The 144,179-nt window shown below is 37.8% G+C and overlaps 1 pseudogene; it reads left to right on the forward strand.

Moving 5' to 3' along the window:
* The first annotated feature begins 15,379 nt into the window (after positions 1-15,379).
* Positions 15,380-111,719, forward strand: LOC149224958 (ferredoxin-dependent glutamate synthase, chloroplastic pseudogene; annotated as a pseudogene).
* The last annotated feature ends 32,460 nt before the right edge of the window (positions 111,720-144,179 follow it).

The raw sequence follows: 144,179 nt of genomic DNA on the forward strand, positions 1-144,179 counted from the left end.
GGAAGGAGCACTGGACAACAGTGAAGTGGGTTTTTAGGTATTTGCGTGTCACTAGTGATTATGGTTTGTGCTACCAAGGAAGACCAGGATTGGACAGAGTGTTGGATATTCATGGCTTTGTTGATGCAGACTGGGTTGGCGATCTGGATCAGAGAAGATCTACAAGTGGGTATGTGTTTAACCTATTTGGAGGTGCAGTCAGTTAGATGAGTAAGAAACAATCTGTAGTGGCACTATCAACTACAGAGGCAGAATACATGGCAGCCACTCATGCAAGCAAGGAAGCAGTTTGGTTAGAGATTGTGTTCAAGTATGGGGTTAGTACAGGGAGCTATAAGGATAGACTGTGACAGCCAAAGTGCAATTTTCTTGGCAAAGAACCCTGCATATCATTCAAAGACAAAGCAAATTGATGTTCAGTATCACTTTGTGAGGGATATCATAGAAGACAAAAAGGTGTTGTTGGTAAAGGTGGACACTTTGAAGAATATTGCAGATGCATTGAAAAAATCTGTGAGCTCTGAGAAGTTCTCTTGGTGTAGAGAAACAATGGGCATTACAGCGTTGGATAAATGACTAAGCTTTCTTGTGTCTCCCTGTGGAAAGAAAACAACAAGTGGGAGAATGTTGGGTTGTGTTATATTCTTTCCATGACTAGCCCACGTAGTTAACCAGGGGGTTAGAAGGGGGCAGAGCCCCCCCTTCGTTGCGCCAATTCCATAGCAGGGGGAGTCACAGGGGGTTTGAGGGGTGCAGGTAACCCCACTCTATGGGGTCCGAGGTAGCGCCCCGGAAAATTTTGGTTTTGGACCCTATATTAGGTTGGGCGGACCTACCTATGGTTTTGTGCATGTTTTTTAGTCCATGGTTTTGGACGCGATGGTTTTCGGTCCATGGTTTTGGACGCGATGGTTTTCGGTCCATGGTATTGGATGCTTCAACATGTATAAATATGTATTGTAACATTGAAAGGAACAAAATGAAAAATCAAGTTGGTAGTCTCGGTTTTGGGACCCAAGGGAAAATCTTTGTGTATATGTATTTTCTGTGTTATGCTCTCGCATTATTTATTTTCTGTGTTTTAGAATTCGTATGCAGGTAATTTCTGTACGGGGTTAAAACCTACACATCACAGATGGGTTGGAATATCCATCAGATGGATGTGAAGATTGCCTTCCTCAATAACATGATTGAGGAAGAGGTGTACATAGAGTGACCCAAAGGTTTTGAAACCTTGGACCATGAGTCACATGTGTGCCGACTCAAGAGAGCGTTGTATGGGCTGAAGCAAGCACCCCGTGCTTGGTACACTGAGATAGATAGTTACTTCACTGGGTTGGGCTTCACGAAGAGTGAAGCGGATGCGAACTTGTATCACATAGTGGTGGAAGGTAAGATATTGATCAGTGTACTTTATGTAGATGATCTCATATTGACACTTGAGGAGAAGCTCATCAAATCTTGCAAGGAGGACCTTGCAAGAGAGTTTGAGATGAGGGACATGGGGATCATGCATTAATTTCTTGGCTTGGAGGTATGGCAGGGAGATGCGGAGTTGTTTGTATCTCAGGGAAAGTATGCCAACGAGATACTCAGGAGATTCCGCATGGAGAGAAATAAACCCATGGAGACTCCTCTAGCTAGTAACTGGAGGAAGGAGGATGCTACTTCAGGGGAAGTAGTGGAAACTATTGTTTATAGGCAGCTTGTGGGTTCACTCATGCACTGGGTGAACACACGACCGAATATGTGCTATGAAGTTAACTAGCTTAGTCAAGGGATGGTTAGGCCTACCAAGATGTATTGGAAGGCGGAAAAGCATGTATTGAGATACCTCAGAGGACTACTCAGTTTGGGTTATGGTACAAATAGACAAAGGGAGTGAAAATTCAAGGCTTCACCGATGCAAATTGGGTAGGGAGTCCATCCGATAGGAAGAGCACATCAGGAGGGATCTTTAATATTGGGTCAACAACAATTTCTTGGTACAACAGGAAACAGAGATCGATTGCACTCAGTTTTTCAGAGGCAGAGTACATGTTGCAAGTCAAGTAGCATATGAGGTTATCTGGATGAGGAAGATCCTGGTTCATTTGTTTGGTCAGCAAATGGATTTGACAATGATTTACTGTGATAATCAGAGTTGTATCAAACTCTTTGAAAATCTAGTTTTTCATGATCGATCCAAGCATATTGATATCTGGTATCATCATCTCAGATCCCACAGAGGAGCAAGATGTTGACATCTTGACAAAGGCATTTTCAAGATGTAAAATCAAGTTTCATAGAGACACGATCGGGATAGTTGATAATCCCCTTCTTGTTGAGAGGGAGTGTTGAGAAATGAAAACAAGAGAGTCCAATTTAATTTGTCCTTGAATTAAACTGGAAATTAAATTCGAATTCTATTCTCATAGAAACTTAAAATAGTTAAATTAACTTTATTAAACTTACTTAACTTAGGAAATTCGAGTTGGAAGTCTTTCAGTCACCATGTGTATGTTCTCCCTACTTTGTAGGAGTCTAGTATGGATTTGTTGTGAGTTGTAAAATAGAAGACTCAGTTTCATGAGTCAGTTTAGTTAAATTAGTTCTCAAACTGATAGAGTGAACTGACAGTGAGTTAACTGTCAGTGGTGACACTAATGAACTCCACCAGTGCTACTCTAGTTAACTAAATATTTACTCATTAGAAACTCATGCATGTTGATTCTGAGAAAGACCCACTTGAGACTATAATGCAGGGAAAGTGTGCTATTTGTTTTAGATTTTTCTGAGTTGCACTGATAGTGCATGGAATCAGGAACTGAGCCTTAAGGGATTACGCAGTTTTTAGAGGCTTTATTTCCCTTTAAATACAAGCTATCCTCCATAGGAATTACACATTGGAATAAAGACTTGGATATCTTGTGAAGAGGCTAAGGTTTGGCCTTGAGCTTGCTTATGAGTTGGAGATTGAATTTGCTAAGTTTTGGGATTGTTCTAGAGAGAACAAGCATTGTAATTTCATCTTGATTTTCTGGATTAATGCAAAACAAATAGTGGGCTTTTGAGCTGGGGCTTTCCCCAATTATTTATTGTGTTATGTGCCTTTTATTCTCTTCCTCTACTGATTATTGTTTTCTCGATGTTTATGGGCTTCCGTTGTAAAGAGTAGAAGTAGATTCTTGTCTCTTGTTTTAGTAGATTACATGAGCTTGTGAATCATACACGATTTTCTACAAGATGGGGTAAGGTATTCTAAAGTCCATTTCCATCCCATGGATGGAAAATCAGAGGTAAATCACAACGCATCCATAGTACAAGCGCTCATAAAAATGGGGAGAATTTCCCTGGTAGACATATTATATTTACTTCTATATGCCGGAATCTGAGTGGCCAAATAGTTTGACAAAATGGTAACCCAATCCATAATGTAGGCATCTGAGGCGGCTTCTATTAGGGGAACCGATTCTATAGTGAACTTTGTGCAATAGGATTTCCAAATAACCTACCCATCATGGTTCTGATATGACAATAAGGACCAGTGAGAGAAGCTAGGGAATACATACCCTTATCGTCATGTTTGTGCTTGCTTGGCTCATTCTGCCACTGCCTGATTGGGTCTGACTAAACTAGATGCTCATCTACAAAATTCTGAATAAATTGGGAATTATATATCTTCTGGGGTTCCGGTAGGTGGTACATCTTTCAGAGGTCTTCGACTCTTAACGATCCCATATTCTTCTGTGGCATCAAGGTTATGAAAGTCCAGTTGGCGATATTTAATTCGTCAATTACCCATTTGACTAAGTCTGTATATGGCATTATCTTTTCCCGAGCAGCTATTCGATGGAGATGAGAGTTGGCAACATCTTCCCAAGTGGTTTCATATGTTGTTGTAGTATCATCCACTGTAACCTATCTGACAACTACCCTGGGTTCTTTTTCCTCGAATAATCTGTATATCGCTTCCCAGGAAGAAATTTCGATGTCTGTAGTACATGTAGTGTCTGAGAATAATGGAGGAATTTCAATTACCTCTGTAGTAGTTGTATCCGGTGGTGGTGGAACCACATTCTTCTTATTCTTTTTTTGAGTTCTCGACATTTCGTCTAAGCTCTGCTTCTCGGGACTAGCCTGTGATAGAGAAGATATGATAAGAACAGGGAGCAACACTTAGCGTTTAAGACTTATGGAAAGAATGGTAAAATAACGTGAAAATAGGCATTTAACACAAAAATCTTGAAATGCTCAATGAAATCAACTGAATCATTCACACAACCGAGGTCCATTAATACCATTATAACTAATAATAAATGAAGAAATGTGGGTTTCACATGTCTTTTCGACAGGTCAGCATCCCGTTGGATTTATATCACATCGCGAGTTATTTGATATGATCATCAATGGTTTTGCAAAGTGAATATTTGCGATATGAAAATGGCAAAATTCGCTAGGAGATATGGTGTGGAAGTTGTTGCGTGATTTATCACAATCGACATTTCTTGAGGGAAGGTCGCTTTAACCCTTTGTGATGAGAATATGCCAATAAGGTTCTGCGATATCATGTGGCGCTTTATCGAGGTTTTAAGTTTACAATAACGCTGGGGGAATGCGATATTTCCCTTTGCGATTTGACATGGCTATCCATAGGACTTGACATATCATTTAGATGTGAAGGGGTGTTGTCTTCATTTAAACTCAATTAGGAGTTTTATCGCAGTGGGTTAGGTCGAGTACTTTCGCATCACGCTTTGACTTAGTATAACACTTTTACTCACTTGCAATTAGCGATATGCGAAATTCTTGAGACCTATTCAACTTTAAGTCCTTTTTAAATATTAATGGAGTTAAGACCTAAGGTTAGGATGGTTCTTTATTTTAATTTTTTGAGACTCTATCTTTTATCTACTTTATTTAAAATTCAAAAGGGTCCCCATTATTCAACTAAGTTACTTATTCTAATAATGGGTTGTTGAGTGACACAACAATTGGCGATTCACTGGAAGAACCAGTTATCTCTGAGAAAAATGATGAAGTTTAAACTTGATCAGAAACAAAAATAATTAGGAAAGAAAAATATCTTGAAATATTAGGTAAATAAGATTTCTCTGAATAAAAAAAACTCATTTCATTGTAACTTTCTAGCAACCTTTTATAGATGAAAATCTTCAATATCTATATCATTCATTAATCAATTATAAAGATAAAGTAGGTGGTTATTGAAGCTTTTATTTTTAGATGAACTTGCTTTGTCACAGGTAGAGCCATTGTTGCCAGCATGCATCCATAGCCTCGATAGGGTTACCTTTTAACCGAGAATGAACTAGGATCCCATCCACTTTAGTTGTAATATTTAGAGGTAATATTTTAATTTTTATTTATTTATTTTATTAAAAGCCACTGTCTTGGTTTGGTAGCCATATGATGACAATGCCATTCACGGGTTGTAATAGGATTGAATAATCTAGCTCGTGATGAGACTCCTTGTCTTATAATTATATAATCATAAGCCATTATCCTGGTTTGGTGTTAGGTCCCTATAATACTAGTGATTCCCCCATTACTATTGTCATTGTAGCCCTTATTGTTATTATTGTGCCCCTATTGTCTCCATATTGTTATTAGTGTGCCCCATAGAAACCCACTATTGTTATTGTTGTGCCCATATGCTATTATTATTATGTCGGATTGATTATATTGTGACCCTTTAGACTCCTATATATATAAGGGAGGTTTAGTCATTTGTATCATCCAATAATTATTCATTTGTGTAATGTAAAGGAGGTTTCCCCCTTGTTGTGGCCACAACTACCACCCTATTAAAACATGCTCTGATAGCAAATTTTGAATGGGTCCCCTATAAGTCTGATCTATCATCTCTCTGAATGACCCTTTTCATCCCAGTGATTTTAACTCTATGAAGAGCCAAATCTTCCATTCACAAATGGTGAAAGCCCCTTAATAGATCCCTCACATATAACCTTGTTAAGCCCTTAACTCATATGCTCATCGGGGTTTTTTTAGCTTCCAAAACCCTTCATCGCATCATTGTTCCGTTATAATCCCTTTACAAAGGAAACCCTTCGCAAATACATATATCCTCCCTTTTTCGGTTATTGCATTCAATCTAGGCACATAATGCATGCCATAAGGCACAGGACCTGATGGTGTTATGAACCACAATGCATATATTTTCAGGTCCGAAGCTATATCATGCATCGTTATCGGCCTTGTCCCAAAGCTCATGTACATATAGCGCACTCCCATCTGCCGGACCCGATGGTTTTATCAACCACGATATATATATATATCTATATATATATATATATATGGGGTTTGGAAGCCCCATCGCATATCGCATATCGGCAGAGCCCAGGGGTCATGCAGTTAGCGGAGAGGCAAGAGCCGGACCTGGCGATGATTATATGCCTGATTATATAAAGTTTGAGGTCTGGCCTAAGTGATTGGGGCGGAATTTTCTGTGTTTTCCCATGTTTTTCAAACTTCACAATTTAACGAAGGAACGGGGTCTTAGTGCAAAAGGCGGGCCTATGGAGTCTCAATAGTGTAATTGCACATCGGGGCGGGGGAAGGCATGGGTCCTGTGACCTGCGGAGGGGCCAATACCCGATTGCGATTAAAGGAAGCCCTCGAAAACCTTGTCAAGCCTATGGATTGAGCGGGATATTGTGTGTTTCTTGTGTTTTATGTGTTCATCCTTTTCGCCCTTGGTCCCGTAGTTTTATAAAATTTAATGAAGGCAGCGTTATGTTCTGTGTGAATATTTCTGTTATATTGTTCACAATCATGAAGCTAATGATAGCTATCCTTGCAGGTGAGAAGTGAAGGATGCAGGAGTGCATTCGAAAATCCATATACACAGAAGCATTGTGTTTGAAGGTCTAGCCTCAAGCGTTCCGGGTCGGGATCCCACGCGTGGCCTGTACATTCTGAAAGAAAGGTTGTCCCAGTCTTCATTATGGGAAGGCAACATACAGTCACCCTTTTACCAACATCTGTTCACTTCCTCAGGAAATGAATCAATCTGACCGTTATGCTTTCTGTTAGTGTCATTCTTTCCAGCCTTCCTCCAGTGATCAAATATGCTCTTACAAAGTGGTCTCAGAGTGTCAAGGTCAAATTTTGTCATTTCAAAGAGTCTTCAAGCAAAATTTGGTCATTAGGCATTAGGTCTAGGGTTTGCTTTCACTCCTTCTAAAGTTGTCCAAATGTCGGTCCATGTCATCATTCTGCTGAGTCTATCATCATTCATAGGGTTGTCATTATCATGTCAGTGTCTAATGAGTCATTTTACACCTTGTTCATGCTTCAGTTGCGCCTAGGCAAGGTCATTTCCCTCTCCTAGGGTTTTGAAAGCTAATTTCTCTTGGATGGTAAAATCATTAGCAAAACTTGTATCCAGATGTTCATACACCTTCCCCTATCTTTCATGTACCTTATCAAACACTTCCCATCACTGAGATTCCCCAAATTCCTCATTTTTTCACAAACCCTAGTTTCTTGCTACAACCTGGCAATTTTCTAGGTTGGGCCTGTGTTTTGCCCTTTTGGACCCCTTCCCCTCACTCGATCTCCACGATTCCACTTTCCCCTACTTCCTAACATCCCTCCCTACTTCCAAAAATTTCCCCAAGAATTTAGAAGCCTCTTATCCCCTTCATTTCGCTTCATTTCGACAAAATCCCTTGTTTCACACATCGGGATAGGTTTTACTCACATGATGTTTCTGAGCAATCAAAGATGAATTTGGGAAAACTGAGAGAGGTTTTTGTCCAAAACATGCCAAGGAAGAAAAACCTCCTTCACTTTTTACACAGGTGTCATGGTTTTAGAGAAATGTCAAAAATACAATCGCCAGATCCAAGGAGGTTGAGCAAAGCACTAAAACGGAGAAAAAGGCCCGATCCACTCCAAATTTTGGCCGAAGCCTCTTTGAAGGAGCATGGTACTTGATGAGACACCCCCAGCTCAAATTTCAAAAAATTTGGAGAAGTTTTTGTCAATTTTGAAATTTTTGTACTAAAAACAGGTTTTTGCCCTCAACGCGTAGCGCGCCGCGCGCTACCCTGAAGATGGGGAGGTCCATTTCACAAAAACTCTGCATTTTTGGATTTTTCATGACAAAATACACCTTCTCAGCAATTTCCAAGACATTTCATCAGGTTTTGAGCCCTCAGAAGGTCAAAAAACATGCAAAAAATGACTTTCTGCCACTTTTTGGACACACAGGAAGCAGTCTTGGGAGATTGCAATTTTGGAGGGGCAAATGGACACCAAATTGAGAAATTCCACTTGGGTTGGAAAGTAGACATCCAGAAATTTCCAACAAGCCTACTTTTTCCTCATTTGGATGCCGGGAAGTGCCTCAAAAGTTGGCTCAAAGGCGCGCTACGCGTAGAGAATTGGGGCGCTACGCATCAGGGAAATTTGCCAGATTTTCACCTACAGCTCAGCAAAACGCAGATTTGACTAGTTTTGACTTTTTGGAGTGATTTTTCATCCTCCTTGATGTAATTGATGTAATTTTATGATTTCATGGCACTTATTTATCTCTTCTAGAAGATTCATTCATAAAAAGTCAAAAATTTAATGAATGAATTGGTTTCCTAGCTTATAGAGGCAAGTTGTTTTGACTGCCTAGATTTTAGTGCTCAGTTTAGAATTGGTTGAAACAGCTCCTAGAAGGATGAGCTCAACCCCTAGAGGCAAGGAAAGGTGTTAGCTTGCCTATATTATGTATTTTCTTAGTCATTTTCATGGTTGGATTCTTGAGGGATAAGCTTCTATTGTATTACACTTTGTATCTCTGCAATTTTGGCAAAGGAAAGACCAGGGTTTTACAGCACTATTTGGGATTCCTGTGGTTATTTGTGTTGATGGTGTGCTTCTCTCATGTACTTGTAAGATTTGTTATGTGTATCAATTTCCTATTTCTCTTTTCTGCACATTAAGTAAATGAAGTGTTAAGGTAGAATTCATAATTTATATGCTCTGCCTTTAAGTTTGCTTAATATCTATGTTTTCCTCTGTCTAAAGAGAACTCTCGATGGTTTCTTGCTCTCTTTAGCTCCTCACCGGTCATTCCTATCCATTCACTTAAATCAAAGGCATCAAGACAATCTCCTACCTTGCCCCAAAAAGACCTCTGCAAAAGTTGTGTCTCATCCCCGCACCCAAAATTGCTCTCCCCCTATTTTCCACCAAAACCCTAAAAATCTGAAATCAAACCTTCTCAATCAGTTTACTAGCCTAAAATCAATGTTCTTTATTGGTCATCTCCGCCCTTTGAAGACCTTTTGCCGAGATAGACCCAGAGAGAGCCCTCTCCTGCCCCGTAGGGCTAGCTACGAGGCTAAGTGGTTTGATGTTGCCTTGGATTTTGTCTTTTTCAGCCTGAGGCCAAATTCAAGCGCTAACACTTTCTACGTGTCAGCGGTCACGCTGATGATCCTATCTCTGTGTACTCGATTTTCATATTGGAAACAGTGGGAAGATGAAGAGGCATGGTAGACCTAGAGTCAGGGGGCGTTTGCATAAGTATTACCTCCGAAGAGGAGAAAGGGCTTTTGATTTTCGAGAAGAACAGTTTCGCTTTATTGTGAATAAGGAGGACTGTTTTGGGGGAAGAAGGAGCCTTTAGTTTAAGACTTATTTGATTGTTCTTTTATATGTTTTGGATCAGAGTGTTGTTGTTGGCATGAATTTAAATGTGATTTGTATTTATGCATATTGATGACTTACAGTTCACTATTAGTCTTGTTAAATTGAATGTGATTCAGTTTCATGGTTAACTTGTGAATGGTCTCTGATTTGAAACTAAGTTAAACATCAGTTGCAAGTTTAATTCCATAAAAGAATGTGGATTCCTATATGAGTGGTTGGATTGCAATTTAGCTTTAATATAGTCTTGTCCAGCTGTGAATTCAGTGATTGATTCATTTGGACTTGAATCTATATGTGATGTTTAATCTTCTTTATCATGCTCCTGCCAAACATATATATGATGTTTAATCCTCTGTATTATGCTTCTGCAGGATAGACTAGGATAGCTAAGACTAGATTAGAGTAGTTAGAAGTAGTATAGATAGGATTTAATACATAGAGGTTAGCTGTTTTATTTTGTTGATTTAATTGAAGTCTTCCTCCCGGAAGCAATCTTTCGACATGTTCAAATAGTTTACGAGATCCCTTAAAACCTATCGGAGCTAGCCATTCCAAACGAAAGCAGGTCTAATTGGGGCTTGCGATCAGGTTAGTTCCCCTTGTTGACATAGCACACATCATCCATGTCAACAAATTGGCGCTACAAGGAAGGAATGAACCTCCGTCCCCAGCTTTTCAAGATTTCATCTATAAGTGCCATGCATGGATTCAAAATAATTAATGTATGGATCGTAGAGGCCGAAAATTCCACTCCACCCATTTGAAAGAGCCTCATTTCGAAGAAACAGAGACCCCTCTAAGTCTTGTTTTCGGGTCACCCAAGGAAGAGAGACCGTGGGAGTATCCTATCACTCAGGAACAACCAGTCAGAACGCTTACTCGGGCTTATGCTCGTTCCCTCTCTTAGCTTCTCATATTTCACTCTTTACCTTTGACAACTAAGAGAAAGCCAAGGATCTTTACCCTGAATGAAGATACATCTGTAGCCACTTCTCTCGAAGATATTGTGCTAGAATCCTTGCAAAGTATCGATACCCCTTGGGAAGAAATTCCTGAGGACTCCCCTTCTAAAGGTAAATCCTCGCTTGATTTTGAGAATCCTAACGAAGAAGCCTCCAACCAAAAATTCCCTGTCCATAATATGGCCAACGTTCCTCCTCCAGGTGGGAATCAACCTCCACCTCCTCCTCAAGGTGGGAATCAACCTCCACCTCCTCCTCTAGGTGGGAATCAACCCCCACCTCCTCTGGGAGCTCTCCCTCCCTGGCTTGCACAGGACGCTATAGTATTACCTGGGCAGCAACATCCCTTACCCAAAAATGTAGAAAGAGTGTTACCTAATTTCGCCCCTGAGTGGGGAGATACTGCTGATAACCATATTTGCTCTTTCTTCCTAGCCTTGCATAGGTTGGGGGTCACTGATGAAGATGTGGTGTGCCGCCTATTCTCTTTTACTTTGACTGGTGCAACCTCCACATGGTATTTCAATTTGAGAATAGGGTCGATTACCTCTTGGGATGCTTTTCAGCAGGCCTTTTTAGACAAGTTTGGTGATGACAAAACACCTACAGCCTTAGTTTTAGAACTATCCCATCTAAAAATGGAAACCAACGAGAAAGTCAAGGATTTTAACATCCGATTCAATAGAATCCCAGCTAATGCTAGACCCACTGATGAAGTTCTCATGGAGTTCTATGTCTCTACTCTCCCTGTCCCTACAACGATGTGGGTTAAAAGGAGTAATGTGCAAACCTTACAAGGTGCTATTGATGAAGCGGTGAAAGTTGAAAATGAAATGATTAGCCTCACAGCATGTCATTATACAACTGAAGTGAAGAAAGCCTCCCAATCATCCAAGAAGAGCAGTGGGAGTGGCAACAAAGTGGCTGAGACCAAAGAAAAGGATGCCACAGATGTGGAAGGTTTGCATCAGATCATTAAGAAACTTAAAAACATAGTCATTGATATGAAAAGAAATGTTGGAGAGAGTACAAGTGGGAAGGGAGGAGATTATAATAATAAAAAACCCTTCAAACCTTTCTATCGGAAGAAAATGGAAGGTGGTCATGGTCAACTTGCATTGCCTGCTCCACCTAATGAAGGGGATTTAAACATAGAAGAGTTAGCTCTTATTGGATCGCTCCTTAACAAAGAAGAACCTATACTGCAACTTGAACTAGAACAAGGAGACGAGGAGGAATACCAAGTAGAAGAACCATTGGATGAGGAAACCCAAATTAATGTGTTGTGGGATTTCCATAGTGATGAGAATGATGACGAAGGAGATAACACTGCAGAAATCAACGCTAATGAAATCCACACGCGAAGTAAAGGTTCGTTTCCAGGTGCGACGAAGCCCTTAGACCAAACAAAGCAAGATGTTCATCCTGTGAAAGCATCCACTCCCAGAGTTCCTGTCGAGAAGAGTAGGCCTGGCGGTCAATCCAAGAATACCCCTGTTGCAAGTCACCCAAAGAAATAAAATGCATCTCCCACTGCAATGAAGGCTACTCAAGATGGTAAACACCCACCTAAGAATGGCAAAACAGGTATCTTTACTCTACCCTATCCTGTTTATAACATTGATTACAATATTGTGGATGATCTCAAGAAGTCTAGGGCTAATATCACATATTTTGATTTGTTAAAAATTAACGCATCAAGAGATTTGCTGCTGAAAGCTATGAATGAGCGGAACTGTAAAACCCCCACCACCTCAAGCACCCAAACCAAGAAGCCAATGTCCAAACCCATTAGTACCACTAGTACAACCCAAATAACATCAGCTATGGAGGCCACGTTACCTAAAATGAATAAAAAATCCCAAGATGTCAGCGCAGCCATGATAGGGAGAAAATCGAAATCTATGACTCCATTGTTCCTCATCACGTTTGGAATTTTCAACATGAACTTCCACAATTGCTTGGTAGATTCCGGTGCCTCATCCACTGTTATGCCTTATGCTGTTTCTAAAAGACTTCAGGCCATACCTGAAAAAACTGGAACTCAAATCATGCAATTAGATAGGACAAATGTGAAAGTAATTGGAGAATTGAAAGATGTGTTGATTCGGATGGCTGCTAAACCACAGTACACACAAGTCATTGATATAGTGGTAGTCGATATACCAGAGGCTTATGGAATGCTACTTAGCAGGGACTGGTCAGCGAAATTGAACGGATACTTCTCGACTGATTGGTCCCATCTCTTGTTGCCTCAGAAGGGAAAAGGTGATATGCTGAGAGTTGATAGGGAAAGATACATGAAGTATGTGGTAACGGAACTAAATGGTCCCAATGAACCTGTAATGTTTACCAACTCCATCCTTGGGAACTATAGTTTCAATGTTTATGCTACAGAAACTTGTTTTGGAGAGTTTCATGCAGAAACCGTTGAAGAAACTTTGACACACACACAGTTGGAAATTCCCTCCCATAATCCAACTGATGAGCTATCTTGTATTATAGTAGATGATAGGACTAATTTCTTAGATAGTAGTTCAATTGATGTAACATTAGATGCTATATTCTGGACACTCTATTTTGATGGCTCTAACTACCTTGAAGGTGCAGGTGCTGGAAGTATTCTCATTGACCTGCAAGGGAACCAACATCTAATGGCTAGCCGGTTGGAGTTCGCATGCACCAACAACATAGCGGAATATGAAGGCCTGCTGCAAGGCCTGAAGAAAGCCATTGGTATGAATGTGAAAAATCTTAAAGTTTTTGGTGACTCACAGATAATCGTAGATCAGGTAAGGAAAAGGATACATTGCAATTCTCCACACCTAGTGAGGTACCAACATGAGGTATGGGACTTAATTGACAATTTTGATTCCTTTAATATTACATACATACCTCGAGGCCAAAACCAAGATGTTGATCTGATGGCTAATATGGCTGCTAAAATTTTGCCTGATTTTAGATTGAAGAAAAATAAATGTTCGGTTGAATTGATTTTCAGACCATCTGTGCCTGATAACATCTCGAATTGGCAGGTGTTCGAAGATGATGAGCAAATCCTTGAGTTCTTGCACTACGAGAAGACATTCAAGAATACAGTCATTGACGAAAAGGAGCATGGCAAGCTTATGAATGAGAGGGAAGATGAAGAAAAGGATCAACCTAATGCGATGCCAAAATCAGTTGTTAAGATGGAACACTTGTATGACTTGCATGATAAATTCAAGAAACTGACTAACTGTAAAACACACAGTTCGTCCATGAAGTATGAAATGGTCAACCTTGGGACCAAATAAGACCCAAAAAAATGTCAATTTGGGCCTTGGGTGCTCTCCTCAAGAAAAGTCTGCATTCGTCAAGCTATTCAAAGACTATAAGGATGTCTTTGCATGGACATATGAAGACCTAAAGACTTTTGATATCAGCATGTGATCCCTTTGGAAAGGGAGGCCAAGCCCTACCAACAAAAACTGCGTAAGATGCATCCAAGCCTCGAACCATTGGTGAAGAAAGAACTGAACAAGATGCTAGATGCTAAAATCATATTTCCGGTCAGACACACCCGCTGGGTAGCTAATCTCGTGCCTGTGAGAAAGAAAAATGGAGACATCAGGCTATGTATTGACTTTAGAAACCCGAACAAAGCCTCTCAAAAGGATAACTATCCTATCCCTTCTATGGAACGCGTCCTTCAACGCATCTCTGGGTCTAAAATGTTGTCCCTATTAGATGGTTTCTCAGGATATAATCAAGTACTGGTATCTCATGGAGATCAGCTCAAGACAACCTTCAACACCAAATGGGGCACCTACGCATATTGTAAAATGCCTTTTGGGCTCATTAACGTGGGTGCCACATTCCAGAGACCTATGGACATAGCTTTCCAAGGGTTGATGTACAGATCAGTAGTGGTGTACATGGATGACATCACTGTGTATTCATATCGCAGAAGGGATCATATTTATCACCTGAGGTAGATTTTCGAAAGATGCCGAAGGTATGGAATTTCTTTGAATCCCAAGAAGAGCATCTTTGCAGTCACAGAGGGGAAACTATTGGGTCATATCCTTTCTAAAGATGGGATTGTGATTGATCCTGAAAGAATACAAACCATCATGAGAATACAACCCCCTACCAATAAAAAAACCATGCAATCTTTCTTCGGGAGGATTAATTTCGTTAGAAAATTTGTCTCAGGCTTCGCAGAAATAGTACGCCTGTTGCACCTGATGATGAAGAAAGACGTTGTGTATAAATGGAGCGATGAAGCCAAGGAAGCGTTTTGGCGAATCAAGGAAGCCATTGTTGAAGCTCCTGCATTGGTCAGCCCTGATTTCGGCAAAGGATTCTTCTTATACACCTTTGCTTCCGACCTTTCATATGCCGCAATTCTCACTCAAAAAAATGATGATGGCAATGAAGTCCCCATTTCCTACATGAGTTCAAATCTCCAAGGAGCGGAACTGAATTACCTAGACGTGGAGAAACAGGGCTATGCAGTTTTCAAGGCCGTTAAACATTTCCGCCCTTATTTACTAAAGGCCAAGACCAAATTCATCATGCCCCATCCTGCTGTAAGAGCCCTCTTCATGCAGAAAGAAATGGGTGAATGAAGAGGGAACTGGATAACCGCCCTTCAAGAGTTCGACCTGGAGATAAAGTCGACACAGATAGTTCGAGGGCAGGGACTTTGCAGGCTAGCGGCAGAAGCCTTAGCGGACCAAAAGGAGGCATCTGAAGAATCAGGAATGCCGAGCATGCAATATGCACAAATGGAGCTCAGGGAAGAGCCCTTATGGAGTAACGAAGTGCTGATGTATGAGCGAGAAGCATCAGAAGCCCTTTTGGACCCTGAGTCATGGTACTATGACATACGCTTCTATCTAGTGCGGGGATCATGTCCTGAACACCTGGATGCATCACAGAGGAGAGCACTCAGATTGAAGTCTAATCTGTATCATTTGGCCAACAACGTCTTATACAGAAAAAATCATGATGGAATCTGGCTGCGGTGTTTGGAGAAAGATGATGCCAACCATGTATTGAAAGAAATGCACAACGGCCCAGCAGGTTGTCACTATGGTGGAGAGACCAGTACTCATAAAATATTGAGAGCCGGATATTATTGGCCCATAGTGTTCAGAGACTTGCATGCCTATGCTCGCAAATGCAAGGCGTGCCAAACCGCCGCAGGACGAGAAAGAAAGCCCGCTGTTCCCCTCAGGCCTGTTATGATTTATCGACCGTTCCAGCAATGGGGCCTAGACGTCATAGGTGAGATCACTCCAAACTCCTCACAACAACACAAGTATATACTCACAGCGACTGATTACTTCACCAGATGGACCAAAGCCATCCCGCTCCAGAAGGTGAACGAAGATGAGGTAATATCATTCGTTGAGAAATTCATTATCAACAGGTGTGGCATCCCTGATGCTCTCATTCTTTATAACGCTTCTTAATTTTCATCTCTGACACTGACTGAGTTTTCCATTGATAATTCGATCCACATAAAGTATGAAGCAAACTATTACCCCTAGGGAAACAGAGTTGCAGAGTCTTCCAATAAAAACCTTATCCACATAGTCTGCAAGTCAGTCGTTGATAACCAGAAGAACTGGCACAACACCTTGACAAATGCCCTTTGGGCCGATAGGGTCACCCTTAAAGTGGCCTTAGGAAACTCCCCATACTTCCTCGTCTATGGACAGGAAGCCATCTTGCGCCCAAATGTTTCCCTTCCCTCCTTATAGCTCTCCCAAGCTTCAAGAGGAACCCCTTCAACCCTACTTCAAGGAAGGATCGACCAACTGATGAAGCTAGAGGAATTAAGGGATAGAGCCAGAATTAAATTCAAAAATCACCAAATGATTGTAAACAAATGGTTTGATCATCATCTGGCGGGAGATAAAGATTTCAAAATAGGGGAGCTAGTCCTGAAATGGGACAAGCTGAGTGAGCCAAAGGGTAAACACACAAAATTCCAACACCTATGGTTGGGCCCATTCCAAGTTGTTGAAAAAATTGGTCAAGGGACTTACAGGTTGAAAACGTTACAGGGAGAGACTGAAAAGCTCCTTGTTAATGGCCAGCATCTGAAGAGATACTTCTAGTAGCCACCACATTGGTGGTTGCCTCCTGAGTAGGTTAGAGTTCATTTCATTTTGCTGTTAGTTTAGTTGTATTTCTGTCCTTTCTTTTGTTTTCTGCCAAGTCTATTTTCCTACTGTTTTGAATTACATTCCTTTTTAACCAACTAATTGTAGTCCTCCAGTCTCGTTCTACCTTTCAGATCTGCCCTCATTCACTACTCTCGGCCTTTCCCTTCCTCATTAACTTGCTGATGATTCTGCTGTTCTTGAATCCATCATTTCCCCACAAATCAAACAAACTTTCTATCAGCCCATGAGCACTTGAGGATCAACAGTGGAAGGCAAACCGAAACCCCTCATGGTCATTTGTTGGGAACTATGTGAGATCTGTTGATAACTTGGATATCTGAAGCATGTATGGGCATCTTTATAAAACAAAAAAATGTGTAACTACAACTGGACTGGCATGGAGGAACGCTGCATTTAAATAAATCCCACTCAAACCTAACCTATACTTGCTTGTAAGGTTTACAGTCATTCTCCATTGGTCCCATCCACCACACTAAATGGTCCAATACCTGTTACTCACAAGTAAACCTCCTTTCATGGGCTAAGCTCACTGTCTCATACCCAGTGGCAAATCTAATTGTGCTCTAGTCCTTGTCCCTAAAACTGGAGGGAATTATCTAAAAAGAAATGAAATGTCAAGTCCTTGTGCCAATCTGGAAGGACAGGTTGTTTGGGAAGCCGGTTAGAGTAAGGACTGTTGCTGGGCTCAGAGTACCAGTTGACACAGCAAGCCCAACCTTGCTTAAGCGGTTTAAAAATATGGCATGATCCATGACTGTGCCCCATTCAATCAATGAAAATATAGCACTGAAATTCTCATATAAAGTGCAAGATAAACATGTCTACATCAAGCTTGATGAGCAATAAAGAGTTGAGGTACACACCTAAACAGGTATGGATAGACTAGTGACGGCCCCAAAGGGATTTTTGAAAGTGGGAAACAGGTAAAGGAAGGTCAATAAACCCCATAATACTACCATTGGAGAATGCCTGTCAAAATCATATCAGTAAGTAGAAGCTATTTGTCTCTATCCCTCCTGAAGCAGTTAATGTTTAAGTGGAACCCATGCTTGTCCATCTATATAGTTTGCATTTCAAGTTTATCTTAACATCCTGATGTTTTATTGATCTGAAGGTTATTTGGAAACAAAGATAACTGGTTCGCCCAGCGGTTCGCCATTTGTTGTGGCCACAACTACCACCCTATTAAAACATGCTCTGATAGCAAATTTTGAATGGGTCCCCTATAAGTTTGATCTATCATCTCTCTGAATGATCCTTTTCATCCCAGTGATTTTAACTCTATGAAGAGCCAAATCTTCCATTCACAAATGGTGAAAGCCCCTTAACAAATCCCTCACATATAACCTTGTTAAGCCCTTCATTCATATGCTCATCGGGGTTTGTTTAGCTTCCAAAACCCTTCATCACATCATTGTCCTGTTATAATCCCTTTACAAAGGAAACCCTTCGCAAATACATATATCCTCCCTCTTTCACTTATCGCATTCAATCTGGGCGCATAATGCATGCCATAAGGCACCGGAACTGACGGTGTTATGAACCACAATGCATATATTTTCGGGTCCGAAGCTATATCGCGCATTGCTATCGGCCTTGTCCCAAAGTTTATATATACAACACGCCTTTGTCTGCCAGACCTGCCGACCCTATTAAGAATATCATATATATATGTCAGGTCCAATGTTAATCACGCATCGCTATCGGCCTTGTCCCAAATCTCATGTACATATAGCGTGCTCCCATCTGCCAGACCCGATGGTTTTATCAACCACAATATATATATATATATATATATATATATATATATATATATATAGATATATATATATATATATATATATATATATATATATATATATATATATATATATATATATATATATCTCAGATCCAGAAGCCCCATCGCATATCACGTATCGGCGGAGCCCGGGGGTCATGCAGTTAGCGGAGAGGCGAGAGCCGGACTCGGTAATGATTATATGCCCGATTATATAAAGTTTGAGGTCTGGCCTAAGTGATCAGGGTGGAATTTTCTGTGTTTTCCCATGTTTTTCAAAATTCATGATTTAACAAAGGAACGGGGTCTTAGTGCAAAAGGCGGGCCTATGGAGTCTTGATAGTGTAATTGCACATCAGGGCGGGGGAAGGCATGGGTCCTGTGACCCGTGGAGGGGGTGATACCTGATTACGATTAAAGGAAGCCCTCGAAAACTATGTCAAGCCTATGGATTGAGCAGGAGATTATGTGTTGCATGTGTTTTATGTGTTCATCCTTTTCGCCCTTGCTCCCGTAGTTTTATAAAAGTTAATGAAGGTAGCGTTATGTTTTGTGTGAATATTTTTGTTATATTGTTCGCAATCATGAAGCTAATGATAGCTATCCTTGCAGGTGAGAAGTGAAGGATGCAGGAGTGGATTTGAAAAGCCATATACACGGAAGCATTGTGTTTGAAGGTTCGGCCTCAAGTGTTCCGGGTCAGGATCCCACACATGGCCTATACATTCCGAAAGCAAGGTTGTCCCGGTCTTCATTATGGGAAGGCAACATACAGTCACCCTTTTACCAACATCTGTTCACTTCCTCAGGAAATGAATCGATCCGACCGTTATGCTTTCTACGTGTCAGCGATCACACTGACGGTCCTATCTCTGTGTACTCGATTTTCATATCGGAAACAGTGGGAAGATGAAGAGGCATAGTAGACCTAGAGTCGAGGCACGTTTGCATAAGTATTACCTCCAAAGAGGAGAAAGGGCTTTTGATTTTCGAGAAGAACAATTTCTCTTTATTGTGAATAAGGAGGACTGTTTTGGGGGACGAAGGAGCCTTTAGTTTAAGACTTATTTGATTGTTCTTTTATATGTTTTGGATCAGAGTGTTGTTGATGGCATGAATTTAAATGTGATTTGTATTTATGCATATTGATGACTTACAGTTCACTATTAGTCTTGTTAAATTGAATGTGATTTAGTTTCATGGTTAACTTGTGAATGGTCTCTGATTTGAAACTAAGTTAAACATCAGTTGCAAGTTTAATTCCATAAAAGAATGTGGATTCCTATATGAGTGATTGGATTGCAATTTAGCTTTAATACAGTCTTGTCCAGCTGTGAATTTAGTGATTGATTCATTTGGACTTGAATCTATACATGATGTTTAATCTTCTTTATCATGCTCTTGCCGAACATATATATGATGTTTAAACCTCTGTATTATGCTTCTGCAGGATAGACTAGGATAGATAAGACTATATTAGAGTAGTTAGAAGTAGTATAGATAGGATTTAATACATAGAGGTTAGTTGTTTTATTTTGTTGATTTAATTGAATTCTTCCTCCCGGAAGCAATCTTTCGACATGTTCAAACAGTTTACGGGGTCCCTTAAAACCCGTCGGAGCTAGCCATTCCAAACAAAAGCAGGTCTAATTGGGGCTTGCGATTGGGTTAGTTCCCCTTGTTGATATAGCGCACATTAGCCATGTCAACACACCTCGAAGAGGCTTAATTCTAAGGCGTTGATCTATCTTTTCTATCTTTTTGTGAGCTGGTTTCATAACATTTGCTATTAGAGCTTTGGATTTTAGGGTTTTGCTGCTCCAAACAGGTCATCGTGGAATTTTCGCTATAAATTTTTTTCTACGACATTTCAGAAGCTAAAAAAAAAAAACCATTTGAGCCAAAATCGTTCTGCACTTCTGGTTCGAATTTCAGAGCTTGTCCCTCTATATTTTCAGAGATATGATCTGAGGAAGTTAGGGTTTTTGCAGACTCCCGAATTACATTAAAAACAGGTGACTTGGGGAAAATCGTCATAACTTTTGTTCTGAGCATCATATTGAAATTTCGTAAGAAGTTTCAGAAAGAGGATGGCCTATAGTTTTCTGTATATCAGTTTCAGGTACTAAGGTTGAAACAGTGACACATGGCACTTCGTACAAATTCACTCTACTGAACTAGTCTATAATCAGGTCACCGTGGGAGATTTGGCATAACTCTTCCTTGGAGAATCCAATCTTGATCAGACTTACTGGGTTAGAAAGACGACTCAAAGGGATACTACAGGAATCGATTTCAGATATTTGAAATCCTCAGTTACAGAGATACAACAAATTCAATATCAAGCTCTTACAAAGTGAAAAAAAGGTGTGTAGTTTTTTTTTAAATTTTGCTTAAGATTGGTTTGAAAAATTAGTTTGAAGGAATTCAAAGGGAATAGTGAAGAATTATTAGCATTAATTGATGCCCCGAAGAAAGAAAATGGAAACAGCTAGTAATCAACCTGAAATCTCTAGCACGACTCGTGAAGAAGAGGAAGAAATGCAACATGATATATCAAAATTACAAGACCAAATACAACAAATTTCACTCTCATAAAAGGTAACTGAAGCCAAGATGAATGGCGTGGAAGCTAAGATGGATGGCATGGAAGCTAAGATGAATGGCACAGACGCTAAGATGAACAACATGGACGCTAAGATGGAAGAATTGAAGATAAATTTGAATAAGTTGCTATAAGAAATGGTTACTAATGGTGAAAGGGTAGTAAAGGAAACTCATGATGAGAACAAAAGAAATGTTAATCATGATTTCATAGACTCTAATGTTGGATTGAAGACCCATCATGTTCCAAAAATCGATATGAGGAAGTTTGATGGCAAGGATCCCGGAACATGGATACTACAGATGGAGCAATTGTTTGATCTCCCTAATGTGCAAAACACACAAAAGGTGCGTATTGAAACTTTATATTTGGAACCAAATCAATTTGTATGGTATTGATGGCTTTTATCTCGTAAACAAATTGTCACTTGGGAAATTTTTATGGAAGAAATGATAGCACATTATGAGGATACAAAAAACAACACCTTTTTTAGCCAATTGATAAATCTCAAACAAAAGGGTTCAATGATGGAGCACATTGAGGACTTCCAAAAATTGAACATAAAGGTAAAAGATATTCTAAAGGAGCATAGGATTGATGTGTTCATAGGGACTTTAAAGGATAATATCCAACATGAGGTTCGCCTTTGGGAACCTGATTCATTGGAGAAGGCATTCAGGTTAGCAAGAAAAATGGAAAGCAAAATTATGGCAACCAGGAAGCCTACCACTCACAACTATAAAGATGGAAGTGTTGTTGCCCCAGCCTTCCACAACCTACAAGGTTGACACCACAACAAATGGAAGAAAAAAGAGCAAAAGGGCTTTGTTACAGTTGTGATAGCAAATACACTAAAGGTCATAAGTGTGCTAAGAAGAAATTTGTCTACATAAATTGTGAAGAGGAGGAAGAAAAGTAACAAGAAATGCCAAAAGAAGAGGATATACTCCAGGAACAAACCCTAGATAAATAAGAAATGAATCCTACCATATCTTGTAATGCATTGGCTAGAATTACCACTCCTCAAACTATCAAGATAGAAGGACATATCAAGAAGAAAAAGGTAATAGTGTTGATTGATTCAGGAAGTACCCATAATTCTATTCATTGTAAGATAGCCAAGGAATTGAATTCCTTCCTATATCCAATACTAGAGTGTCAAGTGATGGTTGCAAGTGGAGGAACCATAAATTGCTTTGGAAAGTGCCATAATATCAAGCTATCCATGGGAGAATATGTATTGAATAGCCCAATGCTTTCCATTCCAATGGCTGGTGCTGATGTTGTACTAGGAGTCCAATTGCTACAATCCTTGGGTACAATGGCTTTTCATTTTCAAGAACTTTTCATGAAATTTTGTGCGGAAGGAAAGGAATTTGAATTAAGGGGTATTGCAGGGAAACCGAGAAAGATAATAAGCTCTAATGTTATGACAAATCTTCTAAAGAAGGAACAATGAGGCGTAATTGCACAATTATGTTCGCTAGAGGTTCCCACATCGAAATCATCTATTTCTCCAGATCTCCAAAAAGTCTTGGACAATCATTCCAAGGTATTTGAGACTCCCAAAGTCCTCCCAGCTATTCGTGATCATGATCATGCTATTTATTTGATTCCAGGAAGTGTTCCTCCAAACATTAGGCCGTATAGATATCCCTATGCCCAAAAGAGTGAAATTGAACGTATGGTTGCAGAAATGCTAGAGGCTAGTATAATTCAACCTAGTAAAAGTTCTTTCTCTACTCCGGTAGTATTGGTGCACAAGAAGGATGGATCATGGCGCATGTGTCTGGATTATAGGGAGCTCAATAAGCTCACTATTAAAGATAAATTTCCCATTCCTGTCATTGATGAATTATTGGATCAATTGCATGGATCAATTTACTTCACCAAGTTGGATCTTCATTCGGGATATCATCAAATCAAAATGAAGATTGAAGACATTCTGAAAACAACATTTATAACTCATGAGGGTCATTATGAATTTTTTGTCATGCCTTTTCGCCTTACCAATGCACCTTCTACATTTCAAGGTTTGATGAATTCCATTTTCAAACCCTTCCTTAGAAAATTTGTGTTAGTATTTTTTGATGATATGCTAATCTACAACAAGTCTTGGAAGGATCATGTTCAACATGTTGATAGGGTGCTCAAACTATTAGAGGAGAAACGATTATATGCAAAAAGCTCCAAATGTTTCTTTGGAGTACAAGAGGTGGAATATCTTGGTCATATCTTGGTCATATTGTATCTCATGAAGGTTTTAAGGTAGACACTAGAAAAATTAAAGCCATTAAGGAATGAAAAATCCCCACATCCATAAATCATTTGCGAGGATTTCTCAGGTTGATAGGGTATTATCACAAGTTTGTTAAGAATTATGGGATAATGGCAGCACCTCTAACAACATTATTGAAGAAATATGCATTTTCATGGATTCCATAAGCAACAAAGGCCTTCGAACATCTTAAAGATGCAATGTGCCAAGCACCAGTATTAGCTACGTCAGACTTCACAAAAACCTTTATTGTGGAATGTGATGCTTTAGGAAATGAAATTGGTGCTCTTTTAATGCAAGATGAAAGACCCATTGATTTCAAAAGTCGTCCAATCAAAGGAAAGTATTTACACAAAACTATTTATGAGAAGGAAATGTTGGCAATACTACATGCACTTAAGCAATGGCGACCCTACCTAATGGGAAGACACTTCAAGGTAAAAACGGATCACGATAGTCTTAAATACTTTTTAGAACAAAGATTATCCTCTGAAGAGCAACAAAAATGGGTCACAAAGATGTTGGGTTATGACTTTGAAATCATCTACAAAAAAGGGAAGCAAAATGTTGTGGCAAATGCACTCTCAATAAAGGATGAGGATGTGGAAGCATTGTTGTGTGCCATTTCTATTATCCAACCAGATTGAATAAACGAAGCAAGGGATGAATGGAAGAATGATGAAGAAGTTTGGGCACTCATTCAAAAGTTACAACAAGATCCCAGTACATCTGATACATTTAGCTGGAAAAATGATTTGTTATGGTACAAAGATCGCTTATACCTATGTAAGAATTCCCAACTCAAACAAAAGATTCTTTTGGAATTTCACACTTCTCCCTTATGAGGGAACTCAAGATTTTTGAAAACTTACCACAGGGTTAAGAAGGAATTTTTTTGTTGATCCAGGTCCGGGTGTGACGAAGGACCCTTCCAAGACCTTTTACTTTCGTAATGTGTTAAATTGCATTTTTAAAAGAACATAAATGAATACATCTGCATGCTGTAAAGAAGAGGAACATATCAATCATCAGCACATGAAAACATAAGCCGTTGATAACAATGTTCGTCCAGGAGGGCCTACGTCTCCGAGCCCTAGTGTCAATATGGTGTAGGTCGCTGCATTAAGTGTTTTCAATAGTGATGATGTACATAAGAGATGATGTCGCGATCATACAAGGAAAATTCCCTCACGCAGGAGTGGCTTTAAGAGATGTTCCACTACAGGAACTCTCAGTCAAAAGACTCCTATCAGTATGACACAAAACTCATGCACGATGAGCATCCCGCCAACATGGCATAAAAGGTATCTCAATTCAAACATGCATGGTGACACATGAGTATCCCATCAACATACAACAAAGGGATCTCAAAACACAACATGATGAATCATGACAACAAGTACATCACATAGGCGATTCCTCGTCACATCAAGCAAGAATCACAAAAATGAGTAGGAAACAAGATCCCACATAAAACATCAATCAAGGACCTGTGCAGCACAATGCGTAGCAAAAGAAGTACATGAACACTACATATACCTCACAACCAAGGGCCATCTGAAGAAGTGGATGTCAAACTGTTGAAGCTGTTCGGATCATTGATCTCACAACATCAATCGTATGACTTCTCACACGTGGATGTTGACACCTGCATTCCACCTAGAAAAGTGGCTGAAGAATAGAATGAGAGAATGAGAAATCTGAACACGCCATCAGATTTATGACGTCGAATAGTGCAAAATCGACTGTCCAATTTTGAATTCTGAGAAGTTGAGAATCTGGGGCTTAAATAATTTTTTAGATTCCCCCTAGATTCCTCAAAGATTCTGCTCCATAGGTGGATTGGAAATTTGCAACTCAAAAGGCGAATCTGACCTCACCATTGAAATCCCTGTGGAAAACCATGAAAAATGACTATAAACTTGACTATATTCTGACATGGAGAAAAATTACCTCCTTGGGAAAATTTCATGGATCATGGTTTCGCTCCCTATTTTTGCAGCAATCATGGTTCCACCCTCATACTGAAAATGGCCAAAAAATTTAGAACTCTGATGGAGACACGGATAGCGCCATTGCGTTCATGGCATCGAGAAGTGCTGAAACCATATAAAATTTGTCAAATTTTGACAAAGTGAAATTTCGCCCCTCCTGCAAAATTCTACCTCGAACTACGTGCACTATCTTCCTCCTGAGCACACTGAAAAACTGCGCTTAAATACAAAATCACCAACCGATTCTTCAAGGAAGCTGTTGTAGGGCAGTTGGTTAATACTCTGGTTAATATGGAGGAGGTCGGGCGGTCAAACCCCACCTCCTCCTTTTTTCATAACAAAATCCATGTTTAATACATTATAAATGATTTTTTTTTAAATAAAATTTTTGGTTGGGTCAAGTGGCCTGCCCACCATACCTGCCTCCCGCCAACATTTGTACTAAGTGATTGCCGCTTGTTGTTTGGGTGTGGTTGGGTCCGTGCCCTAAGGGCCGGCCCACCACCCAACTCCCAACTCCCGCCTTTTATGGTGGTTTGTTTGGATCCGTGGGATGTGGGGAGGGGCCGAGGGTCATGGCCTGCCCCTCCACCAAATTTTGATATATATATATATATATATATATATATATATATATATGGTATGTGTTGGGGTGGTGGTGTTGGTGGCCTGCCACCCCTTTTTTTTTAATTTTTTTGTTGTTGTATAAAACAAATTATACATTTTTGGAAATTTGGTTTTGGACCAAAGGATTATTTTTAACGAGGCCATGATTTTTCCCGAAATCTGGCCGGAGTTGGCTAGATTCCGTCCACCGGAAAAGGTCGAAATTGCATCCTCCTTAAGCCTGCCCAGTCAGCAAAAAGTCAACCCAACTTTGACTGCATCTATCTCCTTCATCCAGACTCGGTTTGACAAGCCGTTCGCACCACCACGATTAGGACGACGAGATCTACGCTCTGGTCCTAGTTCAAGCATAATCCAAACACTTTTATTTTTGAGCTTTCCTAAGTCCTCTTTGTCCTGTGTGTGTCTCTGGAGCCACCTGGATCAATCCTCCCCACTGAGGAGCTTTTGGTCCTCCAAAAGCATGAAAAATAATCTGCAACTTCTTTGTACCTTGTCTGCATCACAAGTGTCCTGAAAGGTCTCGCTTCCATCTCCTTCACCTTTGTTCTTCAGAGCCTTAAGCGATGAGCCGACACCTGTAACCTCTGCAACCTATAGTACATTGTTTCGCAAATTACATGCTTGACTTTCATGACCAACTAATGACCCAAACGTCCCACACTTGCCACAAGTTTATAACACATACTCAGTGGTCAAGTTTACAACAAGATGGACGCAATACCCCAGCTACGAAAACAAGGCCAACACATCATTGTTGCTTCAATAAGTGATGGAAAACACATCATTACTACAACACATGATTTACAAAGATAAGGCCAAACACTATTGTTTTGACAAGTGATGGAAACACAACATCACTTTCACAGTTTATCATGCATCTCAAAATAAGACCAGACATCATTGTTGCTGAACAAGTGATGGAAAACACATCATCACTTTTACATTTTAAAATGCAACAAATGACTTACAAAGGCATGACCATGAAAAGACAACATATTTAGAAACCATTTTTCACTTATCAAGGTGAATGGGTCGCCTCCTTGTGGTGGTTTTGCTTGTCGAACAATTGTCTCATCTGGTTCATGCAATGACACTTTGTCTTTAAGGTGCTACTCTGGATGGAGCCTCCAACAAGTGGCTCTTTGATGGCCATTTCTGTTGCAATGACTGCAATACATCTTCTTCCTCCAGATTTTCTTAACCTGTTTCTTTACCTATTGTTGAGAGGGTATTTCACGCCTCATCCTTTTGTGTGTTTCCATTCTTTTCCAACACTTAGAAAACGTATGGTTATGTAATCCACAAAAGGTACATGTTTTTCGATGCCATGTTTTACGCTCATCATTAAAAACATAATTATAATTGAAATGAACATTCGAATATCGAAACTGATTATATCTTTCCTTGCCGTCTCTGGTGCAAGTATGGCGATGAGAGCTTGCCTCAGCTCTTTCCTTGCCATGGAAACTTCCATGGGATGATGGGGATGTGTTCCCATCATTCTCTTTCCTCGACGATTTCGATGATGTCTTGGAAGAATCTGACACCTTCGAGCATTCTCCTTTGGTGTATCTCGAGCCTACAAATTGAGGTCTCTGCACAACCTCTAATGGTTGAGTTATGCCTTGGTTATTAACACCAAGTTCTTTTTCCTCCTCGTGCCTTATCCTTGTAAGGAGCCTCATGTTTTTCCCTGTAATTGGGATCTCCACATATCCAACAAAATCCATACTATGTGACGATGAAACTGAAAGGAAATCAACATATTTTACCTCCTCTGTCGATTTGGAAAGAACTGATGAGGTTTGCTCATCATCTGTTGTTGGTGGTTCGCTAGTTGTCTCAGTGCATTCCCCAACTTCTTTTTTGACATACCCAAGTCCTGCCTGATGGGGTAATTCCTCTACTTTGATGGGGTTTACAATGCCTTAGCCATTAACGCCCAAGCCTTTTCCTTCATACCCCATTCTCTTCAACAGTTTGGAGCCAATTCCTGTGGTATGATTTTCAAAAATAGCGAAATCATCATCAAGACACATACATGAATTCAGAGAACTACTTTTTACCTCACATGGGTCACGCTGCAGCTTTTCCAAGGCCTCGTCCTTTGCTTGCAGCTGTTGTAGCAAACTATGTTTCTCCTCTTTCTCTTCATGTAGACGCATCTTCAATTCAATGTTCTCTGTTTGAAGATTATGTTTGTTGTGCTTTAGTTCTTCTAGGGCCTCTTCTGTGGCTTGCAACTGAAGCTGCAATCGCTCCTTTTCCTCTGTCTCTTTCTGTAGAGTTTCATACATGATTTCCACTCTTTTGGAAATTTTGAGCATGGTCTCGTACATCGCTTTTTCATCCTCTGTTGCTGCACGTTCCATTGTTCATGCTACAATTCACATCAACACAAAGACCACTCCGATACCACTTGATCCAGGTCTAGGTGTGATGAAGGACCCTTCCAAGACCTTTTACTTTCGCGATGTGTTAAATTGAATTTTTAAAAGAACATAAATGAATACATCTGCATGTTGTAAATAAGAGGAACATATCAATCATCATCACATGAAAACATAAGCCATTGATAATAAAGTTCGTCTAGGAGGGACTACGTCTCCGGGCCCCGGTGTCAAGATGGTGTAGGCCGCTGCATTAAGTGTTGTCAATAGTGATAATGTACATAAGAGATGATGTCACAATCGTACAAGGAAAATTCCCTCACGCAGGAGTGGCTCTAAGAGATGTTCCACTTCAGGAACTCTCAGTCAAAAGAATCCTATCAGTATGACACAAAACTCATGCACGATGAGCATCCCACCAACATGCCATAAAAGGGATCTCAATGCAAACATGCATGGCGACACATGAGTATCCCATCAACATACAACAAAGGGATCTCAAAACAAAACATGATGAATCATGACAACAAGTACATCATATAGGCGATTCTGCATCACATCAAGCAGGAATCACAAAAATGAGTAGGAAACAAGATCCCACATCAAACATCAATCAAGGACCTGTGCAACACAATTCATAGCAACAGAAGTACATGAACACAGTATATACCTCACAACCAAGGGCCATCTGAAGAAGCGGATGTCAAACTGTTGAAGCTATTCGGACCATCGATCTCACGACATCAATCATATGACTGCTCGCACATGGATGTTGACACCTGCATTCCACTTAGAAAAGTGGCTGAAGAATAGAATGAGAGAATGAGAAATCTGAATGCACCATCAGATTTGTGACGTCGAATAGTGCAAAATTGACTGTCCAATTTTTGAATTATGAGAAGTTGAGAATCTGGGGCTCAAGGAATCTTTTAGATTCCTCAAAGATTTTGCTCCATAGGTGGATTGGAAATCTGCAACTCCAAAGGTGAATCTGACCTCGCCATTGTGATCCCTGCGGAAAACCGTGAAAAACAACTATAAACTTGACTATATTCTGACAGGGAGAAAAATTACCTCCTCAGGAAAATTTCCTGGATCATGGTTCCACCCTCATACTGAAAATGGCCAAAAAATGCAAAACTATTATGAAGACATGGACATCACCATTGTGTTCATGGCATCGAGAAGTGTTGAAACCGTATAAAATTTGTGAAATTCTGACAAAGTGAAATTTCGCCCCTCATGCAAAATCCTACCTTGAACTGCGTGCACTGTCTTCCTCCTGAGTGCACTGAAAAACTGTGTTTAAATACAAAATCGCTAGTGGATTCTTCAAGGAAGTCATTGTAGGGTAGTTGGTTAATAGTCCGGTTAATATGGAGGAGGTCAGGCGGTCAAACCCCGCCTCCTCCTTTTTGCATAACAAAATCCTTGTTTAGTACATTACAAATGATTTTTTTTTTTTTTAAATCAAATTTTTGGTTGGGTCAGGCCCGCCCACCATACCTGCCTCCCGCCAGTGTTTGTACTAAGTGGTTGGCGCTTGTTGTTTGGGTGTGGTTGGGTCCACGCCCCAAGGGACGGCCCACCACCCAACTCCCAACTCCCGCCTTTTATGGTGGTTTGCTCGGATCCGTGGGATGTGGGGAGGGGCGGGGGTCGTGGCCCACCCCTCCACCAAATTTATATATATATATATGGTATGTACTGGGGTGGCAAGGTTGGTGGCCCACCACCCTCTTTTTATATTTTTTGTTGTTGTTTAAAACAAATTATGCATTTTTGGAAATTCGGTTTTGGACCCAACGATTCTTTTTAACCAGGCCACGATTTTGCCCGGAATCTAGCCAGAGTTGGTTGGATTCCATCCACCAGAAAAGGTCGAAATTGCAGCCTCCTTAAGCCTGCCCAGCCAGCAAAAAGTTAACCCAACTTTGACTGCCTCTATCTCCTTCATCCGGACTCGGATTGACAAGTTGTTCACACTGCCGCGATCAGGACGACAAGATCTACGCTCTGGTCTTGGTTCGAGCATAATCCAAACACTTTTATTTTTTATCTTTCTTGAGTCCTCTTTGTCTTGTGTGTCTCTAGAGCCACCCGGATCATTTGGGATGGCATTAAATCATATATTCAAAACTTAGTGGCGGAATGTTTGGTTTACCAACAAAATAAAGTTGAAACAATTAAGACCCCAGGTATATTACAACCTTTATCCATTCCAAGCCAACATTGAGAGGAGGTTTGAATGGATTTTATCACAGGTTTACCCAAGTCCGAAGCAAAGAGTGTCATCATGGTGGTAATTGACAGACTTACCAAGCATGCACACTTTTGTGCATTATCACATCCATTTAAAGCGAGTACAGTTTCTACTGTATTTATGGAAACAATTCAAAAGCTACATGGAAACCCAAAGATTATTGTAAGAGAAAAAGATCCCATTTTCACTGGAAATATTTGGACAGAATTATTTTCTTGTCTCGGTACTCAGTTAGCTCATAGCTCATCTTATCATCCTCAATATGATGGGTAAACTAAGATAGTAAACAAATGTTTGGAAGGATATCTTCATTTCTTTATATCTGATAAACAGACATAATGGGTCAAATGGTTGCCTCTGGCTGAATGGTGGTATAACACTTCCTTCCATACTACAGCAAAAATGACCCTTTATGGATATCATCCACCATCCATCACATCATATTTAAGAGAAAATTCTAAGGTTCAAGCAGTGGAACATCACATTGAGCATCAACAAAGAGTTCTCCAACCCTTAAAGGATAACCTCACCTTGGCGCAGAATAGAATGAAACAATAGGCAGATCAACATTGCATCAAAAGAAGTTTTGATGTAGGTGATTGGGTATTCCTACAGCTACAACCATATAAACAAATGCCCCTCAAGCAAGCTAAGAAGGATAATGATTTATCACCAAAGTATTATGGTCCATACAAGGTGTTGCAAAAGATTGGTACTGTGGCATACAAATTGGAGCTTCCTACAGCTTCCTGAGTGCACCCAGTTTTCCATGTTTCATGTTTAAATAAGGCTATAGGTGACAAGCTCCCAGGTCAAACAATATTTCTAGAACTTGACGAGGAAGGAAAAATCATATTGGAATCGGAAGCATTCATAGAAACAAGAACTCGAGAACTACGAAATCGATCAATTTCAGAGTATCTCAAGTGGAAGAACTTATTCGCTGAAGATTCCACATGGGAGGATGAGAATTTTATACAGAAGCATCCAAAACTACTCAAGAATTGAGGACAATTCTTTTTGGAAGGAGAGGGGCATGTTAGGTCCCTATAATACTAGTGATTCCCCCATTACTATTGTCATTGTAGCCCTTATTATTATTATTGTGCCCCTATTGTCCCCATATTGTTATTAGTGTGCCCCATAGAAACCCACTATTGTTATTGTTGTGTGCTTATGTTATTACTGTTATGTCGGCTTGATTATATTGTGACCCCTTAGACTCCTATATATAGTCATTTATATCATCCAAGAATTGTTCATTTGTGTAATGTAAAGGAAGTTGCCCCCTCGAAGAGGCTGAATTCTAAGGTGTTGATCTATCTTTTCTATCTTTTTGTGAGTTGTTTTCATAACATTTGGTGACCAATAGTGATAATGTGAACCTATTATTTCCCCATGATCATGATAAGTAAGATCATGATGATACTTCTTATCTCTTAAATTTATTATATTTTTGAATTACACTCTAAAAAATGTACGACTATTGGATGGGGAGGTTCATTCACTCCTTAAGAGTATCATATGACAATTTGCAATTTTAAGATGCTAAAGCTCTGAATAGTCTTTACTTTTTTAAAGAAAACCTTTTTTGACTAATAATTAGATTGAAGACTTTTATGAGTGTTTTAGGTCGAAAGAGGCTTCAATTTTAATGGGAAAAATATTTCAGAGTTTTATAATAATTACCCAATTTCTTCAAATTCGTAATTATTTCCTCAAAATTTTATGCTTTGAAAAGTCAAAAATCATAGAATGATTAGAGATAATAATGAAAAGCCATATGTATGTTACTTAACTTTATTTATTCTACAAACACTAGAATACCTAAATGGATATTTACATATTTTACATTAGAACTGATGTTCCTTCAAGAAAATAATTTTTTTAGAATTAGCCCATTAACAGGAAGAGCATCCCTCTTTCCTTGTAAATCTTGCAAAATAAAAGTTGATGGGCCTAATTGCTCAACAATTTGAAATGGTCCAAGCCACAATTTTTGAAATTTAGAATGTTTTCCTTTTTCTTCATGTGCTTTGTCCCACTTCAAGACCAAGTCTCTGATTTGAAAGTTTTTCTTATCTACTGAGCTTGTATCAAAGGAAGATTTTACTAGCTGTTGATGATGAGCATGTGTTTGTTTGGCCTTCTCCCTTTCTTCTTCTAATTTAAGGATTTGTGATATTCTTAATTGCAAAGAAGAAGTAGGTTTTTCTTCGATAAATTGTACCAGTGATGATGAGGGAAAAACTAGATTAGGGGGGAGAATTTCCTCCTTCCCATATACTAGATTAAAAGGAGAAGTACCAATAGAGGTTTTCATGGTTATCCTATCAGCCCAAAGAGAGAAAATCAAAGATTTATGCCAATTCTTTTGACTTTGATCAACAATTTGCTTAATTATCCTAATGAGGTTTTTATTAGTTGATTATGCTAGACCATTTCCCTGGGGCTAATAATTAGCAGAGTATTTGACTTCAAATCCTCTTTTTCAAGCAAACTCAGTCATACTGTTTCCTGTAAAATAAGATGCATTATAAAAAATGCATGCATTGAGTAAGCCAAACCTGGTGATAATATATTGATCAATGAATTCAGTAATATTATCAGAATTCACTACTTTAAGTGGTATTTATTCAACCCATTTTGTGAAATAATCTGTAGCAGTAAGGATAAACTTGTGTTTCTTAGAAGAGTGAGGAACAATCTCACCAATTATATCCAATCCCCATTGTTCAAAAGGTTGTTCAATGTTGACTGGTTGTAGAGGTAAGGCTGGTTTTCTCTGTCTTCCTGCAATAGTTTGGCAAATTTTTCACTTTCTGACATAGGCATGTGTATCCTTAAAAAGATTTGGCCAGTAATATCCAGCATGCAGGATTTTATGAGCGGTGGTATCTCCTCCAAAGTGTCCACCAGCTAGTCCATCGTGTAATTCCTGCAAAACCCTTTGTGCTTCAGATTTTTCTAAGCATCTTAACAAAATAGAATCATAGTTTTTCCAAAATAACACATCATCAATGAGTTCATATTGATTGGATTTCAACCTTAAAGCCCTTTTTCTCTTGTAATTGAGTTCAGGTGGAGCATATCCATTCTTTAAATAAAAAATGAGATCAACATATTGAGATTCAGTGTTAATAAGGCATACCTCAGATATCTGAACAGTGTTACCTGAATCCTCATTAGCTGGTATGTTAGAAGCTCCTGTAAGTAGTCTGCAAAAACCTTGACCTCTTACAATTTTAGCAGGTTTTACTTCTATGTCATATTCTTGCAGAGCAGTTACCCAATTTGCTCTCTTTTCACCCAATTCTTTTTGAACAAGCAATTGTCTTACTGCTGAGAATGGGACAATTACTTGGGTATGATTTTTAAGGAGAAATGGCCTAAAATGTTTAACAGACTTAAAGACAACAAAGGATTGTTTCTCCACTTCTGAATAATTGAGTTCTGCACCTTGTAGGTTTGAGCTAAAAAAGGAGATTGGTGCCTCTATTTTTTTTATCATTGATTTGTGTTAAAACTGCAGCATAAGATTTCTTAGAAGAAAATGTATATAAAATGAATTGATCAGAAAATTTGGGAGTAATTAGAGAGGGAGCATCAATAATAGCTTGTTTGATTCTCTCAAATGATTCTCATTCATTATGTCCCCATTTAAAAATTGATTTTTCTTGATCATAACTTGCAAAGGCAAAACAATTTGGGAAAAATCTGGAACAAATCTTTTCACAAAATTAATTTGTCCTAAGAAAGATTGCATTGAATTCTTATTATGAGGCAAAGGAATTTCAGAAATTTCCTTTATCCTATTAGGATCTATACAAATCCCTTCCTTGGATACAATAAATCCTAAGAGTTTCCCTTCACTAAGCGCGAAGTATGACTTTTTAGGGTTTAATGAAATCCCATATTTAAGACACCTTTGAAGAATCTGTTTTAAATCAGAGTAATGGTTATTCCTTTTCTTGGAGTATATAGTGATGTCATCCAAGTAAACAACCACAGTTTTGTTGATCATACCTCTAAAGGCAATGTCCATGGATCGTTGGAAGGTTTCTCCTGCATTTATTAATCCAAAAGGCATTTTTTGAAATGCATAAGTTCCCCATTTAGTCCTGAAAGTAGTTTTCAACCTATCATTTGGATGTACAAGGATTTGGTTATACCTTGAGAATCCATCTAGGAAGGTCATTAGTTCAAAACCAGCTACTGACTGCAAAATTTGGTGGAAGTGGAAAATTGTCTTTCTTACAGGCTTTATTTAGATTTCTAAAATCGATGCAAATGCGAATATTGCCATTATTTTTCCTCACAAGTACCAGGTTTGAAACCCATGTAGAATGCCTAACTGGAAAAATAATTTTGGCCTTAAGGAGTTTGTTCAGTTCGCTTTTGATTTGATTTTCAAGGTTGGGATGAATTTTCCTTAGCTTTTGTTGAACATGCTTATCATCAGGTACCATTGGGATAGTATGTTGGATGATAGAGGAATCATAAGTTTTTAAATCATCATAATTCCAAGCGAAAACCTTTTTGTATTTCTTTAATAGATGAATAAAGGCCAATATTTCATCTGATGAAAGTCCTAGGCCTAAATTAACGTTTTGAGGTTTCAGATCAGATCCAAGGTTAATCAATTCAAACTTCAAAGTTGAACTTTGAAGTTTGCAGTTAGTGACCTTCTTAAATCTATCCTTAAAGTCATATAAATCTTCGAGCTTGACTATATACTTTGGCAAGGAATTTTCTTCAAATTGTTTCATCTGTTTGTCATGCTCATCTTCATCGATTATTTGATTAGTATATGACCCTTATGATGTTAAGAAACTTACAATATCTTCGTCATCATTGAACACATGCCAATTGGTAAGATTGTCAGGAATTGAGGGGCGAAAAATCAATTCAATGGAAATTATATCTAGACTATAGTCCTTTGATGGGATTAGACTGGATGGAACACTAGCGAGAAGATCAACATTAGAATTTTAATGTCTTGGGATAGGAGATATATTAAAGGAAATAAAATGAGAAGTAAGAGTTTGAATGAGTGATTGATAATGTTTCAAGTGGCTTGAGATGCAATGGATAGTGTTTCTCACATGTTTAATTACAATTTCAAAATCTCCAAACACTTGAAGATATTTTACATTAAGGCTTATCACTTTATATAAACCCTGAACTAGAGCTTCGTATTCAATGATATTATTGGTGCATTCAAACTCTAACCTGCATGCTATCATTGTCTTCTCTCCTTCAGGATTTATTAAAATACATCCTGCTCCCGCACCATCATTGGATCGAGAACCATCAAAATATAAAGTCCAAAATAAAGATTTAGCTATTGGTTTATCTAAAATATTTACACATCTAGATGAGTCTGTCTGTGAAAAATTTTCAACTTGAGAAGTTACAAAATCGACTTCAAAAGGAGATTCTTGTGCATTAAAATTACCCAAAAATGCATCTAAATAGTAGTTCCCAAGAATATTATTAGCGAAGACCACCGGTTCATTTTCTTCATCTAAGTCTGTTACTGAATATTTCATGTGCTTTTCTCGGTCAATGCAAATTTGATTAGGCTTTCCATTATAAGGAAGCCACATATGAGACCAGTCAGTGGCGAAATAACCATGTAACTTCTTTGACCAATCTCTGCTTAGAATTAAACTATAAAAGTCAGGGATATCAGCGACAAGTACATCAATGATTTGACAAACTTTAGCATTAGAAGAAAGTCTAATAAGAACTGAATTGATTTCCCCTAATACTTTAACTTTGGTTCTGTTGAGTTGAACGATATGTACAATAGACTTCTGTGGTGAAATGTTCAGTTTAAGACAAACTGAATAAGGTAGTACATTTGAAGATGCCCCTGAATCTACTAAGCAATTATGCACATTTTTATTGAATATTTCAAAGGTTAGCAGAAACAGAGGGGTATGATAATTTGACCTATCTAGCATAAGGATGGCATTGGTGGGATCAATCTTATCTGAAGGATCAATGGGAGGTTTCCTATTCCTTTAGAAGCTTTCTGTTGGGAATCACGATTGCCGTTAAACCAAAACCTGCAAGTGTTAGTCAACGATCGCATCGCCAGAGATGAGGATCCACGAGAGGCAGTTAGTCCATGTCCCGAAACACACAGGGAGCGTTGGTTTATCCAATGCTCAACAATCTCCCCCCAACGTGAGTCGGCTGTGTATCGAACTCGTGACCTACGCTCTGATACCACTTGTAGGTTTTGGTCTAACGACAATCGTGATTCCCAACATTGTAGAAGTAACAACAATTGGAAAAAGGGATGCAGGGACTGCATTCAATTCTTTAAGTAAATATTTATGTTGTTGTTTTAGTTTAGCTACTTCATAGAAGGAAATATTAGCCTTGACCTTATTCATATCCTCAATTATATTATACTCTATGGTATCAGAAACAACCAGAGTTTTAGATGTGGATGGAGAATTTGAAGAAGATGGGATTGAGATGGAAGGTGTAATGGGATATTTTTTGGGTGGAGCTTTGTCTTTAGTGTTAGGTGTAGAAGGTTTCTATTTTTGGGTTGACTATGATGAATCTACAAAGCCCTTAATCCATGTACTAAATGGAAAATCCTTGCATTGATTTTCATCATCTGAATCTGGAAGAATAAAATCCCATAATCCTTGAAGTTCGATTGTTTCTTCTTCTTGGGATTCATCGACAGATAATGTTGTTTCTTCCTCTTCCTCCTCTTGATCAGATTCAACATTTGATATGACATTAGGAGGCTGAGGGTTTGATGTCTGGGGTCTCCTGAAAGATCGGAAAGGTTTTTTAGAAGACTCAACTACTTGTTTTTTGATATCTACCATGTCATTTGACATAGATTTAAGAACCTTTTGTAATCCTTCAAGATCAAAAGGATCTTTAGGAGTTTTCTTCTTTGGTTCCTCTTTGAAGGTAACTTTCTTAGTTTTTCTTTCTTCTTGAGAAATTTTCTTTTCTAAGGCAAGAATCCTTTTTTCTACAGTTATTGACTCTTTCATATTATCAACTAAAGTGGCCCAGTTAGCCCTGTCTAGAAAAATTGTGATATTAGAAGGAAGAGCATAAATATACCACTCGATTTGAACATCAACACCAGGTTTAGAGGTATCTGGAATTTTATTTAATAATTTATTACACCTGGAATTGAAATCTTTGATTTTCTCATTGGGGTTGGCTTTAAGATTGGATAGATCATTGATTCGAGTAGCAGTTGTGCGATCATCACCAAACTTAGTCAAAAATAGTTCTTCAAATATATTCCAACTAGTGATAGATATTGGTGGTAACGAGAAATACCACGAACCTACAGATCCTTCAAGGGTATATGGGAATAGTCTCACTACATAGTCTTCGTCTACTACTCCATTGAGATTAATGGCCAACATAAAATTATTGAGATTTTCTTTAGTAGGAAGTCCATCGTTAGGATTGAACTTTGGAAACCATCTTTCAGGATGTTTAGGTAAAGGATGGAGAGGTGCTACCATATAAACATCTCCAAGACTAGTCCACGGTCTAGTTGCTGGTGGGTTTTGTTGCCTACCTTCCATTATGGGAGTTTGAAAAGAAGGTGTTATAATAGTAGAATAAGTTGAATGTGTCTAAGAAGAAGAAACTCCTGAGCTAGTGTTGGTTGAATCAACACCAATCGATTGCGACGAGAGAGAATCAAAGGGAGGATTAAGCGGAGGAGAGAAAAATGGTGATGAAGTTTGAAATGAAGGTGTTTGAGGTGGAGTTGTTGATAAAATCTCACTAGTGGATGATTGAGCTTCAAATTTTTTTGTCTTTCTTCGATGGGAAGGCAGAGGAAACTCAAATGGAGTAACCCCAAGTTTCTCAATTTGGGAACGAGTCAAAATGCAAGTAGATTGGAAAGATGAGGAAACACTACTTTCAGATAAGTCAGATTGTTGTGGCTTCTCTTCAAAAATAGAAATTCCTTCTAATTTGTGAATTAAAGTTTGAACTTCAGGTATCTCCTGAGAAGGAGGTTGATCAGATGACTTAGGTAGTGCACTAGGAGACTTTGTGGTTGTTTTCACAACTTCTAGTCTAGGAGTGGGTGATTTGGAATGAGCTTTGGAAGTTGGTGGAGATCTTGAGGGGGAGTGACTCTTTAGATGGCCTTTTGATGTAGGATCAAACCTTTTTGCCATTCATAGTCGAGGCCCTCCTTCTAGCACCAAAAATGTTGAAGGCCTGGAATGTCGTTGCCTCAACATCAGGGATAACCACCCGGTCAAGAACTTGAAAACCGTTCTGTATCCATTTGGAATAGTGGCTCCAACTGGGGATGAAGGGACCAGTTTCCCTTTAAGTATATATGATGGGATTTGGAGTGTAATCATGAGTAAAATGGATGTGGTGGATGGAGATGAAAGTAATACAAACATATATATATATATATATATATATATATATATATATATATATATATATATATATTTCTTGGGATTAAACTTATCCTTATCCTGCGATTTAAAGATTCTTTAAAGTGCTAAACAATATATATCATATACAATTTCAAGAAATAAATACAAGAAATATAATTAATTTGATTAAATAGTTAATCAAATTAATTTTTTTAAAACATATTGCATATAATATTTCATTGTTTCTACAATGCATTCAAGAATATCAACTTCATACTCTTCAATAGTGAATAAGTATTCAACAATATATAAGATCATACACAACAAAAAAAAATAAAGAAAATATGTGACTATCATCAAATTTAAGCACAACGATAAAATATTGATAAATACATGAAAGGGGTATTTATAAAAATATAAATTACAAAAATAGCGAATACTTAAAATGTTGAGGAGGTTCAAACAACCTTCCTTAATATAAAACTAAAAGACAAAAATAGAGTCTATTGGAACCAATCATCCAGAATGAGAAGCCTGTTGTGCTTTCATTTGCTGCCTGATTTCATAAATATCCATTATGGGCTTTAATTCTGGAGGATGAGCTGGGTTGAGTCGCATTTGGCCCGCATAAATCACATCGGAGAGTGTTGGCAACATGTGGACAATACTATTTGTCAAACATCGTAACATAAGCCATTGGATGTGTGGTTTAACCAAGTGTTGCCAATAGTGTTCAAAGTTTAACTTAGATAACTTGTTTATGTTATCTGCCTTTGTCTTGGACCAATCCTACCAATGCTTCATCAATATCTTGACATCTGGCAAGGTATCTATGGGGCATTCTTGAATCAAGTTGACATTGAAAAGGTTTTCTCTAATGGTCTCCATGAAATTATTTGCAACATCCCTTGCATTGAAGATGACTGCCTCTGCCTGTTTCATTCTCATGTCCCAATCCTGAAAAAGGATTTCCTTATGTGTGTCCTAAATCCTTGGAGGATTAGCTACTCTGCCTTTTACGCTGTCTTGCCAGGCAATATAGTTAGATATCTTATGTTCTATATCATCGAAATATGTCCTCAGGTCGGACAATTGATTCATCATTGAATCTCTTGTCTTACATAAATCATTGACTATTATCAACTTTTGACAAAATGCAACCTGTTGTTGAGCCAGGAGAGTGTTAAGTTCTGTCGCTTCCTTCTTGAATTATTCAAGCTTAGGATTATCTTTGAGTTGATTAATACTTAGTTGAAGTTGTTGCATTTGTTCATCCTTTCTTCATGTTGAAGCTTCATTTCATCAAATCTCTTCTACAACTGGGTCATATGTACCTACCATACTTCTCCAATACTTTGCCTTGCATTCGATAATGCATGTTCTAATTGCAGGATCTTATCATCCTTTTCCCTGAGTAGAAGTTGTACTTCAGATGCTTTGTCAACATTAGTTGCAGAAAATGTCCCTTGCAAATTGAGACAGTATTGTGAGATCATTGCCAGGGTCGATTTGATAATCCTTCCATAGAACGTCCAAAGGTATATTTCAAGGGATTAAGGCTTGAGATTTCTCTATCCTCTTCCTTTTCTTTTTCCTTGTCATAACATATTTAATTTTTGGGATGTAGAATACATCCAAGGGAGGTATTTCTTCAATCTTGAGTACAACTTCAGATGTGGGGTGTGTTGGGATGACTTCCAAGTCATCGGTGCTAACTGCCTTGTCAGAAGATCCAATAGTGAGCGGAATATTCTTAGTAACCTTAGGAGTTTTGAGAATTTCTATAGGATTTGTGGTCTGAGTTTCTTGCGAGGTTGTATTGACAATATTATTAAATTGTTCCCATACTTTATCCAAATCGCTAGTAGACAATGATTTATCGGTTTGTTGTGCTGATGATGTACTTTCAATGTTCCCCTTCTTGACTTGAGGTTCCTTTGGGACTTGAATTGTAACTGGTTCTTTATGTAGAACTGGTTGTGAAATATCTAATATGTCAAGGGGGATATTCTCAAACCTGTTGTTCCTGTATTCTTTGAATTTCTCTAGATCAACTGGGCTCATATGAGCTTTATCCAATCTATCCACTTGTTGATAATTTGTAGTTGTCTCAAAAAGGTCATCGAAGTCATCTGGTTCATGCTGGAATTGCCTCACTTTGACCTGCACGGTGACATTTTGAGCTTTCTTGTCCGGGTCATATTGCCTAGGTCGAACAGTGGGAAACTTCATGCATAGAATTTTCTCGATTTCAAGCGTTGCATGCCTGAAATTATCTAGAGTGAAAACTCCAAAGTGAATAAGAAAAGGTGGCCAAAGAGATTTCTTAGCTTCCTTAAGAGATTTAGTTAGTCCATTGCCCACAATATGATATGCTACTTCTTTGGCCAGAAGTTTTTTTTGGGACATAGAGAGGGAGGACATGAGGGGCAGCTAGGCTTCCATAGATCCTGACATAAGTGAAACATTCTTCCCCAAACCATTTTCCTATGGTCATAAGGTCATCTAGAGCTTCTCTAGAAAACCTAGGAGGTTTTTCATCAAATATGGTCTGGCACAACGGTAACATTACCCCATGGAAAATTTTATAAAAATGGGTCTAGTAGTTGCTTTCCCATAGGATATTATGGTATATATGGATGGGGTAGGGTCTTCTAAAGTCCATTTCCATCCCATGGATGGAAAATTAGAGGTAAATCACAACACATCCATAATATAAGCACTCATAAAAAAGGGGGGAATTTCCCTGGTAGACATATTATATTTACTTCTATATGCTAGAATCTAAGTGGCCAAATTGTTTGACAAAATGGTAGCCCAATCCATAATGTAGGCATCTGAGGTGGCTTCTATTAGGGGAACCCATTCTATAGTGAATTTTTGTGTATTAGGTTTTCCAAATAACCTACACATCATAGCTGCGATATGACAATAAGGACCAGCGAGAGAAGCTAGGGAATACATACCCTTATCATCATGTTTGTGCTTGCTTAGCTCATTCCTCCACTACCTGATTGGGTATGACTAAACTGGATGCTCATCTGCAAACTTCTGAATAAACCAAGTGTTGTATATCTTCTGGGGTTCTGGTAGGTGGTACATCTTTCATAAGTCTTCAGCTTTGAACGATCCAATCTTCGTTTATGTCCTCAAGGTTATGAAAGTCCTATCAACGATATTTACTTCGACAATTACCCATTTTACTAAATCTGTATATGGCATTATCTTTGCCCGAGAAGCTATCAGATAGAGATGAGAGTTGGCAACATCTGCCCAAGTGGTTTCAGATGTTGTTGTAGTATTGTCCACCGTAACTTGTCTGACAACTACCATAGGTTCTTCTTCCTCAAATAATATGTATATCACTTCCCAGGAAGAACTTCTGGCATTTGCAGTACATGTACTGTATGATAATAATGGAGGCATTCCAATTATCTCTATAGTGTAGCCAATGGTGGTGGAACCACATTCTTCTTATTCTTCTTTTGAGCTCTCGACATTTTGCCTAAGATCCGCTTCTCAGGATTAGCCTGTGACAGAGAAGATATGATAAGAAGAATGATGTAATGGGCGGTGGATGATATCCATAAAGTGCCATAAATGGGGTCATTTTTTCTGCAGTATGGAAGGAAGTTTTATACCACCATTCAGCCAGAGGTAACCACTTGACCCATTGTGTCTATTTATCAAATAAAAAGTAACAAAGATATCCTTCCAAAAATTTGTTCACTATCTTAGTTTTCCCATCCGATTGAGGATGATAAGATGAGCTATGAGCTAATTGAGTACCAAAAAAAGAAAATAATTCCATCTAAAAATTTCCAGTGAAAATAGGATCTTTATCGCTTACAATAATCTTTGGGTTTCCATGTAGCTTTTGAATTGTTTCCATAAATGCAATAGCAACTGTACTGGCTTTAAATGGATGATATAATGCACAAAAGTGTTCATACTTTGTAAGTCTATCAACTACCACCATTATGACACTCTTTCCTTCGGACTTGAGTAAACCTGTGATAAAATCCATTGAAACGTCCTTCCAATGTTGACTTGGAATGGATAAAGGTTGTAATGGAACCAAGGTCTTAATTTTCAAACCAAATATTATGCCACAAACTTTTGAATATCAAATTTAAGGCCATCCCAAAAAAAATCCTTCTTAACCCCGTGGTAAGTTTTTAAAAATCTTGAGTGCCCTCCTAAGGGAGAGGCGTGCTATTCCTGAAGAATATTTTGTTTGAGTTGGGAATTCTTACAAAGGTAAAAGGAATCTTTGTACCATAATGAATCATTATTCCATCTGAATGTATCAGATGTACTAGGATATTGCTGCAACTTTTGAATGAGTGCCCATACTTCTTCGTCATTCTTCCATTCATCCCTTGCTTCAGTTATCCAATCCAGTTGGATAATAGAAATGGCACAAAGCAATGCTTCCACATCCTCATTCTTTCTTGAGAGTGCATCTGCAACAACATTTTGCTTCCCTTTTTTGTAGATGATTTCAAAGTCACAACCCAACATCTTTGTGACCCATTTTTGTTGCTCTTCTGAAGATAATCTTCGTTCTAAAAAGTCTATTAAGACTATCATGATTTGTTTTTACCTTGAAGTTTCTTCCCATTAGGTAAGGTCACCATTTCTTAAGTGCATGTAGTATTTCCAACATTTCCTTCTAATAAATAGCTTTATGTAAATACTTTTCTTTGATTGGACGACTTTCAAAAGAAATGGGTCTTCCTTCTTGCATTAAAACAACATTAATTCCATTTCCTGAGGCATCGCACTCCACAATAAAGTTTTTTGTGAAGTTTGGCATAGCTAAGACCGATGCTTGGTACATTTCCTCTTTAAGATTATCAAAAGCCTTAGTTGCTTCTGGAGTCCAAGAAATGCATCTTTCTTTAGTAATGTTGTTAGAGGTGCTACTATTGTCCCATAATTCTTAACAAATTTGCGATAATACCATGTCAACCTGAGAAATCCTTGCAAATTCTTTATGGATGTGAGTATTTTCCATTCCTTAATGGCTTTAGTTTTGTTAGGGTCTACCTTAACACCCTAATGAGATACAATATGACCCAGATATTCCACCTCATGTACTACAAAGAAACATTTGGATGTTTTTGCATATAATTGTTTCTCCTCCAATAGCTTGAGCACCTTGTAAATATGTTGAACATTATCCTTCCAAGACTTGTTGTGGATTAGTGTATCATCAAAAAATACTAACACAAATTTTCTAAGGAAGGGTTTGAAAATGGAATTCATCAAACCTTTAAATGTAGAAGGTGCATTGGTAAGGCAAAAGGCATGACCAAAAATTCATAATGACCCTCATGAGTTCAAAATGTTGTTTTCGGAATGTCTTCAATCTTCATTCTTATTTGATGATATCCTTAACGAAGATCCAACTTGGTGAAGTAAATTTATCCATGTAATTCATCAATGACAGGAATGGGAAATTTATCTTTAATAGTGAGCTTGTTGAGCTCCCTATAATCCAGACACATGCGCCATGATCCATCCTTCTTGTGCACCAATACTACTGGAGCAGAGAAAGAACTTTGACTAGGTTGAATTATACTAGCCTCTAGCATTTTTGCAACCATATGTTCAATTTCACTCTTTTGGGCATAGGGATATCTGTAAGGCTTGATGTTTAGAGGAATACTTCCTGGAATCAAATGAATAGCATGATCATGATCATGAATAGGCAGGAGGCCTTTGGGAGTCTCAAATACCTTGGAATGATTGTCCAGGACTTTCTGGAGGTCTAGAGAAATAGATGATTTCGATGTTTGAACCTCTAGTGAACATAATTGTGCAATTATGCCTCGTTTTTCTTTCTTTAGAAGATTTTTCATGCCATTAGAGCTTATTATATTTCATGGTTTCCCTGCGATACCCCTTAATTCAACTTCCTTTCCTTCCCAAAAAAATTTCAAGAAAAGTTCTTGAAAATTAAAAGCTATTGTACCCAAAGATTGTAACCATTAGACTCCTAGTACAACATCAACACCACCCATTATAATGGAAAGCATTGGAATATTCAATACATATTCTCCCATGGATAGCTTGATATTATGGCACTTTCCTGAGCAATTTATGGTTCCTCCATTTGCAACCATCACTTGACACTTTGGTGCTGGATATAAGAAGCAATTTAATTCCTTGGCTATCTTACAATGAATAAAATTATGGGTACTACCTGAATCAATCAACACTATTACTTTTTTCTTCTTGATATGTCCTTCTATCTTGAGAGTTTGAGGTGTGGTAATTCCTGCCAATGGATTAAAAGATATGGTCATATTCATTTCTTATTTCTCTAGGGTTGGTTCCTGGAGTATATCCCCTTATTTTGACATTTCTTGTTCCTTTTCTTCCTCCTCTTCATAATCAATGTAAGATAATTTATTCTCAACACACTTATGACCTTAGTGTATTTTCTATCACAACTGTAACAAATCCCTTTTGCCATTTTTTCTTCCAATTGTTGTGGTGTCAACCTGTATGTTGTGGAAGGCTAGGAGCAACCACACTTCCATCTTTATAGTTCTAAGTGGTAGGCTTCCTTGTTGCCATCATTTTGCTTTCAATTTTTCTTGCCAACCTGAATTCCTTCTCCAGTGAATCAGGTTCCCAAAGGCAAACCTCATGTTGGATCTTATCCTTTAGAGTCCCTATGAAGACATCAATCCTATGTTGCTCTGGAATATCATTTACCCTTATATTCATTTTTTGGAAGTCCTCAATCTGCTCCACTATTGAACCCTTTTGTTTGAGATTTATCAATTGGCTAAAGAAGGTGTTGCTCTTTGTATCATGATAATGCTCTATCATTTCCTCCATAAAAATTGACCATGTGACAATTTTTTTATGAGATAAAGCCATCGATACCATACAAACTGATTGGGTTCTAAATATAAAGTTGCAATGCGTAACTTTTGTGTGTTTTTCACATTATGGAGATCAAAATATTGCTCCATTTGTAGTATCCATGTTACAGGATCCTTGCCATCAAAATTCCTCATATATATTTTTGGAATATGGTGGGTCTTCAATCCAACATTAGAGCCTATGAAATCACGATTAAAATTTCTTTTTTTCTCATCATGAGTTTCTTCTACTACCTTTTTTCCATTAGGAAGCATTTCTTGTAGCAACTTTTCCAAATCTCCCTTCAAACCTCCATGGCTTTTTTCAAATCTCCAATGTTCCCTTTTTCTTCATTGATGCCATTCTTAAAACCATCCATCTTAGCTTCCATTCCATTCTTCAAACCATCCATCTTATCTTCTGTTAGTTTTTGTGAGAGTGAAATTTGTTGCACTTGGTCTCGTAATTTTGATATATCATGTTGCATTTCTTCCTCTTCTTCATGATTCATAGTAGAGACTTCGGGTTGCTTACTAGGTGTTTCCATTTTCTTTCGTTGGGGCATCAATTAATGATAACAATGCTTCACTATTCCTTTTGAATCACTTCAAACTAATTTTTCAAACAAAACTTATGCAAATGTTTAAAAAGACTACACACCTTTTTTTGATTTATAGGAGCTCGATATTGAATATGATATATGTCTAAAATTTCAGATCTCCAAGGTCTGAAATTGTTACCTGTGGTATCCCTCTAATTCCTCTTTCCAATGCCACAAGCCTGATCGAAATTGGATTCTCCAAGAAAGAGTTATGCCCAATATCCCAAGATGGCCTCGTTATATACTTTTTCAGTAGAGTAAACTTGTATGAAGTGCCACATCTCATTGTTTCGACCTTCGGCTCTGAAAAATATACCCAACAAACTAAATTCCATCCTATGTCTGTCACTTTTTACTAAATTTGAATCTGATGCTTAGAGAAAAAGTTATGATGATTTTCCCAAGGTCACCTATTTGAGATGGAATTTGGGAGCCTGCAAAAACCCTATCTTCCTCATATCATATCTCCGAAAATATAGTGATCCAAGATCTAAAATTCAAAAATGAGGTTCATCAAGATGTTTTCTCAAATGGGATTTTAATTTCAACTTCTGAAACATCGTATAAAAATATTGATAGTGAAAATTCCACGATGACCTGTTTGAAGCAGCAAAACCCTAGAATCCAAATCTCTGATACCAAATGTTATGCAACCAGCTCGCAAAATAGAAGAAGAGATAGATAAACGACTTCAAAATAAGCCTCTTCGAGGGGGAAACCTCCTTTACATTACACAAATGAATAATATTGGAGAATTCAAATGACAAAACCTCCTTTCTATATATAGGAGTCAAAGGGGTCACAATATAATCAGAGTCGACATAACAATAATAATGTAAGGGCACAACAATAACAATAGTGGGCTTATATGGGGAACACCAATAAAAATATTGGGCTTCTATGGGGAACACCAATAACAATATGGGGATTACATGGGCACAACAATAACAATAAGAGGGTTACACTAATAATAATGAGGGAATACACTAGTGTTATAGGGACCTAACATAGAATCCCAATATAACTTGAGTAATGTAAAACCAAAATGGTGTGGAATTTGTGAGGATATTACTCACTCTATGCAATAATGTTAGTTGAAAACTAAGAACAAGCCTAATTATCATGTTATCTATCATACTTAGGCATAAGATTAGTTTAATGATCCAGTTATGCAAGGAGGAAGAGGAAATGGAAGAGGTGGATATGGTGGATGAATAGGACACTATAATGGATGAGGTTGTGGCCAAGGTTGTAGTCGAGGATGATTATATTGTTTCACCTATTGGAAAGAAGGCCATGCAACACTTATTTGTGCCTTAAAGGATAAAATTTATTTAAGATTATGCAACATGCACGGTTTGGGAAATCATTCTCTAGAAGATTGCCCAAAAATTATGGAAAAATATTGAATAAAAGAGTTATGAACATTATTCAAATCAGCGTGAAGCAAAAGGTTTTAAACTCAAAAAAACTCCACGTTATTACCAGATTAAGACCTAGTCAAGAGAATACTTTAGGAATCAACAAGTTCTTTGACCTCCCAAGAACACTACCAAATATCCAGATATGAAACAACATAGTGACACAATAAAGAAGAAATCAAGTTTTTTTAAAATGAAGATGGTCAACATAAACCTATGAAGGACAATATATTCGAATAATTTATGGAACTATTGAAAGAAGAGAAATTAATTGGTCGTTTAGTTGAACTTCTCAATATACTAAAATATGGTAATGAGGAGAGGAACCAATGTAGAAACTTGTGCTAACTATATTATGGCAAACACTTGGATGATTACAATCCTCAAATAGATCTGGAGATAGATGGATACATGATAAAACAAATCATGGTAGACTTCAGCTCACAAGTGAACAAACTTCCAAGAGAAACATGGATAAATTTAGGAAGTCTAACTAACCAAAGAATTACCAACTATATTAAGCTTGCATATCATAGATTCATTTACCCATTGGAATAGTAAAACAATTAAAAACATCAATTATAGGGATTCTGGCCTTCATCAATTTTGAGGTAATCGACCTAGTTGATGGAATATCGGTGTATCTAGCTCTAGTCAGAAGACCATGGGGGCGAACAATGAAAGCAACAATATCCATATAAAAATATAGAATTAAGCTAAAGGGGAATAAGAAAAAGATCATAATACCACTTGACCCCCATGAAGGAAAACCCTAGGTCGAAGCCTAGGAAGATGACATAGAAACAAGAAGGTTGTACCAAATACTACACAAGGACAGAGATAATGATCCCAATGTGTTTGGAGAAAATTTTCCAAGATCTCCTCTCTTCATAGGATAAAATTCAGATACCGAATTATATGAATGGAAAATTGAAAACTATGCATCCAAGGCAGAGGAGTGTTGGTTGATCGAAGTTGTGCCAACTAAGAATATATGACCTTGCTTTGCTATAAATTCATTGTCTATCATTCAAGAAAGGAAATTAAAGGAAACTCTAAAACTGCTTCCATTCGGCTTAAGCAAGGATTTCAGTGCCCCACTTAGATTGAAAGAATGAGCTTCCCCTTTAAACCATGTCGAGCAAGTAACTAAAGCCATTAGAGAACAAGAAAGAATGTAAAGCTTAGTCCAAACCTTCATTGGATAAGCATCTTGATGGTGGGACACCCATGCTTCCCGACTTCAAACTTGGACATTAGCAACAAAAACTTTGTAGAAAGGTTTGGAGGACACAAATTATCGACACAAGAGAACATCCCAATTTTTAATCCTGGAAAATACCCTGTACAACACATCCAAAACTATGACTCAGGATGGAAGAGAATCAGGTACAGGGATGAGAGAGTACGGTCGCATATGTTCCCTAATAGTCTCGATGCTTTTTCTAACAAATGGTACAAGATTGAATAAGATCGATATAATTCAATCCAATAGAGAGAGATAAAAGGAAAATTTATTAAAGATTTTGAATTCCGACAAGAGGAGCAATAATTGGTTGAGACAACTTAGCAAATGAAAAAAAAAATGAAAATGGAGTGTCGTACTCATCATAAAGAAAAAAAGAGGAACAACAGTAGACTCCTTATCAAATTATATATCTAATTATATGTCATGCTCATCAAATTATAATTCAACCAGTTGTTTGGAAATGGAAAATATCCATACTCCAAGACAAAGCTTCTATTGGAAAAAGGACCATCCCAAGAACCTTAAAATAGTTAAAACAATACTTAAATTCAATAAGAAGGAAAGTGAGGAACCTGAAAAACTAGAATTTCCACCTATTTATCAGGAAATAAAATTCAAGGACTAGAGACTCGACGAGTCGAAGGCTCTTGACTGGATGGATGCAAAACTAAATATCAAAGAAGACGATATTTCAAAAGACAATTGACCGAAAATAACCTCACTCGATAATTATTGATCAGATAGTAAAATGATAATATTTATCAGCGTGCTTAAAGAGTATCAATATATATTCATCAACGATTATAAATATCTCAAGGGACTTGTCAATGAAATGGGGGAGATTAAAATTAACCTCATCCTAGGAGAAAAGCCAATAAAGAAAAGACCATACAAACTAGCTCACAAATACAAGATAATTGTGCAAAAAAAGATAGATGGAATTTTGGTTGCCAACATCATTTATCCTATTGAAAAATCGGAATGGGAAAGTCCCATGGTCATGTGACCTAAGAAGCACGACCCAACTAGATTGAGATTTTTTTCCGATTTATATGGTTTGAATAATTTGATAATAATTGGTCCATTCTCGATGCCATTATAAACAAGGTGGCAAGTCACGAATGTTACTCGTTCACCAATGGTTTCTTAGGGTACAACCATGTACCCATTACAAAAAAAATACCAAGAAAAGACTAAGTTTTTTATATAATTTGGCTCTTTTTCATATATATTAATTCCTTTTGGTCTAAAGAATGCATTAACAATTTTCTCTAGAATATTAGTCAAGACATTTCAAGAGTATATTTATAAGACAACATAAATCTATTTTGAGGATTGGACTATGTATACATTACTAAAAGGCCATATTTAATGGTTAAGACTTATGTTAGAAAGGTGTAGACAAATCCAATTGTTGCTTAATATTAAGAAACATATCTTGCTACAATTATAGTAAAATTGTTGGAGCACGTATTCTCCAAGGATGGGATCAAAGTGGATATTGCAAAAATAAAAGTGATCCTTGATTTAAAACCCCCTTTTAACCAAAAGAATATCAATATATTTTTGGGGCATAAAGGATATTATGGGAAAAAATTTTGACATTACTTTGATACCTCTTTCCCAATTGGTGAATTATTAAAGAAGGATGTTTCATACATTTGGACAAAATAATGTGATGAGTCATTCCAATTACTTAAAATAAAGTTGGATGAAGCCCCTATTTTAAAATTACCTAATTGGTACTATAATTTCCATGTACATGTCGACGCATCTAACATCGCAATCGGGGCCATACTAGCACAACCTGATAGTGATTTTGTAGACCATCTGAATGCTTATGCTAGTGTTGAAGCCCCGAAAATCGGGTCGACAACAAGGGGGATACCCGCCCGGTCCGGACCTTGGTTGGAAGCTCCTTATCCGTTTGGTATAGCGGGTCCGACTAGGGATAATGGGAACAGTTTCCCAATCTATGGGTGTGTGTGTGTAGAATTGGATGTTGTTGATCTAACAGTAACTATCTAAGCTATTCTAATTCAAACTTTAATCTAATTCTATGCTATGGTAATCTAATAAAAACAACACATCTAATCTATGCTAACCCGGGATGTAATTCTTCTATTATGCGATCTAAAGAGATTTCATATAACAACTGGTAATAAAGATCATTCAGCGATTATAAGAAAGGAAATCAATTAAGATGAACTATTTCGTATAAAAAGTTAGGCAAAACAGTTGTGAACAGCATATCGCATAATAAGCTACTCATACATTAAACATAAATAAATAGTTCCACCGTACAAAAGTTCCAAATGGTAACTCAAGCATTCATGCAATAACATATAAACAACTGAAATTTGTATATCACGTTAACATATAAGCAGAAATGGTCAAGAGATAAAAGTACCATTTATGACTAGTCCTACTCATAGGCTTCAAGCAATAATGATTTATTTCTCCTTGCTCTAACATCTACTAAGAGTACAGAAGTGCAACATCAGTAGCAGATATCAAATGCAAACATCAACAAATCTTGATCCATTCATTCACCAAAACCTCCTCTGAGGGTGCAAAAGTGCATGTTCTGAGGACAAGTTTTTGATAAATTTCTGGACCCTTCTCTAAATGCATGAGAAGGGTTTAAATACTACTAACTAAATAACTTAATTACACATATTCAGGATACGGTTTAAATGACCGCCCTTTTTCTAAGCAAAATTATTTCTAAAAATTAAATCTAATATCTAACTATTTCTGTATTTGCTCCTTAATGTTGCGAGCATTCAATATTTGCCTGGGTAGAGTCGGCTGACTGTCTTCCGCTTTTGGTTGAGCTAAACAAACAGAAATGGCAAGTGCTGGCACCATTTTTTCCAGCAAAATAGCAGATATGCTTTAGAATCATCTCTGGCTATGTGGATTTACTGTGTATGCTCAGTAATAACCCAAATTCCACTTGGTTAACCCTTAAATTGCCTCTGCCTTTGCTTTCTTGCATTTCCGGGCTTACGAGTGACTAAGCAGTTAAGGACTTTGCTTTTTGAGCAATTTTCTCAGCGATGCGCGATTAGCGCTAAGCGCTAATCACGCATCAAAAACTGCCTCCGTTTTTTGATCCGAGCCTTTCTGGTGCGTTTTTCGCCTTTAGCGCCTTTCCTTCACCAGGTATAAGCTTTAAAATTTTGCAAACATACTACTTTTGTGAACTTCTACCCTTGAGCGTTAAATCGCCTATTGATATCAGCATTGTTCAACCATTCATTGAACCATGGCTCTGACTGATAGATCTGTAATGGATGGCTCAGTAGCGCTCTGGAATTCGCGGCCCTGTTGCATGTGGTATCCGTTCATGAGGGCATTTCTCTGCTTCCGAGCTTTGGAGTTTTATCCTTTTTCCTTAATCGCTCCCTGCACATTGCTTCATATTGTTTCTGTTTTTTATTCTTGCAGTTCACACATAAGGGGAGCGTAATGATAATAAAAATTGACAAGAAAGCTCTGAGCTCTATGGATGTACAAAAACATGCCACCTGACGTGAACTAAATCTTTGAAAAACACAAAATTGTCTTTCATTAACACTTGGCGTACATTCATTAATTTTTATTAACGCGCGTATTCAATTTTTCTTGAATGTTGAGCCGGGGAAAATCTGCGATGGACGATTTCTGCGATTCACCTCGCAGCATCGCATCATCGCGTTATCGCATTTTATCAATATGTGTTATCGCAGGGTTAGCCGATCATGCCGATCGCAGGATTGCAGGTTGTTGTTTCGCGCGATCACAAGATCACCGATTGCATTATCGCATTATCGCAAAATCGCAATTTGTTAAATAGTTATGTGCTGTTTTTTTTCGATGTTGCGATATGCGATGTCGCATATCGGCCGTCGACGATTTCTTAAAATTTTCGTTTATGAGCGTTTCTTAATGCATGCGATGCGATGGATTTCACGTCGCATTCTCGCAGTTTATCATTCTACTCACAAGGAATTGTCCTATCTTTTTCGCGCGATGCGATATTTTCTTAAGGAGTATAATACATGAGTTTTAATTAAATTTTTTGAATTTTTTACTAAGGGTCCCCACTTATCTAGTGTTATTGCTAATACTAAATAAGGAGGGGGGTTGTTGGTGGCCACAACAATTGGCGATTCACTTGGAAGAACCAGTTATCTCTGTTTTCTTATTGAATTTTTCAAACTTCCAAAACAGAAATTTTTCAGAAAATTAAACTTTGTTATGGACAGATAGAGTACATTATGCTTTTAAACTGTCAATGATATTTTGTTTCAACCTCTTTTTATTCTAATTATTTTCTTCCTTAGGCTAGTCCTTGTATTTACATCAGTCATTACTTGGTCTTGTAAAGATAAAATAAAGTCTCCTCTGTAAACCAGTTTTTAAATATGCTCGTTTGTCGTAGGTAGAGCCTCTGCTGCCAGCAGTCGTTTATAGCCTCGACAGGGTTACCTATTACCCAACAATGATCCTGTATCCTACTTAAGGTGACCTACAGCTTTCAAAGAAAAAATCCATCTTTACACTTATTGCTTTGATTTTCTTTTTATTCTTAAAGAACAATGTCTTGGTTTGGTAGCCAAATTATGACACAGTCACTCACTTGATTCATAACTTTGTTGAACAAGCTGGCTCGTGATGAGACCCCTTGTCTTTTGATTGCAACAATCTTGAGTCATTGCCCTGTTGTGGTAGAAAGTATTGGCAAAGTAAGCAAGTTATGATTTCTGTGATCATGATAATCCGGCTCATTATGAGACCTCTTATTCTTCAAGATATAGTGTATCCTTGGAATATCCCTCTGGAAGTTGCGATTCTCCTTTAGCAGGGAGGAAGTCATTGTTTCCTTAAGATGGCCCTAGATGACAATAATAGAGTTTTTTGGAAACAACTGTTCTACAGAGAATCTTCATTTTGTTATTGATACCTTTCATTATGCTGATATAAAACAATTTCTTCACTAAAGGTTGCTTTCATCAAATTCCTTGAAGTTGAAACTCATATCATATCTAGGCTAAAGTTTTTAACTGTATCTGTCAATAATAAAGACCAATTTTCCAAAAGATTTGCTATTTATACAAGCGAAAAGCACAAAATCTGAAAGAGAATTGGTGTCTTTTTCGTAAATACCTAATGTAACCATTCACAACTGGTTTTATTATGAAAAGAAAAACTATTCTACAAAAAATAGAAGAATAATCTTCTATGGAAAATATTTCTTGAGAATTTTTCCATTAACAGGCAAAGGATCCCTTCTACCTGCTAAATCATGTAACACAAATGTTGATGGACCTATGACTTCAACAATCTGAAAAGGACCAAGCCACATCCTTTGAAATTTTGTGTGTTTTCCCTTTTCTTAATGAGCCTTATCCCACTTTAAAACTAAATCTCCCATCTGAAAATCTTTTCTGGTCATAATGTTTGAATCAAAAGAGGATTTTACAAGCGCTTGATGATGAGCATGCGTTTTCTTAGCTTGTTCTCATTGTTCTTCTAATTTAATTATTTCCATTTGTCTCAGCTGTAAGGAGGAAGTTGGTACTTCATCAATGTATTGTACTAAAGACAAAGAGGGAATGGCTAAGTGAGTTGGAAGAACCACTTCTTTCCCATAAACTAAATTAAAGGGAGAAGTACCGATTGAAGCTTTTTGCGTTATCCTATCTGCCCATAAAGCATATACCAAAGCTTTGTGCCAATTCTTTTGATTCTGGTCAACTGTTCTTTTAATAATCCTAATTAGGTTTTTATTTGTTGACTCAGCTAACCCATTACCTTGCGGATAGTAATTGGCCGAATATTTAAGTTTGAATCCTCTTTTAAGTGCAAAATCAGTCATTGCATTTCTAGAAAAGTATGATGCATTGTCAAACATTAAAGCAGATGGCAATCCAAACCTAGTGATTATAAATTGATCTATGAACTCAATAATATTTTCAGAATTAGTTGTCTTGAGCGGAACTGCTTCTACCCATTTTGTGAAATAATCTGTTGCCGTGAGGATGTATCTATGCTGCTTAGAAGAGTGAGGAACGATCTCACCTATTATGTCCAAGCCCCACTGACTGAAAGGTTGCTCGATGTTTACCGGCTGTAGTGGCAGGGACGGCTTCTTTTGTCTCCCAGCAGTAGTTTGGCAGACTTGACATCTTCTCACGTAATTGTGCGAGTCTTTGAACAGCGTGGGCCAGTAATATCCTACGCGTAAGATTTTATGTGCAGTAGCATCTCCAGCATAGTGTCCGCCTGCTGGCCCATCATGGAGTTCCTGCAAAAAAATTTCAGCTTCAGTTTTTCAAGACACCTAAGAAGAACAGAATCATAATTTTTTCTGAAAAGAATATCATTTATGAGCTGATATTGTTTAGCTTTCAATCTTAGAGCTCTTTTCTTAGTATGATCAAGGTGTGAAGGAGCATACCCGTTCTTAAGATAATAAATGATATCAGCATATAATGATTCTGCTTCGTTTAGGCTTACCTCACCCATTTATACCTCTTCAGATGGAGTTTCAGAAATTTGCGATGCTCTGGCCAGCATTTTGCAGAAGCCTTGACCTCTTACGATGTTTGCTGGTTTTATCTTAAGTTCGTATTCCTGTAAGGCAGTAACCCAATTGGCCCTTTTCTCACCCACATCCTTTTTCACTATAAGATTCCTTACCGCTGGAAACAGTACTATGATCTTAGTATGGGTTTTAAGTAAGAAAGGTCTGAAGTATTTGACCGCTTTGAAAACAGCATAAGCCTATTTCTCCACGTCAGAATAATTGAGTTCAGCACCTTGTAAATTTGAACTAAAAAACGCAATTGGAGCTTCCGCTTTTTCTTGATTCGCTTGAGTTAGTATCGCAGCATAAGACTTATCTGAGGCAAATGTGTATAAATAAAAGATTCTGAAAAATTCGAGGTTGCTAAAGATGGAGCATTAATAATAGCTTGCTTAATCAGGTTGAATGCTTCATGATCATCTTGACCCCATTTAAAATTTGAATTCTTTTTAATCATGGTCTGCAGAGGAGACACGATTCGCGAAAAATCTGGAACGAATCTCTTTACAAAATTGATTTGACCAAGGAAAGATTGCATGGCTTTTTTGTTATGAGGTAGGGATATTTCAGAAATTTCTTTGATTCTGTCGGGATCAATGTGAATACCGGACTTTGACACTATGAATCCTAGAAGTTTCCCTTCACTTAATGCGAAAAAAGATTTCTTTGGGTTAAGTGAAACTCCATACCTTAGACACCGCTGAAAGATTTGTTTCAGGTCTTTGAGATGGTCGCTTCGCTTCTTGGAGTACACTGTTATATCATCTAAATAAATTACTACAGATTTATTGACTAAACCTTTGAATGCAATGTCCATGGCTCTCTGAAATGTAGCACCAGCATTAATCAAACCAAATGGCATCTTCCAATATGCATATGTGCCCCATTTAGTTCTGAATGTGGTTTTCAACTGATCATCAGGATGTACCAACACTTGATTGTACCCTGAAAATCCATCCAAGAAAGACATTAGTTCTGAACCTGCCACTGCCTGCAGTATTTGCTCCATAGGTGGAAGAGGAAAATTGTCTTTTTGACAGGCTTTGTTAAGATTCTGAAAGTCAATGCAAATCCTAATGTCTCCGTTTTTCTTTCTAACGGGTACCATATTGGAGACCCATTTGGAATGTCTGACGGGGAAGATTATCCTGGCCTTCAGTAACTTGTTGAGCTCAGTTTTTATCTGATTTTATAAATTGGGGTGGATCTTTCTCAGTTTTTGTTGGACAGGTTTTTCATTATCAATCATAGGAATAGTATGCTGGATGATAGAAGTGTCGTATGTTTTCAGCTCATCATAATTCCAGGCAAAAACATTTTTATATTGTCTCAAAAGACGAATATACGCTAGTTTCTCTTCAGGGGCTAGGCCGAGGCCTAGATTAATGTTTTGTGGTTTAGCATCAGTCCCTAGGTTTACTAATTCGTAGTTCAAAGTTGAACTGTAGAGTTTTGAATTGGTAGACCTCTTAAATCGATCTTTCAAATTGTATAAGTCTTCTAACTTAACCACCGACTTTGGTATAGCATTATTAGTGCTATTTTGTTGCAATTGTCGATCGTGCTGGTCTTCGTCGATTATTTGATTGGAGTAGGATCCTTCAGATGTGAGGAAATTTACAATATCAGGATCATCATTGAATACTCTCCAATTTGTGATGTTGTCAGGAATGGACGGTCTAAAGATTAATTCTATTGAGAATCTATCTGGACTAAAATCTTCTGAGGGAATAAGCTTAGAAGCTACGTTAGCCAAAAGGTCTGCACTTGTGTTTTGGAGTCTGGGGTTTGAAGAAATATTAAATGATATGAAATGCTCAGTCAGATCTTGTACTAAAGATTGATAGTGTTTTAAGTGACCTGATAAGCAATGTATAGTGTTACGTACCTTCTTAACCACAATCTCAAAGTCTCCAAAGACTTGAAGATACTTGACATTTAACCCGATTGCTTTGTACAGGCCTTGAACCAAAGCCTCGTATTCTGTTGTATTGTTTGTGCAATCAAATTCGAGTCTGCATGTGAGCATGATCTTTTCTCCTTCTGGACTAATCAGAACGCATCCTACTCCTGCTCCTTCGTTAGATCTAGAGCCATCAAAAAATAATTTCCAAAACAAAGATATATTTACAGGTTTATCTAAAAAATTAATACATTTCGAACTATCAGTTTGAGAAAAATTCTCAACTTGGGACAAAACAGAATTTTCTAAATAAGGTGACGCATGAGCATTGAAATTGCCGAGGAAGGAATCTACCGAGTAATTGCCAATGATACTGCTGTTATAAGCTACCAGTTCATTTTCTCCTTCTAACTCCGTTACTATGTACTTCTAGTGTAGCTCTCGTTCAACTTTTATTTGATTCGGTTTACCGTTGTAGGGCAGCCACATGTGCAACCAATCAGTTGCGAAGTATCCATGGAGTTTCTCTGACCAATCCTTGCTAAGAATTCTGGGATGTCAGCAACTAGAATATCAATAACTTGACATACTTTCGGGTTGGATGACAATCTTATGGTTACTTGATTTAGTTCGCCGATCACTTCGACTTGAGATCGATCGAGCTGAACTATGTGCACTGCGGATTTCTGTGGTTGAACATTTAATTTGGCACGTATAGATTTGGGTAAAATATTCAATGAAGCACCAGAATCTACTAAACAATTGTACACATTTTTATTGAAGATTTCATAAGTAAGGAGAAACGGGGGAGTGTGAGATCTTGATCTTCCTCCAATCAAGGCGATGTCATTTGGATCAATCTTACTGATCGCGTTCGTTGGAGGTCTTCCCATGTTATGGGAAGCTTGAGACAGTACAGCGGCAGGCAAAGGTGCAACTGGCACGACATGTAATTCTTTCATCATTATCTTCTGTTGATGTTTCAATTTGCTCAGTTCGTAAAGGGTGATATTAGCCCTAGTCTTTTTCATGTCATCAATAATATTGTACTCCATTTCATCCGACACTATCAGTGTTTTTGATGGAGTCATCTCATCTGCTTGGACTGGGCTAGTTTGAGTCGCTTTGGATGTCATTTTCTTTGTTGCGACTTTATCTTTTGTTGCAGAGCTTGCACTCTTTTTCTTAGGGGTAGTTTGGGGAGGATCAAGCTGATTTTTACTTCGTGTGCTAACTGGAAATACTTCTTGATCTTCCTCTTGTGGGAGGATGAAGTCCCACATTCCTTGTAATTCCACAACTTCTTCGTCATCGGTCTGCCCTTCAGTGGCAATTTCCTCTTCCTCTTCCTCGGATTCAGCATTTGATATGGCATTGGGTGGCTTTGCATCCGTTGAAGGACCTCTTTTAAAAGCTCTGTAGGGCCTTTTCGAAGAAGTATCCGCTACTTGCTTTTTTATGTCGACCATCTCATTGGACATGGTCTTTAGAACTTTCTGCAATCCTTCTAAATCAAAAGGATCTTTTGGCTGTTTCTTCTTGGAGTCTTCCTTGAAGGTGACTTTTTTAGACTTACGTTCCTCTATCGCGGATCTCTTTTCCAGGGCTATTATTCGTTTTTCTACTGCTATCGCCTCTTTCATGTTTTCAGCTAAGGTTGTTTTATTTGCCCTGTCCACGAAGATGGCTATGTTTGATGGCAGAGCGGTAATATACCATTCGCATCGTATTTCTTCGCTGGGCTGAGAAGCAGTAGGAATTTTGTTGAAAATTTTGTTGAACCGTAAATTGAAATCCTTAATAGACTCTCTAGCTTCGGCTTTAAGATTGGATAGGTCATTGATTAACGTTGGCGTTGATCTGTCATCACCAAACTTGGTTAGGAATTGATCCTGGAAGATATCCCAACTTGTAATGGATCCGGAGGGTAATGAAAAGTACCATGACCCGGCTGTCCCTTGCAGTGTATAGGGAAAAATCCGAACAACAGCATCTTCATTAGTAACCCCATTGAGATTAATGGAAAGCATGAAGTTATTTATGTGCTCTTCTGCTAGCATACCTGCCTCGGGATTGAATTTGGGCAGCCATTTCTCAGGATGGGCCAGTATTTGACTCAAGGGTGCAGGCATTAAGACTGCCCCAGGGTTGTTCCATGGAGACTGGGCCATCGTTGAACTGCTAACAGAGGAAAGTGCAGAAGATGATGCCTGTGGCTGGGAGGATGAGGATACTATGATCGTAGATGATTGAAGAGGGGTTGTGGGAGTTCCAGTGGACGGATGAACGATGATTTGGAGTGGAGGTGTGGATGGTTGACTTCGTGGTGAAGTAGTTGAGATGGATGATGCGGACGAAAGAGTCTCACTGTCAAACTCTTGCGGTGATTTCCTTGCTCTTTTCCTGGTGGGAAGAGGTAATTCGGTTGGCTGAACGCCAAACTTTTCACTCTTTAACCTAGTCAGGGGATGAGCAGGGTTGTACTGCGAAGTCACGCTGCCTTGAGATTTATCAGACCTCTGAGGGGAGATGGAAAATCGCTGAAGTTTGTGAATCAGGGATTCGACTTCAGGAGGTTCAATGGTAGATTGGTCTGAAATATCAGGGTGGGTAGCAGCAGTTGATACTCGAGCGACTTCTGACTCTGGATTTAAATGTAATGGGGAAGTCGAGGGAGATGATGAGGGCGATTTACTCTCAGAATGGTATTCAGATTTGGATTTACTTGCCATTCATAGTTCAGGCCCTCCTTCTAGCGCCAAATATGTTGAAGCCCCGAAAATCGGGTCGACAACAAGGGGGATACCCGCCCGGTCCAGACCTTGGTTGGCAACTCCTTATCCGTTTGGTATAGCGGATCCGACTGGGGATAATGGGACCAGTTTCCCAATCTATGGGTGTGTGTGTGTAGAATTGGATGTTGCTGATCTAACAGTAACTATCTAAGCTATTCTAATTCAAACTTTAATCTAATTCTATGCTATGGTAATCTAATAAAAACAACACATCTAATCTATGCTAACCCAGGATGTAATTCTTCTATTATGCGATCTAAAGAGATTTCATATAATAACTGGTAATAAAGATCATTCAGCGATTATAAGAAAGGAAATCAATTAAGATGAACTATTTCGCATAAAAAGTTAGGCAAAACAGTTGTGAACAACATATCGCATAATAAGCTATTCATACATTAAACATAAATAAATAGTTCCACCGTACAAAAGTGCCAAATGGTAACTCAAGCATTCATGCAATAACATATAAACAACTGAAATCTGTATATCACTTTAACATATAAGCAGAAATAGTCAAGAGATAAAAGTACCATTTATGACTGGTCCTACTCATAGGCTTCAAGCAATAATGATTTATTTATCCTTGCTCTAACATCTACTAAGAGTACAGAAGTGCAACATCAGTAGCAGATATCAAATGCAAACATCAACAAATCTTGATCCATTCATTCACCAAAACCTCCTCTGAGGGTGCAAAAGTGCATGTTCTGAGGACAAGTTTTTGATAAATTTCTGGACCCTTCTCTAAATGCATGAGAAGGGTTTAAATACTACTAACTAAATAACTTAATTACACATATTCAGGATACGGTTTAAATGACTGCCCTTTTTCTAAGCAAAATTATTTCTAAAAATTAAATCTAATATCTAACTATTTCTGTATTTGCTCCTTAATGTTGCGAGCATTCAATATTTGCCTGGGTAGAGTCGGCTGACTGTCTTCCACTTTTGGTTGAGCTAAACAAATAGAAATGGCAAGTGCTGGCACCATTTTTTCCAGCAAAATAGCAGATATGCTTTAGAATCATCTCTGGCTATGTGGATTTACTGTGTATGCTCAGTAATAACCCAAATTCCACTTGGTTAACCCTTAAATTACCTCTGCCTCTGCTTTCTTGCGTTTCCGGGCTTACGAGTGACTAAGCAGTTAAGGACTTTGCTTTTTGAGCAATTTTCTCAGCGATGCGCGATTAGCGCTTAGATTGCCTCCGTTTTTTTATCCAGGCCTTTCTGGTGCGTTTTTCGCCTTTAGCGCCTTTCCTTCACCGGGTATAAGCTTTAAAATTTTGCAAACATACTGCTTTTGTGAACTTCTACCCTTGAGCGTTAAATCGCCTGTTGATATCAGCATTGTTCAACCATTCATTGAACCATGGCTCTGACTGATAGATCTGTAATGGATGGCTCAGTAGCGCTCTGGAATTCGCGGCTCTGTTGCATGCGGTATCCGTTCATGAGGGCATTTCTCTGCTTCCGAGCTTTGGAGTTTTATCCTTTTTCCTTAATCGCTCCCTGCACATTGCTTCATATTGTTTCTGTTTTTTATTCCTGCAGTTCACACATAAGGGGAGCGTAATGATAATAAAAATTGACAAGAAAGCTCTGAGCTCTACGGATGTACAAAAACATGCCACCTGACGTGAACTAACTCTTTGAAAAACACAAAACTGTCTTTCATTAACACTTGGCGTACATTCATTAATTTTTATTAACGCGCGTATTCAATTTTTCTTGAATGTTGAGCCGGGGAAAATCTGCGATGGACGATTTCTGCGATTCACATCGCAGCATCGCATCATCGCGTTATCGCATTTTATCAATATGTGTTATCGCAGGGTTAGCCGATCATGCCGATCGCAGGATTGCAGGTTGCTGTTTCGCGCGATCGCAAGATCGCCGATCGCATTATCGCATTATCGCAAGATCGCAATTCGTTACAATTTGTTAAATAGTTATGTGTTGTTTTTTGCGATGTTGCGATATGCGATGTCGCATATCGGCCGTCGGCGATTTCTTAAAATTTTCGTTTATGAGCGTTTCTTAATGCATGCGATGCGATGGATTTCGCGTCGCATTCTCACAGTTTATCATTCTACTCACAAGGAATTGTCCTATCTTTTTCGCGCGATGCGATATTTTCTTAAGGAGTATAATACATGAGTTTTAATTAAATTTTTTGAATTTTTTACTAAGGGTCCCCACTTATCTAGTGTTATTGCTAATACTAAATAAGGAGGGGGGTTGTTGGTGGCCACAACAGCTAGTCAGAAAATAAATAAAGTAGAGTGAAATTATTTGACAATGGAAAGAGAGACACTTTCCATGATCTTCACTCTCAATAAATTTCTCCATTACCTGCAAGCAAATCCTTTCGTTTTTTTTACAAACCATCAAGCCTTGAGGTACCTTATCAATAAACCAGACCATCAAGGTCGGATTTGTCGATGGTTACTATTATTTCAAGAATTCAAATTTTAAGTAATAATTTTAGAAGAAAAGAAGAACTTTGGGCCTAACCATCTATCTTGATTGGAGACAGGGGAGGAATTGATAAATATTGATGATGTCTTTCCCGATTCTTGTCTATTTAAATTTGACGCAATCCCTGCGGAATTTGCAGAAATCGCTAAATTTTTGCATACAGGGAAAACACCTGATGGATTGTCTAAAAGGAAAAAACAAAACCTTAGCAATCAAAACAACATCATTTTCATTGATAAATGGTCAATTATATAAGTTCGGAACCAATGAGATATTTAGAAGGTGCATATTAGAACATGAAAGGAAATATATTATTGAGGAAGCTCACAAATGAGGTGCTGGTGGATACTACCAATGAGACACAACTACAAGAAAAATTATACAACTCCAGAAATGTGATATTTTTCAAAGGCTAGATTGATTGTTGCTTAATAATCATATGCCACTCCATTATATAAACCCAATTCTACCATTCGAGATTTGGGTGTTTGTCTTTGTCGGTCCATTTCCTAAAAGAGATAAAAGAACGGGTGAAAAATACATCATTACAACAATGGATTAATTAACAAAGTGGGTGGAAGAAGATCCAATCAAATCCTATACGAAGGAAGTAGCTGCCAAATTCATTTACAAAAACATGGTAACAGTATTCGGTTGCCCCTTTACTCTAATTAGTGACAAGGGTATTATTGATGGTGTTGGAAATCCATCAACCAAGGGGTATACACAGTATGAAGTCCCAATTAGACCTCACACAATTTGGACTAGGAGCCCCATCTAGAGTATCAATCTAGCCACCATAACTCTAAGGTTTTCCTTGGCTGCAATGAATCACGTAAGAGAGTATGCACATAACCTTTTAAATCAGCAAGTAAGAGGCTTTAGTGATGGGGGTAGTAAGAGTGAGTCTCTAGAAGGAAAGTAATAGTAATATCCTAGGAGAGACACATGAGAACGAGGAAATATTCATTAATTAACTTGCAAATTAGTTCACAAGATAATAATGATTCATAAAAGCAAATACAACACACATTCAACAACATAAGTACCAAAGGCACCGAAATAGTTCAATTTTTTTAGTACATATTAGCATAACACATACCGCGAACATCAATTGAATGGTCTTATCATATTCACGATACATGCATGAAAATGTGTTGGCTCATCAAGCTTCAAATATTAGGTGAAAGATCCAAGTACACAGTGACAATCATGAGACACTAGCCCCAATAGTGGAACACTAAGTCATTTCTTGCTTCTCCAAAGAATGATCTTATCTCCTATGCTAAGCTAGAGAATACAAGGCTAGCTCTCAAAATTATATGACTCCAAAATCCCTTTGCTTGAGTTATGAGGGTGTATTTATAACAAAATGAATGACATTTCATATCCCATGACCCTTGAGTTACCCTCATGATTCTCGGACTCCTAAATAACTTTTGAACTTCTATTTGCATCATTTATCCTCATGTGACTTTTCATATTCCACACATGACTCTTAGACTTCCACTTACTTTACATTTCTCATTTCATTAAAACTTACATAATTACATCCAAAAATGATGTGGCACAAGATGACTCATATGACTCTTGAGATGAATCTTTGACATGACATGACTTGACATTGATGACATGGACTTGATGATGATGTGCCACTTTCAAGCTTGTCATGTTTGTTGTTATCTTTGTGTCTTCATGAAAGATGTTGCGTGTTCTTCAACTTTTTCCTCCAAAGGCTTTAAGATAGGGAGTCTCTACTATGAACTTAATCTTTCATTCTTTGTCACAATCTAGTGCCCCTTCATCTTCTTGTTTAATTATCACTTGTCTTCACAGCTTTGTAAGTGTCTTCTAGCATAGTTTCCTTCTCCTCCTTTCTAAACATCATCATGTCATGTCAATACATAGTACCCACAAGGGAAATTTAGTTATGACAGGATGACATCAGTCCAGAAATATCTCATTCTAACTCTCTTCATGAAAATAATTGAATGATTTGGAACTAAGTACTAGAGTAGGAGGAAGGCTCAAGGATTACACAGTGGGCATTTCTAGAGGACATGAGTGAGGGACTGAGGCTTGAAATTGTGAAATGCATAGAAACTAGAGATATGTAGAGTAGGATTGTGGAGTGAAGTTTCACTTGAGTCAGGATTTCCTACTGTAACTATACAATGTGCAGTTCTGGAGGGAGATTGGGAAACTAGATTGCGAACAGTGTAATTCAAGAAGCCAGGGAGACATATTGTAGAATGGGATTGCGCAATGTGAAGTTGAGAATTGTGACTGCACATTGTGTAGTCCTTGGAGGAATTGACTACACATTATGAATTTCCAAGAGGTAGGACAAGCTTCTTATGGCCTAAGACTATGCAATGTGCAATTCAGGGAGGCAGTTTGGGAGGAGGTTGACCGAAGAAGGATTAATTGCAGAAAATTACTAAGTGTGGGATATGGGAGATGAGAGATGGGACTAGAACATGAATCAAACATGATCACACACTCATAGATGATAAACCACTCAATAATGAAGCATTTATCATCCACAATTAACATGTTCCTATTGAAATGAAAACAGTACAATACTTACCTCCAAGTGTGACACTTAAGATACACTTTACGACAAAGTGACGACACTAGTGAAACAATGCTCAAGAGTTGGGGAATGTGTCTAATGCATGTCTCTATGATAGATAAAACATATTAGTGCAAAATAATGCATCAAAACTTCCCTTCAAGAATGTACAAATGACTCCCTTTGACTAGATGTGACACTTTCCTTACCAAAAGACAACATTTTGCGACAAAAAGAAAAAGTGAAAACGACACTTGCATAAGCTAAAGAAAGTGAAAGTGACACATGAAAAAATGAATATAGCATGAAAATGACACTTGTTAAAGTGAAATAAAGTAAAAATGGCAGTCGCAAAAGTGAAAGTGGCCCTTGCAAAAATAAAGGTGTGCAAAAGCAATAGTTGAGAAAACTCACCGAAAATAAAAGTACAGTTGAAATCGAAGTGAGGAAGACTGTCAATGGAGAGTGCACACATACTATCATCATGTGTTGTGTAGTACACTATGCTTATCAATTACGCAGTAGCTATTACTAGCGATTTCATAAGATTTACCTTGAAGAGTTGCACAATGCTTATCTAAGCTTACATAGGAAGATGTGTGTTTGTGAATTCATCAAAGACTGAACATGTGTGAGCAAGTGAATTTGAAACTTAAAATATAAGGAAACATTTACTGACCATGAAGCAACTATGAACAGTCAAGGAACAACATATCCTAAGATGACAAGTAGGCTCCAAAATTCAAGTGTAGGCAAAATTTTGGAGGGTGTTTGTCGCAACAACAACATGTACACATTTTGCCAATGTTACAATCAAAACAATGTTACAAAAAATTATGATTGAGCATAGAAAAAAAGACACCACCCATAAGCTAACGAAACAATTTAATAATTCAACAAAACATTACACAAAGGGCTTACAAAAATATGCAACCATGACAAGGATGTTTGGGACGAAAATCCTAGTGGTCTTGTAGGCATACTGAATAACATACAAAAATTCGATTGGATACACAACCTTTAAATTAGTTTACAAACATGAATAAGTTGTTCCATTCCACTACAAAAAAAAATGTTGCAAACATATTGAGTGTCTTAAATTATGACAATAAGAGAGCTCAAAAGGAATGGCTTCACTAGCCGCACAACTAGAGGAAGATAGATTCCATGCACTACAACAACATAAATAAAAAATAAACATAAAGCTTGGCATGATAGAAATTTGCAAATGAGAAATATAAAAGTGGGATACTTAGCATTATTATATGATAGTCAAGTAAAGGGGAATCTAAGGAAATTAGAAATTGCATGGCTAGACCCTTCGTGATTGAAGATGTTCATTCTTCTGGATATGTATAGTTAAAAACACTTCAAGGGAACTTATTCGAATGACAAGTAAATGGTATGTGACTCAAGAAATATATCACTTGACAGTTTCGACATGCGACTGGTGGAAACATCTCTAAGGTGATAAGAACATGGGCTAGTTTGAAAACCACATTGTGGCAGTCTAGCTAACTGATTAAATGTATATTATCTTTCTTAAATTTAATTTCAGTCGTTAATAATAATGAATAAGTAGGATTACTAGAAGCAATTCTAAAGTCGATAAAAAAGCAGTCATGTCAGCAAATAAGTACCATCAAACAAGGAAAACTTCCAATCATATTAGAGTGTGTCACAAAGCGATGGAGTGAGGACAAGACTTAAGAAAATTCCTAAATAGAAAATCAAATGAAAATGAAATTTGACACCGACACCCACAACATAAAGAAAGGAAAAATTACAAACAACTTAGATTCATATAATATTTCAAAAAAGAGGTTGACTCAACTAAGAAGATAGAAGATAGAATCAAATTCAAAATTCAAACTAACCATCGTATTTAAAAAAATTTGATGACTCGACATTTTAAAAAATTGAATCATTCACAAAATCTCAAAAAATATCATGGTCACGCGTCACACAAACCAAGAGTTATGGAAAAAACTGATATCAATGTGATGAGACACATTCAATGGCAGGTCACAAATGAACTTAATGGTGCACTTAATTCCATGGATATAAAATCAAGTGAGAGACCAGAATCAACTCTTATTGTTTCCAAATTTTATTTAAGTGTTGCATTTAAGCTCGCTAAAATCCCAGACATCCTTAGTCCAGTGATTTAAAACTCAGAGCTTCTTGAGTGCCTTAGAGGACAGGAATTCGAAGAGGATTTCAAGATGAAGAGGAAGAGAGTTCACTTTAACATCGATGAGACCCTCGCGGAGCCGAGAACCAAGGATTGATTTGACAAAAGCATGGTGATGGAGATGGAGGTTCGGGTCCATAATAACAAACAAGCTAAAATGGATGAGTCTACCTGGGAGAAACACTTCGAAGCTTTCAAGAAATGGGTTGTGGTTGATAAGAAATGGACCATGAACATTCAAATTCTTCCCCAAGCTAGCATACATGACTACTTGGATGCCTTCTTTCCTAAATCAATCTCCTCAAAATCAGAGTATGTGGTTCTTCTTCTTCTAATTCTTGTTCTTATGTAGCATTTGATTCATTAATTCAAAGTTTATCTTCTCTGGTTGTTTCTTGGTTCCAACTTTATTCTAGTTTTTCTTTGGAACATGTACATATGCATCACAACCAAATTCCTTGATATGTGTGAAATATGGTTTCTTACCATTCCATACGTCGAGTCGGATATTATCATGCAACACTTATGAGGGTGATCTATTTACCAGGTAACATACATTATCCACAATCTTTCCGTGGAATTATTGTCCTAACCTGACACCATTGAGCATGCTCCTTGATTTTTCCATCGACGTCTTCTTCATCCTTGCTATAACTTCATTCTTATGAGGTGTGTATACATTATTCTTATGTCGTGTTATACCACACTTCTTACACAACTCTTCAAATTCCTTCCCAAAAACTTCTCCAGCATTATTTTTACTCAACAACTTTATTTTTTTCTCTATCTAATTTTCCACCAAACCTTGAACTCTTTAAAATTGTCAAGGACTTCATATTTCTTCCTAAGAAAGTATATCCATTTATTCCTCAAGAAGTCACCTATAGATGAGACAAATTACACATATTTACCTATTTATGGAACCGACAAAGGTCCAAACACAAAGACAGAATAGACAAGGAAATATGTTAGTGCTCGCTATACGAATTAAATCTTACCAGTAGAAACCAATAACAGTGCCTGAAAATCCGAACTACTAAGTTGATTCGTACATATTGTGGTAGTGTTTATCACTTATTTTGTTCAATATATAACTTTCATTATTCTTTGAATACATAATAATAATTAGTGTTAATTCTAGGCATCCTCAAAACATGGCTTGCTGTGATAATCGTAATCTAGCTAGGTGTTTTATGGTTCTTGCTAGACTGAATCAATAAACTGCACTAGTTGTAGTATGGGCCCTCTGCTCTTTTAGAAATAGAGGAGAATCTCACCTGATTTTGCTTCCCATATGAATAATGTTCACAAAAATAAAAATCTAAAGAGAAATTTGACATATGTTCTACCATACCATTACCATGTAATACTTGAAGGCCCTTCTCTCTGATATGTCCCAGTCTTTGATGCTACATCATAGTATTTTCCCCAGAGACTACAAGATTTTATCCTTATTTTGCTCCATTATTAGGAATAATGGAATTGGTGCACCCATCACTAACAATATTTCCCAACATATTATACATAGTTCCAATCCAAACTCCCCTTGGCAATACCATTTCCCATTAAAACATCTTGTAGGTATTCTTTTCAAACATTGTTTTTACAATTGCATCACTCATATTTCTTATGGGTTGGAAGCTATTGGAAAAACTCTTTTGCAATATATTAATTTGGAGGAGAGGATGGATAGGGTTTCCATTTTCATGCATTTTCACGCTCTTGGTCCAAGAGATCGACATATTGATCGAGCGAATGGAGCAGTTTGTGAAGTTTTAGAAGTAATCTTGGACAAGGTATGGATGTCCTCATGTCGTCCAAAGGCCAAAACCTTTGTTGGTATTACACAAAGGAGGGAGGGGTTCATTTGGGTCACAATGGAGTGGAGGCTTGATCCCGTCTACCAAATCTAAAACTGCAAAGACTTAAAAAAGGGTTTTTTTCCATCTATGTTGCAAAGACAATATATTCCTTTCTAGACCTAGGTAATATCTTGGAGGTTCTTTGGATTTTTTTCTCTTACGTGCATCCTTTTGCAGAGAAGGACATGGATTTTTTCAAGGATTCAAATATTATTCCTATGTATAGTATTATAGGTGACTATTCTGGTTTTAAAAATCACACATCTAGAATGTAGGCAAAAAATTAATGAAAAATATGTAATTTACTATTAAAATTGGTATTTTTTTTTGCGAATATCATCCATTTAATCATATATATGTAAAAAAATGGGTGAAATTTTCGCAAAATTAGCTAAGGTTTTTTCATAAAATGTCCAAAAAATAGCCAATTAGCGAAATTTCGCCCCTAAAGTTTTCCCTAGAGAAGGATGAGGAGCCAACAAAGCTACTGAAATCACAAGGCATGGATTTTTATTCCTATGTCAATATGACTGAGGACGGGGTTGCGAGGATTTATTCACTTTTATGGCCTCTAGTTCCCTGTGTTTTTTCAGATCTGACTATGGAGTAGTGTGGAAAAATAGATATGGTTTTTTATAGCTCCCTGTCAAATCCAGTGTCGAAACAGAAGAAATTGTAGAAATTTTATATCTTCATAAAAAATACTAAATGGGAAGACCTCCATTTTTTGGAAATAGGGATGGGATCTAGTGGATCAACTGAAGCAGATTATACAGTCAAATTTGGTGATACTAATAACATCCCAGGTCTTGGAATATAATGGTAAAGTGGTATGGGATTCTTGCAAGCTTGAAGACTATGGCATGGGAAAGAACTCAGCTATCATATTAAATTTGAGGATGCGTGGCAACTCTTCAGTCTACAAAAACCCCAACACAAATCTTAATGGATATATATCATTCAAGGATGCACTAAAAGGGGAGAATGTTGCTCAAGGAAACTACCCTAAAAAAATGTCAGGTCCTTCCATTTTTGAGCAAGCGAATAAGGTACCCGCCATGAATGTAATAAGTCCAGAAGTAAAATTTGACTTTGCATATCTACAAGCCACAACTTCAATTTGTAGGCTTAATGATTTTTGGAAGAAACCAAAAGACCTATATGAGTAGGTTTACTCTTATTGGACAACAAAATTTGACATCATATTATGCTCCAAGGGCTTTTCATAACATGTTTCGAGACACAACAAGACAAGGAAAATTTCCTAAATGAAGGGACATGTTTTTTGGGTACAATCGGGTTATTTGTTACACCATGGTTCCCTATGTTTGATGCAAAAAACATGGTGGTAACAACTATGCTGGTTTGGGTGAGGCTGCCAAATCTCCCCCTTCCTTTCTGGCACCACCAGGTGTTGGAGAATATTAGAAATATTTTGGGCAAAAACAAAAAAATAGACCTGTAAAAAGCATTGAAAGGCATCTTCACCTTTGTCACTATATGTGTATAAATAGACCTTAGCAAAGGTATTCCTAATCGTATTCTTATAAATCACGAAAAAATCCAGTGGACACAGGTGCTAGACTATGAGAATACGACCTTTAGATGCTAAACATGTTTTCAAGTGGGACATCTGCAAAATTCTTGCCCATAAGCCAAAAGGGTACCAAAAAGGAAAAGGATACAAGCCCCTAGGCAAAGGGGATGGAAGTTCACAAATAACATAGAAGATGAAGAAGAGGATTGGAAGGAAATCATCCAAATCTAGAAATGCTAACTCAACCTGGTAGCCAGCCAATTGGGGGCAAAGGGGATGGATCTGAACCAATGGATGTTATCCAGAAAGGTTCTCAATCTATATAGGTAATCATTCCATATCAGCAGAAGGGGAATCTATCCATGGAAAAGGATTCAGGTGGCACAAAGAGAGCTCACGTATTTGAGAGTTTAGACTCTGATAAAGAAGAACCTCCACATATATATGGTAATCAAATGGTAATAGTAATCGTTGCTCCGAACCAAGGAGTCTGGCAAAAGGTGGAGAAAAAGAAAGGAAAAAGGGGAAGTTAAGTGATTTTTGTCACACATAACCCTATTATATTTTACGTATTTCTTATATAGTTCTTTTTTCTTCTTATGAATCAGTTGAAAGGATGATATGTTTTGGATTCTCTCGAGCATCTGCAGAATGTAATTATATCCCTGTTTTTAGGTTGAATAAAATTATGATTTTTTCCTTGGAAAAAAATAAAAATAACAAATAAATAATTAAATAAATAAACATAATAAAAATAAAAAATAAAAAATAAATGAAATAAAAATAAAAAATCACTCATATTTCTTACAGAAATCAAATCTTTGGTCAATCCTATTATGTGCATAACACCAGGGAATGTTCTAATTCTTCCACCCACGAGCTTCAACTTGACTTTTCCTCATCCTATGATTTTTTCTGTCAAGTTATTTCTTAAGAAAACAATACCACCATCATATATTACATACTCGCAAAACCACTCCTTGTGGGGAGTCATATGAAAGGATGCACTTGATTCCACCAACCATGCCTCATGATCTACATGTGTACGAAGAAGCCAAGTACACATCCCCTCCTTCATACGAGGAGGTTTTTTATTCTGTAGAAGGAGCATCATCAAATCCATTCCCTTTCTTAGTAGTTTTGGATGTATAATCTTTGTTGTAATTCCCTTATTTTCCACATTTCTAACATACCTTTACAATTTTTCCTAGATATTTAAATCTCCCACCTAAGATATTATTTTTATTTCTACTCATGGAGCATCCTCTTACAGACAAGACATCTCCATTTTTAATTTCTATTTTTTCTGTCTCATATCCTCTGACAACAAGGATGATAGTATATCATTAAATCTTAAGGTAGTTATATTACTACCTATGGAAACAACTAGAATATCCCACGAATTCGGTAGAGAACACAATAAATTGATACACTTATCTTCATCTAAAATATGAATATCAATAAGTAAGAGCTAACTTACCACTCTATTAAAGGTGTTCAAATTCTTTGTCACCAGGTCTCCATCCTTCATCCTCAGGTTATACAAATTCTTCCACTGGAACAATTTGTTCACTGGAGGCTTAGACTAATTCAAAATCCCTAACTTGTCACACAATGCCTTCGCTATAGATTTTCCTGAAACATTCAACAATATTGAAACTGAGAGTGATGATTGTATTATGCTCTTTGTCTTCCAATGCATCTTCATCCAATATTTTGTCGACATTGCCATTGGTTTAGTAGGTAGATCCAATATGATCCAGTGATATTTTCCTACCAATAGATCTTCCATCTTCAACGTCCATAGCTTAAAACTTTTCCCATTAAATATATTGATCTCTATCTTTGCATTTCTCACCATTTCCTTTCACTCTAAGAATAAATTATGCATACCTTCCATTGTAACATGGTCTACCACAAGCCCAAGCAAAACCCCTTAGCTGCAAAGGCATCCCATAAAGCCAAAATTGCTTTGATGCCAAATGTATCTTTTAACCTTGCATAGATAATTCTTGAAAACAGATTCTCAATATAAAACAGAAAAGGTTCAATAGCACATGCACACAATTTGCACAAAAAAATTACCGTTGAAACCAAAACCAAGGAAATCATATTGTTTTTTCTATATATCTTGATGGTTACATAACCTCTATACAATTCCCTCTTAAAAGAGGGTTTCCTTCTAGGACAAAAAACCCTAACATAAATTCTACTGTCAAATAAGCATCATGATCATGAATGGTCAAGATTGACTACGAAATTAAAATATTTTACAAGGCAATTTTTCAAAAAAAATTTCATGACAACATTTATATGGGGCCTTGAGATAACCTTCCCATACCTAAGAAAAGTAACTTGTTTAAAAATCATAAGTTAAGAAGACATTTGGATATCATGCTTACATGATTACTTTGATGCCTTTAGGATTAAACACGGCCCTCTTTCATACTCTTATCTTTTTTTCACCTACGAATTTGATCTTACTTGATTTTGTGAGTGTGTTGCTAGATATTTACTCCCAGGTACAATTGCCATTCATTCAAGGATTGTATGATACTACTCTAGCACTTCAAAGAGGACATCCATCACCACATAATGATTCCACTGGGAACTTTGACCATGGAGATTGACCATTTATTAAGAAGTGTTGACCTTGAGAACTCATAGCACAATTTATGATACTCTTCTCTCCCTCTAAGACTTGGAACACTAAAATCCAAATCCAGGACTTTGTCTTGATATCTTATGTACCACAAAGTTGAAAGGATGACCCCAAGTTGGCATTTCACCTACTTAATAGATGTCACCCTATTTTTTAGGATATTTGACGATGATGAGGATGACATGGGACCCCTCTAGAGGGGATGATATACTACTATTCATGATGTTGTCATACCCTAGCTCTATGACATCCCCTTCATGATGTTTGGATTGATGCCAAGGGCACACTTGAAGTTGATGTTTTGATGAGGGGGGTTTGCTAGATGGTTGGACACCATTTGATGATGAGATTTGACCTTTGGGATGAGATTCACCCATTTGAGACATCCATTGCACCTTTTGATGAGAGAAACACCTATGAAGGATGGTGTCATTCTTGGAGGGTTTCTAAGTCACATGTTAACTTTATATTTTATCATTAAGTTAGCAATATTTGGGGGTTGGTTTGTGACCACCTATCCAACTTGTAATCATAATGAAATATTATTTTAGGTATTTTAGATTAAAATTAGAAAAATTCAACTTAGTTTCCCTCATGTAAATAGAGAGAGGTCAAATTCTCTTGAGATCATTGTCACACTTGGAGATCAATGCACTCTAGCTAGCCTAATCTCTCTTGTGTGTTGTGTGACACTAGTTGAGAGAAATTTCTTGGAGAGAATATTTTTTCTGATGGTTTTCTCTATTGGATGTTGATTGGTGATTCTTTGATGATGTGCATTAATTTATTATAAGTATCTTTTTCCATCTTATATTTGTTTAATAATTAGAGTTTAATGAAATTTTCACCAAAGTTGTGTAAATGTTTTATGGTTCTAACATCTCCTAGAACAATATTTGCATCAAGTTTCCCTTGAGGAACCTACGTTTAGTTTCCTCCCTTTCAATATCCAAAGAATATAGAAGTACACTAGGGTATAATGGACCAAGGAACATAAGTTTGTCTTCCTCATTCTCCTTGAAATGGCTTCCATCTATCATTTTCCATATATTTATTTATTCCTAGAATCCATAAGCCTTTGATTGAGAGGGCACTAGTCTTATCTCTTGTGCCAATCCCATAAATAAATAAAATAAAACCTTGAATTTTTATGTTTTAGGTTTTCTAGGATAAAATAGGGTTAGGTTGCATGCAAATTATCATTTTCAACATCATTTTCCTTGGCCCTTATTGTCTTAGGTTTAGGACTTGCATGCATTCAAATGGAAAAGTGAAAGTATAATTTTATATGCATTTTCAGCCATAAATTAGGGATGATTTCTAGGCTTTACATTTTTGTTATATATGTATTCAACCATTGAAAATTGTTGTAATTTATTTTCATGTTTACTCATTGGTCAACCCTAATTTCACACTTGTTTATCATAGATTTTGGGGTTATTTGCTTTTTGTTATATATGTATTCAACCATTGTAAACTGTTGTAATTTATTTTCGTGTTTACTCATTGGTCAACCCTAATTTCACACTTGTTTATCATAGATTTTGGGGTTATTTTCTTATTGTTGTTCTAAACTATTTTCATGTTGTAAATTGTTGATTAAATCCCTAGACTATAACAACAAAGTTTAATTTTTTGACTGCATTTGTTTGGTAACCTATTGGAGCCTCTTTAGGTCACACTAAGCCCTCCAGATTAAACCATATGATCCTTTGAACTCGCTTTCTTGGAATTGTTGATTAAAACCATAGTTTACAACAACATGTAACTTCTTGATTGCATGAACTTAATAACCTATTTGAGCCTCTTTAGATCACATCAAGTAGAAAATTCATCACAATAGATCTACTAAAATATGTTAGAAAATCTGAAATATACATCGTGAGTGTTTATATCTCCTTAGATTTATGGATTTGTTAATCATTGTTTATTTCATATGCATGAAATTTATAATTATGCAAAGAAAAGAGAATAATAAAATAAAAACTCACAAACCACAATTTGCACAAGATATATCTCGGGAAACCTTTTCGAGAGAAAATCCAACTGGAAGGTGAGATTTCTATGCTCTCTTTCTCTAAACAGAAAATGGATGCAAGTATAAATAAGTGAGGCATATGGCTTGTGGGCTGCTACAGTGAATAAATCCTCTTTGTTTTCTCTCTCCCTATCCTTATTAGCTACTTTGGTTTTTTATGGAACAAACAGCACTGGAATAGAATGGAACCCCTTTTCCTCCTAGTGGCCTAGTTATAACATATCCTAATAACCTACTAGTGGTTAAGTATGACTGCTTCAACTCTTAACTAGAGTTAAAATATGGAATATTATATAGCCTTTTTAATCATGATCACATGCCTAGCCCATTTTCCATTAATAATGGAGGTCAACATGGCATCCTCTAAAATTATGGTCATCAAAACAAGAAGGTCAACTTCTAGTTTCATAAATTTTGCATATGGACTTTGATTGAGGTGATTCTTACATTGTTTCTTAGGCCTCTATGTGTATAATACCAAAAAATGGTTTCTCACTTATGTGGAAAATTTGTATCCCCAAAAGTTTCATTTGATGCCTCAAAATTCTCCCAAAAGGTTTCAGACCCCAATTTTCCAAACTAGGTCCCACTACAAATGGTCCTGAGAGCTTATTCCTCCACTTTTTCCACTATGTAACCATTGATATGGATAAAAAAAATATAGTGATACAATCCATATCAAACTTCCCCTTTTTTAGAGGCTTTTGTCCCAAAAATATTCTATTGAATGAGGTGAGGGAAGTTTCTTGGGTCTACCATTTAGCTTTGCCTGGAAGCTTTCCTTTCAACCCAATCTACCAAAGTTCCTGCTACCCATACCTTGTGGTTCTAGACCTCTTCTGCAAAAATGTATCCTCTTTCAACTATGCCTAATCATCTCGTGCTAAATCCCCTACAAATAGTAGGACATGTTCCTCTTCCTGGTCTAACATGGAAGGCTCATAGAGTTTTAGCTTCTCTACATTCAACATTGAGTAAATGTGCATATATATGGGGGTAGATTAAGTCTATAGGAATATGCTCCCACGTCTTCTAGTATCTTAAATGGACCATATAACAAATCCTTCATTTTAGTACTAGGATCTTGTAGTCGCTCCTTGTTCAATTGTAACCATACTTTATCTCCCACCTTGAAGGAATTCTTTGTTCTGTGGTTATTATGCATGGCCTTATATTTTTCATATGATATCTACAATGTCTCATGTACTTGTATATGGATCTAGTTGACCTTCTTAAAAAAAAAAACTACCATTAAGGAAAATCATGTAAGATCCTCCCTCATTCCTCCTTGTTTCCCATATGCAATATCCAAAAGTGAAGGTGGAAAATATCCAAAACAAGTTTCAAATGGGGACTTACCAGTAGAAGTGTGGATTTCTCCATTATAAGAGTGTTGTATACATGCCATATTTTCATACCAATTCTTCATATGATTTTAATTGCAACCCCTTTTTTGATGGTGTTGGACTCGTCAAAATTCAAGGGATCTCTGTGATATGAAGTCCCAATTACACCTCACACCATTTGGTGTAGGCTTCCCATTTGGAATACGGCCCAGTTTCTGATGCAGTGGGTTTTAATGATGTGCCTTGGTTGCAATAACTCATAGAGTGGTGTATGATGAATTTGGTGGGAACAAGTGTGTGACTCTATGGAAATTCAAGAGTAATGCATGAAGGTTCTAACACACGAAGGGAAAATGAGTGAGTCCCTTAGAAGGTTGTAATAATATGCAGCTTGAAAGGAAAACATGAACATAAAGGCATCACAAGCTAATCTGTGAAATAGTTCACAAGTTAACAATGATGGAATTATACAAAAACACACATTCAACAAGATTCTTACCAATGAAAATGAATTAGTTCATAAATAAGTGTAATTTAAATAACATACATTGCAAACATAACAATAATAGTCATACTATATTCACAACTAATACATGAAAATGTGTCAAATCTAAGATTTTATTAATTGAAATTTCCAATCATACATATACCATTGATGGACCACTAGCCCCAATAGTGGAACATGAAGTCAACACCTGCTCCTCCAAAGAAAGATACTCCCTCTATGGTACGAAGAAGCCAAGTCTTTCACAAACTCCCAAGCTCCTGATTCTAGGCCAAAAGCTTGGCTCCCCAAAAGCATCTTTACATGAGTTATGAGGGTATATTTATAACAAGAGGGGGTGACTCTTCAACTCCCCTTTGTTCCTCTTGGACATCTCTCATGACTCTTCAACTTCTTTACAAAATGACTCATTACATTCATTACATCATGACTCTTCACATTCCAATATTGACACTTAGAATTCCACTTACAAATTAGTTACAAAATAATACTACAATTTACTCATACCCATATAAGACAAAATTGGGTAGAGCCAACTAGACAACCTAATAAGACAAAATAGTTAATCTTGAGTTTGGGGAAACTCCATATCAACAACTTCCACTTAATGTTTCTCGATTACGTAGTGGTGCCAAACTTTGTATTGCATGATGACATCCCCAAACTGTGTGATGGTGTCCGACTGGAAGCAAACTCTAGCATCCATGGCATCTGAGTACACTGACTTAGAACCTGTTTGTGTTTCCTTCTTGAGCAGGAGCAACACCGTGTTGATTTTGACAAGGCCACCAATTTACTTGTGCATATTTTGTCTGTTTACTTCAAGATCTTCCTTGATGGTTACCTGTCTCAATTGTTCCAAGTATTCTTCAATCTCCTACCTGACCTGATTCCTACGCTTGATCTTTGTGAGTGAGCTGACTGGTGGGATCTTGTGACATTTCACCAAGAAGTCCAGGTTGTTGTACAAACATGCATATGAGGCCTGAGTGTTAGCAATGAATGAGGTGAGTTGTTTGTTATTCTAGATAAGAATATGAACATTTTCCTTCTCCAACTCTGCCTGTTGCCTTGTTTTCTTTCCCAAGTCAAGTGGTTCCCCTTTGTATTGCATTGACCATTCATGCACGACAGTGATGGAAGCTTGTACATTCCTGAGAGTTTTGACAAAATATTTACACTTCTGTTGCAAGCCATGCAAGTGGACAACTGCCTTATGCACGGTAACAAGCTCCTCATAAAGACTTAGCATGGTCTCTCCAAGTGTCGATACTTCACTAAGTATCGTTGCCTTCATATCTTCTAGATGGACCTAGGCAGAAGCAACGTTCTATACCTCTGCTCATAGTTGTTCAACCTCTTTCCTAGCAACCTACAAGTTCTTTTCCACTTGTTTTTTCTCAGCCAACAAATAATCTGTATCTGACTTCAAAACACCTATGAAGGCCAAGTCTTCTGTGGCAATGGCACCTAGAGTTCTTTTTGTGTCCACCATGATCACCCTTTCTCTGATAAACACAAGAGATGTGAGGTCATCCGGAAAATGTTTCTTCCTTGCTTGTAGAATAGTTTTCTGAAGCTCGTCATAAGTCAGATTATATATATCCATAACTAGACTGTCATCGAGAGGAACAATTTCCTCTTACTCGCTTGGAGCTTGCTCTGCTGGAGGATGGGGAGAATGAATGTTAACAGCTGTGTACTTGGAATTGGATCAATATATAGGTTCTGCGGATCTGGTTCCTCCATGTATTGAATTTCGATCAACTACTCTATCTCTTGAGTGAGCTCTTTGTCCTACATCTATTTTCTCTCCTCCTCTGACTGTCGGTATTATTCGAGCTCTTCAGCTTGTCTCTGTGTTGTTTCTATGCTATTGCCTTTTGCCTTTCCTCTTCTTCATGTTTCTTCCTTTCTTCCTCCAATCTCTTCTTCTCTTGTTCTTCTGTATGTTTCCGTTCTACTTCCTGAACCCTTTGTTTCCTCCTTGCTTCGGCTACTAAAGTCGCTTTCATAATAACTAGATCTTCTTTCATCTTACGACTTTTCTCTCTATGTGGACTATGCACAACCTTCATCTTTCCCTTCTCACGCATTGGGTTGTGCACTTCTACTAGTGATGCCTATGGAGTGCCTTCCTGCTGGAGAAACCTGTGAAGTTCCTGCAAAATTGATCGGCTTGTAGGACTTGGAGTCATTGTAACAATTCTTCCATCCATCCTCCTACGGCCACTGAAAGGTCCTACTTATCCACTAAAAATGGATCCTTGCACAGTAGCCTTTGCAAATGTTCCTCTGATCATATATATTGAAGTCCCATGTACCAAATGCAAATTTCTCTATCGTCTTTCCTTCGATATCCATGACTTTCATATTCTTGATATCCTACAATCTTATTTGCATAAGAAGAGTTGTCCAAGGTTCTTTCTTCTTCCTGTGAAAAACTACAAATAACCCTATGGAGAGATGATACGCAACTTCTTATATGAATAGCTTATCGGTGGCATACCTCAGTAAAATATGAGGAGACGTCTATCTCCCAAACACCCTAAATAAGTGCCATTCAGTGAGGCAAACCAATCTACTATCTCTAATACTTCTTCCATTTCCCCATGTGACATGCAAGGTAGCTCTTCCTCAAAGATCATCTTATACAAAAGAATGAGGAAGCAATCAATTAGCTTCTCCATTATTCCTTTGTGGTTGCACTCTGAAAGAATCTTACAATAAACATACACTGTAAGCTCCTATGCTGCCCAAGTCCAATCCATGTTAGGGAATGCATTGTGTGCATAGATTGCATCCAGTAAATATGAAAGCATGTAAATCTAGCTTTCCTGCCCTTGGGAGGAATAAGGGAATTAGATACATGGATCCTCAATTGTTGAGCCAAAAAATCTGACCAGTTGAATGGTTTACCTTCATTCACAACCTAGTCCAATAAGAAATCCCACCCTTTAGGAAATTTCTTAGTACTTTGCTGACCGTAAATTCTGTAAAATAAGATTAACAACAGCTGATAGGCCCTCCTAAGATATTTTGTTTTGTATGTATTGGTAGGTGTCTGACAAAACTGTGTTGGCTCTTTCACCCAGCCTTTAACAATCTCCTTGGTTCTCAACTAGTTTGTTTTCACATAGAAGTACAAATCGATGAGAGATTCTGGCTTCGGAAAATGGTACATGAGATGATAATTTTCTACCAAAAAAGAAGCAAGCCTCTGTCCACCGGTACTGCCAAGAGTCATAGCCTTTGGATCAGTGTGATACATTATCCAACTAATAATCTACACATGGGAATGTTGGGTACCTGCATGCAATCCTCTGTAGCCCTAACTTCTAGACATTGACATACACTTGTCGGTCTTCCATATCTACTTTGAAGGCTCTTGCTGAGAAAATTTCATTCAACTTCTACCATGTGATATCTGATTCCTTTTCTAGAAACAGTTGAGTGTCTAAGTAAACTGGCGTACTCTCAACTGCCTCCTCGATGATGCTTTTTGTGGTATCCTTTGAAGCAGTTCTCTTGGGTGCCATGATAACAGTGACTGATGAAGAGAAGTGCTCAACACCTGAAATACCTATGGGAGGAAAAATCACTCATGGAAGACATAAGTTAGCTTCAAAAAATCAACTTTCAAGGTAAGATCAAGCATCAAAATAGTGACCTAATAAGGATAATTGCACAATTCCTGAAGTCAATGGAGGGAGACTGGCTAGAGGAACTGTGAAATTTGTAGTCTCACCAGCTAGTGATGTAGCTTGAGGCTAGATACTATGCAATGCACAGTCCACCCTAGGCAGACTGTGGGAGAGACTATGCATTGCGCAGTCTCAGTGGCCAAGGGGATAGGCCTAAGCCCTGGAATTGCACAATGTGTAGTTGGGTCAACCTATACTATGTATTGTACAGTCTCATAAGACAAGGAATGGGCAGATCTACCTAGTGAAAGTGTAAGAAAAAAGTAGATCTGAGTGGTGGTGCATGTTAAAGTGCAGATCTGACTATGTTTGGATAAATCAGTGCAAAAAAAGTGTGGAATATTAGCATGAAAAAAGAAAAACAAGCATGCAAGAAGAGTCGTTGCAAAGGCGGCCACTAATGGGCAAAAACAAGAAAACTAATGTGACACTTGTAAAAGGAAAACAATGGACAAAACCAACACTTGTACAAGCTAATATACATTAAGAATATAGCAACCATGATGAAAAATAATCAAAACAACACTCATAGAAGCCAAACTACAAAAAGTGATGGAAAAACCGATAATAGATGACAAAAGCAAAACTCATCTGGAAAAGCGTCGCAATCTCCATAAAAGGCTCCTTGATATCCTTGGGAATGCTATAGCTCCAAGATCGAATGTACAAATGAGCTCTAGGGGCATACATTATATAGATCTGGATTGATTATAGTTTATGACGTGCATGCCTAAAATCAAGGAAAAAGAGACACTTGGCAGAAAGTTCCAAAGTAGTAAGTGTGCCACCTTCGGGAAACTAATTAATGAATCTCTGTTTTCTTGGGATCTTTTTTACTTTTTTTCTTTTAGGGTATTTTGGGAAAATTGCATACACACTACCGAGAAGGATTGCACAGTTCCTGAGGACTAGGCAACTTCTTGAGTCAATGCATTGCACAATTTCTAAGCTCAAGGGATGATTTGTACAGTTTCCATAAACAAGGTTGGGCTGCCATCCAGAAATGCACAGTTTTCAAGCTCAAGGCAAGCCTGCCAAGAAGGATTGTGTAGTTTCTATAGGCAAGGTTGGTCTGCCTTCCAAGATTGTGCAGTTTCTAAAGGTAAGCCCAACAATGTTGCAAGGTCAATTCAGAAGCTAGCTTGTGTTTGAAAGATGTCAAGCTGGGATCAATACATCACAAGCAAAGAATGAAAAGATAAGTCTTTATCATAGCATTAATACTTCATGATAGTAGAATATAAGCTCATGTGGACAGAAGGAAGGCTCCAACATCAAAGCATGGGATAAATTTTGGAGGGTGGTTGTAGCAGCAACAACACTTGGAGACACAATGGTAGAACTCCAGCTCTTTGTATGGATCTTGTCTCATGCAAAAAAAATCTAATTCTTCAAGAAGTATTGTTCAGTTCATTGATTGTCATATATTTTTCACTTAGCTTGCGTTAAAGATATAGTTCCTACCATTCTCTTCATTTGTGGCACACTTAACCAAGCCAAGTCAAACCAAGTTGTTTTGATTAGGGATGAGGAGTATATAGGTACACATGTGAAAAAAAATTTCAGATTCTTAGTTTTCATCTCTGATGTTGCTCCGCTGCCAGCAGTCCAGGACAGTTTCCTAGTGGAGTCACTTAATGAACACAAACATTGCTCCACTGCCAGCGAGCCTGGACAATACCCTGGAAAAGTTGTTTGCTTCACCTCTTTGCGCAGGAATCTTTTCTCTTCTTTCGCCTTTTATTATTATTATTATTATTATTATTATTATTATTATTATATATTCATTTTTTTTTCTCCAAGAACTGTGCATATGCACTTATTGATTTAATGAGGCAGAAGAGGAATCCCAACTTATTGAGAGAAGAAGAGGTTGTCCCTTTAGAGAAGGATATATATATATACCTCTTACAAACTTGTTAAATTTTCCTCCCCTCCATACTCTACTCAACTTAGTTGACAAGGAACTAAAATAAAATATTGATTAGAGTAGGTGGTACTAGTTATAGATTCAAGCATCGTAATTCCACTATGGTTTTCTCCGAAAAGAAATATTTTCCATCAGGGTTTCATCAACTAAAAGATGAAATATTCATGCAAAGAGAGGGAATAAACATATAACTAAGTGTTGACAGTACCATAACTTCCTCATAAACTTCACCATGCTTGCTTCGAAAACCAAACACGATCTCATTCAGAAGCTACCCTACAACTGGAAGAAATGAAAAGAGTGGGCAAAAATTAAATCAAACAAAACAAAACAAAGAAAAGAAAAAAAAAACTACCCCTACTCCTACACTAACCAAAAATAGGCCAAACCAATGTAAAATGAAATTTCCAGTGTAACCATCGACGCATCAACTGGCCTATATAGGCAAGGGAACGCATATCAAGAAAGATATTCAACAATAATAACAAACAAGAAAGATAAAGTGATGCATGTCATAACATTCAAAGTTTAAAACTACATGCAAACAAATACAAAAGAAAAATTCAAGCAAGACAATCTACGGAAGAATTATGGTGTTCAAACACACTATGAAAATATGGTACACAAGAACAATCTTTCAAACTTGTAAACTAGGCGAGAATAAAGAAAGAAGACAAATTTTGTTTCGTAACAGATCTCATCATGTATTATTCCTCCAAATATTGAGTGATGGGATTATGCAAGACAAATGGGGGATGCAAAAATTAAGATACAGATGGATTTTGAATTTGTGCGGAGGAGTGATGAGGAGCCTTGAAAGATACATCAATGTTCTTATCAGAATTGGAAATGGCCTCAAGACTGGGAGAACATGAAATAACCATCAGCTCGAGCTGAAGTGCCTCGACATCTTCCGGAACTTCCAAAGCATCAGAATATAGATCATAAAAAACCGGTGGCTTAAACAGATCAAGCATCCAAAGAACAAATTCGTGACCAAATGAATCAACGAAGAGATCATGACAGCCATGATTAGAAAGTTAAAGATCAAAAACATAGGCATCCTCATGATCTAATGAATCATAAAGAGGGGAAGATTGAAAACAAGAAATTTCACCCTCTAATTATTCACAATGATCAGATGATGGATTGGGAAGATCAAGAAGAAAATATTTTTCCTCTCTACATTCGGCTGTAAAACTAACATCCCACAAGTTCTAAGTGTGATTGGAAATAACATCATCAGAAACCAATTCTTTAAAATATTCAACAGGAATGACAGAATCATGGAATATGTCAGGATAATGAGGGAGAGGTGCGGAAGGAGAAATATCAACCTTCATCGTAGATTCTTGTTCAGAGATAGACTCCCACACATAGTCATCGTAAATGATATCATAGGTTGGTTATACAACAATAACTCCATCGTAAGATTGATCCTCATGAACACCAACAGAAACAGGCGAACCAAGCAACTCACAATCAGGAGGACCAAAGGAATCAACGGATGGAGGACGAGGAGATAACACATCATCACAAACATCATATTGACAATCCAAACTTGCACTTAAATTCTGAGTGATGGGGTGGGAGAAGATGGTGGTAAATCATCAATGAACTCTCAAGTTCTCCCACCTCAACTTGCAGAAATCGAGTTGTTAGATGAAGGGAAGACGAAGAGTCACTTGGAATAGCAACTTTTTTCGTCACATATTTACAAGCTCTATAACTGAGGTACATTGAGAGACTTTCAAAAAACTCATTTTCGCGTTAATTCATCGAAATGTGAACAAGAAATTCAAATTTCTCTTTCATTAAATTCCAATTGATATCATCTTCAAAATAAAATAAAAAAATAGAAAAAAAAAATGAAACGATCATGAAAATCGCTAAGAGATTATCAGGTGATTTTCGCAATCATGCTATTTTCTTGAAAACAAATTTATAATCATACCTGTCAAAGGCGAAGTAAATCTCCTTAACAAGATGTTCAAAAGAGTGAATGGAAGAGATAAGCAATGTGTAACACCATTCCTTTACACATTCTTCGAATGTGAGGACGAACAATTTGCACACAGTATCCTCACAGTGAATATTATGTTTTGTACAAAATTCGATAAAATAAGCGGTGTACTCGAGAATGGTTGTTCCACCCTCACCATAGAATTTTAGATTTGACAAGTCATGAATTATTCCCACAGGCACTTTCAAATTAGTGGTTCTAGAAAAACATGTCAGGGTTAATATTTGGGAAGAAGCCATTAAAGATGTCGAAAGTTCAAACAGACTTCATGGGCTTAGCTTGTCATCTCCCCCTACTTCTAGCGCCATAAATGTTGATGGTGCTAGACCTGCCAACATTTAGGGGGTCTCACCAATATAAAGTCGCAATTAGACCTCAAAACCATTTGGTGTACGAATCCCATTCAGAATATGGTCTGGTTACTAATGCAATGGGTTTTAATGATGTTCCTTGGTGACTTTGTTGGGAACAAGTGTGTGACTCTATGGAAATTCAAGTGTAATGCATGAAGTTTCTAACACGTGAAGGGAAAATGAGTGAGTCCCTTAGAATCTTGTAATAGTACACATCTTGAAAGGAACACACGAGCATAAAGACATCACAAGCTAATCTGCGAAATAGTTCACAAGTTAACAATGATGGAATTATACAACAACATGCATTCAACAAGATTCATACCAATGCAAACAAAATAGTTCATAAGCATAAGCATAAGCATAAGTTAAATAGCATACATTGCAAACATAACAAGAATAGTCCTACTATATTCACAACATATGCATGAAAATCTGTCAGCTCTGAGTTTTTATTAAGTGAAAGTTCCAATCTTAGAGATACCATTAACAGACCACTAGCCCCAATAGTGGAACATGAACTCAACACCTGCTCCTCCAAAGAAATATACTCTCTCTATGCTATGGAGAATCTAAGGCTCTCACAAACTCCTAAGCTCCTGATTCTAAGCTAAAAGCCTAGCCAAAATCTTGGCTCCCCAAAAGCCTCTTTACATGAGTATGAGGGTATATTTATAATGAGAGGGGGTGACTCTTCAACTCCACTTTGTGACTCTTGGACTTCCCTCATTAATCTTCAACTTCTTTACAAATTGACTCATTACATTCATTACATTGTGACTCTTCACATTCTAATATTGACACTTGGAATTCCACTTACAAATTAATCAAAAAATAATATTACAATTTACTCGTACCCATATAAGACAAAATTGGGTAGAGACAACTAGACAACCTAATAAGACACAATAGTTAAGCTTGAGTTTGGGGAAACTCCAGCTCAGCAACTTCCACTTGATGTATGCCGGTTACGTAGAGGTGCCAAGCTTTGTATTGCGCAATGACATCCCAAAATTATGTGATGGTGGCTAGATGGAAGTGGAATCTATCCTCCATGGCTTCTGGATACATTGACTTGGAACCAATTTGTGTTTCCTTCTTGAGCAGGACCAACATCATGTTGATTTGGATAGGGCCACCAATGTACTTGTGCATATTTTGTATATTCTCTCCAAGATCTTCCTTGATGGTTACTTGTCTCAACTGTTCCAAGTATTCTTCAGTCTCCTATCTGAACTGATTCCTATGCCTTGATCTCTGTGAGTGAGATGAATGATGGAATCCTGTGAGATTTCACCAAGAAGCCTAGGTTGTTGTACAAACGTGTATATGAGCCCTGAGGGTTGGAAACGACCGAGGTGAGTTGTTTGCTATTTTGGATAAGCATCTGAACCTTTGCCTTCTCCAACTCTACCTCTTGCCTTACTTTCTTTCCCAAGTCAAGTGGTGCCCCTTTGTATAGGATTGACCATTCATGCATGATAGTGATGGCATCTTGTACATTCCTGAGAGTTTTGAAAAAATCTTTACACTTTTGCTGCAAGCAATGCAAGTGGACAACTGCCTTATGTAAGGTAAAAATCTCCTCATAAAGACTCTGCATGGCCTCTCCCAGTTTCGATACTTCACCAAGTATCATTTCCTTCAACTCTTCCAGATGGACATATGCAGAAACTATATTTTGTACCTCTGCTCATAGTTGTTCAACCTCTTTCCTAGTATCCTGCAAGTTCTTTCCCAATTGTTTGTTCTCGGCCAACAAATAATCTATATTTGACTTCGAAGGACCTGTGAAGGCCAAGTTGGTATCAACAATGGAACCAAGATCTCTTCTTGTGTCTATCATAATCACCCTTTCTTTGATGAACGCAGGATATGTGAGGTCATTTATAAAATGTTTCTTCCTTTCTTGTACAATCTTTTTCTGAAGCTCGTCATAAGTCAGATTGTATGTATCCATAACCAGACCGTCGTTGAGAGGAACAATTTCCTCTTCCTCGCTTGGGGTTTTCTCTGTTGGATGATGAGGAGACTGAATGGTGACCTACTATGTACTTAGCATCAGGTCAACATCTTGGTTCTGCGGCTCTAGTTCCTCCATGTCTTGAATTTTTCTCAACTCCTTTATGTCTTGAGTGAGCTCTTTGTCCTTCATATGTTTGCTCTCCTCCTCTGAATTTTGGTTCTGTTCGAACTCTTCATCTTGTCTTTGTGTTTTTTCTTCTGCTATTGCCTTTTGCCTTTCCTCTTCTTCCTAATTATTCCTTTCTTGCTCAAATCTCTTTTGCTCTCGTTCTTCCCTATGCTTATGTTCTACTTCCTACATCATATGTTTACTCCTTTCCTTTTCCGCTAAAGTCACTTTCATAATAACTAGATCTACTTTCATCTTGTGACTTCGCTCTCCCCCATGGCTATCCACAACCTTCCTCTTTCCATTCTCACACACTAAGTTGCACACTTCTGCTAGTGCTACCTATGGAGTTCCTTCCTACTACAGAGTAATTTGTGAAGTTCCTACAAAATTTATTGGCTTGCAGGACTTGGAGGCATTGTAAAAATTATTCCATGCATCATCCTCCATCTAGTGAAAGGTCCCTCTTAGCCATTAAAAATGGATACTTGCATAATGGTCTTTTCAAATGTTCCTTGGATCGTACAAATCAGAGTCCCGAGTACCGAATGAAAAATTCTTTATTACATTCCCTTCAGTATCCACAAATTTCTCATACAATCTGATTTGCATAGGAAGAGTTGGCCAAGGTGCTTTCTTCTTCCTGTGCAAAGTTGCAGACAACTTTGTGGAGAGATGATACACAACTTCTTGCAAGACTAACTTATCAGTGGCATACCTTGGTAAAAGATACAGAGACTTCTATCCGCCAACCAATCTTCTATCTGTGATATTGCTTCCATTTCCCCATGTGACATGTAAGGTGGCTTTTCCTCAAAGATCATCTTTTACAAAGGAATGTGGAAGTGATCAGTTAACTTCTCGATTATTCCTTTGTGGCTACAATCTAAAAGCATCTTGCAATGAACATACACGGTAGGCTCCCATGGTATCCAAGTCCAATTCATGTTAGGGAATGCATTGTGTGTGCAGATTGCATCCAGTAAATATGCAGACATGTAAAATCTAGCTTACCACCCTTGGAAGGACTAAAGGTGTTAGATACATGGATCCACAATTGTTAAGCCAACACATATGACCATTTTAATGGTTTACTTTTGTTCACAACCTGATCCAATAAGAAATCCCACCCTTCAAGAAAGGTCTTAGTGCTCTGCTGACCATAGATTCTGCAACATAGGATTATCAACAAATGATAGGCCCTCGTGAGATATTTTATCTTGTATGTATTGGTGGGCGTCTGAAAAAACTTTGTTGGCTCTTTTACCCAGCCTTTAACAATCTCCTTGGTGCTCAAGTAGTTGGTTTTCGCATAGAAGTATGAATCCATGAGCGATTCTGACTCAAGAAAATGGTACATGAGATGATAGTCCACTGGTACTACCAAGATTCATAGTCTTTGGATCCGTGTGAGACAGTATCTAGCTAATAATATCTGCACATGGGAAATATTGGGTACCTACATGCAATCTTATGTAACCCCGGCTTCTGGACATTGACATACACTTGTCAATCTTCTAGATCTGCTTTGAAGGTTCTTGATGAGGAAATTTCATTCACCTTCTGCCATGTGATATATGATTCCTTTTCTACAAATAGTTGAGTTTTTGAGTAAACTGGAAAGTAAACTGACGTACTCTCAATTGCCTCCCTGATGCTACTCTTTGTGCTATCCTTTGAAATAGTCCTCTTGGGTGTCATGATAATAGTGATTGATGAAGAGAAGTTCTCAACACCTCCAATACCTGTGGGAGGAAAAATCACTCATGGAAGAAATAAGTTAGCTTCAGCAAATCAACTTTCAAGGCAAGATCAAGCAACAAACCAGTGAACTAATGAGGAGAATTTTGCAATTCTTGAGATCAAGGGAGGGAGACTGGCTAGAGGAACTGTGAATTGTGCAATATTCGTGGTCAATGATGCAGCTTGAGGCTAGAGATTGTGCAATGTGTGGTCCATCCTAGGTAGAATATTGGAGAGATTGTACATTGCATAGTCTCATTGGACAAAGAGACATGCCTGAGCTATGGAATTTCACAATGCATAGTTGGTTCAGCCTATACTATGCATTTCACACTCTCAGAGGCCAAGCTAAGATCTTGAGCCTCAGACTTGTGCAATGCCGAGCTAGACAAGGTGAAAACTAGCTAAGAAAAGGGAAGATCTATTGGGTGAGAGTGTGGGAAACAAGAAGATTTGAGTGGTGGTGCATGTTAAAGTCTAGATATGACTAAGTATGGATAGATTAGTGCAAAACAAGTGAAAAATATTTACATGCAAAATGAAAAACAAACATGTAAGAAGATTCGTCGCAACGATGACCACTAATGGGAAAAAATAAGAAAACTAATGCAGTAATTGTAAAAGGAATATAACGGACCGAAGCAACACCTCTACAAGGTAATATACATTAAAATTCCAGCAACCATGAAAATAAACAAGAAAAACAACACTCACAGAAGCCAGATGACAAAAAGCGGCAAAAAAGCAAAAAAAGATGACAAAAGCATAACTCACCCGGAAAAGCACCGCAAGCTCCACCGAAGACTCCTTAATCTCCTTGGGAATGCTAGAGATCCAAGATAGAATGTAAAAATGAACTCTAGGGTCATCCAATATATAGATCTGGACTAATTAGATTTTATGATGAGCATGCCTAAAACCAAGGCAAAAGTGACACTTGGTGGAAAGTTCCAAAATAGTAAGTGTGCCACCTTCAGGAAATTAATTAGTGAATCCCTATTTTCTAGGGATGTTTTTTCTTTATTTCTTTTTTTCTTTTTTAAGAAACTTACATCCACACTGGCAAGGAGGATTGTGCAGTTCCTGAGGATTGGGAAACTTCTTGACTCAGTGCATTGTGCAGTTTATGAGCTGAAGGGATGCTTTATGTAGTTTCCATCAACAAGGTTGGGCTACCATCCATAACTGCACAGTTTTCAATCTCAAGGCTATCCTACCAAGAAGGATTGCATAGTTTTTGGAGGCTAGGCTGGTCTGCCTTCTAAGATTGTGTAGTTTCTAGAGGCAAGCCCAACAATGTTGCAAGGTCAAGTCAGAAGCTAACTTGTGTTTGAAGTTGCCCAGCCAGGATCAGTGCACCACAACACAAGAAAATCATGAAAAGATAAGTCTTTATCATATCATGAATTCTTGAAGATAGTAGAAGATAAGATCTTGTGGACAAAAGGAAGGCTCCAAAATCAAAGCTTGGGAAAATTTTTGGAGGGTGGTTGTAGCAACTACAACACCCTCAAAAGCACCAAAGTCATGTTGATTACTTTTGTCTTCCCATTTGTCTATGGATGGAATGTTGTAGAAATATTTAACTTACTTTCCGTCTTCTCTAACTATGTATTCCCAAATTCACTAAGAAATCTTGTGTCCCTATCTAAAATAATGCTCCTTAGTATCCCAAAGTGCACCTAAACTTGTCCAAAGAACAAGTTCGCTACTTCTTCCCCACTAAAGGTATTTTTACTAGGTATTATAGCACACACCTTATTGCTACTATCAAGTACCACAAATACGTGGTCATGTCCCTTCCTAGTTGTTGGTAATCCTCCCACTAATTCCATGGAAATTCTTTCCAAAGGACAAATGCGTACAAGTAAGGGATGATATAGACCATGTTTCCCATTACTAAGCTCCTTGTTACAACAAATCATGCATCCTCTTATGAACCTAACTACATGTTCTTTTATCTTGGACCAATACACATACCTCTGCAAGTTGGCCATTGTCTTCCCTACACAAAAGTACCTTGCAACCTTTGAGGTGTGAGCCTCTCTAATCAATTGCCATCGCTCACATTTAGGAACACATAACTTATCATACTTGTAGAGTAATCCATCCTAGAGATGCTAGTTAATTGTGTCACCATCATGCACGTGACTCTAGCTCTACAATTGCTTAAACACCTCCTTGGAGTTCACATCCTTTAAATATGCCTCTTTGTATGTATCATGGATGAATTAGGTGAATGGATGCATGTGCATCAGATTTTCCAAAGTTGTGAACTTTGATGTGGGTGGCCTTAAAAGCATGTTGGCCAATTTTTTTGTGCTTCCCTTCTTGTAGTTCATCACTAAATGAAACTACTGGAAAAACCCCATACAATTTTAATTCCTAGTTTTTTGTAGCTTACTTTAGGCTTGAAAATATTGTATATAATGTTATTTTTCAAATGATCAATTAATTTAATTATTTAATATCAATTGGGTGGAAAAGAAACATTTCTAAGGTGATGTCGAGTAATTAAATTATGCAAAGGAAAAGGGTGTTATTAAGTGAATACGGATTAATAAGGAGGAAACTTTATAAAGCCACTTTATATTTGAGAGGGAAAAAGGTAAAAGGGAGGAGATCCATGGCATTTTGATGACCAAGGGTATTCTAATGATAAAATCTATAAAATGAGAATTGGAGCTCACTTTTGGGCATGTATTGGATATTTGTGAATTTGATTTGGTGGGCTCTTAGAGCTTTGTGTAAGGGTGTGAAACTCTCGTGGACATTAGTTTCAGTGGTGATACCATCTACCCTAGCTAATTAATATTGGTTTCAGTGGTGAAATTGTCCACCCTAGCCAATCAAAAAGGAGGGATCATCCAAATTACTCACAACTTCTCATATGAAAAAGTTCACTTGCAGGAGATCATGGGAGATGAAGGAGATGTAGAAAATCTATTTTTCTTGAGGTTGATTTAATATTAGGAGGTTTAATTACTTTGTTGGGGCCAAAATTATATGGTGGAATGAACTTAGCTATAAATATTGAGTTCAAATAATGGAGGCAAAAATGTTGCAAGTACTTAATATAATCTAAAGTGGTCAAATTCACTAGGAAGGGCCAAATTAAATTATTGTGGTGATCAATATATTTTCTGGCAGAAAGATCTCTCTGCGGGGGGTGCGAGGTGGGTGTCGAAATGATTAGAGAAGGCCAAGTTAATCCTAGAGAGCAAGTTACATTGTGAATCTGAGCACATTTGTAAAGAGGTTGAGTTCCATTATAAAGGTCAAGAAACTCTTATTTGTGGAGGCTGAAAATTTGGAGGCTAAAACTTTTAGCTGGCCATTGAATTCCATCTAGGGCCAAATTATTCATGGTATTATTTCTGATGTTTCATAGTAGGGACTAATTGTCTATGAAGAGGCCACATAATACTTGAGAGGGTCGATTTATTTATTGGCATGCAATACTCATCCTGGAGGTCAAAAATTCTTGTAGCAATCAAGTTTATCGACAGGGGTCGAAAATTACTAGAGAAATAATCTGTATTGTGCAAGGGTTGAGTTCTATGGAGAGGTCGAATTGTTTCTGGGGAGGCCAAGTTTCATTGAGGATCGATTTATTTGAGAGACTGAGCTGATTTTAAAAAGGTTGAAAATATTTTGTGGAGGGCCAAGATGATCAAGTAGTTTATAATTGTATTTTTATGGAAACCATAATCATTATTCTCTTCTTGCATCCAAATCACATAAATTGCTAGAGCAATTATCAAGTTCCAAAAATAAAGTTTTGCTTGTAATTTCTATGACAAAGTCTAATAAAATTTGGCTGAGATAATTGGTGTTTAATCGACAAATTTCACTAAGTAAAATTGTATGTGGTGGTTTCTTAAATTTTATTGAGCGAGGTTCGTCATTATTCATTAAGTGTTTGAAGAATTAATTGTTTACAAAGTGTTTGTGAAAATGCCTAAAAGAAAAATTTAGATATTTTTTCAAGTGAGTATATTAATTTGTTAGTAGAATTGGCCCATTATAGCCTTACAACATTATAGTGGTTTCAGATCGATATATCTTGCTAGCCTGAGGGTTTCTTCCAATCAGTTGCTACAAGAATTGGTTCTCTCAGTGGAAAAGGTGTATGTGGAGTTCTTGCAAAATTTTGAACAATATAACTAGAAATTAACACAAGTGATATATCAAGTTGGAGCATTGGCATTCCAAATGTCATTTGATGCCAACAAAAAGAAGTATCACAGTGCAAGAAATCATGAAGACCTTAAAGAATTGAAGAGAAAAGAAGATAACATATCAAAATATGATATAGTAGTAATTGAAGACCAAGAAATCAGTGTAATTTTTTAACATAACTCTAGCAATAAAGAAGTTATTCCACGAAAAAAATTGGGGTGCATGGCACATGCAATGTCCACTTTCTATCAAAATTCACCAAGAAAAGATAGCTTCAAAAGTGGCCTAGCATTTTCAGCCACAAATGATTCAACATCATTTTTGATTGATGATTGTAGTCAAAAGCATTCTACAAAAATTAACAACACAAATACATTAGTGAGAATATCAAATGAGAGAATAAATGATTGGGAGAATGAAAAATATATTGATTATAAAGTGGTATGTAGTTCTTATGGTGACTTGTGTAGAGGCACTCGTTAGGACCAAAATTCTTCCCAAGAAGTGTTCATTATGAGGAAATTTTGGTATAAGAATTTGGTCCAACTTATTAGTACTTGTACAAGGCCATCAGATTTGTGCGTTGTAATATAGTTTATGTATGATGGTGGTCCACACAAGAAAAAATTCATTTTCAAGATTCCAACTCTTCTTAAGCTAACAAATCTCTCAAGTGTAGTTGTTGTTATAGTGAATCTGTAGGCCAAATATCTCATTGGAAGAACAAGGATATTCATTTCTCCGCCAGCACCAGTGATATCTCTTTATGATACTATAAGACCTCAAGTACACCTTAGAAAAAATTAACCTCGAAAGACAAAGGCACATAATATTAAAATTCTAATTGAATTTACCAAGCTTGTTTTTACCTTCAGCTCTTCAGGGGTTACAAATCATGGTGGAATGATTGCAAGGTTTAAAGAGTTATTGTTAGGTCCCTATAATACTAGTGTAGCCTCCGTATTATTATAGTTGTGCCCCATGTAGCCCCCATATTGTTATTGTTGTGCCCCATAGAAGCCCACTATTGTTATTGTTGATCCCTTACATTATTATTGTTATGTAGGCCCTGATTATATTGTGACCCTTTATAATCATATATATACCAAGGAGGTCTTGTCATTTGTATCATATGAGAATTGTTCATTTATGTTATGTAAAAGGAGATTTCCCCCTCAAAGAGGATTATTTTCAAGTTGTTGATCTATATTTTCTTTTGTTTTCGTGATCTGGTTGCATAACATTTGGTAGCAAAGAAATGCTTCCACATCCTCATCCCTTATTGAGAGCACATCTGCAAAAACATTTTTCTTCTCTTTTTTGTAGATGATTTCGAAGTCATAACCCTGTTAGTGTCAGTCTTTCCAGCCTTCCTCCAGTGATCAAATATGCTCTTACAAAGTGATTTTGAAGTGTCAAGGTCAAATTTTGTCATTTCAGTGAGTCTTCAAGCAAAATTTGGTCACTAGGCATTAGGTCTAAGGTTTGCTTTCACTCCTTTCAAAATTGTCCAAATGTCGGTCCATGTCATCATTCTTCTGAGTTTATCATCATTCATAGGGTTTTCATCATCATGTCAAGTTCCATTGCGTCATTTTACACCTTGTTCATGCTTCAGTTGCACCTAGGCAAGGTCATTTCCCTCTCCTAGGGTTTTGAAAGCAATTTCTCTTGGACGGTCAAATCATCAGCAAAACTTGTATCCTGATGTTCATACACCTTCCCCTATCCTTAAAGTACCTTATCAAACACTCCCCATCCCTTAGATCCGCCAAATTCCTCATTTTTGCACAAACCCTAGTTTCTAGCTACAACCTGGCAATTTTCTAGGTTGGGCCTGTGTTTTGCCCTTTTGGACCCCTTCCCCTCACTCAATCTCTGAGATTCCACTTTCCCCTGCTTCCTAACATCCCTCCCTACTTCTAAAAATTTCCCCAAGAATTTAGAAGCCCCTTATCCCCTTCATTTCGCTTCATTTCGACAAAATTCCTTGTTCCACACATCGGGATAAGTTCCACTCAAAAGTCGTTTCAGAGCAATCAAAGATGAATTTTGGAAAACTGAGAGAGGTCTTTGTCCACAACAGGCCAAGGAAGAAAATCCTCCTTCACTTTTTGCACAGGTGTCATGGTTTTAGAGAAATGTCAAAATTACAATCGTCGGATCCAAGGAGGTTGGCCAAGGCACTAAAACGATGGAAAAGGCCCGATCCACTCCAAATTTTGGCCAAAGCCTCTTTGACTGAGCATGGTACTTGACTGGGGAATCCCAGCCCAAATTTCAAGAAATTTGGAGAAAATTTTGTCAATTGTGAATTTTTTGTGCCAAACACAGGTCTTCTTCACCAATGGGTCGCACGCCGCGCGCGACCCTTTCGTTGGGCAACTCCATTTTGGGAAAACTCAGCATTTCTGGATTTGTCATGAAAGGTTACACTTTCTCAGCCATTACCAAGAAATTTCACCAAGTTTTGGGCCTCCAGAAAGTCAAAAAACAAGCAAAAAATGACTTTCTGCCACATTTTTGACACACAGGAAGCAGTCTTGGGAGATTGCAATTTTGGAGGGGCAAATGACAACCAAATTCGGAAATTCCACTTGGGTTGGAAAGTAGACATCCAGACCTTTCCAACAAGCCCACCTTTGCCTCATTTGGACACCTAGAAGTGCCTAAAATGTACCTCCAAAGGCGCGCGACCCGTTCAGGAATTGCACGCGACCCATCAGGCAGTTTGCACAGGAATTCAACCTACAGCTCAGCAAAACGCAGTTTTGACTGGATTTGACTTTTTGGAGTTGATTTTCATCCTCCTTGTTGTAAATGATGTAATTTCATGATATTTTGACACTTATTTACCTCTTCTAGAAGATTCATTCATAAGATAGGCAAAAATTTAATGAATGAATTGGTTTCCTAGCTTATAGAGGCAAGTTGTTTTGACTGCCTAGATTTTAGTGCTCAGTTTAGAATTGGTTGAAACAGCTCCTAGAAGGATGAGCTCGACCCCTAGAGGCAAGGAAAGGTGTTAGCTTGCCTATATTATGTATTTTCTTAGTCATTTTCAGAGGTGGGAAAGGTTGGACTCTTGAGGGAGAAGCTCTTATTGTATTACTTACTGTATCTCTGCAATTTTTGGCAAAGGAAGACCAGGGTTTTGCAGTCCTTTTTGGGATTCATGTAGTCACATGTATTGATGGTGTGTTTCTCTTTGTACTTGTAAGTGTGTTATGTGAATCATTGCCTTACTTTTCCTTCTGCAAATTAGGCAAATGAAGTGTTAAAGTAGAATTCATGACTGTCATGCTCTGCTTTTAAGTTTGCTTAATATCAATGTTTTCAACTGTTTAAGGGGAATTCAAGGTTATTGCTTGCTCTCCTTAAGTCCTCACCGATCATTCTCATCCATCCACCTCTATCAAAGGCATCAATACTGTCTCCTACCTTGCCCCAAAGAACCCCCTGCGGAAACTGTGTCCAATCCCCGCACCCGAAATTGCCATTCCCCAATTTTCCACCAAAAACCTAAAAATCCCAAATCAAACCTCTTGATCAGTTTACTAGCCTAAAATCAGTGTTTCCCTATTGGTTATCTCGCCCATTGAAGATCTTTACCGAGATAAACCGGAGAGAGCCCTCTCCTGCCCCGTAGGGCTAGCTACGAGGCTAAGTGGTTTGATGTTGCCTTGGAGTTTACCTTTTTCAGCCTGAGGTGAAATTCCAAGCGCTAACATATTGGCGACCATACTGGGGAGAACAAACTTGTCTGTGGATTGATGTGTTGGTTTCATAAGTCTTAGACGGAGTCTGAAGATACGCCAGGTAGCCTTCGAAAACGCTCTTGCTTTGCATCAGCGCAAGTAGATAAACGTTGCTTCAGTCCATCTCCGTGAGCTTGTGAATACAGCACTTCATTTGCATTTTACCCCAGTACATGTATCAAGTTCAGATCTGATTGTTGATAGTGGACAACGATCAGACACTGACAAGGCTGAAATCATTCAACTAGCGACTTCATTCACTGAAAAAATCCAGAGATCAATGCCTCATGGTGACTTCACTGCAAAGAGATCAGTAGCTGTGAGATCTTCAAGATGGACCGAATCGCAAGAAGATATGCTCCCCTGAGCCGAGATCACATCCCTGGTTTTCCAAATAAAATTTCGAAGGTAGATTGGTCAAGGAATTTGCCTACATTTAATGATGATGGTAAGAAGGATGCTGCTTTACATCTGGTTAGATTTCACATGCATATTCGCAAGTTGAAGGTTGATTTTCCTGAAGATTGCTTGATGAAGATATTCATGGCCACTCTGGAAGGTAAAGCCCAATCATGGTATGAAATTTTACCGCCTGCTTGTATTCACTGTTTAAAGGATTTTCATGCCTTGTTCATTGAAAGATATCAAGCATCTTATCCATCATTAAATTTAGTTCATGACTGTTGCAAACATGCTTCAACTTTTATTGAAAGCCTTGAGAAATATTATGAAGATGATAATTTTATGGACGTTAAGATCATGGAGGCTCTGTATGAGAATCCATTTCAGCAGCATACAGAAATCTTAGAGGATACTTGTCAAGATCAGCACGCTGAAGATGGTCATATGGCTGAAAATAATGAAAGAGAAAGTGTCGTTTCAGATCTGCCCACAGAAGAAGACATCATGCAGATTGAAGAATACAGGACAGCTACTTCAGTTCTAGATTCAGATTGTGATGACCAAGCATACCTTGTGCTGAATCCTGAAAAGGAGAATTTTGTGGTTGAGATCATAGACAGCGGTATGGATTCCAATGTTCTCAGTCGTGCTACTAGTCCGTCATTAGAACCGAGTCTTCATGAGGAGGTCATTCAGTCAGCTCATGAACATCAAGGTGAGATCTTTGCTCAAGCAAGTGAAAAAGTTTCTTTGAGTGAATTTGTGGCAGACGATGTAAATGATAATACTGTGCTTGATAATATTGAAGAATGTAATAAGGAACTTGATAATTTGGTTGTGATATCATATGAAGATGACCTACAGCACATTCACACCATAGAAGAACAAAACATTCAAGATTTCCATTCAGATTCCTCTTCATATGTTTCATGTGCTGAAATGCTTTTCCAAGAAGAGATCTGCCCATCCATTTGTTCAGAGTTTTTTGAAGCCCATGGGCATACTTTTACCGAAGCACATGATGAAGGCAGATCAGAATTTGAAACAAAGGACACCTTGTTCTTTCAGCAGGAGGTGGCAGTGGCAAATCTTCATGTTTTTCAAGATCCAATGGCAGCCCTGTTGCAATCAACAGTGAAGGTGATTATTGCAGTATTCAGTGATGAAGGAGAATATGGTCGATTATATTTTTGGATGCCCAGTTACCAGTATTCATTGTTGACCAGAAGTTCTGATAGGAAGAATCAGTCAAGAAGCCGTCTTCTTGATTGGTTGCATTGGCATTTTGATATAGTTTGATGGTATATTGTCTTGTAAGAAACACAGGTGGTTGTCATCGTGATTTCAAATCTTGATGCACTGCTGCCCTTCAATAAGCTTTGTAAGTTCTTGTTTTAGTTAAGTCAGTCATGAGTCATTTGTGAGTCAGTTTTCAGTCATGTAGGTTTCATAATTGAGTCGGTTTGAATCAAGTTTCAGTCAATAAATGAGTCAAAGTCTTGTATTGTTTGTCAAATAATGACTCCATCGCCCAATGGTTGAAAGCACTGGTCTAGCTCTTACAGAGATCTGCGGTTCTTGGCACCTCCAAGGAGCTACCATCCCCATTGGAGCCAATGTTAGTGTCAGTCTTTCCAGCCTTCCTCCAGTGATCAAATATGCTCTTACAAAGTGATTTTGAAGTGTCAAGGTCAAATTTTGTCATTTCAGTGAGTCTTCAAGCAAAATTTGGTCACTAGGCATTAGGTCTAGGGTTCGCTTTCACTCCTTTCAAAATTGTCCAAATGTCAGTCCATGTCATCATTCTTCTGAGTTTATCATCATTCATAGGGTTTTCATCATCATGTCAAGTTCCATTGCGTCATTTTACACCTTGTTCATGCTTCAGTTGCACCTAGGCAAGGTCATTTCCCTCTCCTAGGGTTTTGAAAGCAATTTCTCTTGGACGGTCAAATCATCAGCAAAACTTGTATCCTGATGTTCATACACCTTCCCCTATCCTTAAAGTACCTTATCAAACACTCCCCATCCCTTAGATCCGCCCAATTCCTCATTTTTGCACAAACCCTAGTTTCTAGCTACAACCTGGCAATTTTCTAGGTTGGGCCTGTGTTTTGCCCTTTTGGACCCCTTCCCCTCACTCAATCTCTAAGATTCCACTTTCCCCTACTTCCTAACATCCCTCCCTACTTCCAAAAATTTCCCCAAGAATTTAGAAGCCCCTTATCCCCTTCATTTCGCTTCATTTCGACAAAATTCCTTGTTCCACACATCGGGATAAGTTCCACTCAAAAGCCGTTTCAGAGCAATCAAAGATGAATTTTGGAAAACTGAGAGAGGTCTTTGTCCACAACAGGCCAAGTAAGAAAAACCTCCTTCACTTTTTGCACAGGTGTCATGGTTTTAGAGAAATGTCAAAATTACAATCGCCGGATCCAAGGAGGTTGGCCAAGGCACTAAAACGATGGAAAAGGCCCGATCCACTCCAAATTTTGGCCAAAGCCTCTTTGACTGAGCATGGTACTTGATTGGGGACTCCCAACCCAAATTTCAAGAAATTTGGAGAAAATTTTGTCAATTGTGAATTTTTTGTGCCAAACACAGGTCTTCTTCACCAATGGCGCGCGACCTTTCGTTGGGAAACTCCATTTTGGGAAAACTCAGCATTTCTGGATTTTTCATGAAAAGTTACACTTGCTCAGCCATTACCAAGAAATTTCACCAAGTTTTGAGCCTCCAGAAAGTCAAAAAAACAAGCAAAAAATGACTTTCTGCCACATTTTTGACACACAGGAAGCAGTCTTGGGAGATTGCAATTTTGGAGGGGAAAATTACAACCAAATTCAGAAATTCTACTTGGGTTGGAAAGTAGACATCCAGACCTTTCCAACAAGCCCACCTTTGCCTCATTTGGACACCTAGAAGTGCCTCAAAAGTACCTCCAAAGGCGCGCGACCCGTTCAGGAATTGCGCGCAACCCATCAGGCAGTTTGCACAGGAATTCAACCTACAGCTCAGCAAAACGCAGTTTTGACTGGATTTGACTTTTTGGAGTTGATTTTCATCCTCCTTGTTGTAAATGATGTAATTTCATGATATGTTGACACTTATTTACCTCTTCTAGAAGATTCATTCATAAGATAGGCAAAAATTTAATGAATGAATTGGTTTCCTAGCTTATAGAGGCAAGTTGTTTTGACTGCCTAGATTTTAGTGCTCAGTTTAGAATTGGTTGAAACAGCTCCTAGAAGGATGAGCTCGACCCCTAGAGGCAAGGAAAGGTGTTAGCTTGCCTATATTATGTATTTTCTTAGTCATTTTCAGAGGTTGGAAAGGTTGGACTCTTGAGGGAGAAGCTCTTATTGTATTACTTACTGTATCTCTGCAATTTTTGGCAAAGGAAGACCAGGGTTTTGCAGTCCTTTTTGGGATTCTTGTGGTCACATGTATTGATGGTGTGTTTCTCTTTGTACTTGTAAGTGTGTTATGTGAATCATTTCCTTACTTTTCCTTCTGCAAATTAGGCAAATGAAGTGTTAAAGTAGAATTCATGACTGTCATGCTCTGCTTTTAAGTTTGCTTAATATCAATGTTTTCAACTGTTTAAGGGGAATTCAAGGTTATTGCTTGCTCTCCTTAACTCCTCACCGGTCATTCTCATCCATCCACCTCTATCAAAGGCATCAATACTGTCTCCTACCTTGCCCCAAAGAACCCCCTGCGGAAACTGTGTCCAATCCCCGCACCCGAAATTGCCATTCCCCAATTTTCCACCAAAAACCTAAAAATCCCAAATCAAACCTCTTGATCAGTTTACTAGCCTAAAATCAGTGTTTCCCTATTGGTTATCTCGCCCATTGAATATCTTTATCGAGATAAACCGGAGAGAGCCCTCTCCTGCCTCGTAGGGCTAGCTACGAGGCTAAGTGGTTTGATGTTGCCTTGGAGTTTACCTTTTTCAGCCTGAGGTGAAATTCCAAGCGCTAACAAACCCGACATCTTTATGACCCATTTTTGCATACAATTGTTTATCCTCCAATAGTTTGAGCAGTCACGAAAACTAGAACCTGATAGCTACGATATCAATCAATTTCAGAGTATCTCATTAAGTGGAAGAACTTATCAGCCGAAGATTCCACATGGGAGGACAAGAATTTTATACAGAATCATCCAGAACTACTCAAGCGTTGAGGATAACACTTTTTTTTGAAGGGGAGGGACATGTTAGGTCCTTATAACACTAGTGTAGCCCCCTTATTGTTATTGTTGTGTCCATGAAGCCCCATATTGTTATTGTTGTGCCCATGTAACCCCCATATTGTTATTGTTGTGCCCATAGAAGCCCACTATTTTTATTGTTGTGCCCTTATATTATTATTGTTATGTAGGCTTTGATTATATTGTGACCCCTTAGACTCCTATATATACCAAGGAGGTATTTTCATTTGTATCATCCAATAATTGTTCATTTATGTGATGTAAAGGAGGCTACCTCCTCAAAGAATCTAATTTTCAAGTCGTTGATATATCTTTTCTTTTGTTTCGTGATTTGGTTGCGTCACATTTGACTGCTCAAGCGTTGAGGACAACAATTTTTAAAGGGAGAGGGGCATGTTAGGTCCCTATAATACTAGTGTAGCCCCCATATTATTATTGGTGTGCCCCATGTAGCCCCCGTATTGTTATTGTTGTGCCCCATAGAATCCCACTATTGTTGTTGTTGAGCCCTCACATTATTATTGCTATGTAGGCCCTGATTATATTGTGACCCTTTATACTCCTATATACACCAAGTATGTTTTGTCATTTGTATCATCCAAGAATTGTCCATTTATGTGATGTAAAAGGAGGTTTCCCCCTTGAACAAGCTTATTTTCAAGTTTTTGATCTATCTTTCTTCTGTTTTTGTGATTTGGTTGCATAACAATTATCAAATACATCATACACATTAGACATTTTCATCACAATGGAGAGTGTTGTGACAGTGTTTGTCCCTAAAAATAAGCTGAGTGACATTGTTGGAAATCCAAATTTGGCATCTAATCAATTGTGTGTGAGATGTTATTATCTGCCTACAATATCTGTTACATTATATTATTTTACAACTATTGGATTACTAGCCAAAGCCTTTGCTACTACTATACGTTCTCTCCCTTCAGCCACACTTGTAGTTATAGGGGCCTTGTCAAGTGGGATAGCAAGTTTCATCATCACTAACCCATCGATAAATGCTTTATGAATTGTAGGTCACCTCTGTTAGTGTCAGTCTTTCCAGCCTTCCTCCAGTGATCAAATATGCTCTTACAAAGTGATTTTGAAGTGTCAAGGTCAAATTTTGTCATTTCAGTGAGTCTTCAAGCAAAATTTGGTCACTAGGCATTAGGTCTAGGGTTTGCTTTCACACTTTTCAAAGTTGTCCAAATGTTAGTCCATGTCATCATTCAGCTGAGCCTATCATCATTCAGAGGGTTGCTATCATCATATTAGGTTCCATTGGGTCATGTTACACCTTATTCATGCTTCAGTTGTGCCTAGGCAAGGTCATTTCCCTCTCCTAGGGTTTTGAAGGCAATTTCTCTTGGATGGTCAAATCACCGACAAAACTTGTTTCCTGATGTTCATACACCTTCCCCTATCCTTAAATTACCTTATCAAACACTTCCCATCCCTTAGATCCGCCAAATTCCTCATTTTTGCACAAACCCTAGTTTCTAGCTACAACTTGGCAATTTTCTAGGTTGGGCCTGTGTTTTGCCCTTTTGGACCCCTTCCCCTCACTCAATCTCTGAGATTCCACTTTCCCCTGCTTCCTAACATCCCTCCCTACTTCCAAAAATTTCCCCAAGAATTTAGAAGCCCCCTATTCCCTTCATTTCACTCCATTTCGACAAAATTCCTTGTTTCACACATCGGGACAAGTCGCACTCAAATGATGTTCCAGAGCAATAAAAGATGAATTTTGGAAAAATGAGAGATTTTTTTGTCCACAACATGCCAAGGAAGAAAAACCTCCTTCACTTTTTTCACAGGTGTCATGGTTTTAAAGAAATGTCAAAAATACCGGCGAGAACGAAGGTGCTCCAAGGACTGTTGGCCAAAGCACAAAAAAGAAGGAAAACGCCCGATCCACTCCAAATTTTGGCCAAAGTCTCTTTGACTGAGCATGGTACTTGATTGGGGACTCCCAGCCCAAATTTCAAGAAATTTGGAGAAACTTTTGTCATTTGTGAATTTTTTATGCCAAACACAGGTTTTCTCCATTAACGGGTCTCACCCCCCGCGCGACCCTTCATCCTGGCAACTCCATTTTGCAAAAACTCAGCATTTCCAGATTTTTCATGAGAATTTACATATGCTCATCAATGGACTTGAGATTTTATGAAGTTTTGGGCCTCCAGAAAGTCAAAAAACAAGCAAAAAAAATGACTTTCTGCCACATTTTTGAGACACAGAAAGAAGTCTTGGGAGATTGCAATTTTGGAGGGGAAAATGACCACCAAATTCAGAAATTCCAGTTGGGTTGGAAAGTAGACTCACAGAAATTTCCAACAAGCCTACTCTTGCTCAATTTGGACACCTGGAAGTGCCCCAAAAGTGGTCCCAAAGGCACGCGACCCGTCAGGCAAACTTCTCCAAATTTCAGTGTACAACTCAGAAAAACGCAGTTTGACCCTGTTTGACTTTTTGGGGTGGATTATTATCCTATTTGATGTAATTAATGTACTTTTATGACACTTTTACTCTTATGTACCTCTTCTAGAAGATTCATTCATGAAAAAGGTGAAAATTAAATGAATGAATTGGTTTCCTAGCTTATAGAGGCAAGTTGTTTTGATTGCCTAGTTTGTAGTGCTTAGTTTAGAAGTGGTTGAAACAGCTCCTAGGATAGTGAGCTCGACCCATGGAGGCAGGGAAAGAGGTTAGATGATCTATATTATGTACTTTCTTGCTCATTTTCATGGTTGGACTCTTGAGGGAGAAGCTATCATTGTATTATTCAATGTATCTCTGCAATTTTTGGCTAAGGAAGACCAGGGTTTTGCAGTCCTTTTTGGGATTCTTGTGGTTACATGTATTGATGGTGTGTTTCTCTATGTACTTGTAAGTGTGTTATGTGAATCATTTCCTTTCTTTTCCTTCTGCACATTAAACAAATGAAGTGTTAAAGTAGAATTCATGACTGTCATGCTCTGCTTTTAAGTTTGTTTAATTTCAATGTTTTCTATTGTTTAAGGAGAATTCAAAGTTAATGTTTGCTCTCCTTAGCTCCTCACCTATCATTCCTGACCATCCACCTCAATCAAAGGCATCAATACTGTCTCCTACCTCGCCCCAAAGAACCCCCTGCAGAAACTGTGTCCAATCCCCGCACCCAAAATTGCCATCCCCTCAATTTGCCACCAAAAACCCTAAAAACCCTAAATCAACCTTTTGATCAGTTTACTAGCCTAAAATCAGTGTTACCCTATTGGTCATCTCATCCATTGAAGATCTCACCGAGATAGACCGGAGAGAGCCCTCTCCCGCCCCGTAGGGCTAGCTACGAGGCGAAGTGGTTTGATGTTGCCTTGAGGTTTACCTTTCTCAGCCTGAGGTGAAATTTCAAGCGCTAACATATTGGCGACCATACTGGGGAGAACAAACTTGTTTGTGGGTTGATGTGTTTGTTTTATAAGCTACAGACGGAGCCTGAAGTTATGCCAGGTAGCCTTCGAAACGCTTTTGCTTTGCATAAGCGGAAGTAGATAAACGCTGCTTCAGTCAATCTCCGGTCTAGCTTGTAAACGTGACATCTAACTTGTTAATTACCCCAGTACATGTATCAAGTTCAGATCTGATTGTTGATGGTGAACAACGATCAGACACTGACAAGGCTGAAATCATTCACTGGCGACTCCTTCACTGAAAAATCCAGAGATCAATGCTTCATGGTGACTTCACTGCAGAGAGATCAGTAGCTTTGAGCTTTTCAAGATGGATCGGATTGCAAGAAGATACGCTCCCCTGAGCCGAGATCACATCCCTGGTTTTCCAAATAAAATTCCGAAGGTAGATTGGTCAAGGAATTTGCCTACATTTAATGATGATGGCAAGAAGGATGTTGCTCTACATCTAGTTAGATTTCACATGCATATTCGCAAATTCAAGGTCGATTTTCCTGAAGATTGCTTGATGAAGATATTCTTGGCCACTCTGGAAGGTAGAGCCCAATCATGGTATGAAAGTTTGCTGCCTGCTTGTATTTATTGTTTAAAGGATTTTCATGCTATGTTCATTGAAAGATATAAGGACTCTTATCCATCATTGAATTTAGTTCAAGACTGTTGCAAGCATGCCTATAGTTTTATTGAAAGCCTTGAGAAGTTTTATGAAGATGATAATTTCATGGATGAAGAGATCATGGAAGCCCTGTATAAAAAGCCGTTTCAGCAGCACATAGAAATCTTAGAGGATACTTGTCAAGATCAGCAGGTTGAAGATGGCCATATGGCTGTAATTGATGAAAGAGAAGAGCTTGTTTCAGATCTGCCCACAGAAGAAGACAGCGTGCAAGGTAGCCAAGATTCAATTTTAGAATGTAATGCAGTCAACTCAGTTATTTCAGATCAAAATTCAGATCATGGTGACCAAGAATACCTTGTGTTGAATCCTATAAAGAAGAACTCGACTGTTAAGATCAGCTGGCATGAAGAAAACAAAGTTACAAATCTAAGTGCTCCCACCTCACCGGAACTAGATCTTCATGAGGAGGTCATTCAGTCAGCTCATGAACAGCAAGGTGAGATCTTTGCTCAAGCAAGTGAAAAAGTTTCTTTGAGTGAATTTGTGGCAGACGATGTAAATGATAATACTGTGCTTGATAATATTTAAGAATGTAATAAGGAACTTCATAATTTGGTTATGATATCATATGAAGATGACCTACCATATTGTCAGACTACAGAAGATCAGAGCATACAGGATTACCTTTCAGATTCTTCATATGTTTCATGTGCTAAAATGTTTTTCCAAGAAGAGATATGCTCATCCATTTGTTCAGAGTTTTTTGAAGCCCATGAGCGTACTTTTACTGAAGCACATGATGAAGGCAGATCAAAATTTGAAATAAAGGATTACTTGTTCTTTCAGCAGAAGGTGGCAATGGCAAATCTTCATGTTTTTCACGATCCTCTAGCAAGTTTGTTGCAGCCAGCAGTGACAGTGTTTATTGCGATGTTCAGTGATGAAGGAGATCATGGTCAACTATGTTTTTGGATGCCCAGTTACCAGTATCTATTGTTGATCATGAGATCTGATTGGGAGAACCAGTCAAGAAGGCATCTGCTTGATTGGTTACATTGGCATTATGATATAGTTTGATGGTAGGTTGTCTTGTAAGAAACATAGGCGGTTATGTACTGCCATCAAGTTTTAAATTTTAAGTTCAGGTCTTGAGTTAGTTTGTTAGAGTCAAGTTTTTCCATCATTTCAATTTGTCATCGAGTCGGTTTGAGTCAAGTTTCAGTTAAGTTTCAGTCACTTTTTAGTCAAGTTTTCATTCAATAAATGTGTCAAAGGTTTTGTGTTCTCCATTCAAAATAATGACTCCATTGCCCAATGATTGTAAGGCACTGGTCTGCTCTCCCAGAGGTCTAAGGTTCTTGGCACCTCCAAGGAGCTACCATCCCCATTGGAGCCAATGTTAGTGTCAGTCTTTCCAGCCTTCCTCCAGTGATCAAATATGCTCTTACAAAGTGATTTTGAAGTGTCAAGGTCAAATTTTGTCATTTCAGTGAGTCTTCAAGCAAAATTTGGTCACTAGGCATTAGGTCTAGGGTTTGCTTTCACACTTTTCAAAGTTGTCCAAATGTCAGTCCATGTCATCATTCAGCTGAGCCTATCATCATTCAGAGGGTTGCTATCATCATATTAGGTTCCATTGGGTCATGTTACACCTTATTCATGCTTCAGTTGTGCCTAGGCAAGGTCATTTCCCTCTCCTAGGGTTTTGAAGGCAATTTCTCTTGGATGGTCAAATCACCGGAAAACCTTGTTTCCTGATGTTCATACACCTTCCCCTATCCTTAAAGTACCTTATCAAACACTTCCCATCCCTTAGATCCGCCAAATTCCTCATTTTTGCACAAACCCTAGTTTCTAGCTACAACCTGGCAATTTTCTAGGTTGGGCCTGTGTTTTTCCCTTTTGGACCCCTTCCCCTTACTCAATCTCTGAGATTCCACTTTCCCCTGCTTTCTAACATCCCTCCCTACTTCCAAAAATTTCCCCAAGAATTTAGAAGCCCCCTATTCCCTTCATTTCGCTCCATTTCGACAAAATTCCTTGTTTCACACATCGGGACAAGTCGCACTCAAATGATGTTCCAGAGAAATAAAAGATGGATTTTGGAAAACTGAGAGAGGTTTTTGTCCACAACATGCCAAGGAAGAAAAACCTCCTTCACTTTTTTCACAGGTGTCATGGTTTTAAAGAAATGTCAAAAATACCGGTGAGAACGAAGGTGCTCCAAGGACTGTTGGCCAAAGCACAAAAACGAAGGAAAACGCCCGATCCACTCCAAAATTTGGCCAAAGCATCTTTGACTGAGCATGGTACTTTATTGGGGACTCCCAGCCCAAATTTCAAGAAATTTGGAGAAACTTTTGTCATTTGTGAATTTTTTATGCCAAACACAGGTTTTCTCCATTAACGGGTCTCACCCCCCGCACGACCCTTCATCCTGGCAACTCCATTTTGAAAAAACTCAGCATTTCCAGATTTTTCATGAGAAGTTACATATTTTCATCAATGGACTTGAGATTTTATGAAGTTTTGGGCCTCCAGAAAGTCAAAAAACAAGCAAAAAAAATGACTTTCTACCACATTTTTGAGACACAGAAAGCAGTCTTGGGAGATTGCAATTTTGGAGGGGAAAATGACCACCAAATTCCGAAATTCCAGTTGGGTTGGAAAGTAGACTCACAGACCTTTCCAACAAGCCTACTCTTTCTCAATTTGGACACCTGGAAGTGCCCCAAAAGTGGTCCCAAAGGCGCGCGACCTGTCAGGCAAACTTCTCCAAATTTCAGTGTACAGCTCAGAAAAACGCAGTTTGACCCTGTTTGACTTTTTGGGGTGGATTATTATCCTATTTGATGTAATTAATGTACTTTTATGACACTTTTACTCTTATGTACCTCTTCTAGAAGATTCATTCATGAAAAAGGTGAAAATTAAATGAATGAATTGGTTTCCTAGCTTATAGAGGCAAGTTGTTTTGATTGCCTAGTTTGTAGTGCTTAGTTTAGAAGTGATTGAAACAGCTCCTAGGATAGTGAGCTCGACCCATGGAGGCAGGGAAAGAGGTTATATGATCTATATTATGTAATTTCTTGCTCATTTTCATGGTTGGACTCTTGAGGGAGAAGCTATCATTGTATTATTCACTGTATCTCTGCAATTTTTGGCTAAGGAAGACCAGGGTTTTGCAGTCCTTTTTGGGATTCTTGTGGTTACATGTATTGATGGTGTGTTTCTCTATGTACTTGTAAGTGTGTTATGTGAATCATTTCCTTTCTTTTCCTTCTGCACATTAAACAAATGAAGTGTTAAAGTAGAATTCATGACTGTCATGCTCTGCTTTTAAGTTTGTTTAATTTCAATGTTTTCTATTGTTTAAGGAGAATTCAAAGTTAATGTTTGCTCTCCTTAGCTCCTCACCTATCATTCCTGACCATCCACCTCAATCAAAAGCATCAATACTATCTCCTACCTCGCCCCAAAGAACCCCCTGCAAAAACTGTGTCCAATCCCCGCACCCAAAATTGCCATCCCCTCAATTTGCCACCAAAAACCCTAAAAACCCTAAATCAACCCTTTTGATCAGTTTACTAGCCTAAAATCAGTGTTACCCTATTGGTCATCTCATCCATTGAAGATCTCACCGAGATAGACCGGAGAGAGCCTTCTCCCGCCCCGTAGGGCTAGCTACGAGGCGAAGTGGTTTGATGTTGCCTTGAGGTTTACCTTTCTCAGCCTGAGGTGAAATTTCAAGCGCTAACAACCTCCATTTGGCACATGAATCATTTTCATTTTGGGTGAAAGCCTTCTTTGAGGATACTTCTAGGAGACTTGAAAACTTCGACTTTATACAATTTATACCTGGAGGTGAATATCGCAAAAATAATACAATATGTAAAAATTGTTACGTAAGGTTATTCGTGAGAAAAATGAAAATGCATTTTCAGTATACCAACAACATCTTGCTAAATGGCCAGTAAATGTCCTTCATGACCTCCTAGAATTTGCAAGTAATCAACCTTTTATTCCTGTGGGAAAGGTTGAACCAGATTCAAAAATTGTGCAACGCTTTTGCACTGGGGGCATGTCACTTGGTTCTATTTCAAGGAAAACACATAAACCAATTTTCGTAATAATGAAAAAAATAGGAGGAAACTCAAATTCATGGGAAGGTGGTGAGGATCTTGTGCATTAGAGACCTTTATTATATGTAGTTAATGGATATTCACCAACATTTCCACACCTTAAAGGTCTTGTAAATGGTGGAAATTCCACTAGTGCAATTAAGTTGCTTCAGGTTGGTTTGACATTACTTGAAAAAATTTAGTTAATGTAGATCAATTGGAGGTCAAAATTGCACAAGGGGAAAATCCAAGCAAAGGAGGGAAATTTACTAAAAATAAAGTCAACACATACATAGAAAGAGTGCATAACTCTAAACCTGGTGTATCTATGATATATTCTCGTCCACATCATGATATCTACTCTATTGAGGACCTTGCACAATTGATTTTTGACCATCACCAGGTCAATCCAAAGGAAAAGGTTTCTGTTAAGATTGTAGCAGAAGATGGAATCAAAATTGTTTCCTTTGGATTTCAAAAGGAAATATTGATGTAATACAAAAATAGGGACATGATGGGGGCATTGGAAGAAATTCAATGATTTCTATCAAACATGCAAGTCGTCCTTGGGAGGTTGGTCTTATAGAGACACATCAAACACTTTTTAAGAATGGGTTCTGTGAAAGAGTTGTTATAAGGGTTGATGGTGGTTTCAAGAATGGAGTTGATATCATGTTGGTAGTTCCAATGGATGTAGATGAGTAAGGATTTGGTTTAGTAGCCATGATAGCTAATGGTTGTATTATGGAAAGAATCTGATACACAAACAATTTTCATGTTGGTGTTGCCAGCCAGAGGTAGGAATTGTGGGCACGGTTTCTTGGTGTACTTGGAGATCTGGTCAACTTTTTCTTATATGTTACAGAAGAGGTTAGAGGTATTTTTCACAATTGACTTATGAGAAGCTGGATGATATTATTGGAAGAATAATTTTTCTAAGACCTAGACACATATCCTTAATAAAGACTTGGCAATATGATCTCAGCTATCTACTTTCTAATGTTGTACAAAAAAAATGGAGCAGCAATAAAAATAAGACAACAAAATGTTCATATAAATGGGCCTCATTTAGATGACATTTTGTTGTAAAATCTATAGATTTAAGATGCAATAGATAAGGAAAGGGAAGTGAAGAAAATTGTTCAAATATATAATGTAGATTGTTAATTTTGTGGCCAAATTACTAGTGTCATTGCTAAAAAAATAGGGAGATACATGTTATGCAGGTCAATTAGGGAGACTATTTACTAGCACTGAAAATGAGGTGGATGAGCATTGGCCTAGGCATTGAATTAGGAGTATCCTCTGCATTGCAGTACTTTTAGAAACAGCATAGATTTACAAACAATTATGGATGTAATGTTGTTAGAATGGAACACCAAAATGTTACACTCTCAACACAACATATATTGGACTCAGTTGTGAAGGTGATGGAAATTTTTTGTGCTATTTGGAAATTTGTCCTTGAAGTTGAGTACTTTGACCGGGGGGTGTGTGTAGGTTAGCATTGGTCTATGTCCAACTCTCAACTTCTAGACACTTTTTAGCCAAGAATTGCAAAGGAGAAAACTTGGCATATGAAGAACAAACTCATCACCTAAAGAAGTTTTAGAATGTCATTTATCTCTATAAACTACAAAGAATGATAGACACATATACAAACCAAAGTAGATGATTTGTTCAATCACATATTAGCTAATTTCCTTGTCCATTTCCTTATAATACGAATTCTTCAAATGGAAGTGGATCTTCTAAAGTGAGACATAATTTTTGTCTTCTTGGATGTCTAATGGTAAAAGCTCTTCAATATGGCAGGCTTCTAGACTTACCTTTGTATGAACTTGTTCTTAGGAAGGAGCTTGATTATTTGTTTTGTGGTGTGCGTAACTTGTGGGTATCTGAAACACTTATTGATTATGTCAAATTTGATCATGTGTATACAACTCAAATCCCTCCCATTTTGAATCTTCTTGAAATTACGGCAAAGTGTGTCAATGATTTTTGGCTCAGATGTGTTAGGAAAATATATTCGATACATATTGGAGCATTCTATAGCCATATATGGGATCTTGGTATTGATATGCGAATTTTGGAATGCTTGAGGGAAAGCCATCTTGAGAAGGGATGATTGTATTGTCCCTTTTCAAATGATTAATTAATTTAATTATTAATATCAATTGGGTGGAAACGCAACATATATAAGGTGACGTTGAATAAAAAATTTACAAAAAAAAAGTTTTATTAAGTGATTATGGAGAAATAAAGAGGAAACTTTATAAATTCACTTTATATTTGAGTGGAAAAATGGTAAAAAGGGGAGATCCATGGTATTTTGATGACCCATGGTATTCTAATGATAAAAGTTATAAAAGGAGAATTGGAGCTCACTTTTGGGCATGTATTGGATATTTTTTAATTTTATGTGATGATTTCTTAGAGATTTGTGTAAGAGTGTGAAACCCTTACGGAGAGTTGTTTAGGTGGTGAGACCAGCAACCCTATATAATCAAGATTGGTTTTGATGATGAAACTATACACCCTAGTTTGCCAAAAAGGAGGGATTGTCCAGATTCCTCACAGGTGCTGAGACAAAGAATTTCACTTGAAAGAGATCATGGGAGTTGAAGAAGTGCTTCCCCATTGCAACAACTCTATTTTTTCTCATGTACGAATTAATTTCCTAACGCTAGAACTATTTGGTGGAGTGAATTTCCCTATGAAGGTTGAGTTTGAATGATGGAGGCCAAAATGTTGCAGGTATTGAAAAATATATAAATAGGTTGAATTCAACAAGAAGGGTCGAATTAATTTATGTTGGTGATCAAGAAACATAATCTCTTTATTGTGGTGTGGGTGGGGGGGTGCTCTTTATTGTGGTGTGGTGGGGGGGGGGGGGGGGGGGGGGGGGGTGGTGTGGGCGGGTAAAAATAATTAGAGAAGGTCGATTTAGGCCTGGAGAACGAATTATATTGTGAATTTGAGCACACTTGCAAGGAGGTCAAGTTTCATTATGGAGGTTGAAACTATTCTTATTTATGGAGGCAAACAAAATGAAGGATGTTGAGTCTTTTAGCTAGGAGATAATTCCATTTGGGGGTAAATTTATCCATGGCAGCAATTTTGGGTTGCATAGTAGAGTTGAATTGTTTCTGAAGAGGAAAAATAATACCTTGGAGGGACAAGTTATTTATTGGTATGCAATACTCATCCTAGAGGTTGAAAATTCTTGTAGCCACTAAGTTTATTGAAAGGGTTCAAATTAATTATTAGAGAAAGAATCCCTATTATGAAAGGGTTGAGTTCTTAGGAGAGGTTGAATTCTTTATGCGAAGGACAAGCTTTATTGAAGGTCAATTTCTTTGAGAGACTGAGCTGATTTTAAAGGGGTCAAAAATATTTCATGTAGGGTTGAGATAATCAAGGAGTTCGCAACTGTATTTTCGAGAAGCCATAATCACCATTCTCTTCTTGCAACTAAATCACATCAATTGCTAGATTAATTATCAGGTTCCAAAAATAAAGTTTTACATGTAATTTCTATGATACAAACTAATAAAATTTGGTTGAGATAATTAGTGTTTATTCATAAAATTTCACTGAGTAAAATTGTATGTTTTGGTTTCTTAAAATTTATTGAGTGAGGTTCTTCATTATCTACCATGTGTTTGGCAAATTAATTATCTACAAAGTGTTTGTGAAAATTCCTAAAACATTTTTTAGAGATTTTGTGAGTGAGTATGCTAATTTGTGAGTAGAATTGGCCTATTCTAGCCTTGGGACATTACACTATAGTGGATAATTATATGTTTCGATTAATGTCTCCTTCCCCATCAAATAGTGCTTCCACGTTTTCACTACTTGCACCAGGGAATATAGCTTATTATCGTAGGTAAGGTAGTTAAGAATTTCCCCATGAAATATTTTAGTATGGTAGCATACATGCCTTCCTCCCTACATCAAGACCACTCCCATAGCATACCCACTCGCATTTGTCTCCACTTCGAAGGCTTGTTGCAAGTTCGATAATGCCAAAATTGGTGCTTGAATGATCTTCTTCTTTAACTCCTCAAAAGCCCTCTATTGACCCTTTTCTCACTAGAAACTCTTGCAACTTGTATTTATGGCGTGGATTGGTGTTGCTATAGCTAAAAATGAGGCTATGAATTTCCTTAGGTACTATGCTGCCCCAACAAAACTCCTAATCTTAGAAACATCAATAGGCATAAACCATTTCATGATGGCCTCCGTCTTGGAAGGATTTATCTTCATATCTCCCCCACCTAACACATACCCTAGATACACCAAAGAATATTGTCCAAACTCACCCTTCTTGAGATTTTCTAGTAGCTAGTGCTTCTTTAATGTTTTCAGCATCAATGTCAAATGTGAGATGTGCACCTCCTAGGTAGCATTGTATACCAGTATATCATCCAAATAGATAATAACAAATGAATCTATAAAAGGATGCAATATATCATTCATTAACATCATAAACATTGTTGGTGTATTATGTAGGCCAAGTGGCATGACTAACCATTCATACAAACCTTTCCTAGTTTTGAAGGTGGTTTTCTAGGTATCTTCTTCTCTGACTAAAACCTGGTGACATCTAGACTTTAAGTCCAACTTTGTGAAGTACTTTGATTGTTGCAACCAATCCACTAGATAATTTATATTGGGAAAAGGGTACTTGTTCTTGAGCATAATTTTGTTCAACACCTTGTAATATGTACACATTCACCAAGTCCCATCCTTCTTTGGCCAAGTTCCAATAGTTGTTGCAACTACTTCTTCACCTCACTTGCTTTTATAAAATACTTCCTATATAGCCCAGTGTTTGGTAATGTGGAATTTGGAAATAGCTAGATCTTGTGCCCTACTTCCCTCTTAGGTGGTAGCCCTTTAGGCTCCTGAAACATAGCCTTGTATACCTATAACAACTTTTCCAGTTATTTTTTAATTTCTTAGTACACCCCTCTAGGGATGACTTTTATCTCACTTATTCTTCTACAATCTATTTTTCTCTTAAAAATAGTAAAACATACTTCTTGAAAGAACTAATCATTTTCTTGGCTTGCTTAGCACTTACCAGTGAAATTTTTTACTTTCCCTTGCACATTGATGGTGAAGAATTTTCTATCCTTAATGAGACAATATTGATTAGCCCTCCACTTGAAGATTTCATTATGCATGTATGTATAGGGACTTCCAAACACCACTCTACATACATCAAGGAGAACTACATCTAGTTCTACCTCGTCAATAAAATCAAAATTAATAGCAATTTAATTTTGCACTATTTGGTTACCTTTATTTCCACATTCTTATTTATCCATCTCAATGGATATGGACTTGGATGATCATGAAATTCCAATCCTATTTTTTTGTCCAGCGCTACTGCAATGAGATTCACTTATGATCGCAAGTCAAATATAGCGTCAATCTTTGTCTTCTTGAACTATATATTTATGTGGAAACATTTAGCCATTTCCTTCTCTTCCTACTGCTCAAGGCTACTCATATTCACCTCCTTCTACACTAATGTACAAATGATATTCTCATCCACATTCGAGATACTTTCAACCTAGTTTTTAATGAATTTCCATGAGGTTCTTCTTCTTTGCATCTTTCTTTTTGTTCTTGTTACACAGTATTTTATCACACCTCCTATTCACTTCATCTTCCACATCCCGAAGTGCCAAAATATTGACAACTATGAAGTGTACTCATCATGAAACACATACTAAAACATCCATGAAGAATGGAAGAAAAACTACCTTGAGTCAATTCTAGAGAAAGTTGACTAAAACCCTAAATTTCAGGTCCAGCGCTTTTTTCTCCACTGGTTGCCTGTGCTGATGGTAGGTTGCAGTTATTTCACCTAGCACTGCCAACGCGGGTTTTGATATGAAATACTGCATTGAACCTCTTCTGGCAGGTTTTCTCAAAATGGAGGAGAAGCTTCATATGCTAGAAACTTCGAGAAATAGCGAGCTGGATGTTGTTGGGTAGAGATATGGTCGAGCTCTCCCATTTGGTGCTCTTGATCCTACCTTTAAGTGCCTTCCCCTTGAGATTTGGACCTTCCTCCCTCTTTTTTGGATCCCTAACTCCTTCTCCCTTGCTATAAATCAAGTCCCCTCCATCCCCAAATGGTTGGTCATTGATTGTCTGCATTCCTATGCTGATATTATGCCTAAATGATACTCATCTAACTTGGAGAAGGAGTGCTTGAAGAGTCTTGTCTTGGACTTGGACACCCACAAAAACGAGGTCTCTAACATCAAGGCAATGGTTGTATGCTTCCCTTTTTTATTCATTAATATATACATCTGATGTTCACTTTCCATAAATGTCTAGATACTTATGCATTTATCTTGATACTCCTTGATCTATCAAGTAGTTTATGTTTGATATATACTATGTATGCTCTTGTATCTTGTATTGTTCTTTGATCTTTCTTACAGGTACTCGAACATAAGGAACAAGCAAGGAGCGAGCCTGGAAGTTAAGGGATTGAAGTCATCATCAAAGGATTGAGCAATTAGCATCAGAGTGAGGTAGGTTTCTCTCTCTCTTTGCATTTTTAAACATAAGATAGGAAAGTCTGCATTAGTTTGTTCAGTTTGTTACTAGACACACTCATTGGGCTAGAGAGATTGTCTTTGTCTGCAAAGGGGATTTATCTTCACAACAAAATGGTGACTCCACTAGGGATGGCGACTCCACTAGGGAAATTTAACTTTTCAATCTCTTTTCTTGATTTGGTCTTTTGATCAGTTTGACCGACCATTGAACTATCAAATAGTATGGGCTTGTAAAGGTCTTCACACTAAATGATCACTGCTTTAGAGTGTTAGGTCAGGAATATTTGTTGAAATTCTTTTTATTTTTTCCCAAATTTCTTGCCCAACGTGTTTTTGATCCGAACAGTCACGTTTCCAACGCGTTTTTATTTGAAACAGTCACACTGAAACCACTTTCAACACGTTTCTGGCTATGACAGTTGCGCTGATCTAAGAGATTTGATAAAAAAATAGGGTTTCTACCCTAGAATCCAGTGTGTCCTAGCCTCTAAAGGTTTTTCCTGTCCTCTGTGTCTAGATTTGCCAGTGTTTTTGTCTAGTTGTCTTGTTTAATTAGAAAATTAGTCTCTTTGGCTTTGAAGTGCTTGAAGTGAAGTTTGATTGAGTTCTAGGGTTTCTAGGTCAATTAGTCATCACTTGCTCTTTGTTTATGTCGCTGAGATATTGGTTTGCTAATTGATTGAGTCTTGTTTTCTGTGAAAAATCATTGAAAACATCAGTTTGCATTTGTTTTAGCTTGTCTTTCACGAAGTTTCTTTTCAAGTTGCATTAGGTCATTTGCATTTGGAAATCATCTTTGTTTTTAATCAAGCATAGATTACGTTGTTTGATTTTCAAGCTGAAAGGAGTGCATTGTTTATTTGTTAAAAAAGAAAAGTGAAAGATATTTTCATTTAGGTATTTTTGAATTGGATTTGGTGTTGCTTTGGTTGATGCATTAGTTGCATTAGATCATTTGAATTGAATTTTCATTTTGATTTAGTTGCATTAGAGAACTCAAAAATCAAATAAAAAACATCATTTGTATAAGTGCATCTTAGTAAAAGTGAAAATCATTTTTTTTTCGAAAAGTTGCATCTAGATAGTGAAAGTGAAAGATCTAGTGAGGAAAGCTTTGGTTGTTGCATTCTTCATTGTTGCATCATTCTTTGAATCTCTTCCCTTACTATATTATCTTTCATCGAAACGGAAAGAATCATTTTCTCATGATAGATGTATCATAGGAGTTTAGGTGACATCGTTTTGATCCTTAAAACTTAAACTTAATTGAAGATAAACTTAAAATTTATCTCAATTAACCTGAGGAGCATTTGGAACTTAACACAAACATTTAGAGTTCTAGGAAAGAGACGTGTTCTGATGTCTATAAACCTAGCAGTTTTCATTATCTACCAGCATTGTACCCTGAGGGTGATATCATGTTCCACGTCCAGAAGTATATAGGATCATTCTCCAGTACTTTCGGTATAATGGAGGCGCTCCACGTATGGCAAGTATATGGGAATTCTCTCATCGAATGGCTATGCATTAGACAACGCTAACACAGACTTGTGCTCCCTGTACCATCGTGTATATATTGGGAGACCCCACTAGATTATTATCCTTTAGCCACAAGTAACCAAGTCAACCACCTTATAAACATGATACACCGAACACAGCATTCGGGGAGATTGGTCATCATATGTTAAGTCCTTGGTTCTGCCAAGGTGTATATAGTGGTTCACAGATACTTGGTAAACCCTTTTGCATAGTTACCCCTTTTTGATTTATTTGTTGTTAATTTCTAAAATTAATTGACCGCGAAATAATATCCTTCCTGTGGAAATACTCCTTAGTAGATCTTAGGTTGAGACTAATGGCAATAGTTCCTGAGTCTACCAACCAAGGAAACCCCTCTGATGGGAATCCTAGTCCTTTTCCTTCTTTTGGAAATGTTGGTGCTCCCTATATGGCAACATTGTCCCTTCCTGGGTTTACCATTGGTTTTCTAGTTTAGTTATTTTTTATCCATATGGTTTTGAATGTCCAAACTGCTCCTCAACCAGACTCTCCTCCACTTGAGCAATATCGTCCTCTGGTTGATCTTAAAGTTGACCCTTTACCTTCTTCACCTATTCGGTCTTCCTCCTCTTCGTGTGGTGAAATATTGGAAGCTAGTAATCAGTTGGATAAGAAGAAGAATAAAACGAAGATTAAGAAGAAGGAAAATAAGCAAAAGTTAAACCAAGCAGTCATTGCTACTGATGCAGCTAATGTTGAAAATTCTTCCAATCAGCCCTGAAAAGTGAAATTCCCTTGCATGCTATGTAAGCGTGAACACCTTCCTAGAGATTACCCTAGTATTCCATAGGTTCCCATCAACCTTCGTCATCAGCCTCTAGAGATCATGTTGGTGATAAACCTTCAACTTGTGACAGTAAAACCCATGGGAAAAATGGAAAAGTTAAATTTCCCTGTAGGTTATGTGAAGGGAATCATCCTATTCACCTTTGTCCTTATATGGATGAGGCCTCTAAAGTGTTGGGTAACCTTACCTCTTCTCAACCTCATCTTTCGACTGGTTATCAGAAGCTTTCCATCAACCCTCACCTAGTTGATCAAGTAATTGATTAGAACTCATCTCTGGTCAATCCCACTCTCTTTAAAGATGAATCTCATGAATCTGTTCCTGACCAACCATTGGTCGAGAAAATGGTTGACCCGATTCCACTTCCAGTTGATCATATCCATCATGTAGAGAGTGAAGTTCATACCACTCAGGTTCTTCTGGTTTCTTCAGAGTCCAAAGAGTTGGGGGGAATCCTCCTGCTCCCATGATGCAGGGGGACGATTCTCCTATCCTCATATTCTTGTAATGCAAGGGGGAAATTCTCCCATTCTGATGGCACCCCCTCTAAGTAGTTTATCCACTTTCTTTGATTGCAGTCGATTGACAAGATATCGTCTTCCTTCCTATGTGCCCTTTAAGATCATAGTACAGGATTATAATATACTTGTACCTAGCACAATCGTTGATGAAGATGCTTCTGTTAGTATTTTGTCTTCAGTTACTTGGAAATATTTAGGTTCTCCACATCTTGTGCTTGTTACCATAATTTGTTAGCTTTTAACAGAGAAACCAGTCAACCCTTAGGGATCCTTTCGAAGTTGCCTATTACTTTGGGAGTAAAAATCATCTATCTCGACATGATGGTTGTCCAAGGCCCTTTGGATTTTAATTTACTCGTAGGCTGTGACTATGTTTATGTCATGGGAGCTCTTGTCTCTTCTCTCTTTCGTGTGATATGTTTCCCGCACGAAGGAAGAATTGTGGCCATTGATCATATTTCATTCGTTGGTCTTAATTTGACTCCCGATCAACCATCTTCCCTAAATGGTCCATATATGCAAGTGGTATCATCCCCGCAACAGGTTAATTATGTGGCCACCTATTCCGTGCCCATGTCTATTGATGATCTATTTATTGATATAGTGCACCATATATGTACTGGAGGCATTGGAGCCTGATATTTCCATTAGGTCCCTTGACATGTTTCCCTTCTAGAGTGTTGTTCTCCCATCTGATGAGAACCTCATGGAAGTTATGACCTCTTATAGGTTGTAATCAAGGTGTCATGAGGATAGTTATTTTACTATGTAAACCTTGTTAAAAAATGAAATAGGTGTCATGAGGATAGTTCTTTTACTATGTCAACCTCATTAAATGGGTCCCCATGAGGATAGTTCTTTTACTATGTCAACCTTGTTAAATGGGTCCCCATGAGGATAGTTCTTTTACTATGTCAACCTCATTAAAAAATGAAATAAGTTCCCATGAGGATAGTTTTTTTACTATGTCAACCTCGTTAAAAAATGAAATAGGTCCCCATGAGGATAGTTCTTTAACTATGTCAACCTCATTAAAAATGAAATAGGTCCCTATGAGCATGGTTCTTTTCTTGTGTTAAACTCAGTAAAAAAATGAAACAAGGTGTCATGAGCATGGTTCTTTTCCTATTTCAAGCTCGTTAAAAAATGAAAAAAATCCTCTTCCAATTTTATTATTTGATTAGATCTTGTAAAATCCCATTCTATTCTTTCACTTGATCTCATAAGTGAACCTTCATTCCATCCACCTGTTAGTAACTAGTAGTCTGCCTCGGTGAATGAAATGAAGCTTGGGGGGGCATGTACCTCAAATTGAGTCATTATGTTGGGGTCTTGCAAACCAAACTCAAGCATAGTTTATCTTTGTTTCAAGCTTGTGTAAAAATGAAACCAAATCCAAGCATAATTTGTTTCTGTTTCAAGCTTGTGTAAAAAAGAAACCATTCCCATCTTAACTCTCGTGATTGTCATTTTTATCATCATGTTTTTGCTAGATGAGCCTTATTTTTTCATTCCATCATCACCATCTCTTTGGCCGATCATATGCTTTCACTTGGTTGTTTTACCCTTGCCTGAGGAACATCTGCGATGAGTGGTCTTATTAGCCAGCCTCTTGACCTTTACATGTTTTGAGAAGTTCCATCATGACCGAAACTAGTTGTTATCCTTTTATACCACTCGTTCCTCCAGGAGGAGTCATCTTTCAGCTCTTTTCAGACTCCAAAAATATGAAAATATTGTCGAGCACTTGTCTTTTTGAACTCGTAAAAGTAAATGAAAAGACGTACACTCAATATAATTTTAACCCTTTTCCGGACTTAGATAGAATAGCTACGAGAAAGGAATACCTTAGTCGAACATGGCCAAGAGATTCTCTTGAATATTGTTTTCTACCTTTTTGGGTTCAAGAGATGATTTACGAAAAGGGAACTTTGGAGTTTTCTTTTTCGCCTCTTTTTCAAACTCTCTAAACATGAAAAAGATGTCGAGTTTCACCTTCGTCAAATTCATAAAACTTAAAGATGCAAGACTTGTAACCACAACGAGATAGAGTTTCTCCTTCCTAGGACTCGTTAAACTTACTAGGATGAAGTCATCCGAAGGATGAACATATATGGCGAGTTTATGCTATCCCCTTCAATCTTACAATAAAAAATAATGGGGTACTCAATAGAAATAGTGGGGGAGAAATGAAAGCGAGCATCTCTTGTATTTTGTATAAAGGTAGCATGTCGCTCTTGAACATGACACTTATCTGTTGCTCGTGTCGGGTTTGGGTTATCCTCACTTCATCACTTGCCTTCCTGGTTTTGGGAAATCCATTTTGCCTCTCATCTAATTATACTGCTTCGTCATCATGACCTTTGATCCCATGTTGAGTCAAATGCTTCCAAACTCTGGAGTCATGTCGCCGATATGTTCAAGAGAAGTCCTATCTGTAGTTTTTACCACTTATACACTGTTTGATTTTCTTCCATAGTCCTGAATCAAACTTACCTACTCTACTATATCCTTTGTTTCGTGTCGATGATGTGGGACACATTATGGCCCTCCTTTGTTGGATCGCTTCCTGTCGACTTTAGCTCATTATCCAAAAAATATGATCTAGAAACTCCCTTCCAGTAGCTTGGAGCTTTCATGCCTCAATGGCAAGTTCTTCGCATTCGAAAATAGGTTTACATCATTGGCCTTCGATTGAATGGTTCTACGAGTGTTCGACTTCAGCCTCATTATTCACACTCATGGATTTTTTTGATTGTACCTTCATATCCATTTTCATTATTGGTGGTTTCTCTCACGCCTGTTAACAGTTTACATCATTGACCAGTAATCAGGTGGTTTTCTATCATGTTCAACTTCAACACATCTATTCGCATGCTATAATTTGTACATTGATCGGATCAGGACTGAGCTCAAGACCCTGGATTCCATCTGATAAAATCCAGGTTAAGTGGAAATGTTATTTATTCATGATTGTACACATGACTATACATATAGCTACGACCATACCATGGGTCCATATATATGATCCTTTCTATTCGGATGGTTACATCCATACCATGGATCCATGCACATGATCCCTTCTATTTGGATGTCTATGCCCATGTCGTGGATTCATGTATTATTAGATGTCTATTCATGTATCATTAGGCATGTTTATATCAGAAATGTCAGATATGTATATGTATATGCTTGATTTGTAGGTCTCCTCACAGTTTTTTTCTGGTCCTTGTCTTGAATTGTAAAGCATTTGACCCATCACTCCTTGTTTTTCGTTTATGCTTTAGGGGGCATCTGTTACATAATATTTTGTCACACCTCCTGTTCACTTCTTGTTCCACATCCCAAAGTGCCAAAATGTTGACAACTGTGAAGTGTACTCATCATGAAACACATACTGAAACATCCCTAATGTATGGAAGGAAAACTTCCCTGAGTCATTTCCAGAGAAAGTTGACTGAAACCCTAAATTTCAGGACTAGCGTTCTTTGCTCCAACTCTTTCTTGTGTTGATGGAAAGCTACAGTTCTTTGACCCAACGTTTCCAATTTGGGTTTTGATATGAAATCCTGCGTTGAACCTCTTCTGGCAGGTTTTCTAAAAATGGAGGAGAAGCTTCGTATGCTAGAAACTTCGAGAAACAAAGAGTTGGATGTTGTTGGGTAGAGATATGGTCGAGCTCTCCCATTTGGTGCTCTTTATCGTACCTTTAAGGGCCTTCCCCTTGATATGTGGACCTTCCTCCCTATTTTTTGGATCCCTAACTCCCTCTCCCTTGCTATAAATCAAATCCCATCCATCCCCAAATGGTTGGTCATTGGTTGCCTACATTCCTATGCTGATATTATGCCTAAATATTTCTCATCTAACTTGGAGAAGGAGTGCTTGAAGAGTCTTGGCTTGGACTTGGACATCCACCAAAAGGAGATCTCCAACATCAAGGCAATGGTTTTATGCTTCCCTTTTTTATTTATTAATATATACATATGATGTTCACTTTCCATAAATGTCTAAATACTTCTCCTTGATCTATCAAGTAGTTTATGTTTGATATATACTATGTATGCTCTTATTTCTTGTATTGTCCTTTGATCTCTCATACAGGTACTCGGATGTAAAGAACAAGCAAGTAGTGAGCCTGGAATCAAAGGGATCGAAGTCATCATCAAAGGATTGAGTAATTAGCATCAGAGCGAGGTAGGTTTCTCTCTCTCTCTCTCTGCATGTTTAAACATAAGATAGGAAATCCTACATTAGTTTGTTCAATTCGTTGCTAGACCCATTCATTGAGCTAGAGAGATCGCCTCTGTCCACAGAGGGGATTTATCTTCACAACAGTTCTTAAAATTAAGATATGTATTTAACTTCCAACACTTCTCCTATTTATGACCATCAATTTTACAATTTTTGGAGTGGTTATTGGGATCTTTGCATTGGTGTGTTGTGGTTGTCGTATTTATATATTTTCCTCCTTTCCACTTCTTCTTCCCCTCCTTAGAAGTGTCTTGGTTCTCCTTCTACTTGAACCTTCTTGATTTCCATTTCTTTTGGCCTATGTTCTCCAAGTATTATGCATGTACACAAGCCTCGTCCACTTATATAGGTTTGAATAACATCACTTACTTCCGCAAATGGTTGTGTACACCCCTGAGATACTTGAGGAGTATGTATCAATTCTTTTTGGAGATATCTAGCATTATGGTCATCTTTTTGAACTTTGTGGTGTGCTCTTGTACATTATGTGTCTGCTTTTGCTTGAAGTAGTGCCACCAGATCCATTGGTCCTCTACAAACTCGAGAGGGTAAAATTGTGACTTTATGAGGGTTTTGAAATCCTCCCATGTAGCCACTGGAGGATCTCCCTCCAATCTCAAGGTCTCTGTGTGGCTTTCCCACCTGGTCAGGGCATGACTATCTAATTTTAGATAAGGAAACACAATATTATATTCTTCCTATATATGATGGATACTAAAATAAACTTTTAATTGTTGTAATCAATGATTTAGCTTCAGAGTGTCAATCTCACATTATCATGGCTTGATGTCAACCTTCGCTTCCATTTTGAATAAGGAACGTGAATGGTTCACGACACTTGAACTGAGTTGATTTTTTTCAGATTTTTTCTTCGGCTCCTTCTCTAGTTTTTCTCGCTCTCTTGATCTTCCCTCTAATCAAACCTATATGTTTTAACTCCCATATTCTCTGAATAGCCCAATATTTTTGGTTAAGACCTCCATGAGGAGGCTCATATAATGGTTTATATCTGCAAATTGTGCTTCCCACAGTGAAAACCTCTCCTCTTCAAGATTAGGAAGGTTATTCATAGATTCGTTGGTCATTAATGGGGTTTTGTGACTTTCATCTTGACCAGTTTGGATCCTATGCAACTCACAACAATATACCCAAAGAAACCTGCTTTGATACTAATATGATATGTAAATTTTCGTGGATATTCCACTAGACAATTCATCACAACATATCTACTAAAATATCTTAGAAAAATGGTAATCTACACCATGAATGTCTATTTCTCCTTATATTTTTGGATCAATTAATTGTTGTTTAGCGCATATGCATGCAAATTATAATTATGCAGAAAATATAGAACAGTGAAATAAAAACTCACGAACCACGATTGACACAATATATATCCTGGGAAACTCTTTTGGGAGAAAGCCCAACTGGAAGGTGAGGTTGCTCCACTTTATTTCTCTAAATATGGACTCTTCTAGATTCTTCTTCATCATGATCACGTGGATAACCCCCTTTCCATGAATAATGGGGGTTGACGTGGCATCCTCTTGAATTATGTAGTCAAAACAGGAAGGTAAACGTCTGAGTGGCATAACTTTTGTATACAGACTCTGATTGAGACAATTCCTACACCGTTGGAAAGGTATATGTGTGAAAAATAAATCAAAATGGTGCTACACTTAAGTGGCAATTTTTTAACCCCAAAAATGTCATTTGATACCTGAAACTACTCCTAGAAGATTTCAGACTCCAATTTGCCAAACTAGGTACCGCTGGTAAAAATGGTCCTGTGAGCTTATTCCTCCATTTTTTTCACTTTGTAGGCATAGAGAGGGATTAAAAACAATATAATGATCCAATATAGATCATCAATACCTATATATGTAACTATGGGATCCCCTAAACTCTTTATCTTATAGTTATACCTTAAATCACTTGAAACCCTAATCATTACATATTTGTCCTTGGGGGAATATTGCAGTAGATCCCTTAGGGGGTATTTATCCTAAGACCATTTGGGTTATGAAATCCCTATTATCTATTGGGGAAGAATTCCTTGTGAGGATCATATCCAAGCATAAAAATGAGTATTTATCGAGGTGATTGTGGTAACTCTCCTATTGTTGTTCTTAATCTTGGTTCCTTAGTAACGCTTTGCACAAGGGTGTTAAATTTTGTTGTAATAGGGTTAAAATAAATCAAGATATTTAGTGACTCTAATTTGATTATTAATCAAGTATGAAACAAATTTCAAGTTGATCTTCCAAGGTGGAAGTGATATAAGCATGTAGTCTAGGATACGTTAGACAATTTCTTTGAGGTTGTTATGCCTTAGGAAAAGAATAAGAAAGATGAAAACCTAACCTAATCACTTGTAAATATCAAATTGTTCAATTTGGATCACCTATCTTACTCCATTTGGGTCATGTATAATGTTTTCATCCTTGATAACATAACATAATGGAAGGTGTTGAAAGATGAGGAATATATCAAAAGATTCTTGAATCTGATTGACAAATATTCAAATTTGAACATAGATTTGGATGAAGAGGAAGAAGGGACAAATTTGGACACTGATTAGTTAGCAATTTAATCATGCCCTAAAATGATTATATGATAGATGGTTATTCAAAATAAAACAAATTTCATCCCAAGAAGGCAGGTCCTGCTAGAGAGACTTTTCAATTCAAATAGTGTACCTCTAAAACCCTCCATGAATCCAGAGCCTTCAGAAATGTATTATTGCAAAATTGGGACTGAAGATGATCCAAAATTCATCAAGAGATCAAAGACTCTATCTCCTAAATAAAAGGATTAGTACATTCAACTACTTAAAGAATTTTATTTTTTTTGCATGGAGGTATGAATATCCTAAGGCTTATTACCATACTATCTTCCAACATTAGATTCCCTTGAAAGATGACATCCGTATTCTAAGAAGAAATAGAGACATATAAACACCATGCTACCCCCTTTGATACAAGAGAGCTGAAAAAAAACCTATAATTCCAAAATGTTTTTTTGTGGGGTGAATTCTATTAACTACAAAAACATGGAAATACATTAAGGATTATAGTAATTCAATCCTATCCCTCACAATAGAGATTGGACCATATCAAAAAATATACTCTCATTAAAGAAGAGAGAGACATCTAAGAACTAAAATGCACTAGAGAAATCATACTAATACAAATATATTGACCTAACTAGCCTCAAACAAAAATAGCTACAAATTTGCAGTCACAAACCAGAACCATATCAAATTCGAGCTAAAGGGTTAGAATAAGATTCTACCATTGGAATAGGAGTTGTTTAGTCTGCTAGAGGTATTTGTGTTGCTAGGGGGATTCTAAGCTAATGTTCAATACCCTCCAACCTATGATCAAACTCCCTCATATTATTGTGCAAGTGATCCAAAGATTGAAGAATGTCCAACCGAGACTCATGTTGGTCTAGAAGAGTTCACCCCAAAAGTAATTTCATTTACCAATACAGATCCACTATCTACATGTATTGATTAAATTTAACCCTCGTATGTTTAGTGTCAAGGATCTAATCGACCCACTTAGTAAGGACGTTTGTATCTAAGAGGGAGGTTTTGTGAGAAGAGGCTTTCCCCTTAGCTTAGTCAATTTTTCATGTACATGGGCTAGAGTGTGCTCCCGATAACGTGTTGCAAAGTCTTTAATTCAATGATGCAAGTGAGTGTGTATTTTATGCCCCCCTCTTGATAATAACAAACCTTTGTCCTAGCTTAATCCCTCTATTGTGGCACGGTGACAATGACACTTAGAGACCCAAAGTTAAACCATGCTCTGCTCTAACCAAGAGAAACACTCCCCACATGGTGTCACCTTAGACTGATATGGCGAGACACTAAGAGGTGGATGCACTTGTGATCTATCTAGATAGATACCATTCCAACTAGGCTTAAGTGCATAGAGGTGGTTGAAGCATACAATCCCCAACTCACTTTTTGACACCAAACAATAGAATGGTGGGAATGTCACCAAAAAATCAAACCATTCACTATAAAATTGCCTAGGGAAAAGAGAGACACTAGTTGCACTTCTTGATTTGATGATAGAAAGCCAATAATGTAACATAAAACCTTGAAACACAAGGAATTCATATACCACCAAACCCAAAAATGTCGCTTGACACAAAACATGCTCCACGGGGTCCTATGAACATAGTTAATATAAAAGAAAAGAACCCAATATGTTGATGGAAAACCCTAGATGTCACCAAGAAAGGATGTGAGCCCTTTTATCCTCCATGACCCTCCCAAATAGCTAATCTTCAGGTGATGGGAATCACATATAAAGAACCTTCCCACCATAATGCCCCATCCAAGAAAAGAGAATGAAACCAGAACTACTATATGTAACAAAAAATTGAAAACCACAAGCAGAGAAGAGGAACCAAAATAGAAAGTATATATCACCTGGACAGAGAAATAGACTAGTCTGACTTGTGTGCCAAAAGAGAGGAGAAAAAAGTAGGAATAGTTTCCCCTTCCCCTTATTTTAACTTAATTTATTCCAATTGAGCCAAGTGAATTGAAAATTATCATAACCATAGCTCCATACTGAATTACCACTCACCAAAATCGTCTACCAAAGTTGAGGGCAAGAGTGGTCCACTCTCCGTAGGGCATGCAAATGGATGGTGAAATCCTCAACTTGACTCATTTTCCCATGTTCGCTCCCATCCCAACTGCTTACATTCCCATACCCTACTACACGGGGATATCTCACTCAAGACTGAATTCCTCCACCCTGTTCTTGGAGATTGGTAATTATAGGTGATATAACAATACCAGAATCTTCATCATGGCCACCCTCCCCCAACGCTTCATGCTATCGACAAAACCATTGCGTTTCCCCCTCATCTTCTCGCTTGCGAGTAATTTTAATGACATTCAATTTGTTGGCATTATGACACAGGTTGGTCCTATAACACAGGTGTTGTCCTTGATGGCAACTCACTCAAATGAAAAATCACAGTTCAGGCTCTCAGAATGAAGGAAAAATAGATATACGTAGGTTCCTCTTAACCAAGTCATGTATACACGCGGGATAGCCAATCAAAAGGCGCGTATACATATGCATGCACTTTCATGTAAGGCAAAGCACGTAAATGTCAGAAAACTTATTTTTGGTCCATGGCATTCAATCCTTGGTATTTGGACCTATGGTTTTGGACCATGGTATCTCGTCCAAAGTGTTTAACCCAGGTATTGGGTCCATGGTATTGATTCTCTATGGTTTTGGACCATGGTATTGAGTAAGGCCTAAGACTATAAAAGGGGAAGGAGATCATTAGGCAAAGGCATTCACTCAAGCATTGAATATCTTATGAAGAGCAAGATCTAGAATTGGGTTATGGTGCATAGCTGGATCTGAACCAAGGAGGAACCTGAGCGCTAGAAGAAGGATAAGTTCTATTGATGGATCAAGATCTTAAGGCTTGAATAGTAGTATCTTTGTGTGGTTTTGATCTGTTATATTTGACGGATGACTTGATCTATAAATCTAATAATCTAAGTATAACTGATGTCTAAATAAGTGAAAAGGGTAAATTATCTTTTATAGATCTGTACGCGCAGTTTCGGCACAGCAGAGGTGCGTATACACGCTGGTTCAGTAAGCCAAAACAGCATATACGTTGTTTGGCCTTAATACAAGAGTGTATGCACGCAGGTTCTACATATTGAAGTAGTGTACGTCTCATGAAATATGTTTTAGCCACTTTTGTTTATTGCTGCAGTGTTATGGGTTCAGGATTGGTTTCTGGTTACTGTTAATGTATTCTGGTTACAGCATTCAGAGAAGTAATTGTTTGATTCAGTTTTGATTGAAGCAAAGGAGATTGGTTGATGCAGATGTATTTGATGTTTGATTATTATTATTGATGGATCCAGTCTAAAAATTTATGAAACGTGGTCCCTGGAAGAAAAGAGAAGGTTGTAGCCTTTTGTAGGTCAGCACCTACGTACTAGTACATCAGCTAGTACAAGAGCTAAGGGGGTTGTAGCTCCCTTCCAAGAGAAGCTGGAGAACGAGAGAAGGTTGTAGCCTTCTGTAGGTAGAAGCCTGCGTACTAGTATAAGACTGCACCAGTACAAAAATATTGTAAAAAGAAGTTTCTTATTAAAAGAAGATAGAGACGAATTGTAGCAGGTGGTTTTCACCCACATTGGGTTTCCACCTTATATCTTGTGTCCATATGTGTGATGATCTGTTCTGTTTTACTGCACCTATTTACTGTTCTTATGGTTAATGAAGTTCTGATGCACTAATTAAAGATCATCATTTAATGAATCACAAGTTTACTGATATACGCTGGTTTCTTTAGACACAGTGGCGTATATACGCAGTTTCCTATAACTGAAGTAGCGTATACAAATCTGATTGTGAAATGAAAAATAATTAATTTGATAATACTGATTCAACCCCCCTCTCAGTATTATTTCCAACAATTGGTATCAAAGCAGGTCCTTCAAAAGAAGCTTGATTGCTTGAAGGAAGATCTATCATCATGAGCAACTACGAAAAAGAGGCATCCATCAGGCCACCAATCTTTGATGGGAGCAACTTCGTCTATTGGAAGGTAAGAATCACAGCCTATCTTCAATCTCTTGGTACAAAAGTTTGGGATATCGTGGAAGCAGGATACACATTTCCATCAGCAACTCCTACAGATACGGCTGGTAAGAAGTAGTATGAAACAAATGCAAAGGCTGTCAATACTCTATTAGGGAGTTTATCTCAATCAGAATTCATCAAGGTTATGCAGCTCAAAACCGCAAAAGAAATATGGGACAAGATCGTTCTGAGCTATGAAGGAGACAATCAGGTAAAACGTGCAAAACTACAAACTCTTAGAATTCAATATGAAAATCTCAAAATGCACAATGATGAAAGTGTGGCTAATTATTTCTTACGTATAGATGAGATTGTTAATCGTATGAAAAACTTGGGTGAAGAAATAAAAGAAGTTACTTTGGTTGAAAAGGTGCTAAGATCCTTGTCTTCTAAGTTTGAATCAAAAGTTTCTGCCATAGAAGAAAAGCAAGATCTACAGAGCATTACCATGTCACAGCTGCATGGAATCCTAACTACTTTTGAAATGAGGAAAGGGGGACCATCAGACAGGAGAGAAGCCACATTCAAAGCTTCAGGAAATTACAATGAGTCAGGACATATGTCAGAAGGAGAGGGAGAATCAAACTTTGTCAAGAACCTTCAACGAGGTTCTGGAAGATTCAAAGGTAAGCTACCTTTCAAATGCTTTGCTTGTGGAAGAGTCAGTCACTATGCAGCCAAGTGTCCTCATAAATATAAGCTTGACAAAGGTAAGGAACCAGTTAGATGGAACAGAAAACATAATGTAAGTAAGAAGAGCTATTATACTCATGAAGACAGTGATGGATTTTCAATTAGTGATGAAGATGAGAAATGTAATGATTATAGAATTTTGATGGCTTTTGAAGATGATGATTTCTTGGATGCTATAGATGAATATGATCTCTATGAATAAATTTCTAAACTTAAAATCTGTTTAGAAGAAAAGAGTATGATCATAGATACTCTGACATTCCAACTTGCTGAAAGGGAAAAACACAATGAAAAGTTAGAATGTGAAATTGTGGGACTTAGAAAAGATATTGAGAAAACAAAAGCTCTTAATCTTAGATTTTCTAAAGGATCTGAAACTTTAGATGAAACTATCAAAGAGTTGCATTCTCCTCTAATAAAAACAGGTCTTGGATATTCTGAAGAAGCATCTCAAGCACAGAAGCCATCCACCTCCAAAAGTTATCTTGATGTAGCAAGGAGAAGTGAACAGTAGAAAATCAACGGCAAAGGCATAAAGCAGATCACCAGGTAAATCAGGGGCAATCTACTTCAAGGATGAACAGAAGCTACAACCAACCACAGGTAAATCATTCTCAATTTGCCTCAAGAATGAATGTCTATGGAAACTACAATCACCTGGACGGTAGGTTTGATAATCGCAGGAATTTCTTCAATGGCCAATGTTTCTCTTGTCATAACTTTGGACACAAAGCAACTCAATGTGTTGCCTACAAGACCATCATGACCAGAGAAGCACGAAATCAAAGGAGTGTGACTGGAATCATGAAAAGAACCTACAATAACTTTTCTACTCTTGAAAATGAAATAGAATGTTCTATTTGTAACAACTTTGGTCATGAAGATTCTGAATGCAGGAGTAGGTTTCGGCAAACAACTCAAAAGGAGCAAGCTTCATTGAGTCCCAAAACATGGAGAAAGAAAGAACCGCAACCAGAAAGATGTGGTATAGCCTTATATGCGGAAGGACAGGAAAATCAGTGGTACATCGACAGTGGATGCTCGAAACATATGACAGGTGATAAAGAAAAACTTCAGTCATATAGTGCCTTAGAAAAGGAAAGGAAGGTCTCATTTGGAAATGACACCCCTGCACTCATAAAAGGTAAAGGTTTTGTTCTTTTGAAAGAAAAGGTCAAAGCTAGAAATGTTATGTATGTTGATGGCTTAAAGCATAATCTATTGAGTGTCAGTCAAATGTGTGATCAAGGAAATGAGGTAATATTTTGATCAAATGGATGTATTGTTCGTGAGCTTGATACAGGGGAAACAATGATCAAAGGCATAAGAACTCCAAATAATTTATACATACTCAAGGGAGGACAACAACAATGCTTTATAAGCAAGAATGATGAACACTGGCTATGGCATAGAAGATTGGGGCATCTAAGCTTCTCTCAGATAAGGAAAGCATGCAAATATCAGGCAGTTCGTGATCTCCCTGACATCAGAGTTCCAGATAATACAATATGCAAATCATGTCAATTTGGTAAGAAAACCAGAACTAATTTCCCTGAGAAGGAAGGATCAGCTAGTAAGCCACTTGAACATGTCCATATTGATGTATGTGGTCCATCCAGGAAAAGGTCACCTCGAGGAGAAGAATACTTCATATTGTTCATTGACGACTTTTCCAGGATGTGTTGGATAGGACTTCTGAAGCATAAAGACAAAGCTTTCAAAAATTTCAAAGCATTCAAAGCCTTGTTTGAAAATGAATCAGATTGCAGAATCAAATGCCTCAGGTCTGATCAAGGAGGGGAATTTACCTCAGATGAATTTTTCGATTTTTGTGAAGAACATGGAATAAGAAGGGAATTTTCTACTACAAGGACTCCTCAGTAAAATGGAGTAGTAGAAAGGATGAACAGAATGGTTCAACAAATGGCTTGTGCTATGCTTGACGAGTCTAGAACTCCTGCAACCTTCTGGGGTGAAGCTGCATTTGCTGCCGTTACTATTCTCAACAAGACAAACGTCTGGGTGAACAGCACTCAAACTCCTCATGAACTTTGGTATGGTAAGACTCCTACAGTAAAATACTTCAAAATTTTTGGAATCAAATGTTACATCAAAAGGACTAATGAAAACCTTGGCAAGTTTGAACCTAGAGCAGATGAAGGCATTCTCCTTGGTTACTCTCCCCAAAGAAAAGGATATAAGTGTTACAATAAAAGACTTGGAAAAATTGTTGAAAGTATTGATGTAGTGGTTGATGAAGAAGGAAACAATCCAAGGCAGGTAAAATCTGAATATTTCGAAGATGATGAGGACTATCCTTCAACATCAAATCAGACTTATGATGAAGAAGAAACCTATGAGCCACCAGAAGAACAGATAAGGGTAGAAGAAAAGACTTCATCCAGGTATGTCCAAAAGAATCATCCAAAGACTCAAATTTTGGGGCAGAAAGAGGCAGGTGTACAAACAAGAAGAACTATTTCAGAAGCTTCAAGCTATCTAGCATTGCTCTCCTCCACTGAACCATTTATTGTAAGTGAAGCATGCCAAGATGAATGTTGGGTCAAGGCCATGAATGAAGAACTTGAGCAGATTGAAAAGAATAACACTTGGGAGTTGGTTCCTAGACCAAATGATAAAAATGTCATAGGGACAAAATGGATATTCAAAAACAAGCTGAATGAGAATGGAGATTTTATTAGAAATAAGGCCAAACTTGTTTGTAAAGGGTATGCTCAACAAGAAGGCATAGATTTTGAAGAAAATTTTCACCAGTTTCTAGACTTGATGCCATAAGAATGTTCCTTGCTCTTTCTAGCTGTCAAGAGTTCAAAGTATATCAAATGGATGTGAAATCTACTTTTCTAAATGGAGACTTAGAAGAAGAAGTGTACATTGAGCAACCAGATGGATTCATCCTTGGAAATGATCCAAAACTTGTATGCATACTCAAAAAGGCTCTTTATGGCCTTAAACAGGCTCCAAGGGCTTGGTATTTTCGGTTGGACAAATATCTCCATCAACAAGGTTTTTCAAAAGGATCAACAGATAGCAATCTATATATAAAAGTGATAATGATAAATTGCTAATACTTGTTGTGGATGTTGATGATATCATCTTTGGTAGCAATGAAGAAACCATGAGTCAAAACTTTTCTTTGGTGATGCAGAAAGAATTTGAAATGTCCTTACTTGGTGAGCTCACATATTTTCTTGGTTTACAAGTCCAACAAAACAAAGACGATAGTTTTCTATCACAAACCAAGTATCTCAAGCAATATTGAAGAAATATGGGATGGAGGACTCGAAACCAATATGTACCCCTATGGTAACAGGATGCAGCCTCAGTGCAAATGATGAATGAGAAGCAGTACATCAACCAACCTATAGATCCATGATACCGTCTGCTCTATTTGATAGGTACCCGACCAGACATCATGCATGTAGTGGGAATAGTTGGAAGATTCCAGGAAAATCCAAAGGAAGCACACCTTCAGGCAATTAAGAGGATTTTTAAATATCTTCAAGGAACGCAAAATTATGGCTTATGGTATCCTAGAGATACAGATCTCACACTTCATGCATATACAGATGCAGATTGGGTAGGAAGCATGGATGACAGAAAAAGCACTAATGGTGGTGCATTCTTTATGGGTTCTAGATTAGTATCTTAGTTCAGCAAGAAACAAAGCTCAATTGCATTATCTACAGCTGAAGCAAAATATGTGGCTGTTGCATCTTGCTGCACACAACTCCTTTGGATGATGCAAACATTGCAAGACATTCAAATCACTTGTACTCCACCTATATCCATTTTTTGTGATAATACAAGTGCAATCAGTATTTCAAAGAATCCAGTCATGCATTTGAAGACCAAGCACATACCTATCAAATATCATTTTCTTCGGGAACAAGTGCTTGAACAAAAGGTCAAATTGGAGTATGTTCCCTCCAAGGAACAAGTTGTTGATATATTCACCAAACCACTGCCCAGGGAGACATTTGAATACCTCAAACAGAAGCTGGGAGTAGTTGATGCATCATCTTGCTGTTGAAATTATTTGTTTCAGAGAACAGTGGTTGTACGCGAGTTTCATGAAGTGTATCCACGTACATACGCAGGTGTCTATGGACACAGTCGCGTATATTATGGTTTGAAGACAAACAGTGGGGCCAGACTCAGGATGAAAAGAGTCTGATATGGGTCTGGCAGAGACCATCTGGCACAGGTTCATGGGAGCATATAATTCTAATAATGCATTGTTGGCATTATCTTAGAAGATCTTGGTTCAATTTCACAGCTATTTTTGTTTCAAGTGAAACAAGTACAGAGGGAGATTATGGGTGCCGGTCTGAATGATGATTGACAAATGTTGCTTGTTGATGACTATCATAGTCTTTTCTTAGATATTTAGTCTCTATGTCATGTATTTCTTTTATTATCAAGGTCATGTAACGGCCTATGTTGGTTTCCCCACTATGCCTGGGATGGATGATGTAATGTTCTTGTTTTATCATGTGTAAAATTTTGGTGTATCCCCACTTGGTTGGGTGGATGAGTCAATATTGGTATATCACCACTTGGTTGGGAGATGGATGTATGTATGAGCCTTTGGTGATAGGAAGGTCATTTATGATGTTTAAAGTCATGTTTCTTCTTGAAGAACATCTTCTTGCAAGCATTGCCTACAGTTAGGGGGAGCATAGACAGCACAGCAGAGCAGAGATTTCAGCATGTACTCAGGGGTAGCATAACCCTTTGCACTTGATGACAAAGGGGGAGAATGACTTTGAGTGACTTAGGGTTGCCATCAAGTCCAAAGGGGGAGATTGTTGGCATTATGACACAGGTTGGTGCTATAACACAGGTGTTGTCCTTGATGGCAACTCACTCAAATGACAGATCATAGTTTAAGCTCTCAAAATGAAGGAAAAAGAGATATACACAAGTTCCTCTTAACCAAGTCACGTATACACGCGGGATAGCCGATCAAAATGCGCGTATACGTATGCACGCACTTTCATGTAAGGAAAATCACGTACATGTGGGAAAACTTATTTTTGCTCCATGGTATTCAGTCCTTGGTATTTGGACCTATGGTTTTAGACCATGGTATCTCGTCCGAAGTTTTGAACTTAGGTATTGGGTCCATGGTATTGATTCTCTATGGTTTTGGACCATGGTATTGAGTAAGGCCTAAGACTATAAAAGGGGAAGGAGATCATTAGGCAAAGGCATTCACTCAAGCACAGAATATCTTATGAAGAGCAAGATCTAGAATTGGGTTATGGTGCATAGCTGGATTTGAACCAAGGAGGAACCTGAGCACTAGAAGAAGGATAAGTTCTATTGATGGATCAAGATCTTAAGGCTTGAATAGTAGTATCTTTGTGTGATTTTGATCTATTATATTTGACGCATGACTTGATCTATAAATCTGATAATCTGGGTATAACTAATGTCTGAATAAGTGAAAAGGGTAAATTATCTTTTATAGATCTGTATGCAGGTTCGGCACAGCATAGGTGCGTATACACGCTAGTTCAGTAAGCCAAAACAGCTTATACGCTGGTTGGCCTTAATACAGGAGCGTATGCACGCAGGTTCTACATATTGAAGTAGCATACATCTCATGAAATATGTTTTAGCCACTTTTGTTTATTGCTGCAGAGTTCTGGGTTCAGGATTGGTTTCTGGTTACTGTTAATGTATTTTGGTTACAGCATTCAGAGAAGTAATTGTTTGATTGAGTTTTGATTGAAGCAAAGGAGATTGATTGATGAAGATGTATTTGATGTTTGATTATTGTTATTGATGGATCCAGTCTGAAAATTTATGAAACGTGGTCCCGGAAGAAAAGAGAAGGTTGTAGCCTTCTGTAGGTCAGCACCTACGTACTAGTACATCAGCTAGTACAAGAGGTAAGGGGGTTGTAGCTCCCTTCCAGGAGAAGCTAGAGAATGAGAGAAGGTTGTAGCCTTCTGCAGGTAGAAGCCTGCGTACTAGTATAAGATTGCACCAGTACAGAAATATTGTAAAAAGAAGTTTCTTATTAAAAGAAGATAGAGACGAATTGCAGCAGGTGGTTTTCACCCACATTGGGTTTCCACCTTATATCTTGTGTCCATATGTGTGATGATCTGTTCTGTTTTACTGCACCTGTTTACTGTTCTTATGGTTAATGAAGTTCTGATGCACTGATTAAAGATCATCATTTAATGAATCATAAGTTTACTGATATACGTTGGTTTCTTTAGACACAGTAGCGTATATACGTAGTTTCCTATAACTGAAGTAGCATATACAAATCTAATTGTGAAACGAAAAATAATTAATTTGATAATACTGATTCACACCCCCTCTCAGTATTATTTCCAACAGAATTTAGAGATTACACTTGTCGAGGTCATGTTGCCACATCCCTCGACTCATTAACTAGGTGGGGAATTTGCAACCCCCCCACCCCTTGTCTCAAATGTCACCTCATCTAGATTTGGGCATTATTTTTGTACCATCTACCAACAATCCACCTTCAAAGGAGAGTCAAGAAAGCAGTTCCAGGATGATGCCATAGAATGAGAGGATTCAAGGCATCCATAGTTCGCTAACATATCCACAGTTATGTTCCATGTTCTTTTGATGTGCAGTCGAATAAGAACTAGAATATCAAGGATAAGGTTAGCCACATGTTCTAGCAAGAATTCTAGCCTCCAACTCGAGGATATTGTTGAATTGTGTAGCTTGGGAGGTACTCCACAAGCCTAGTGAGATGGTTTGTGTGAGTTCAGTCACAAAAGGATTTGTGGGAAAAGAACCCAAGAGATGGGATTTTAGACCCATGATGAGGTCTAAAATATAAAGGAAAAATTAAAAAGAAATTAAAAGGGAAATTGAATTCCTAACTCTAAGAGGATCAAAACCCCTAAGTTCTAGAGGGTTCCTAAGAGGCTTAAGGAAAGGTTATTTAAAGATGATTAAACATAGGCTAGAGATCATCAAGTGAAGTATTCATTTGATCAACGAGGCTCGTGATGTATTCCTAAAGGATGCCCTAGTTTGAGGGTCGTGTAGGGCTACAAGAGGGGAGGTTGAGTTATATATCCAAGTGTGTGTGTGTGTCTCAAGAAGAATGTGTTATCTCAAGTAGTCATAGTATCAAGGAGGAAAGTTGTGGAAGGTTGAAGGTTTGTCTCAATTCTATGAGAGGGTTGAGTTAGCCCAGATTGAAGGTAGGGATCTCTATGGGTTGTGTCCCTTGAAGGAAGACCAGTTGAACTTAATGAGGTCACGGATCTATGTATAAGCATGCCCTAGTTAGGGAATTGTTCAGTTATGCATAACCTTAGTATAATGTCCCAAAAGTTATGAGTTTAAACTTTCTAGATGTTTTTACATGGAGGAATATATGGCATGTCTCTAAAGGAGGATTTGAAGCCTTGGTTTGTTGTCCATATAAGAGTCAGATCTCTGCAGTTGCGAGAGGAGGGTTGAGACCCTAATGCGTAGGTTAAGATGCCACACAAGGGTATATGTGAGTATAGATTAGAGGCTAGTTTTTCCTCAAGGTACAACACAAGTGTGGAGAGGTCTCTTAGACCGAAATATGGAATATGCAAACCTCTAGTGCGACCATAGAGCTAAACTCAATATTTTTTATCACAGTAGAAAAGTAATTGTGCAGAGAAGAGGGTTATGACAAGAGAACAAGAAGAAGGTTTCCATGTGGAAGAGAGTGTCGAAGTGGATGAGTAAGGAAGGTTTGTCTTAAATAATTTAGGATAGTGTATCTTGAAGCCTATTTATGGTTCTCTCCATACATTTACATTTCCATAGATCAGCCCTTAAGTATGTCCCAACAGTGCATCCAAGAGTACAAAAGTAGGGTATGTTGTGGGTTGTCATCAAATGTTGAGAAGAGGGAAAATTCAAGGAAGCACTAAAGTTTTTTGGAGGTCTATTTCATGGTGGAACGATAGTAAGTTTGAAGCCTTATATGAGGGAATTTTTGTGATTCCATATTGGACAATTATATGGAAGCCCTAGTTCATTGGTCTAGTGTATCAAATCATAGAAAAGAGGGTAGATATAAAGAGCCCTGGATCTGGGAAATTTGAGGGACAATTTACAGATAATAGGGTAGTGTATTCAGAGCCTAGATCAGTTAAGGAGATGACTTAAATTTGGAAGATATGAAAGTGTGAGCAGTGCAGGAACGACAATGCAGGACTGGAGGTCTAGTATAGATAGATCTGAGTTAGCATCTTCATCATCAATTTGGAGGGTTGACAGTAGGTTTCAAGGAGCCCTAAGTGCAAGACTTGAGAAGGACTTCAATTATTCTAGGAGAGGTAGATTGGTTGGCCTAGTGGTTGATCCCTTGAAGTGAATAAGTGGCAGCTAAAGAGGGCTAGTAAACAATCCCTAGTTCACTGTGCAAGAGAAGGACATCCTCAATGAGAGTGGGTAGCCTTTATGCCCTTGACTTGTCTTCATTGTAGCAATTGGGGAAGGTAGAAGGTGGAAACCAAAGAGTTGTTCACAAATGGAGTTGTGAATAGCTAATCGAAGACCCAAGTGTTGCAGACCTTGAAGGACAAAGGAGGCAACTAGAGGGAAATTGACATGGGCGAGTTCAATGACCTAAAGGAGCAGAGTTCATTGATAGAATTAGATTGAGGAGTTGTAGGATGTGTTCAAGACATGTGGACTGAAAGGGTTATGGAGCATTACATCACCAAGTAGGTCAACAGTTGTCTTGTTAAGGGTAGATCGGTTGTCAAAGGATGGAAACCATGGCCTAGTTGTATTCCTTGTATCAGTGTGATTCTAATGGACCATGATACCTGGTACAAGAGCCCAAGACTGTTGCTTTACAGATTGTTAATATAACAAAGAAAGGTTTTAAAATGTTAAAAAATGTCATGTGCGCTATTCGATTAATTGATGTGTGTTTTTCCGTTGTGAGAGGGTTAGGTTAGCTCAGATTGAAGGCATATGATCTATATAGCTTACATCCCTCGAAGGAAGACCAATTGAGCTCAAGGAGGTCACTAGTCTGTATACTGGAATTCCCTCATTAGGGCACTATTCAATTATGCATAACCTCATTATATTGTCCTTAAATTTTTATGTTTAAATTTGCTAGATATTTGTGCATGGAGGAAGGTATGGCATGTCTCTAAAGGAGGATTTGAAGCCTCAATTTGTTGTCCATCTAAGAGCTAGATCTCTACAGTTGTGAAAGGAGGGACAAGACCTTAATCTGTAGGTTAAGATCCCACACAAGGGCTTGTGTGAGTGTGGATTAGAGGCCAATTTTTCCACAAGGTACAACACAAGAGTGGAGAGGTCTCTTAGACCAAAATATGAAATATGTAGACCAAAAGTGTGACTGCAGAGCTAACCTCAAGATTGTTGATCAGAGTAGCAAAGTAATTAGGAAAAAAAGAGGTCTATGACAAGAGATTAAGAAGAAGGTTTCCATGTGGAAGAGAGTGTCAAAGTGGACGAGTAAGTAAGGTTTGTTCTAAAGAATTTAGGACAACAGATCTTGAATCCCTAGTTAGGGTTCTCTCCATCCATGTACAATCACATAGATCAATGCTTAAGTTTGTTCCAACAGTGCATCCAAGGGTATAGAAGTAGGGTATGTTTTGGGTTATCATGATATGTTGAGAAGAGAGCAGATTCAAAAAGCACTGAAGGTTTTTGGAGGTTTGTTTCATGGTGGAAAAACAGTAAGATTGAAGACCTAAATATGGCAGTTTTGTGAGTCCAAATTTTACAAGTATATGGCAACCCCTAGTTCACTGGTTTAGTGTATCAAATCAGATAAAATAGGGAAGATCTAAAGATCCCTAGATTTGGTAAATTTGAGGGACAAATTGCAGATAAGAGGGAAGTGTATTTAGAGCCCTAGATCAGTCAAGGAGATGACTAAAAGTGGGCAGGTCTGAAAGTGTGAGAAGTGCAAGAATAGTAGTGCAGGACTAGAGGTCCAGTTTGGACAAATCTGAGTTGGCATCTTGAGGAGAATGCTGGAGGCTGAAAATAGGTGTCAAGGATCCCTAAGTGCGAGACTTGATAAGGACTTCAAGTTTGCTAGGAGAGGAAAATTGGTTGGACCAGTGGTTGATCCATTGAAGTGAAGAAGTGGCTGCCAAATAGGGTTAGTAAACAAGCCCCAGTTTATTGTGAAAGAGAAGGACATCTTCAATGATAGTGGGCAGCCTCTACACCCTTGACTTGTCTTCATTGTAGTAGTAAAGGAAGGTGGAAGTAGGAATCCAAAGAGTTGTTCACAAACAAAATTTTTCACAAACAGAGTTGTGAATATCTAATCGAAGAACCTAAGTGTTGCAGACCTTGAAGGGCAAAGGAGGAAGCTATAGGGAAAATTGACCTAACCAAGTTCATTGAATTAAAAGAGCATATTTCATTGATAGAGGCAGATTGAGGAGTTGTAGGATGTGTTTAGGACACATAAAAGGTTTCGGAGTGTGTTTAGGACACATAAAAGGTTGTGGAGTGCTACATCAACAAGTAGGTCAAGACTTGTCTTGTTCAAGGTAGAGTGGTTGTAAAAGGATTGACACCAAGCCCTAGTTGTATTCCTTGTATCAACGTGATTGTAATGGGCCATGATCTCTTGTACGAGAGCCCCAGACTATTGTATTATATATTGTTAATATAAAAAAGAATGGTTTGAAAAAGTTAAAAAAATTCATGTGCTAGTTGATTCATTGATGTATGTTTTTTCGTTGTGTAAAGTTGTCTTGTTGAGGAATTTGAGTTGGTTGTGTCAGAGGTTGTAAGACCCAAACCCACCCCAAACCTAGATTCTCATATTCCATGGAAAAATCAACAAGTATCTTATGGATATGGGTACCATCTTAAACCATATGGATCATGTTTTTGATCATTTATGAATCCCCTTCCATAAAGAGATCATTGTATATGTTGTCTCTTTTTCTAGCACCTGTAGCACAAGTGCTTCAGGAGATATAGAAAGCTTCCTAGAGACAGCCTTTGGGTTGATTAAAGACCAATGCCTAGGAAATCTTAAAGAGAGGAGTGCATGGAATAATATCAGTGAGGAGTTTCTGCAACACTCCAATTGTCACGTGGTTTGAAACAAATAACTAAAGGGGACTTGGTTCAATAGTCTTTCATCAAGGTGAACTCAAGCAGATACATGGATCCAAATACAAGGGGTGAATTAGGTTGATTTCAAGGAGGAATGTCTTGTTCTTATGGCCGGCACACAACAACGAGCAACTTAATATTGAAGTTGTAGTAAAGGTGAAAAGTATGAGAGAAAGGAGGGAAATAAATTCATAGGGTTGTAAACAAGACAGAATCCTAAGCAGCAATGTTTTGGAAGAAGTATGGAAGACTGAAGAGGTGGAATGGAAGAAACAGTGGAGCACTAATTAAGGTCCCAAGATCTATACATGATGAATAAATTTGTTACTAATTAGCATATGTAAATATGTGCTCATACAAGTATTGTATGCTATCGAATAACACAAGTAAATCTGTAATTACCACAAGTACTGTAGGCTATTGGATAACAAAAGTAAATATGTAATTAACACAAGTATTGTTACTACTTAGCAGTATACATATAACCATGAGAGAATGAGACCGACAAATTCATTACACAATTTCAGCAGAAGAGAAACATACATGAAATGAGATTTACAAAGGGGAAAACATATTGCTTATAGTCATGATTGGAATCACCAAAGAGTTTCATTAATCCTTAGAATGAGTCCAATATACCAGACCATTACATTTATCCATACATTGCTCGAGTCCCTCATGAACAGGAAATTAGAACAAAAGTGGAATCATAGAATTTGGACCACTACGGGTGCAGAATTACGGAACCTCTTCTAAATGTTTCTTCCCCCTACTTATATAGAGAAGGGGGGCTTTGAATCAACATTTACAAAATATCTCAGCCAAGGCCTATTTGTCTAATTGACTAGCTATCTCATCCTGCGATAACTTCCTATCCAAAATAATTCTAAAGGATTTGATTCCTTTCTTGAAAATACGTAGAAATTACATAAATAAACATAAATAAGAAAAACTAAAAGATGACTAAGGAAAATATCCTTATGTTGTTCCTATGAAGGCCCTTGATTAGGCCACGTCTCTGCCACAATGTGTCCCTCTAGCTGCTCGATGGGTTCCTGTCGCTTTCGCCTCAACTGCGTGACTTCACCACTCTCTGGAGCTGGTAGTGATCAACTGTGGTTGCTTGTTACAGAGTAGAAGTGGAGATCGACCCGGTAGTCCTTCATTGTGTATCTGAGTGGAGCACCATGTTGAGCCATTAAGTCTTCCTGAGTCCCATACCTTCATTTACTCTCCAAAGATGTGCAGCGAAGCAATTGAATTCATTTTTGCAGCCCATGTAGTCCTTGGTTTCTTGTTGCAGGGGCTTCTACAAGATTAGTCCATATCGATTTGCAACTGCTCCGTGCCTTTATTCAATACCTCATCCTCCAACCCATTACGCCTTCAAATCTCTATACCAAAGTATCAGAACATCACTACATCGAGACTTTTAGTCTTAAAAACATTATAAAATAGTGAGCTCTGATGTCCCTTGGCCCCCTTTGGTTTAGCGCCTTATTGCAGTTCTCGTTATATGACCAGGGGCTTAACGTTAAGGCGTTAAGGCCTTTA

The sequence above is a fragment of the Pinus tabuliformis genome, chromosome Q, assembly GCF_031772625.1.
Source record: "Pinus tabuliformis cultivar Carrire ecotype Pingquan chromosome Q, CPIR1, whole genome shotgun sequence".
In the NCBI taxonomy this organism is placed as follows: Eukaryota; Viridiplantae; Streptophyta; class Pinopsida; order Pinales; family Pinaceae; genus Pinus; species Pinus tabuliformis.